Source organism: Pseudophryne corroboree, chromosome 6 (assembly GCF_028390025.1).
Source record: "Pseudophryne corroboree isolate aPseCor3 chromosome 6, aPseCor3.hap2, whole genome shotgun sequence".
In the NCBI taxonomy this organism is placed as follows: Eukaryota; Metazoa; Chordata; class Amphibia; order Anura; family Myobatrachidae; genus Pseudophryne; species Pseudophryne corroboree.
The window spans coordinates 156,879,522-157,023,700 of NC_086449.1; the positions used below are offsets into that span (position 1 = coordinate 156,879,522).

The 144,179-nt window shown below is 43.7% G+C and overlaps 1 long non-coding RNA gene across 1 annotated transcript; it reads left to right on the forward strand.

Annotated features, from left to right (window-relative positions):
- The first annotated feature begins 10,636 nt into the window (after positions 1 to 10,636).
- Positions 10,637 to 63,382, forward strand: LOC134935077 (uncharacterized). The gene is made up of 2 exons (XR_010179881.1): positions 10,637 to 10,898; positions 63,172 to 63,382. It is a non-coding gene; the product is annotated as an uncharacterized LOC134935077 (long non-coding RNA).
- The last annotated feature ends 80,797 nt before the right edge of the window (positions 63,383 to 144,179 follow it).

Here is a 144,179-nt window from a genome sequence, read left to right on the forward strand (position 1 = left end):
TTTTTTCATCAGACTTTCTAAATTTTCATCTACAAGAACTGTAGAATCCCCTTCCTCCCTGAACACATAATCAGTGTTTTTAGAACAGGGACAGTTATAAACAAAAAATTTTAACAAACCATTGGACTCAGGGGCATATATTCAAGCCTCAAGTTGTCATCACCCAGACTGGCTGGGCTCAATTCCAGATGGACAATTTAGACGTCTGAAACGAAATTGCACAAGCACGGAACTCTATCAGATACAGGCAGAAGAGTTGAAACAAAAATTCGAAGCCTCTGGCTATACTGCTGAAAAATTAGAACATACTAAAAATCATGTAGCAAGTATAGATAGGAAAACACTCTTAGAGCCTAAGAGAAATAAGGATGCACAAACTACCTCAAAATACGATTGGGCATTTGTGACTACATTCAACAGCCAGTATAAAGTTGTGGAAAAAACACTGAAAAAACACTGGGGAATTTTAAGAAAAGACCCAGTGATAGGCACGTTATTACCAAAAAACCCTAAATGTATTTTTAGGAAGGCACCGACAATTAAAACACGTTTGGTGAAAAGTACACAACCTCCAAAAAAACCAATGTGTACGATAAAGTCAAAAGGTTTTTTCCAATGCGGGTTATGTTTAGGCTGCAGGAGAATAAAAGGAGAGTGCAGCAAAACCACCGAACTAATTATTAATAAAAAGCCTTTTAAAATAAAGAATTTTATTACATGCAACACTTCATGTAGTGAAACGCTCTAGAATGTACATGTGGATTGTGGTACGTAGGCCGTACGTCCAGATCCCTTAAAACAAGAATAGGTGAACATTTAAGAAATATAAAGAAGGGTTTGACCACTCATGCACTTTCCGAGCACTTTAGAGTTCAACATAACAGCTGCACATCAGGTATTAAACGTTTTTGTGGATTAAGACATATAAAGGGATCATGGAGAAGGAAAGACTTAGATAGGCAATTGGCAACAGCAGAAATGAAGGCCATATATGAATTAGGGACCTTCAAACCGGAGGGTCTAAATGCTGATTTTGACGTCAAATGGTTCCTTTAGTGTTTATCCTGTAATATACATTTTAGATATTTTTACTATATTTTAAATGTATTTTATATTTAGATACAGAATAGGGTTTAAAGTCCCTGTTTTATGTAATGTATACTTAATTCATTTCTCTCATTATAGAATCTGTCAGCTGGACGTTTAGTGCCAAAGCGTCACCGGAAGTGACGTGACGTTTTAGGCAAAGGACTTTTAATTTTATGTTTACTATACAGCCGTTCTACATATGAAACCGATGGACCTTAAATAAGATGCGGACTGCGTGATATTTATGCATGAAAGAAAACAATTCTATTTAACATCGCGATCGAGGACGGACGGGAAATGACGTCAGCGGGAGGAGGAAGTTTGGGTTTCTATGGCAACAGCCAGACGCGGACCACGGAGGAGTCGCGGTCGTCATGACAACTCATGACGTAGGTCTCAGACGCGCCCGTTCCCAGCAATAGAACCATGGGACAAATAGTTAATACTTGTATAGGGTTCAGCTGGGGAGCAAGCGCTGGGATTGGACAGCATGGATTTAAATAGCTAGGAAAGCAGAGCCATTGTCAGTTGTTATTTGCACCTTGAAAAAGACCCTAGCAAAAGGGTGGAAACGCGTTGGTCGATATCTGGCATCCTGAGTTTACCCAGAACAGTGGGGATTACATGGATAGCGGCTTGCCTGTGGGGACATCCCGTGAATTTTTTTCCCACGGACTTTCACGCTATAATTGAACTGTTTCAGTTCCAACATCTCCGGTAATTCTTCTCTAAATTGGATAGCAGAGGGAGTGCCACTTAAAGGGCTACTGCATATATTGTTTTTTTAGTGTATTTGGAACAAAATTATTTTGTTTATGTTTTAAAATATGTATTAAACTATACTTCACTATATAAACTTTTTCTCATTTACATATTGACACAATCTCCTTCTGCAATAAGGAATTAATTGATGAAATTCAACAAAGAACAGAGTACCAAGGAGCGCTAGTTGAGTAACCCCTCCGTTTTTCTATTGTTATTTAGAGAGTATATGCTCTCTGGCATTGAGAGAGGGCTGAGTCACCAAGGGGAGGAAATAGCATGTACACTCGCCAGGTCTGTGACCCCCTCACAGACTACCCAGTTATAAAGGTATATGCAATGGGGAGTGCTCAGTGGTCTGATAGTATTCCAGAAAGTTTAATGGGGTCAGCCCCATTAGTCAAAGCCATGGTTAATGGACATGAGTGCATTGTATTACTGGACAGCGGATCACAGGTGTCCATAGTATTTGAGAAGTTTTATCAAACTCATCTGTTGGATGTCCCTATCCAACCCCTCAGTGGGCTCACCATATGGGGTCCTAGTGAGCAAAAATATCCGTATTTGGGGTATATCGTCACTCGAATTACCTTCGAACCTGGGTTGAGCACTCTTAATGAAACTGTCCCTTTAGTCGCCCTAGTATGCCCGGATAGTCCTGGGGACAATGGCAAGCTGCCTGTGATTGTAGGTACCAACACCAACTTGTTTAAGATCCTTCGAAATTGGTGAGACAAACAGGATCCCGTCAACAATCGGTCTCTGGGATGTATTATCCACAGTAAGATGATAGACAGTACTGTAGCCTCACCCCTGGAGACAGATGTGCTAACCGATATTGAATCATCAGGATCTCCCTTTTTGCTTGAAGGATGCTTTCATGGTAGTGACATTGATCCTGAGAACAAGATAAAGTTGATGGATCACTTGTACCACCGAGAATCTGTGTTCTCTCGAGGGGACTGGGACCTAGGAACTGCTCAAGGAGTGGAACATACTATCAAATTGACGAATGACACTCCCTTTCGGGAACGGTCACGACGTCTGGCCCCCGCCGATTTTGAAGACGTGAGGAAACACCTACGAGGATTACTGGAAAATCAAGTCATCGCTGACTCGCAGAGTCCTTATGCATTGCCAATAGTTGTAGCCAGGAAGAAGAATGGCGAAATTCAACTATGTATAGATTATCGAACTCTAAACACTTGCACCGTGACTGATCAGTACACTGTGCCCAAGATCAAAGAAGCGCTGGGTTGTTTTCAAGGGAGTCAGTGGTTCTCCGTGTTGGACTTACGCAGTGGTTACTACCAAATCCCCATGAGTGTGGAAGACAGATGCAAGACCGCATTTATATGCCCAATTGGGTTCTACGAATTAATCAAAATGCTGCAAGGTATCAAAGGAGCACCGGCTACTTTTCAGAGGATGATGGAAAAAACTGTCGGGGATATGGGATACAGAGAGGTATTGGTCTATCTCGACGATATCATTGTGTTTGGACGAACTCTCGAGGAACATAATGAGAGGTTACTGAAGGCACTGGACCATTTACAAGCAAGTTAAAGTTGTCAGTGGAAAAATGTAAATTTTGCCAGTCAATAGTCAAATATTTGGGCCACATAGTTAGTCAGCAGGGGATAGCTACTGACCCAGATAAAGGTGAAGCGGTGCGTAGTTGGCCAAGACCCACTAACCTTCAAGACCTGCGGTCTTTTCTAGGCTTCTGTGGCTACTATAGAAAATTTGTTCCACAGTACTCAAGGATAGCACAACCGTTAACCGAGCTAACTAAAGGTTATCCCCCAACCCACCGGAAGTATTCCACTAAGCAAGCGAGGGATAATGGGTACTTCACACCCCATGAACCATTCGGAGAAAAGTGGGATTCCCATTGTGAATATGCATTCATTAGTTTAAAGGAGAGTTTGACCCATTCACCTGTACTTGCATATGCAGATCCATCACTGCCCTATCAGCTGCACATTGATGCTTCATACGATGGAATTGGAGGTGTTCTATATCAAGAAAAGGAAAAGCAGTTGAAGCCAATTTCCTATATTAGTAGGGGATTATCTGTCAGCGAGAAAAACTATCCCGTTCACAAATTAGAGTTTTTAGCATTAAAGTGGGCTACTGTGGATAAACTACATGATTATTTGTATGGGGTTCCTTTCACTGTGCATACAGATAATAACCCCTTAACCTATGTACAAACAACCGCTAAGCCAACCGGGCATAGGTGGTTGGCAGCATTATCCAACTATGACTTTACTATAAAGTATCGTCCAGGAATATCCAATATAGACGCAGATGCCTTGTCCAGAATACCCCGCTTAGACTCCTATAACAATGCGGACGAGTGGGTAGAAGTGCCAGCAACTATCGTGAAAGGACTATGCCCTCAGATTTGCATGCTGCAGGAGACACTTAGCCCTGTTATACTCACTATAGGAGCATCGCAATCAGCTCTTCCCCCAATGTACTGCTGGATAAACAGGGCAGCAATGAAGGGATTGGAGGTAGTAGACCCTGAAAAGATGGTGGAAGAACAACATGCTGATAAGGATCTATTGCCAATTCTACAGCGATTAGGTAGCAGTTTCCCCACAACAGATGAGCCTACTACTCAGCTGTCTGTTCGGTCCAAAGTTTTATTGAGGCAAATAAAGAAACTGAGAATTAAACAGGGCATATTATACCAGAGCACCCGCCGAGGGGATGGCACTTCTAAGTTGCAACTTGTACTTCCAGACAAATATAGATACCTGGTGTTATACAATCTACATGATGAGCATGGCCATTTAGGTTATGATAAAACTCAAGGCCTCATTGCTGATCAGTTCTACTGCCCATTTATGAACCGGGACATTGAAAATTATTGTAAAACCTGTGGGAATTGTGTCATTAGGAAGCGGCTTCCGGAGAAGGGCGCCCCTTTGGTGAATATCGTTAGTGCCGGCCCAATGGAATTAGTATGTATTGATTTTCTGGCATTACAAGGTCCTGGAGGACAAGACAGCAATATCTAAATTGTCACCGACCATTTTACCCGGTATGCGCAAGCTTATTTGACTCCTAATCAACGAGCAGTAACTGTGGCAAAGACTCTATGGGAAAAAAATTTCATCCACTATGATTTGCCAGCAAGGCTACTTTCTGATCAGGGTCGGGATTTTGAGAGCCGGTTAATCAAGGAGCTGTGCCGATGTTGTGGAATTCAGAAGTCTCGAACGACCCCATATCATCCACAAGGGGATTCCCAACCGGAGCGGTTCAATAGAACGCTGCTGAACATGTTAGGCACATTGAGTGATAAGAAGAAGTATCATTGGAAGCAGGATCTGTCCCTCCTAGTACATGCATACGATTGTACTAAGAATGAGGCCACAGGGTACTCACCGTATATGTTAATGTTTGGGCAGGAAACATGGTTACCTATAGATGTGAGCTTGGGGACCAAAGTACAAACCTCTCATATGAAATCTCATAGCCAATATATCAAGCAGCTTAAACAACATCTGCAAGAAGTCTATAAGCTTGCTCAGCAGGAGGCAAAGAAACTAGGGGAACAAAACAAACAACAATATGATGCAAAAGTGAAGGAGCATCAATTAAACCCAGGAGACCGGGTACTGATAAGGATCCTTGCGACCCCAAGGCGTCAAAAGCTCAATAATCAATGGAAATCAGAACCCTATACTATAGTGAAACACCTGTCCAATCTGCCAGTATATCAGCTCATACCGGAAGGCCGGGCTGGACCTCTGTTAACCTATCATAGACATCACTTGTTACCAGTTGCTCAGGACATGCGTTGGGAGGAGAGTGGACCTGAGACTATCTAAAGCTAAGGTGATTCCTGCACCAGACTATAAGTATTGAGAATATCAAGTTATAACCAGCTAGAAAAACGGTTCTACAGGAAGATCCTGTATATAATTTATTTAGGCTGGAGGTGCTCCTGGAATTATGAAAAAACTTCACATGAATATACTTTTTTGGGGACTAGCCCCATAGAGAATTCCTTTTTGGAGCACTCTTTTAAATAAATTTAAGAAAATATAATGTAAAGAAATGATGTATATGATTAAAACGTAACCTTTATTTCTTGTTAGTATAAAATATATAAGGAGGGGGAAAAAAATAAAAAATAAAAAAATTTTTTGTACACTACAGAAATATATTTTTTTCTCTCTTTCTCACCTTACTGGGGTCAAATGCTTTCAAAGATTCTAGACCCTAACAACACATACATAAAACCATATATATCCTCCTAAGAAGGGGGGGCAAAAAAAGAAGGCTAACGGCTTGATGTTTAATGAGGTTCACAAAAACATAGATATTAATGGTCGCTGTTTATAATAATTATAATAGATGTTATCACATTTTTCCTTATTGTATAGGAAAATGAATCCTACAGCTAGAGCAAAAGCAGTAGGAAATATCAAGCAATCACTTTTCTTATGCATGTAGTGCTCCTTCAAAGTTGCTACATTGAACACAATTGTACATTTGCAGCAGTATGTAATGACATTTTTCAAAATTGTGTCTCTATAAAGTAGTAGTATTGTTAAGCATCCAACCATAACCCATGAATTCAATTACCACTTGATTGTTAATTAATAACTTAAACCTCTCATTAGGTATAAATTCAACTTATAAGAGAGATAATCTTTTTATAGCCCTCAGGACAATTCTAAACAATTATAAAAATATGCAGGTGTTTTTTATGCTGCAATACAATGTATCCGCATAAACAATTATAAAAATATGCAGGTGTTTTTTATGCTGCAATACAATGTATCCGCATCCTCTTAAAAGAGCATCAAATATTTTTCTTGCAGAAGTATACAAAGTATCAATTCCATATCCACAGTTAAACACATCTTATTTATAAAGTCTGTGCATAAGCATTGGCAGCATCAATGTTTCCATTATTAAAAAAGGCATATAATTAGATATCAATATTAGTGCATACAGGAATTAATCTCAATTCAAAGTGAACCTTTACAGCTAATAAAGCCTATTAATCAAAGGAGTGTATAGAAGAAAAAAAGGAAAATCATAGAATCAGTACAGCATATATGGCAGATCTTCCCATCTGCTGCCCTCCCTCGTCATATGAGCGGAGGAAGAGTGAGAGTGGAAATACTGCAATGCTGATAGAAAAAAAGACCCCAGAGTCCCCCGTGTCTCCGTGTTCGGTGTTAGAGAGGCCCTGTTACCAGGTGCATTGCAAGGCTTCAATGCGCCGCGGAGATCGAAGGGACACTTGTGAAAAAACGGAATAAAGAAAAAAGAAAAAAGAAAAAGGAAAAGAAAAAGAAGAGTGTGATATGTGGTCAGATTCTTGATCACAGCTGTTGTAATCAAGCTGTAGAGTTCAAATTCTCTTTAATTTGAGTCGTTATGCTAATTTATATACGTTAAATACCAAGGCACACTCTCTTATAGAGATTAGTACAGCATATGTAGCAGATATTCCCATCTGCTGCCCTCCCTCATCATATGAGCGGAGGAAGAGTGAGAGTAGGAGTACTGCTATGCTGATAGAAAAACAGACCCCAGTATCCCCCGTGTCTCCGTATTCGGTGTTAGAGAGGCCTTGTTACTAATGCATTGCAAGGCTTCAATACGCCGCGGGGACCGGAGGGACACCTGTGAAAAGAAAAGAAGAGAAGAACACTATTTAGATCATTTATACTGGTGCAAATATGTAAATTAAGTTTAGATCATTGTGGGCTATACTTGTAGTTATAGTCACAGAGAACTGCTGCTTAAGGAGGGAACAGGAGGCGTGCCTGAAATATAGGGGAGTGAAAACAGGGAGAAGGGAAAAATACAAGGGACGTTTGAAATACCGGGCCGCCGACCGCGGCTAAACTGTCAGGTGCGTCCTCCCAGTTCTCATCACGTTTTCATGTATGGCAGCTATGTCCTCCTGATACCCAGAGAATGTGGTAGTCACAGCAGCATAAATAGTCCAAAAATCAGGTGTAGATTCACCAGCCCGAAAGTACAGCGTCCTTCTGCAGAAAGGAGCTGTATGATGATTGAGAGCAACTCCGCTAGCAGCTGGACGTACGTTTCACCTATTGGGCTTGATCACCAGGCTTCTTTTCAAACGTCCCTTGTATTTTTCCCTTCTCCCTGTTTTCACTCCCCTATATTTCAGGCACGCCTCCTGTTCCCTCCTTAAGCAGCAGTTCTCTGTGACTATAACTACAAGTATAGCCCACAATGATCTAAACTTAATTTACATATTTGCACCAGTATAAATGATCTAAATAGTGTTCTTCTCTTCTTTTCTTTTCACAGGTGTCCCTCCGGTCCCCGCGGCGTATTGAAGCCTTGCAATGCATTAGTAACAAGGCCTCTCTAACACCGAATACGGAGACACGGGGGATACTGGGGTCTGTTTTTCTATCAGCATAGCAGTACTCCTACTCTCACTCTTCCTCCGCTCATATGATGAGGGAGGGCAGCAGATGGGAATATCTGCTACATATGCTGTACTAATCTCTATAAGAGAGTGTGCCTTGGTATTTAACGTATATAAATTAGCATAACGACTCAAATTAAAGAGAATTTGAACTCTACAGCTTGATTACAACAGCTGTGATCAAGAATCTGACCACATATCACACTCTTCTTTTTCTTTTCCTTTTTCTTTTTTCTTTTTTCTTTATTCCGTTTTTTCACAAGTGTCCCTTCGATCTCCGCGGCGCATTGAAGCCTTGCAATGCACCTGGTAACAGGGCCTCTCTAACACCGAACACGGAGACACGGGGGACTCTGGGGTCTTTTTTTCTATCAGCATTGCAGTATTTCCACTCTCACTCTTCCTCCGCTCATATGACGAGGGAGGGCAGCAGATGGGAAGATCTGCCATATATGCTGTACTGATTCTATGATTTTCCTTTTTTTCTTCTATACACTCCTTTGATTAATAGGCTTTATTAGCTGTAAAGGTTCACTTTGAATTGAGATTAATTCCTGTATGCACTAATATTGATATCTAATTATATGCCTTTTTTAATAATGGAAACATTGATGCTGCCAATGCTTATGCACAGACTTTATAAATAAGATGTGTTTAACTGTGGATATGGAATTGATACTTTGTAAACTTCTGCAAGAAAAATATTTGATGCTCTTTTAAGAGGATGCGGATACATTGTATTGCAGCATAAAAAACACCTGCATATTTTTATAATTGTTTATGCGGATACATTGTATTGCAGCATAAAAAACACCTGCATATTTTTATAATTGTTTAGAATTGTCCTGAGGGCTATAAAAAGATTATCTCTCTTATAAGTTGAATTTATACCTAATGAGAGGTTTAAGTTATTAATTAACAATCAAGTGGTAATTGAATTCATGGGTTATGGTTGGATGCTTAACAATACTACTACTTTATAGAGACACAATTTTGAAAAATGTCATTACATACTGCTGCAAATGTACAATTGTGTTCAATGTAGCAACTTTGAAGGAGCACTACATGCATAAGAAAAGTGATTGCTTGATATTTCCTACTGCTTTTGCTCTAGCTGTAGGATTCATTTTCCTATACAATAAGGAAAAATGTGATAACATCTATTATAATTATTATAAACAGCGACCATTAATATCTATGTTTTTGTGAACCTCATTAAACATCAAGCCGTTAGCCTTCTTTTTTTGCCCCCCCTTCTTAGGAGGATATATATGGTTTTATGTATGTGTTGTTAGGGTCTAGAATCTTTGAAAGCATTTGACCCCAGTAAGGTGAGAAAGAGAGAAAAAAATATATTTCTGTAGTGTACAAAAAAATTTTTTATTTTTTATTTTTTTCCCCCTCCTTATATATTTTATACTAACAAGAAATAAAGGTTACGTTTTAATCATATACATCATTTCTTTACATTATATTTTCTTAAATTTATTTAAAAGAGTGCTCCAAAAAGGAATTCTCTATGGGGCTAGTCCCCAAAAAAGTATGGACCTGAGACTAGCCAGAGTCATTTGGCTTCTAGGGAAGAATCAAACCCTGCAAGGGGGGTTGAGAACAAAGAATAGATGAACAGTGGGATTGAAGATTTTTCAGGACCCGGGTATTACTATAAGGACCCTGTTTCTGTAACTACCAGTCGGGATGCAGGGGACGACCTCAGTCATCACTCCCCACCAATTAGTGCTTCTTTGGATGATTGGGGAGAAGGGGAATGTAATGGGAGATGGGAGAGTATAGAAGAGCCTGAGCCCCTGGTTAGGGATGGAGATGACTACAGTAGTGGGCTGGGGGAGGGTGTGCATCCCCCAAGGCCGCAGAGGGAACGTCGGCCTCCGAAGATACTTATGTATGATCAGTTGGGTACGCCTACTAACATTCCGTTGGTGTTGCACCCCAGCCTAGTGATGACCTGGCCCTACTTTGGTTATGGTATATAAACCTGACCGACTTCTATGAAATTTATGTCTAGTTTAAATATGTGGTGATCTACACTTTTATAGTAAGTGTGATCACCAGGGGGAGAGTGTAGTCACTCTGTGGGCTATATACTTCCTTATGCATTACTTAAGAAATGTAAACAAAACTGAACTGTCCATTTATTATAACATAAATGTTTAATAGTAAACTAAATATATTATGTGCAATATAGATATATGTGCATATTGCTCTGATGAAAGGTGTTAATATATATGCATACATTGATGGGCAGTGTGAGAGAAAGCTCCAGAAGCAGCACATGCACAACATACAGCTGGAGACGCAGGCAGTTAGGCAAGTAGACAGTTAGAGGGACGTGCGGCAGACTAAGAGGGAGAGGAGTAGCAGCATAAAGATCGGTGGTCCCAGGAGTATACAGCTCCCTTTTATGGTTTGGAGCCATATTTACCAGTGTGAGGACTGATAACGGTGGTGAATAGTATCGGGAGGCGTGACCGTGGCTGTACTAATCTGGCTGTGCAGGAAGCTGAGTGCATCGGGAGGCAGAGCTGACACACAGGAGAGGCAGGAAGATGAGCATCAATGAGTACCCGGCAACTGCGGCCCTGTGAGTTTTTATGAATGGTGATAGGCGGGTGCCTGGGTGGTACTAGTCGTCAGCTGTAGCCTGATATTGAACCACAGGAAGCGAGAGGCAGCTCCTGGTTAGCGCTGCATAAACTGACTGGAGGCTATTAATATCTACAGAGAGGAGGAATTGGTAGCATCATAAATAATTGATTACATGAGGAGGATAGCAGTGCCTGGTTCAGTTAAGCTACCTAAGGCATTTAGACTGAGAGGTGAAAGGACAGAGTTTAACACCGACAGAAAGGCGGCTATTCTTTATCCGGAATAATCTACATGTTCTGCATAATAAACTGCATAATCACAGCCCAATAGCAGTGAGTCGGGGGTGTGAAAGGCCACTGGCACGCACCAGCAGGTAAAAACTTACCGGTATTGGGGGAGTTATAGGAGTGAAGTGCACCACCCCCTGGTTCTGAGGTTAATTCACAGTTTATTCCTTACATTATATGCTAAAACCACTAACATACCAGTGAACTGAGTAGGGAAAGACTTACAATTTATGTCATCCACTTAAGCTATTTATGAGACTATAATCCTCAGTGATCGGACAGTGGTACGCCAGAATATACAGCACTTAAGGGACTTCTGCCTTTTTATTGTGACTTATGAACCGCCGCCCTTGATAACATTGGGACGACAGTGAGTCCGGTCTAGTGAGTGACTACTACTATTCCAACGAGTCAGTGATACCATGAGGCAGACTCAGCTACAGAGTAAACTGTGAGGAAGAGGCAACTGTCGGGAGAGCAACGTCCCTGACTGTGTACCAATAGATTACTAACCTAACTCAATCTAACACCCAAGAGACATCGGTGGGTAGATCGCCAACCCGGCAGCAGGTAGCACCATCATCTGTTTATAATGGATATAAATACATCACTATGAGGAACTCTCATATATCATAGACGTCACCATCTCTTGTGTAAGCTTGACTAACTTTTGCAGTTTCGTTTGAATGACTCAAGTCAAGTTACGTTGCTCTCTGCACAGTTCCAGAAAGGGCCGCAATGGTACCATATTTTTTCATACACCCAAATCCCGGGTCTATAGTCCTTCTGACTATAGGTGGAAGGTATTAAGATTTTTTTTGTTGTGCATGCAAGGGTATTGTAATTAGTAAATATTTATATATATATATATATATATATATATATTACAAAACAAAAAGTAACCCTTTTTTTGCGCTATACCACTAGTCTCAAACCACTAAGAAATACCCTCTGTCAGATGAGGTATTAAGAGTAGATATGGAATGGAAAAAAGATTCTCGTGGGAGCCAATACGCCTTTAGTATGACAATGTTTAAAAGTTTTTATTCATACACAAACGAACGATATTTGTAACCTAAACATTCGTCATTGGTACAAATTTCTAAAAATTCAATAAAACAATATAACAATCTTATACATAAACATTTTTCAGTTGATGTGAGGAATTTACAGTCAGGTTATCACAGTCAGAACTTGAAAGAGATGTGTCTCCAACCAGATGCTTGTGGTAAAGGCTTTATTAACCCAATATCGTGAAACCCAACGCGTTTCGTCCGTTAGGACTTCATCAGGGGTTTACAATCTAAATAGTTACAGAGGGAAATATGTAAATCACATAATCTTCATAACTAATTTTAAATCAACACAAAATTATCATAACGAGTACTCTGTTGAAATCAAGTATGGATGGACATACATACCAGTTCTTATAACAGAATGGATTACCACTGGTTAATACTGGTTAAAATTCTCAATGTTACATCCAATCACACGTTCGTTTCAATTGATATAGTATCTGAAACATTACCGTTACAATAATCAATAAACATTATACCTATATACATAATCCAATGAAGAGGGAGGGAGGGTCGGAAGATATGGACCTTATAACAGAATTCACCAGATTCGTCAACATTTATATTCTCATCAATAATATGTGAGATATACAGTATATAGAGTGTACCAATCATCTTTATCATTACTTCTATTCAATTGGTGGGAATAATACATAAAGGGGATCTAGAGGTGAAGGGACAACCAAAAGCTAATAAATATCCTACAATAGTAGCACCCAATTTAGGGTCCACATAATTTATAAAATAAAAACTAATTCACCATAACCAAACATATATATATATATACACAATATAGTTCATTGGGCAATACATACCTAAATAGACTTCATCGTAACAGAAAATAACAATTAGGTTGAAGTTAGATGATGTAGTATTCCCTAAAAGGGATAAGGGCAAAACAGTTTTTTATCACTCCAATATACAAAAATTGTATATAAGAAATATTGTTGTGGCCATTTTATATGCCACTTATATAACAAAGATGATACCAACAATATCATTTACAGGTGGAATTTAAAGGTCAATGAATACATCTTACTCACTTAAATATAGGAGACCATGCTGATGTCAGTTTTTATGCACAGGTCATTAACCTACTCATTAGTATTACTTCTGTAAGGGATTCTTTATACTAAACGTTTTACTACATACTAATTATCGAAAGAAAATTGCTAATTGATCAATACTGTCTTTAATAATGCAAAAAAATTGGGAGGAATTAACAATCAATCATTATAGGGCCGAATCAAAGCATTGACCCTTTTTACTTACACAGCTGTGATTCATCTCTATCACAAAAACCTTTATCAATCAGAAACTAAGACCATAATATTAACATCATGTGACACTTTAAATAGAGCTTAATTAATCTGGTTCTTACCTAATCTCATCAAGGATAGTAGAACCCTACAATCCACCTCTGCTTCAATAAGTATCGGCCCTATAATGATTGATTGTTAATTCCTCCCAATTTTTTTGCATTATTAAGAACAGTATTGATCAATTAGCAATTTTCTTTCGATAATTAGTATGTATCCCTTACAGAAGTAATACTAATGAGGAGCTTAATGACCTGTGCATAAAAACTGACATCAGCATATAAGATGGCCACAACAATATTTCTTATATACAATTTTTGTATATTGGAGTGATAAAAAACTGTTTTGCCCTTATCCCTTTTAGGGAATATTACATCATCTAACTTCAACCTAATTGTTATTTTCTGTTACGATGAAGTCTATTTAGGTATGTATTGCCCAATGAATTATATTGTGTATATATATGTTTGGTTATGGTGAATTAGTTTTTATTTTATAAATTATGTGGACCCTATATTGGGTGCTACTATTGTAGGATATTTTATAGCTTTTGGTTGTCCCTTCACCTCTAGATCCCCTTTATGTATTATTCCCACCAATTGAATAGAAGTAATGATAAAGATGATTGGTTCACTCTATATACTGTATATCTCACATATTATTGATGAGAATATAAATGTTGACGAATCTGGTGAATTCTGTTATAAGGTCCATATCTTCTGACCCTCCCTCCCTCTTCCTTGGATTATGTATATAGGTATAATGTTTATTGATTATTGTAACGGTAATGTTTCAGATACCATATCAATTGAAACGAACGTATGATGGGATGTAACATTGAGAATTTTAACCAGTGGTAATCCATTCTGTTATAAGAACTGGTATGTATGTCCATCCATACTTGATTTCAACAGAGTACTCGTTATGATAATTTTGTGTTGATTTAAAATTAGTTATGAAGATTATGTGATTTACATATTTCCCTCTGTAACTATTTAGATTGTAAACCCCTGATGAAGTCCTAACGGACGAAACGCGTTGGGTTTCACGATATTGGGTTAATAAAGCCTTTACCACAAGCATCTGGTTGGAGACACATCTCTTTCAAGTTCTGACTGTGATAACCTGACTGTAAATTCCTCACATCAACTGAAAAATGTTTATGTATAAGATTGTTATATTGTTTTATTGAATTTTTAGAAATTTGTACCAATGACGAATGTTTAGGTTACAAATATCGTTCGTTTGTGTATGAATAAAAACTTTTAAACATTGTCATACTAAAGGCGTATTGGCTCCCACGAGAATCTTTTTCCATTCCATATATATATATATATATATATATATAATTGTTCAAGGAGCATTACTTAATCATATCCAATGCTGAAGAAGTTACCGGATTCCAGTGAACAAAACAAGAGATATCAGGTAGGAAAAGAGTGACTATATTGTGTTCCTACAGTTCAAAGGTTATCTTAGCTATCCCAAGCTAGCTAGGTACAATTCAACTAACACGTTACACTCATTGCTTGGGTGGAGGCACCATCTTGTTAAACCCATTCCTATTGGAGGAAAAGGGGGGTTACACTGTTATACACATATTCGTGCTGCATGAGCAGGTTCCACCATCCCACCGCACCGAGCGCACACTTCAGATGCTCTCCCAGAAAACACTCCAGACACTGATCTCTACTGTGAGAGCATTAACTTCAGGGCCACAACTGGAAATATTTGCCACCATAATAGATAAGGAGAGAAATAATGCCATCAAAATAAAAACTGACACTGGCGCCACGAGTAGCGTCATGTCATGTAAATCCTACAGCGCACAAACTCCAAGACATCGATTGACTGTTCTCAAACTGTGAATCTAAATGCTTATGGTGGCCAGGAAATCACAGACAATGGGTGTGCTGCAATCCACAAATTTACCACTGTAGTTTCAAATAGTGGGCAGAAATATCAAACTGCTCCTAGGTTTGCCGGACAGCAAAAAACTGGGGTTCATAACTTGAAGTGCTGAAGTGCATGTTATTCAGCAGATTGTTCCTGTGTTTAGACTTTACTGATCTGATCTCAGTCACCTATCACATGCGTTTACATGAGACTGTTTTTTAGAGATGAGCGGGTTCGGTTCCTCGGAATCCGAACCCGCCCGAACTTCAGCTTTTTTTACACGGATCCGAGCGACTCGGATCTTCCCGCCTTGCTCGGTTAACCCGAGCGCGCCCGAACGTCATCATGACGCTGTCGGATTCTCGCGAGACTCGGATTCTATATAAGGAGCCGCGCGTCGCCGCCATTTTCACACGTGCATTGAGATTGATAGGGAGAGGACGTGGCTGGCGTCCTCTCCATTTAGATTAGAAGAGAGAGAGTGAGATTGAGACAGAGACACTTGATTTACTGGAGCTTAGGAGTACTAGAGAGTGCATAGTTTACTAGTGACTGACCACTGACCAGTGACCACCAGTGCAGTTTTATTTAATATAATCCGTTCTCTGCCTGAAAAAAACGATACACAGTGACTCAGTCACATACCATATCTGTGCTCAGCCCAGTGTGCTGCATCATCTATGTATAATATCTGACTGTGCTCACACAGCTTAATTGTGGGGGAGACTGGGGAGCAGTTATAGGTTATAGCAGGAGCCAGGAGTACATATTATTAAAATTAAACAGTGCACACTTTTGCTGCAGGAGTGCCACTGCCAGTGTGACTGACCAGTGACCTGACCACACTGACCACCAGTATAGTATACTATATTGTGATTGCCTGAAAAAGTTAAACACTCGTCGTGTGACTTGTGTGGTGTTTTTTTATTCTATAAAAAACTCATTCTGCTGACAGACAGTGTCCAGCAGGTCCGTCATTATATAATATATACCTGTCCGGCTGCAGTAGTGATATATATATATTTTTGATATCATTATTTATCATCCAGTCGCAGCAGACACAGTACGGTAGTTCACGGCTGTAGCTACCTCTGTGTCGGCACTCGGCAGTCCATCCATAATTGTATACCACCTACCCGTGGTTTTTTTTTCTTTCTTCTTTATACATACTACATCTCATTATCATCCAGTCTATATTAGCAGCAGACACAGTACAGTACGGTAGTCCACGGCTGTAGCTACCTCTGTGTCGGCACTCGGCAGTCCATCCATAATTGTATACCACCTACCCGTGGTTTTTTTTTTCTTCTTTATACATACTACATCTCTTTATCATCCAGTCTATATTAGCAGCAGACACAGTACAGTACGGTAGTCCACGGCTGTAGCTACCTCTGTGTCGGCACTCGGCAGTCCATCCATAATTGTATACCACCTACCCGTGGTTTTTTTTTCTTTCTTCTTTATACATACTACATCTCTTTATCATCCAGTCTATATTAGCAGCAGACACAGTACAGTACGGTAGTCCACGGCTGTAGCTACCTCTGTGTCGGCACTCGGCAGTCCATCCATAATTGTATACCACCTACCCGTGGTTTTTTTTTCTTTCTTCTTTATACATACTACATCTCATTATCAACCAGTCTATATTAGCAGCAGACACAGTACAGTACGGTAGTCCACGGCTGTAGCTACCTCTGTGTCGGCACTCGGCAGTCCGTCCATAATTGTATACCACCTACCCGTGGTTTTTTTTTCTTTCTTCTTTATACATACTACATCTCATTATCATCCAGTCTATATTAGCAGCAGACACAGTACAGTACGGTAGTCCACGGCTGTAGCTACCTCTGTGTCGGCACTCGGCAGTCCATCCATAATTGTATACCACCTACCCGTGGTTTTTTTTTCTTTCTTCTTTATACATACTACATCTCATTATCATCCAGTCTATATTAGCAGCAGACACAGTACAGTACGGTAGTCCACGGCTGTAGCTACCTCTGTGTCGGCACTCGGCAGTCCGTCCATAATTGTATACCACCTACCCGTGGTTTTTTCTTCTTTCTTCTTTATACATACTACATCTCATTATCATCCAGTCTATATTAGCAGCAGACACAGTACAGTACGGTAGTCCACGGCTGTAGCTACCTCTGTGTCAGCACTCGGCAGTCCATCCATAATTGTATACCACCTACCCGTGGTTTTTCTTTCTTTCTTCTTTATACATACATACTACATCTCATTATCAACCAGTCTATATTAGCAGCAGACACAGTACAGTACGGTAGTCCACGGCTGTAGCTACCTCTGTGTCGGCACTCGGCAGTCCATCCATAATTGTATACCACCTACCCGTGGTTTTTTTTTCTTTCTTCTTTATACATACTACATCTCATTATCATCCAGTCTATATTAGCAGCAGACACAGTACAGTACGGTAGTCCACGGCTGTAGCTACCTCTGTGTCGGCACTCGGCAGTCCGTCCATAATTGTATACCACCTACCCGTGGTTTTTTTTTCTTTCTTCTTTATACATACATACTACATCTCATTATCAACCAGTCTATATTAGCAGCAGACACAGTACAGTACGGTAGTCCACGGCTGTAGCTACCTCTGTGTCGGCACTCGGCAGTCCATCCATAATTGTATACCACCTACCCGTGTTTTTTTTTTTTCTTTCTTCTTAATACATACTACATCTCATTATCATCCAGTCTATATTAGCAGCAGACACAGTACAGTACGGTAGTCCACGGCTGTAGCTACCTCTGTGTCGGCACTCGGCAGTCCGTCCATAATTGTATACCACCTACCCGTGGTTTTTTCTTCTTTCTTCTTTATACATACTACATCTCATTATCATCCAGTCTATATTAGCAGCAGACACAGTACAGTACGGTAGTCCACGGCTGTAGCTACCTCTGTGTCGGCACTCGGCAGTCCATCCATAATTGTATACCACCTACCCGTGGTTTTTTTTTCTTTCTTCTTTATACATACATACTACATCTCATTATCAACCAGTCTATATTAGCAGCAGACACAGTACAGTACGGTAGTCCACGGCTGTAGCTACCTCTGTGTCGGCACTCGGCAGTCCATCCATAATTGTATACCACCTACCCGTGGTTTTTTTTTCTTTCTTCTTTATACATACTACATCTCATTATCATCCAGTCTATATTAGCAGCAGACACAGTACAGTACGGTAGTCCACGGCTGTAGCTACCTCTGTGTCGGCACTCGGCAGTCCGTCCATAATTGTATACCACCTACCCGTGGTTTTTTTTTCTTTCTTCTTTATACATACATACTACATCTCATTATCAACCAGTCTATATTAGCAGCAGACACAGTACAGTACGGTAGTCCACGGCTGTAGCTACCTCTGTGTCGGCACTCGGCAGTCCATCCATAATTGTATACTAGTATCCATCCATCTCCATTGTTTACCTGAGGTGCCTTTTAGTTGTGCCTATTAAAATATGGAGAACAAAAATGTTGAGGTTCCAAAATTAGGGAAAGATCAAAATCCACTTCCACCTCATGCTGAAGCTGCTGCCACTAGTCATGGCCGAGACGATGAAATGCCAGCAATGTCGTCTGCCAAGGCCGATGCCCAATGTCATAGTACAGAGCATGTCAAATCCAAAACACCAAATATCAGTAAAAAAAGGACTCCAAAACCTAAAATAAAATTGTCGGAGGAGAAGCGTAAACTTGCCAATATGCCATTTACCACATGGAGTGGCAAGGAACGGCTGAGGCCCTGGCCTATGTTCATGGCTAGTGGTTCAGCTTCACATGAGGATGGAAGCACTCAGCCTCTCGCTAGAAAAATGAAAAGACTCAAGCTGGAAAAAGCACAGCAAAGAACTGTGCGTTCTTCGAAATCCCAAATCCACAAGGAGAGTCCAATTGTGTCGGTTGCGATGCCTGACCTTCCCAACACTGGACGTGAAGAGCATGCGCCTTCCACCATTTGCACGCCCCCTGCAAGTGCTGGAAGGAGCACCCGCAGTCCAGTTCCTGATAGTCAGATTGAAGATGTCAGTGTTGAAGTACACCAGGATGAGGAGGATATGGGTGTTGCTGGCGCTGGGGAGGAAATTGACCAGGAGGATTCTGATGGTGAGGTGGTTTGTTTAAGTCAGGCACCCGGGGAGACACCTGTTGTCCGTGGGAGGAATATGGCCGTTGACATGCCTGGTGAAAATACCAAAAAAATCAGCTCTTCGGTGTGGAAGTATTTCACCAGAAATGCGGACAACATTTGTCAAGCCGTGTGTTCCCTTTGTCAAGCTGTAATAAGTAGGGGTAAGGACGTTAACCACCTCGGAACATCCTCCCTTATACGTCACCTGCAGCGCATTCATAATAAGTCAGTGACAAGTTCAAAAACTTTGGCCGACAGCGGAAGCAGTCCACTGACCAGTAAATCCCTTCCTCTTGTAACCAAGCTCACGCAAACCACCCCACCAACTCCCTCAGTGTCAATTTCCTCCTTCCCCAGGAATGCCAATAGTCCTGCAGGCCATGTCACTGGCAATTCTGATGATTCCTCTCCTGCCTGGGATTCCTCCGATGCATCCTTGCGTGTAACGCCTACTGCTGCTGGCGCTGCTGTTGTTGCTGCTGGGAGTCGATGGTCATCCCAGAGGGGAAGTCGTAAGCCCACTTGTACTACTTCCAGTAAGCAATTGACTGTTCAACAGTCCTTTGCGAGGAAGATGAAATATCACAGCAGTCATCCTGCTGCAAAGCGGAAAACTGAGGCCTTGACAACTATGTTGGTGTTAGACGTGCGTCCGGTATCCGCCGTTAGTTCACAGGGAACTAGACAATTTATTGAGGCAGTGTGCCCCCGTTACCAAATACCATCTAGGTTCCACTTCTCTAGGCAGGCGATACCGAGAATGTACACGGACGTCAGAAAAAGACTCACCAGTGTCCTAAAAAATGCAGTTGTACCCAATGTCCACTTAACCACGGACATGTGGACAAGTGGAGCAGGGCAGGGTCAGGACTATATGACTGTGACAGCCCACTGGGTAGATGTATGGACTCCCGCCGCAAGAACAGCAGCGGCGGCACCAGTAGCAGCATCTCGCAAACGCCAACTCTTTCCTAGGCAGGCTACGCTTTGTATCACCGCTTTCCAGAATACGCACACAGCTGAAAACCTCTTACGGCAACTGAGGAAGATCATCGCGGAATGGCTTACCCCAATTGGACTCTCCTGTGGATTTGTGGCATCGGACAACGCCAGCAATATTGTGTGTGCATTAAATATGGGCAAATTCCAGCACGTCCCATGTTTTGCACATACCTTGAATTTGGTGGTGCAGAATTTTTAAAAAAACGACAGGGGCGTGCAAGAGATGCTGTCGGTGGCCAGAAGAATTGCGGGACACTTTCGGCGTACAGGCACCACGTACAGAAGACTGGAGCACGACCAAAAACTACTGAACCTGCCCTGCCATCATCTGAAGCAAGAAGTGGTAACGAGGTGGAATTCAACCCTCTATATGCTTCAGAGGTTGGAGGAGCAGCAAAAGGCCATTCAAGCCTATACAATTGAGCACGATATAGGAGGTGGAATGCACCTGTCTCAAGCGCAGTGGAGAATGATTTCAATGTTGTGCAAGGTTCTGATGCCCTTTGAACTTGCCACACGAGAAGTCAGTTCAGACACTGCCAGCCTGAGTCAGGTCATTCCCCTCATCAGGCTTTTGCAGAAGAAGCTGGAGACATTGAAGGAGGAGCTAACACGGAGCGATTCCGCTAGGCATGTGGGACTTGTGGATGGAGCCCTTAATTCGCTTAACAAGGATTCACGGGTGGTCAATCTGTTGAAATCAGAGCACTACATTTTGGCCACCGTGCTCGATCCTAGATTTAAAGCCTACCTTGGATCTCTCTTTCCGGCAGACACAAGTCTGCTGGGGTTGAAAGACCTGCTGGTGAGAAAATTGTCAAGTCAAGCGGAACGCGACCTGTCAACATCTCCTCCTTCACATTCTCCCGCAACTGGGGGTGCGAGGAAAAGGCTCAGAATCCGAGCCCACCCGCTGGCGGTGATGCAGGGCAGTCTGGAGCGACTGCTGATGCTGACATCTGGTCCGGACTGAAGGACCTGACAACGATTACGGATACGGACATGTCGTCTACTGGCACTGCATATGATTCTCTCCCCATTGAAAGAATGGTGGAGGATTATATGAGTGACCGCATCCAAGTAGGCACGTCACACAGTCCGTACTTATACTGGCAGGAAAAAGAGGCAATTTGGAGGCCCTTGCACAAACTGGCTTTATTCTACCTAAGTTGCCCTCCCACAAGTGTGTACTCCGAAAGAGTGTTTAGAGCCGCCGCTCACCTTGTCAGCAATCGGCGTACGAGGTTACATCCAGAAAATGTGGAGAAGATGATGTTCATTAAAATGAATTATAATCAATTCCTCCGCGGAGACATTGACCAGCAGCAATTGCCTCCACAAAGTACACAGGGAGCTGAGATGGTGGATTTCAGTGGGGACGAATTGATAATCTGTGAGGAGGGGGATGTACACGGTGATATATCGGAGGATGATGATGAGGTGGACATCTTGCCTCTGTAGAGCCAGTTTGTGCAAGGAGAGATTAATTGCTTCTTTTTTGGGGGGGGTCCAAACCAACCCGTCATATCAGTCACAGTCGTGTGGCAGACCCTGTCACTGAAATGATGGGTTGGTTAAAGTGTGCATGTCCTGTTTTGTTTATACAACATAAGGGTGGGTGGGAGGGCCCAAAGACAATTCCATCTTGCACCTCTTTTTTCTTTTCTTTTTCTTTGCGTCATGTGCTGTTTGGGGAGGGTTTTTTGGAAGGGCCATCCTGCGTGACACTGCAGTGCCACTCCTAGATGGGCCCGGTGTTTGTGTCGGCCACTAGGGTCGCTTATCTTACTCACACAGTCAGCTACCTCATTGCGCCTCTTTTTTTCTTTGCGTCATGTGCTGTTTGGGGAGGGTTTTTTGGAAGGGACATCCTGCGTGACACTGCAGTGCCACTCCTAGATGGGCCCGGTGTTTGTGTCGGCCACTAGGGTCGCTTATCTTACTCACACAGTCAGCTACCTCATTGCGCCTCTTTTTTTCTATGCGTCATGTGCTGTTTGGGGAGGGTTTTTTGGAAGGGACATCCTGCGTGACACTGCAGTGCCACTCCTAGATGGGCCCGGTGTTTGTGTCGGCCACTAGGGTCGCTTATCTTACTCACACAGTCAGCTACCTCATTGCGCCTCTTTTTTTCTTTGCGTCATGTGCTGTTTGGGGAGGGTTTTTTGGAAGGGACATCCTGCGTGACACTGCAGTGCCACTCCTAGATGGGCCCGGTGTTTGTGTCGGCCACTAGGGTCGCTTATCTTACTCACACAGTCAGCTACCTCATTGCGCCTCTTTTTTTCTATGCGTCATGTGCTGTTTGGGGAGGGTTTTTTGGAAGGGACATCCTGCGTGACACTGCAGTGCCACTCCTAGATGGGCCCGGTGTTTGTGTCGGCCACTAGGGTCGCTTATCTTACTCACACAGTCAGCTACCTCATTGCGCCTCTTTTTTTCTTTGCGTCATGTGCTGTTTGGGGAGGGTTTTTTGGAAGGGACATCCTGCGTGACACTGCAGTGCCACTCCTAGATGGGCCCGGTGTTTGTGTCGGCCACTAGGGTCGCTTATCTTACTCACACAGTCAGCTACCTCATTGCGCCTCTTTTTTTCTTTGCGTCATATGCTGTTTGGAGAGGGTTTTTTGGAAGGGACATCCTGCGTGACACTGCAGTGCCACTCCTAGATGGGCCCGGTGTTTGTGTCGGCCACTAGGGTCGCTTATCTTACTCACACAGTCAGCTACCTCATTGCGCCTCTTTTTTTCTTTGCGTCATGTGCTGTTTGGGGAGGGTTTTTTGGAAGGGACATCCTGCGTGACACTGCAGTGCCACTCCTAGATGGGCCCGGTGTTTGTGTCGGCCACTAGGGTCGCTTATCTTACTCACACAGCTACCTCATTGCGCCTCTTTTTTTCTTTGCGTCATGTGCTGTTTGGGGAGGGTTTTTTGGAAGGGACATCCTGCGTGACACTGCAGTGCCACTCCTAGATGGGCCCGGTGTTTGTGTCGGCCACTAGGGTCGCTTATCTTACTCACACAGTCAGCTACCTCATTGCGCCTCTTTTTTTCTTTGCGTCATGTGCTGTTTGGAGAGGGTTTTTTGGAAGGGACATCCTGCGTGACACTGCAGTGCCACTCCTAGATGGGCACGGTGTTTGTGTCGGCCACTAGGGTCGCTTATCTTACTCACACAGTCAGCTACCTCATTGCGCCTCTTTTTTTCTTTGCGTCATGTGCTGTTTGGGGAGGGTTTTTTGGAAGGGACATCCTGCGTGACACTGCAGTGCCACTCCTAGATGGGCCCGGTGTTTGTGTCGGCCACTAGGGTCGCTTATCTTACTCACACAGTCAGCTACCTCATTGCGCCTCTTTTTTTCTTTGCGTCATGTGCTGTTTGGGGAGGGTTTTTTGGAAGGGACATCCTGCGTGACACTGCAGTGCCACTCCTAGATGGGCCCGGTGTTTGTGTCGGCCACTAGGGTCGCTTATCTTACTCACACAGTCAGCTACCTCATTGCGCCTCTTTTTTTCTTTGCGTCATGTGCTGTTTGGGGAGGGTTTTTTGGAAGGGACATCCTGCGTGACACTGCAGTGCCACTCCTAGATGGGCACGGTGTTTGTGTCGGCCACTAGGGTCGCTTATCTTACTCACACAGTCAGCTACCTCATTGCGCCTCTTTTTTTCTTTGCGTCATGTGCTGTTTGGGGAGGGTTTTTTGGAAGGGACATCCTGCGTGACACTGCAGTGCCACTCCTAGATGGGCCCGGTGTTTGTGTCGGCCACTAGGGTCGCTTATCTTACTCACACAGTCAGCTACCTCATTGCGCCTCTTTTTTTCTTTGCGACATGTGCTGTTTGGGGAGGGTTTTTTAGAAGGGACATCCTGCGTGACACTGCAGTGCCACTCCTAGATGGGCCCGGTGTTTGTGTCGGCCACTAGGGTCGCTTATCTTACTCACACAGCTACCTCATTGCGCCTCTTTTTTTCTTTGCGTCATGTGCTGTTTGGGGAGGGTTTTTTGGAAGGGACATCCTGCGTGACACTGCAGTGCCACTCCTAGATGGGCCCGGTGTTTGTGTCGGCCACTAGGGTCGCTTATCTTACTCACACAGCGACCTCGGTGCAAATTTTAGGACTAAAAATAATATTGTGAGGTGTGAGGTATTCAGAATAGACTGAAAATGAGTGGAAATTATGGTTTTTGAGGTTAATAATACTTTGGGATCAAAATGACCCCCAAATTCTATGATTTAAGCTGTTTTTTAGGGTTTTTTGAAAAAAACACCCGAATCCAAAACACACCCGAATCCGACAAAAAAAATTCGGTGAGGTTTTGCCAAAACGCGGTCGAACCCAAAACACGGCCGCGGAACCGAACCCAAAACCAAAACACAAAACCCGAAAAATTTCCGGCGCTCATCTCTACTGTTTTTCCCAAAGTATGTGCCCGCAGATGTGTGAAGGACAACGTGATAGCAGCGTTAAATCACATGACAGCACTGGGTGTCATTGCTCCCGTGGTAGAAGCCACCCCGTGGGTGTCAACTTTGGTTGCTGCAGTAAAAAAAGAGGGTTTAGCAGGGACCGACGGGGGGAGGGCAAAATCATCCCTGGCATGTGTGTGCACGTGTGCGCTGTGAATGGGGGCGTGCAGTGAGTCAGGGGAGTGTGGACTCATGACACTCCTCCATTTCTATGGAGACGGGAGGGGAGGTGGAGGAGCGGCCATACCAGAGAACCAGAGGCTGCACTGGGCACAGCCTTCCCAACTCTGTGTGGGACCGGACCACCAGCCCATCGACCCTTCTGGCATTTGCCAGAAGTGACAAATGGGCAGTCCGGCCATGGGGTTCAGTACACATCTGCATTGACCGTGTGCATTTGAACAAATCTCTGATGAGACTGCATCACCCCCTGAGAACTGTGGAGCATACTTACCGACAATATGGCTGCCCCCTCCGGGAGGAGGCAGCCATGCTGGAGCAACGGGGGCGTGGCGATGATTGAGGATGATGTTTAAGGGCGGGATTGGGCGCATGGCCACATAATTGCGTCGTCGTGGCCCTGCCCCCTGTCTAGCAATGCTGATAATATTGGCATGACCTCAAAGTTGAGGGGTGTGAACTTGCAGCCAGGATGTTTGACCTTGTGGTAAGTGCCTCATTTGCAAGCCACACCTAAATTTTGTCATTGTGGGGGCATGCCCAGCACTCTTCCATGGTGAATAGAGGCCATACGCATGAGCACAGTGTCTATTCCCTGCTGCTAAAGCAGAGCAGCAAGGGAGAGAGGTCTCCTAACTGCCCCTTACCCCACCATGGGACATTGCAGTCCGCGGGTGGGGCAGCAGGACAGTGTTCAAAAAATGGTATTGTCCCACTAAAATTGGCACAGTTGGGAGGTATGGCTTAAGTGCTGTATGACTTCTGCATGTACTGTAGCATCACAGAGAGAGAAATACATGATCTGTAGTCACACTCCTTGGATTGGTAGTGTTGTTGCAGTTGCTGGCACAAGAGGAGTCAACATCTTTTGCTCAATACCATCTGGTGATACGTGTCATAAAAATTCTGAAATATTCTACAGGTTAATAAATATAAACAAGGCAGACTTTAATAAAAAGGTCCGAAAAATGCAATGAAATAGCTGTGTTATGATAAACCGGAATAATGCCACATATAAAGATTTAGCCATGCTCATCTTTGATTCCTAAATAAATGAATGAAGCGATCACCAGCTGGCACGCCATGCAGCAAACCGTGATGCAACATACCGCATCGCAGTAAGATGAGCATGGCTACTGTACATCTGTACTATATTTACAGGGGATGTGGTTATGTGACTGATGCCGGGATCCCGAATGGTGCACAGCCCGACGGTCATCATGCCGACCAACAGGGACTATTCCCTCTCGTGGGTGTCCATAGAGGGGAATAGATTCTGTAGCTTCGTTGTGATTCCCCCTCCCCCTCCCCTTCCTGCCGTCCATCCAAAAGCCAAGATCCCGCCATTGGTATGGTGACCGGAGGTCTCCCAGCCGCCGGTCTTATGAACCCCACCCTTTTATAGGACACACAAGGTAATACTTATTCCATCATAGGCAAATGTAGGGGAGCTCTTCGAAACCCCCTCCTAGACAGCAGCTGAAATCATGCCAAAATAGCTATATTTTATAATGTCATTTTACTACAGCTGAGGCCACAACATGCAGTATAAGGGATGGAACTGAGTTGCTGTGCATGCCCAGAGACAACTGTTTTTCAGTGATAATTATGGGCCTAATTCAGAGTTGATCGCAGCAGCACATTTTTTAGCAGTTGGTCAAAACTATAGCCCTCATTCCGAGTTGATCGCTCGCTAGCTACTTTTAGCAGCCGTGCAAGCGCGTAGTCACGTCCCACGGGGGAGTGTATTTTAGCATAGCAGGAGTGCGAACACCTGTGCAGCAGTGCACCTGCAAACACATTTTGTGCAAAACAAGACCAGCTGCGTAGTTACTAATTCTGTGCGATGATTGCTGCGACGAGTGACACGGTAATGACGTCAGATACCCGCCCAGCAAACGCCCGGCCACGCCTGCGTTTTTCCAAACACTCCCAGAAAACGGTCAGTTGACAGTGACACCCAGCTACTCCCACTTCTTGTCAATCTCCTTGCGTCCGCCAATGCGACTGAAAGCGTCGCTAGAACCTGTACAATACCATGATGCTCGTTGTACCCGTATGCCATGCTTACGCATTGCAGTGCATACGCATGCGCAGATTTGGCATTTTTTAACTGATTGCTATGCAGCGAACAACGTCAGCTAGCGCTCAACTCGGGATGAGGACCTATGTGCACTGCAGTTGGGGCAGATATAACATGTTCAGAGAGAGTTAGATTTGGGTGGGGTGTGTTCAAACTGAAATCTAAATTGCAGTGTAAAAATAAAGCAGCCAGTATTTACCCTGCACAGAAACAAAATAACCCACCCAAATCTTACTCTCTCTGCACATGTTATAATTGCCCCCCTCCCCCAGGGGCAAACGCAGGATTTGTAGAGGGGGGTTTCCAGACATGATATTTTTCAAATCACACATCCTTACTTCAACGTTTCGGAGTTTAATCCATCATCAGGAAGGATGCACAGCAATGTTATGTATCTTTCCTGATGGTGGATTAAACTCCCAGATGCTGAAGTAAGAACGTGTGATTTTTGCCATGCTTTTAACCTGCTGGAGTGCCAATCATTTCAGCCATTTATTGTATTTCAGTGCTGCAATGTGAGCACAGTGCATTCCTGATGGACTGTATGTGTGTGTGTGTGTGTGTGTGTGTGTGTGTGTGTGTGTGTGTGTGTGTGTGTGTGTGTGTGTGTGTTTGTGTGTGTGTATATATATTTCAGTGCTGCAATGTGAGCACAGTGCATTCCTGATGGACTGTATGTGTGTGTGTGTGTGTGTGTGTGTATATATATATATATATATATAACATTAATGGACCCCCCAAAAAATAAATAAATAAGTAAATAAAAATACATAATTAAATAAATAAATAAATGGATCCGACGAGACGCCTTCCAGACAGGCATATTCTCAGTGGCACTCCAGGCCTCAAGTAACTAACATCAAAACACTGATTTAACGACGTTTCAGATATTGAATATATCTTTTTTCAAGGCTGATCCTTGAAAAAAGATGTATTACACGAATGATACGTTGGTAAATTAGTCATGTTAGTTACTTGAGGCCTGGAGTGCCATTTAGAATTTGCCTATAAACTGTATATCACATAGAAGGAACCCCCAACACAAATATTTTATATGAATATTAATGAACCCCCCCCCAAAAAGATATATATACTACATACACACACATATATAATATGTGTGAGACATGCACGCACACTTAATGCAGCAGCTGCACCTGGAACATGGAGTCCTCCACTGACTCCCTCTTCCTGCTTGATAGTACACTGCATCCACACAGTGCAGTCAACGGCCCGTGGCTCCGGGGGAGGAAGAGCAGCAGTTACCTTTCGGTCGTCTACTATCTGTACAGGGGGCCTCCACTGACCCGCTCCTGCTGTACAGTATGTCAGTGCCGCTCACCAAGCGCCGTCGATTGCCCGCTGCTGCAAGGGGGTGGGGAAGGAGTAGTGCTGTTTTGTGTATTCCAAAGCAGAGAGCTCTCATGGATAGAGCTCTCTCTGCGGAGCTGTCGGCAGCTACGCTCGCGGCTGCGGGTGGCAGTAACTGTAGAGGAGACAGTTGCCGCTGACTGAAAAATAAAACTTTGTCTGTGGGGGGGGGGGTTTCTGGGTACTCAGAAACCCCCCCTGCGTGCGCTACTGTCCCCCCCTGCAGTGCACATGGTTTTCCCCAACTGCTAACAAATTTGCTGCTGCGATCAACTTTGAATTACCCCAATGTCTCTTCCATGGGCTGGCCGCATTATAAAATTAAGCACATAGAATGCGCCATATAGAATGTCTGCGTTTTCCCAGTATGAGGCAACTTATTATTGTAGTTTTAAGAATCCAAACCACAAGGGGAAGATTTATTTAGCAGTGGGTTGAATCATGTGTTCTGTTCTCACTGGTAAATTACCCAAAGTTATTCAATTACAGACCAGGGATCAACCGGTAAACAGGTTGGGGGTAGCAATCAATGCTCAATTCTGTTCACACCACCGGTCAGTTGAAAACAAATTGTGAATTCTGCCTCTATATTCACTATTGGGCCTACTTATCAAATCAGACCAGAAAACTTTTTCAGAACTATTTATAAACACAATCTGCCTGGACAACTGAGTGATGCTAAAGTGGTAAATGCCATGCCAGGCAAGTTTAGCGTCAGGGAAAGCACTAGTTACCTAACTTATCAGTTTCTACATTCACACAGGAATTAAAGGACAGATGTATTAAGCATGGAGAAGGGATAAAGCAGTGATAAGTGGAAGGTGATAACGCATCAGCCAATAATTATGGGTTTGAAAAATGACAGTTAGGAGCTGAGTGGCTGGTGCGTTATCACCTTCCACTTATCACTATTTTATCATTGCTTTATCACTTCTCCAGGCTTAATGAAAGTCTGGACTCGGACTTCCAGTTCCAGACACTATGAAAAGAATAAAATAAAATGTGTTAAAAAAAAGTAGAGATGAGCGGGTTCGGTTCCCCAGGAACCAAACCCCCCCCGAACTTTGCGATCCGAGCTCGGATCCGAGACCGGCTCTTGTTTTCCCACCTGCCTCGATTATGTCATCGAGGCAAAATGTCATCTTCCGGATTCTTCGGGTTTTGGATTTTATATAAGTCCCCATGCAACGGCGCCATCTTCACTCCAGCATTGGAGATTGTACTAGACAAACGTTTCTGTCTCAGTAGTGGGTGGCGTGGTATGGTGTGCTGCGGGTGGGGATGCCCTGTAAGCTGTATCTGAAAAAGGGGTGCTCTCTGTCTGCCAAATCTGAAAAAGGAGTGCTCTCTTCTGTATCTGAAAAAGGGGTGCTCTCTGCTGTATCTGAAAAAGGGGTGCTCTCTATCTGCTGTATCTGAAAAAGGGGTGCTCTCTCTCTCTATCTACTGTATCTGAATGGGGTGATCTGTCCGTCCATCCAGGGGCTCTGCCCAAGTGTAAGATTAATTTAATAAAAGCTAAAAACAAAAAGCCTAAAATTATAATTATAAAAAAATATATATATTTTTGTTTGTGCTGTTCACCAGTATACTATACAATTTTTATTTAATTTTCATAAGTACTGTGACACTGCCTGTCAGACTGCAGTATATTATTTCATACTCATACACATACAGTATTGTGCAACGATGTCGGTAAAGTCAACCGCAGTGTGTAATTATTATATATATTTCTGACTTATTTGTGCGACGCTGTCAGTGAATGTCAACCCCACTTTGTGTTGATAGAAATAAAGGCTACTACTAGTGCTGAAGCTGCTGCCAATAGTCATGACATTGACAATGTCAAAGTCCATCAACGTCATCTGCTAAGGCAGATGCACAGGGGCATAGAGGGCTTAAGTCACGGTATGTAAAATAATTTAATTTTAGAGTGGTAAAGGAAAAAAATCAAAAGGAAAGTTAGCTGCAGAGGCAGTAAGACAAAATGTGAATTCAGAATCAGAACCATCAGACACTCTTGAGAAACGTTTAGGGGTTTCCACGTCAGCTGACATTTCTCACACTGAACTCATAGAGAAGCCTCTTCCACCTCTTTCCACCATTTCTGAACCATCTGCACATGTGGGGAGCAGTACAAGTACCCTCCTCATCAGATTCATCACCTTCAATTAGGCGCCGATCCATGAGCCAATCAAAGCTCGCGGTCCGGCAGGAGCCTTGGCTGCCGATCTGTGAGCTCTGATTGGCTCACGGGCCAGTGATGAATTGAAGGTAGACACTGAGGGGCAGGAGAGGCACAGGCTGCGCTCACCTCCCCTCACAGCAGCAGCGCAGTGAGCAGCAGCGGAGGGAGGGAGCGGCGGCCCGGCAGAGGTGGGTACGGCATACCCATGGCTAAATTCTTAAGGGTACGCCATACCCGCGTGTACCCGCCCACTTGCACCACTGTATATACAACATAAGTGTGAGTGGGAAGGACCAAGGACAATTTCATCTTGCACCTTATTTCTTTGAGTTATGTGCTCTTGGAGCATGTTTTTGCCATAGTTTATAAAACTGCCATCCTGTCTGCCACTGCAGTGCTACTCCTAGATGTGTCAGGTGTTTGTGCCATCCACTTCTGTCGCTTAGCTTAGTCATCCAGCTAAATCGGTGCAACCTTTTGGCCTAAACTGGATAAAAACAATATTGTGAGCTGTGAGGTGCTCAAAATAGACTGGAAATGAATGTTATTGTGGCTATTAATACTGTAGGGACAAAAACACCCACAAATTCTGTGATTTTAGCTGTTTTTATATAAAAAAAAATAGATCCAAAACCAAAACACACAAGGGCGGTTTTGGCAAAACCTATCCATAACCAAAAATTCAAGAAAAAACAAAAACAAAACCCGAAAAACGGCCAGGCGCACATCTTTATAAAAAAGTAAAAAAAATACCAAAAAAGTATTTTGTCCTGTGGGCAGGCACAGCTGATGCCATCCTTATGTTGTATTAACAATTAGAATGCCACCAATGAAGGTTACCGCTTGCAATAACAGGCAATAGTTTCATCAGGTGGGGAACTTTTAAATAGACAAAAGCCCTATATCCAGCTAGAGTGTTACATGTTCACAGAATGTATGATTCTGCACCCATTTCTCTGGCCTCTTAATTTCCCCTACCCCATCTAACTTGAAATCCAACCAGAGGTGCAGCCACAGCTTGTGGAGATGTAAAAGGTTTGTCACTGTTACTTCCAGTGCCGTTTCTAGCGGCGGGCGAGCCGTGCAACCGCACGGGGCGCCCGCCGCGGCACTTTGTTACTCCTTCTCGCCTCTCCCGAGCGTTCCTGCTCGGGGGGCGGGGCTTCGCGGAATGACGCGTTGCGTCGTGACGTCACGACGCAAACGCGTCATTTCGCGAAGCCCCGCCCCCCGAGCAGGAACGCTCGGGAGAGGCGAGAAGGAGATAAGCATGAAGGAGGAGGCGGCCGGCGCGAGGGACGTGAGGCGGCGGGACCGAAGAGCGGGAAGATGTAGGTATTCTCTCTCTCTCTCCCCCCCTTCCTTCCCCTCAACTTGAAACCTGCCTGCCGCTGCCGCACTGTGTAAAATGGGGACACCTGCCTATGGGGATACCTGCCTGCCGCACTGTGTAAAATGGGGGCACCTGCCTGCGCACTGTGTAATATGGGGGCACCTGCCTGCGTACTGTGTAATATGGGGGCATCTGCCTGCGTACTGTGTAATATGCCTGCGTACTGTGTAATATGGGGGCACCTGCCTGCGTACTGTGTAATATGGGGGCATCTGCCTGCGTACTGTGTAATATGGGGGCATCTGCCTGCGTACTGTGTAAAATGGGGATATCTGCCTGCCGCGCTGTGTAAAATGGGGATACCTGCCTGCCGCGCTGTGTAAAATGGGGATATCTGCCTGCCGCGCTGTGTAAAATGGGGATACCTGCCTGCCGCGCTGTGTAAAATGGGGATACCTGCCTGCCGCGCTGTGTAAAATGGGGATACCTGCCTGCCACGCTGTGTAATATGGGGACACTTGCCTGCTGTAATGTGTAAAAAGGGGACTTTTTATTTTTATTTTTTCCCCCCTGTGATGGGTGTGATGATATCAGATGAGGCCATGCCCACTTTAATGAGACCACGCCCATTTTAATCAGGCCACACACCCTTGTCGGGAGCGCGCGCGCCTACGGCGCGCGCATGCTTTTCCTTTTTATGACTATATGGGGGGGCACATTTTTTTTTTTTAGAGCAATAGGGGGGGGGGGGGGCGCATTTTTAAATCTCGCACTGGGAGCCAAATTGACTAGAAACGGCCCTGGTTACTTCTACTATTCTGTGATAGCCTCAGCAGTAGTGACATCAAGCCCTCATACAGTATTTCTGTGTGTCATGTCAGTGAAGGGACACACTGGTGTCACAGCCCTATAGAAATACTATTTTCAATGCCTGTTTTCACTGCATGTCAAATGGACTGTTGCCCCTGGGGTTAACCAAGTGTTTTCTGTGCAGATCACGAAGATTGCAGCTTCTTTCTTTGCACATGCTGTAGAAAAGCAGATCCTAAAATTGTAGTGTGAAGTTATTGCATCAATCATGGCATATTATGTTCAATTCCACCCACCTTACAGCATAATGAGATCTTTGTTTTACCAAGCATTATAATCAGAATATTGTCAATGCTAAACTCTTCCAATCTACTGTTTTTCTCTTGTGCAAGTGTTTATAAAGATATAAGCAAAAGCTATTACCTGACAGGTAAAATGGAATTAGCGGTTCTACAGGCTGACTGTGCCTGTCACGCCGCTGTAGTTTATTTTACTCTTTGTGTTCATGTCTAAAGAATTTCAGTTCCAATCACCCAATTTCTTTACACCAGATTCATTATCAGTGATTGTATTTTTATTTAAAACTAGCTGGAGTACCCGGCGTTGCCCGGGATTTTAAGAATGTTTAACAAAAATTAATTTAAATATTAAACACACAGTATAAATAACATAGTATAAAAAGGCATGTAAAATGTTATACACATCAATACACTGAAAACCCAATGTGCTGCAGGGGGACCATGCTACTTCCACTATATAACTCTCAGTGTGTGGGTTCATGCTATTCCATTCCCCTCCTCAAATCATGTCACAGCCCCTGTCCCATGCAGCCCTGTCATCACTGACATATCATGCATGTCCTGATATACTCTGGGCTGCTGGCCCACCCCTAAGGGTGCTAGTGGTGTGTTACCCCCACAGTGTTTGTTCCCAGTGTGTAAGTAATATGTATAGCAAGTTTGGGGTAAATTGCTCCAGGCATTCCAGAGTTATGCTGTCTGCTAAAAAAAACTCTGTGCTGCTGCCTCAACCCTAGGGGTGCTAGGGGTGTCTTACCCCCACAGTGTTTGTTCCCAGAGTGTAAGCAATATGTGTAACAAGTTTGGTGTAAATTGCTCCAGGCATTCCAGAGTTATGCTGTCTGCTGAAAAACTCTGTGTTGCTGCCTCAACCCTAGGGGTGTCTTACCCCCACAGTGTTTGTTCCCAGCTTGTAAGTCATAGGTGTAGCAAGTTTGTTGTAAATTGGTCTAGGCATTCTGGATTTATGCTGTCTCCTGAAATTATCTGTGCTGCTGTCCCACACCTAGGGGGGTAGGGGTGTATAACCCCCACCGAGTTTGTTCCCAAATTGTAAGTCATATGTGTACCAAGTTTGGTGTAAATTGCTGCAGGCCTTCTACAGTAATGCTGTCTGCTGACGTACTCTGTGCTGCTGTCCCACCCCTAGGGTTGCTAGGGGTGTCTGACCCCCACATAGTTTGTTTCCCGAGTGTAAGTCATATGTGTACCCAGTTTGTTGCAAATTGGTCTAGCCATTCGGGAGTTATGCTATCTCCTTAAATTCTCTGTGCCGCTGTACCACCCCTAGGGGTGGTAGGGGTGTTTTTGAGATTGTAAGTCAAATGTGTACCAAGTTTGGCGTAAATTGCTCCAGGCCTTCCACAGTTATGCTGTCTGCTGACATACTCTGTGCTCAGTGGCGTAAGTTCATCCCAGTTGCCCGGAGGCAAGATAAATATTGGTGCCCCCCCCTCCCGGTACTTAGATAAATATATGCATGTGAGTGTGCATATATATACACACAAAATTTATATAGTGTATATATACATTTCATTGTCTTCTATTTTAAATCACACATATATTAGCAGTCATATCCAGGATTAGAACCCATGACCTGTTACACTGACAGCAGACACCTTACTGATGGAGCTATTTGCTCCTGTACAGGTAGCCTGAGAATTCTAACTATATGAAGTAACTTGTAAATATCAGAGAAGTAACTTCATATAGTTAGAATTCTCATGCTTCCTACACAGGAGCAAATAGCTCCCAGTGATCGCAAAAACGCGCTATAGCGCGTATTTTACCCCAAAATGAGGACTGGGGACTCACTTTTTAAGAATGGGAGGGTCCCTGGGGACGCGCTCCGTTGGGATTGATTCTCTGGCGCTTGACTTTCTGCTCTGACGTTATTGGTCAGAGGGCGGGCACGTTGGACACGCGTGTCAGGCGGCTGCTGCTGGGCGGGATGATGGCAGTGCCGGCCAGAGAGAACGCTCTCAAGCTGAGAGGAGTGAGGGAGCCGGCACCACGGGAAGCAACAGCGCGGCGCTCCAGGACCAGGTGCAAGAGCTGCTGAATAAAAACGCCGTCATGCACTAGTCCACGGGTAGGGGAGAAGGGGGGTCCGTGATGCGAGAGCCAGGGTCTGAGCCGGAGCCGCTGCTGCCGGGTGACATCACCCGGCAGAGCGATTTAGTTTGCCGGGCCCGCCACCTGAGGGACAGATCCCTGCACAGAGCTGGCGGTGCAAAGGTAATTGAGGATGCAGGGACACTGGGGAAGGAGTGTGAGTGTGCGGTGCTGGAGCCACTGTGCGGGGCCAGGCAGAAACTGAACAGCAGCAGGCCAATGCTCCTTTCACAGTGTTTGCCCCTTCTCCAGCCCAGTGTCCCCCACCATTACTCACCCTGCCTCAGAGTGTTTCCCCCTTCCCTCCCCAACCAGTCCACTGTGCCATCTCACTGCCCTCCCATCTAAACTCCAATCAGTTCAGACATACTGATCCACCCCCCCAACCCAGTGTCACACCCCTATCTCACTGCCCCCTTCCCACCCTGCTCAGTGCCTCCCCATTCATAGTGTCCCCCCATACAGCCCTGTGTCCCCCACCATCTCATGAACTCCCTCTTCCCTCCCCCCAACCAGCCCTCTGCCCCCATCTCACTGCCCCTCAGCAAGAACCCCCTTCTACTGCCTAGTGATCCCGCATCCCACCACCATCTCTCTGCCCCCTTCCCATCCTGCTCGGTGCCTCCCCATTCATAGTGTCCCCGACTATCTCATGAACTGTGCTCTGCCTGGTGCAAAGTGTATAATGTGCTCTGCCTGGTGCAATGTTTATAATGTGCTGTACCTGGCGCAATGTGTATAACGTGCTCTGCCTGGCGCAATGTGTATAACGTGCTCTGCCTGGCGCAATGTGTATAACGTGCTCTGCCTGGCGCAATGTGTATAACGTGCTCTGCCTGGCACAATGTGTATAACGTGCTCTGCCTGACGCAATGTGTATAACGTGCTCTGCCTGGCGCAATGTGTATAATGTGCTCTGCCTGGTGCAATGTGTATAACGTGCTCTGCCTGACGCAATGTGTATAACGTGCTCTGCCTGGCGCAAACTGCATAACGTGCTCTGCCTGGCGCAAACTGCATAACGTGGTCTGCCTGGCGCAAACTGTATTATGTGGTCTGCCTGGCGCAAACTGTATAATGTGGTCTGCCTGGCGCAAACTGTATAATGTGGTCTGCCTGGCGCAAACTGCATAACGTGGTCTGCCTGGCGCAAACTGTGTTATGTGGTCTGCCTGGCGCAAACTGTATAATGTGGTCTGCCTGGCGCAAACTGTGTAACGTGCTCTGCCTGGCGCAATGTGTATAATGTGCTCAGCCTGGCGCAATGTGTATAATGTGCTCTGCCTGGCGCAGTATGTATAATGTGCTCTGCCTGGCGCAGTATGTATAATGTGCTCTGCCTGGCGCAGTGTGTATAACATGCTCTGCCTGGCACAATATGTATAATGTGCTCTGCCTAGTGCAATGTGTATAATGTGCTCTGCCTGGTGCAATGTGTATAACGTGCTCTACCTGGCGCAGTGTGTATAGGAGGTTCTACCTGGTGCAATGTGTATAAGCGGCACTATGGTGTGGTGTAATGTTAATTGGCACTATTATGTGGTCACGCCCCTTCCCCATGAAGCCACGCCCCTAAATTTTTGGAGCGCGCCTTCGGCGCGCACCACCTGAAGTGTCTGGGGCTCCAATTCACTTTCTGCCAAAGGGCACCACAATGTCTAGTTACACAGCTCTGGTGCAGGGTGTCCTGCATGTTATGCAGCCCAGCAGCACTGTCACTCCATCCCCCCACCTTGCAACACTTTTGTAGTGTCCAAATAAGATTAATAAAAATCTTCATTCCGATGGGACCCAGAAAAGGACCAGTAGGACCCCAATTTTAAAAAGTGAGGGGTCCCTGGGACCCACTTTTTTTGGGGCGCAGTGCGATCACTGGCTCCATCAGTAATGCATCTGCTTCCAGTGTAATAGGTTGGGGGTTCTAATCCTGGGTAGGACACTTGTAAAATTTGTATTTACAGTATAATAAAAAGGGTGTGATTTGTAAGGTGCAAGAACCAGTGAGGAAGTCAGCCACTGAAAAGATAGCACCAGCTATCAATTAATTTATTTCAATGGTGTCACAGAATGGGAGGAGAGGAGCCCCCTTCAGAGCAGGAGCCCGGCGGCAGATGACTCCGTTGCCTCCCAGAGTTACACCTCTGTCTGTGCTGCTGTCCCACCCCTAGGGGTGCTAGCAGTGTTTGACCCCCAATTTTTTTTTCCTAGTGTAAGTCATATGTGTACCCAGTTTGTTGTAAAGTGGTCTACCCATTCGACATTTATGCTGTCTCCTGAAATACTTTGTGCCACTGTGCCACCACTAGGGGTGCTAGGGTTGTCTAACCCCCACAGAGTTTGTTCCCAGATTGTAAGTGAGATGTGTACCAAGTTTGGTGTAAATTGCTCCAGGCCTTACATAGTTTTGCTATCTCCTGAAATACTCTGTGCTTCTGTCACACCCCTAGGGGTGATAGGAGTGTTTAACCCACACAGAAATTGTTCCAAGATTTTAAGTCAGATGTGTACCAAGTTTGGTGTAAAATGCTCCAGGTCTTGCACAGTTTTGCTGGCTGCTGACATACTCTGTGCTGCTGTCCCACCCCTAGGGGTGCTCGGGGTGTCTGACCCCCATAGTGTTTGTTTCCAGAGTGTAAATCATATATGTACCAAGTTCGTTGTAAATTGCTGCAGGCATTCCAGAGTTATGCTGTTTGCTGAAATACTCAGTGCTGCTGGCTCACCCCTAAGGGTGCTAGGGGTGTCTTCCTCCCACAGTGTTTGTTGGCAGATTGTTAGGCATATGTCTACCAATTTTTGAGTACATGGGTCCAGCAATTTCGGAGTTATGCTGTCTCCTGATATACTCTGTGCTGCTGTCTGCCCCCCTAGGGGTGCTAGGGATTTCAAATTGTTTTAGTTGTGTCCGCCATGTTTTAATACACTTGTATGTGAAATTTCACGTTTTTCGCGTGTAAACTGGGGATTTGTATAGAAAAATAGACAGAAGGACAAAATGACAGATTTTAATTTGTATATAATAGATGGGTTGGAAATTGCTGCAAATCACCAGCAAATTCTATATATCTTTTCATCTCACAGGTATGTGATTTCTGCTTGATCCCTACACCTCTGCAGTAACCCACAGACATCTTCAGCTGTATTTTCAAATGTATGTGATTTCTGCTTGATGATTCCTGCAAACTATAACTCTTGACCTCTATTCACACCAATGTAAAATTTAGCAGTGTATGTAATTGTATTTGTAGAATATTAGTACTTGCTTATAGCTGATATTATCTCTTGTATAGATGTTGGTCAGTGGAGTGGAGTTTATTAGCATACATGGACTGGTGTTTACTTAACACAGGGTAATATAAGCCCTTTGATTAGATGTCCAATTGGCTTCAGCTGAAGCCTTTGTAAATTAGAACTAGTATATGTTAGCATTCAGTTATGGGGCAGTTGTCTGCGGGGCAGTTGTCAGAAGTTTGGAAATTACAAAGTTAGGAAATTTTAAAAAGAACAGTTAAACCAACAGTTGAACAAACATTGAAAAACATTGGAAAGCAGGTAAATCTACCATTTAACTAACAATTTCCATAAGCATTTTCCAATCTATACTTTTCTCTTTATAAACACCATGCTCCACAAACTGTTTTTCCTCATAGCACTTCATGGTATCCTCTATAAAATGACATCGTCCTTCACTATTCCTGTTATGTATCGCTCTGTACACATTGCAGCCTCATTAATCCACTCCCCTCTTATTAACACTCATGAGCTTTTAACCTATCTATGTACACTAACTGTCACATCCTCTACCTGTCACCATAAGAAACTATCACACACCTCCCCCAACTATACCTATCTCTCTCTTCTTCTGCTTCTACTAGCTGGTGACATATCCCCAAATCCAGGTCCCATCCACATACCACGCTCACATTCAGCTGATTCACAACGGAATATAAAATCAACAAACCTTATCAACATCACTTGTCTCCCATCTACCTCCAAGTCACTAAAATGTGCTTTATGGAATGCACGCTCTGTTTGCAACAAATTAACAGCTATTCATGACCTTTTCATAGCAAAAAAATTCAATATGCTGGCTATAACAGAAACCTGGCTCACACAATCAGACACTGCCTCCCCTGCAGCACTGTCACATGGTGGCCTCCACTTCACACACACCCGAAGGCCTGGTAACATCAAAGGAGGTGGTGTTGGAATATTACTGTCCAAATCTTACACGCACATCGTTTTACCACCTGTTCCCTCACTCACATTTACATCCTTTGAAGTACACTCTATTAGGATTTTCACCCCTTTCTCTCTGCGTGTTGCAGCTATCTATCGCCCACCTGGGCAACCCAAAAAGTTTCTGGAAGATTTTTCTGCTTGGCTCCCTCACTTTCTATCCTCTGACATCTCCACCATCATTATGGGTGATTTCAATCTCTCTATTGACAGTCCACAATCTCCCCATGCCTCTAAACTACTCTCTCTAACCTCCTCTCTTGGCCTCTCCCAATGGACTGACTCCCCTACTCATCAGGAGGGCTACTGCCTTGATCTTGTATTCACCAGACTATGCTCTGTTTCTGAACTCACTAACACTCCTTTCCCTCTCTCAGATCACAACCTTATCACATGCATGCTCTCCTCCATTACTTCAAACTCCATGTCCCTAAAGTCTACAAGGACACCTCTTACCCGCAGAAATATTAACGCTATTAATTTTCAACAACTATCTACCTCTCTGCAACCACTGCTCTCACCAATTTCTACATTCACCTCTCCAGAGACTGCTGTGTCACACCTTAACCAAACTCTAGTAACAGCACTTGATGAAGTGGCTCCAGCTACCCATCACACTCCACGTAGACTTAGATGTCAACCGTGGCACTCTAAATACACTAGACACTTACAAAAACTCTCACGTAAAGTTGAACGCCAGTGGCGTAAATCTCGTAGTTCAAGTGACTTTCTCACATATAAGACCACCTACCACTCTTATCGTAATGCTCTGGACACTGCCAAACAAACATATTTTCAATCTCTCATCTCTGCTCAAGCCTCTAACCCCAAGCGACTTTTTAATACATTTAAATCACTTCTTGTCCCTCCCTCACCTAACCCACCAGCCACTGTCAGTGCGCAAGATCTTGCTTCCTATTTCAAGGACAAGATTGACAAGATCCGAAATGAAATGGTATGCTCTTCCACAGCAAGTGACCTGCTCAATTCCCTGCCTGAACCCTCTAACACCTTCTCTTCCTTTGATCCTACAACTGAAGATGAAGTATCTGCACTCTTTTCATCTGCCTACTCTAATACCTCTCCCCTTGACTCTATACCCTCACAAATTAGTACAGCTCTGTCTACTGTGCTCATCCCAACCTTAACGAAAATCTGTAATCTCTCCCTGTCTACTGGTATCTTTCCTTCTCTATACAAGCATGCAGTGATTACTCCCATTCTGAAAAAACAAAACTCTAACCCAAACTCTCTCTCTAACTACCGTCCCATCTCTCAGCTCCCATGCCCCTCCAAGCTACTGGAGAGACTTGCCTACACTCGCCTCACACACTTTCTTAACTCACACAGCCTACTGGACCCACTTCAGTCAGGATTTCGTGCCCAACACTCCACAGAGACAGCACTGACTAAGGTAGTGAATGATTTGGTCACTGCTAAATCTAAAGGACATTACTCTCTACTTATTCTCCTTGATCTCTTTGCTGCTTTTGACACTGTTAACCACTCTCTTCTCATACAAACACTACAATCCCTAGGTATTCAGGACACAGCCCTTACTTGGTTCTCATCCAACCTATCTAATCGCTCCTTCAGTGTTCGTTTCTCTGATTCCACCTCTCCTTCGCTACCTCTCTCAGTTGGAGTACCGCAAGACTCAGTCCTAGGTCCTCTGCTTTTCTCTATCTATACCACATCTCTTGGCAAACTAATCAACTCTTTCGGATTTCAGTACCATCTGTATGCGGATGATACTCAAATCTACCTATCCTCCCCTGATTTGTCACCATCTGTATTTGGCCGTGTCACTGAATGCCTTTTTGCCATTTCATCTTGGATGACATCTCGCCACCTCAAACTTAATATTTCCAAAACAGAATTAATTATATTTCCACCGGCCAATAGTAGTTTCCAACCTGATATCTCTATCACTGTTGAGAACTCTGCAATCACCCCTACCCCACAAGCTCGCTGCCTAGGTGTCATTCTTGACTCTGAACTGTCCTTTGTTACCCACATTCAATCTGTCTCAAGATCATGTTACATACATCTAAGAAACATATCCAAAATACGCCCTTATCTTACACAAGACACAGCAAAAACTCTAATCCATGCTCTCATTATCTCCCGCATTGATTATTGTAATAGTCTCCTGACCGGTCTTCCCAAACATAGGCTCTCACCACTACAATCCATTTTGAATACAGCTGCGAGGCTAATCTTCCTTGCCAGACGTTCATCGTCTGCAGATCCGCTCTGTCAGTCCCTCCATTGATTACCGGTATTCTACCGTATTAAATATAAAATACTTTTACTCACATACAAGGCTATCAACCAAACTGCACCAACATACATCTCTTCACTCATCTCAAAATATCTCCCTACCCGACCTCTCCGCTCTGCACAAGATCTACGTCTCTCATCCACACGCATTACTTGTTCACACTCAAAATTACAGGACTTTATCCGGGCTTCCTCCACTCTGTGGAATGCCCTCCCACGCACAGTAAGACTCGCCTCTAGTCTCCAAACCTTTAAATGTTCCCTGAAAACTCACCTCTTCAGACAAGCCTATCAAATTCCAGACCCACCCACATAACCTTCAGTGCTTCCCTATCTAATTACATCCTCTGTAGAGTATTCATAACATCACATATCTTGTCTTTCTTTAGGCTCACACCCTCCTGACACTTAGATAACTTTGTGGGGTATCATCATACAACCCATTAAGAACCTAGCAATCTGGTGGACCATTATGCAATAGGTAGCATCTATCCTTGTGTATCTATGCCTATTTCCCTATAGATTGTAAGCTTGCGAGCAGAGCCTTCCTACCTCTATGTCTGTCTGTTTTTACCCAGTTTTGTTCTATTACTGTTGTTCTAAGTGTAAAGCGCAACGGAATATGCTGCGCTATATAAGAAACTGTTAATAAATAAATAAATTCTGAGATCCAAACAGTTGTATTTACAGTGACAGGCTCAGCTATGGTGGGTGTGGATCTGAGAAAAGGTCAACGGTGTCTAGGTCGACCCCAACAGGTTGACATGCACACTGTCAACATGGGAGGAAAGTTGACATGGTAAACAGGTAGACACAGAAAAGGTCGACACAGAAAAGGTCGACACAGGAAAGGTCATCATGTTTTGTTGTTTTTTTGTTTGTTTGTTGTGTTATCCATAAAATGACCAGGGGGGAAATTGTAAAAAAACCTCATATCGACATTTTCCTGCATCGACCGTTGCCACGTTGACATTTTGACAATGTTGATTTTTTTGTCCATGTTTACCTAATGCATGTTAACCAATAGCGGTCGATTTATTGACTGTCCACCTTAGTACTATCGACCTATCATTCAGATCCCGTATTTATGAGCCACTGTTTTGGAGGGCTAACATTCAAATCACTGGCGACGGGAGACCATCTCAGAAACACTAATACACTCCAAAGTGATCTGCCTGCATTAGTTAATAGGTATTCTAGTAGTAGCAGTGGGTGTGGTATAAAATGTCAACATTTAGGATGTTGACACCAGAATGTCAACATTGTATCAACAGACATTATGTTGACAATCAGCATGTTGGCATAGGATTTAAGGTGATTGTAGCCTTAACCTTACTCTAACCCTAAATACTGTGCAGCCTAACCCTAGAACTGACTAGCAATATTCACAATGTTGATGTAATGTCCATGTCGTCATTGTGATTGAGTCCAGTGCCGACATTCAGACCATTTTGACATAATGTAATGACTACATAGCATACCTGACAGGGCAGGAAGAGGAGATGGGAAGTGTTGTCAGAAGCTGATGGATGATTTTTGTTATGTCTAGTGCGTTCTTTGTCTGTTTAACATGTATTGGTGATCATTTGTTTTTTATTTATTTGTTCTCTGTAGGAGAAGCAAAAGAGATCAGGGTTAGTAGTAAGGAGAGGTAGACCAGCGGTGGCCAACCGGTGGCTCTTGAGCTGCATGTGGCTCTTTCTTCATTCAGATGTGGCTCCTGACATTTGAGGTCAGGTGACCGCAAAAAATCCAGCCAGGCACGCAGTGCCAGCGTCACTAAGTGGACTGAGGGAGCCGGATACAATGGGGCAGATGTATTAATCTTGGAAAAGGCATAAGGAAGTGACAAACCAGTGATAAATGCAAGGTGATAAACACACCAGCCAATCAGCTCCAATATGTACATTAACAGTTAGGAGTTGATTGGCTGGTGTGTTTATCACCTTGCATTTATCACTGGTTTATCACTTCCTTATGCCTTCTCCAGGTTAATACATCTGCCCCTATGTGAGAACCCACTGGCAAGCAGAGTGGGACTACAGCATGGACCCCCTCGGATTTGGAGCAGGGGCTGCTGGACACATGAAGGGCTACTACAGTGGCATGGGGGGCTGGAGTGACACATGGGGGAACTCAAGTGTATTATGTTAATCTTGCTTTTTAAATGTATTTTATTTGGATCTGGCTTTTTTAATGTATTTTATGTGGATGTGGCTTTTAAAATGTATTTTTTGTGGATTTGTCCATTTCTATGTATTTATTTTGGATCTGGCTTTTTCAGTGTATTTTATAGTGGGTGTGACCTAACGGGCACAAGACGAGGACCCATTTTTGCACGCATGCCTTCGGCGTGCATATGGTGTCGGCTCTTTGGCATGCCCAAATAATTTTCTTGGCTCTTTGTTGCTGACTTATTGGCCACCCCTGAGGTAGACTGTTGCCTTAGAGTGGCATGTCGCAGAGGAAAGAGTAGAGGATTTAGGGGAATATTTATCATAATTCGTATTTTTAATGCCAGTGTGATGAATATTTTTTGCATAGAAAATTTATTTTCCCATGAATTTACCTCACCAGGGGGTGACAGAGAGGCACCCTCTCCGAAAAATTTTTGTAAATCAGTATACCATAGCATACTATGGGGCAACGCCACCTGGACACAATGGTATCCGATCAGGACTTTGCTTTCCGGAGCCTGGCAAATCTGACAGCTTCTCAGCCTCTAGAGAATCCTCTGGCGGCTGCGGCTGCTGTCGGAAATGTCGGGAATGCAGCATATATTGTAGTTTTATAATGCAATCCCTCCATAGTACATCTGGGAAATCCTTAATATTTGTGTGTATCCCCAAAAAGTCTGCTTTCAGGTATAGATGTGCAGTGGGCACTTTTCGTGTTTTGTGTTTTGGTTTTGAATCTGGATCCCAGCTCGTGTTTTGGATCTGGATTGGTTTTGCCAAAACCACCCTTTTGGGTTATGGTTTTGGTTTTGGGTCTGAATGTTTTTTGAAAAAAATAAAACCCATAAAAATAGCTAAAATCACAGAATTTGGGGGTAATTTTGATCCTACGGTATTATTAACCTCAGTAACATTCATTTCCACTCATTTCCAGTCAATTCTGAACACCTCACACCTCACAATATTGTTTTTAGGCCTAAAAGTTGCACCAAGGTTGCTGGATGACTAAGCTAAGCGACACAAGTGGGCGGCACAACCACCTGGCCTGTCTAGGAGTAGCACTGAGGTGGCAGACAGGATATCACTTGAAAAAACTAGTCCCCAAACAGCACATGATGCAAAGAAGAAAAAGAGGTGCACCGAGGTCACTGGATGACTAAGCTAAGCGACACAAGTGTGAGGCACAAACACCTGGCCCATCTGGTATGGCATTGCAGTGGCAGACAGGATGGCAGTTTTAAAAACTAGGCCCCAAACAGCACATTATGCAAAGAAAAAAAGAGGTGCACAAAGGTCGCTGGATGGCTAAGCTAAGCGACACAAGTGGAGGCACAAACACCTGGCCCATCTGGAGTGGTAATGCAGTGGCAGACAGGATGGCAGTTTTAAAAACTAGGACCCAAACAGCACATGATGTAAAGAAAAAAAGAGGTGCACCGAGGTCGCTGGATTGCTAAGCTAAGCGACACAAGTGTGCGGCACAAACACCTGGCCATCTAGGAGTGGCACGCAGTGGCTGAATGTCGAAAGTGGCCCACAATTTTTCGGGACGCTGATAGCATCTCCTGCACGCCCCTGTCATTACTCAAAAAATTCTGCACCACCAAATTAATTGTGTGTGCAGAACATGGGACATTCTGGAATTTGCCCAGATGTAATACACGCAGAATATTGGTGGCACAGAAGAGTGTACCCCTAAACCACACACGGCAAAGCCTGTAAAAAATAATTTGGATAATAATAACCCTTTTATTTGGACGGAGTTATTTAACAATATGCGGCACAGAAGAGCGTACCCCTAAACCACACACACAAATGGCAAAGCCTGTAAAAATAATTTGGATAATAATAACCCTTTTATTTGGACGGAGTTATATAACAATATTGGTGGCACAGAAGAGCGTACCCCTAAACCACACACACACACGGCAAAGCCTGTAAAAATAATTTGGATAATAATAACCCTTTTATTTGGACGGATGTATATAACAATATGTGGCACAGAAGAGCGTACCCCTAAACCACACACACATGGCAAAGCCTGTAAAAATAATTTGGATAATAATAACCCTTTTATTTGGATGGATTTATATAACAATATGCGGCACAGAAGAGCATACCCCTAAACCACACAGGGCAAACCCTGTTAAAATTATTTGGATTCAATATTAACAACCCCTTTATTTGGAGTAAATGATATACAGCACATGACAGCACCACTGGACTTATATGGCAGTACACCTGAACTTATATGGCTGCACCACTGGACTGGAATTATATGGCAGTACCACTGGACTTATACAGCAGTACCCCTGGACTTATATGGAAGTACCCCATAACTTATACGGCAGTACCACAGAACTTATACGGCAGTACCCCTGGACTTATATGGCAGTACTACTGGACTTATAAGGCAGTACCCCTGGACTTATACGGCAGTACCCTTGAACTTATACGACTGCATCACTGGACTGGACTTATACGGCAGTACCACTGGACTATACGGCAGTACCACTGGACTGGACTTATACGGCAATGCCACTGGACTTATACGGCTGCACCACTGGACTGTACTTATACGGCAGTACCACTGGACCTATACGGCAATACCCCTGGATTTATACGGCAGCACCACTGGACTTATGGCAGCACAGGGACACCACCACTGGACTGATGCAGGACAACACAACACTACTGCACGGGACTTATACAGCAGCACTGGACATATGGCAGCAGAGGACACCACCACTGTGACTGGACTGATGCTGCACAAGACACCACCACTGGACTGAGCAGTACAAGACAGCACTGGAATGACACATAAGAGCAGGTCGCCACACCACTTTCCCACACAGACACTGAGGAGACACGTCCTCTCGCTACACTCTCCAGGACTTGAGTGAAAATGGCGGCGACGTATTGCTCCTTATATGGAATCCAAAACCCACGATAATCCGACAGCGGTATGATGACGTTTTGCCTCATTCTGGTTTCCGAGTCTGGCGGGAAGTCTTGAGCCGGGCTCGAGACATGATGTTCGGTAGGGTTCGGTTCTTAGAGAACCGAACCTGCTCATCTCTACTTTCAGGTAATATACTGCAAAATTATTTGATACAGTAAATATAGGCACTTTATGGAGTCATGTCACTACCACATCTAGCTAGACAAAATATGGTTGCAAAGTCAGACTCACATAGGATAATTGCCCTCCAATATCTAGCATTTTCTTCTGCGATGAGCATATTTTGGGCAATCGAGTTGTAAAAATATCATTGCCTAGAGAACTACTGTACAGCTATTGGCAGGGGTGTGTGTGAGCTGTAAATGTAGTAGGTATATTGGAAGGAGTACAGTAACAGTCATCATGGAAAAACATTTAATTATAAGGTGGCCAACTACTCTTTACATGCTGTCACCGGGCCCCTAAAAGGCACGAGGCCCATAGGCCGATGCCAACTCTGGCTATTTGGTAATCTGGCACTGATTGTACAGTATATTACATTTTACTAATTCGATTAGTCTCAGCTCAATTTGCATCCTTTTAAGACTGCTTTCTACTACAGTTACAGTATATTGGAGTTCATGAATGTCATGTTATACAGCTTTACCAGTCTATATATAAATGTATTATACTTTGTTTTATTGCTTTTATATGTGAAATGTATGTGATATTTTTATTATTTTCCATATATGCTTTTTTTTTTATTAAATACATATATACTTACTTTGATCATGTCTGTTGTTGTTTTGCCTTATTGAATGTCATTCATTACTAATTTTAATAGCACTGGTCCCAAATATGGTTGTTTTGATTGTGACCTATGTCAAAATTACTAAAGATTGCCACTGTTAATTTGATGACTTTTCTAAAAAGAAAAGGCTAAAATAAACATTAGCAAAAAACAAGCAAGCAATTTCACTATAGTAGAGGTGCTCATCCTGATAAAATATATGATTAGGTACCTTCAGGATAGGTTAACTATTAGCAATAGATTTAAATGAAAGAGCTATAGGATTGTATGGTGCAAAATCTTCACATTCCTAAGGCAGGATTGCTCTATCAGATAACATCAAAGACAGGGAGCCATCTAAACCACACGCAGCCAGACGTGTTGATGCCTTGCTCTCACAAAGAAGATTAGAAGAGATGTGTGATTAAAAACCTTTCTGAATTTTTCAATGCACTTTTTTGAGAAACTTTACTTTCCAAAATATAATAATAAAACAGGTCAGAGTATTAGATTTAAAATGTAAATGTTGGTTTACTTACAGGACTAAAAGCAGCACTTTAAAAAGACATTCAATACATTTTAAATGGAGCCGCTGCGGCCGCTGTAATCAATCCTTAGCCTACGTACTTTTTACCCAGTTTGCATACAAAGCCTTGTACCATGTACGCACTTTGCGTACAAATGCCTCGATGGTCGTACAAAGTACATGCGGTGCATACACACACAAAGACACGCCGTGAGCACTTTGCAGCTACACATGTGACTAGATTACACTTATATAACACTAGCAGGGAAAGAGAGACACAACACCAATTTGTATTTCAAAGACTATGTTGGGATCTGACCCACCAACGGTTCTTTACTAGCAGGGGGTTACAATAACAATACAATACAATAAGAAAGTGGCTACAGTCAATGGTACATATGTTTTGGTTTTGCCTGCGCTTCCCGGTCCGGTCCTCAATCATCAAGGTTGATGATCTTCAGAGATTGAGAGAGTGACCTGGCCTGCAGCTGGCTATTTATACATTTGTCCAAAACCTAACACAATGGGACCTGTAATCTCTTTATCCATTGGACACAGGGATGGTCATTTACAGTACAGGAGAGGTCATAGGTCAGTTTGAATAGATGGGCGATGTCTGTTCCAGGTGCACTTGCAGATGGTCTCCTCTGGGTTCCCGCCGCTTATCAAGTGTACAGTAAATACAGTTAATATTTATATTCTGCTCCTGCGTATAACTATTCACAGGAGCGTGCGATCTTCTGCAAACTAACACCGGAATATTGCTCTTAAAATACCCTACAGCTGGATACCAAACACCTCCTTATAACCTAGTTCTGTCCCCTCCTGTCCTGTAAAGGTGAATCCCTTAGTTCTTATACAATTTAAACATGTGTAACTCATTGGTGTGGTGCAGGGGGACTATGTGTACATTGTGCACTATTTGGATTAAATATGTAATGTGTTTTTATGGCTTTTCCATGCGATTACAAACACTACTGTAATTACTCATACCACGCGCTAATACGCAGGACCGCGGGAGCGACCATACGCAAATTGCTTATATGAACACGCACGGCAGAGCAAGTACGTGCATGGAGGCCGTCTGTGTGTAGTTTGTACGTGATGTGTGTACTGCAATATTTTTCGACTTCAACAAAAATAAGTGATAAATATAATTTGACAATGTATTACCCCTTTTCCACTAGCTTTTAAAACACAGGTAAATGCGCGGGGGCACGCATTTACCCGTGTTTTTCCCTAGTGGAAAAGGGTCCCTCTGCAAATTTCCGGATCAAGTGATCTGGGAATCCTACACGTGTTCAACCCGGTAAGCTGTGTAGTGTGAACGGGAGCCGTGTCGAGGTGACACGGCTCCCGTTCACAGTGTATGGGAGGGCGGCGCTGGGAGATCATGTGATCTCCCAGCGCCGCCCTGCCGCGTCACTAACCAGTTTGGTGAGCCCCTGCCGCGGCAATATGTCAGGCGACACGGCTGCGACCCGTGCTACAGTGGAAAAGGGGTTAAGGGGCAGATTTATCAACAAGTGATATTCTTGTTATCACTCATTACGACTGATAAATCGTGCTCCAGCCAATCAGCTCCTTTCGTGTGTTTGAATGGCCAAAGCAGGGCCGAAACTTTGATTCTTGTTTAACCGAGGCAAGGCAGTAATGTGGTGCCCCGCCCACCTCCCCCAGCAAACACACATCTATTTACTCTGGGACATATTCCATATAGATGTGCCCACATAAGCTGCAGTAGCGATGCTGGGAGCGAGGCACACGGAGATAGTTGCTGTATGTATGCCAATGACCGGGAGAGGAGAGGATCTGGCAGTATTGGGTGGTGGACAGCTTGCATCCCCTTGAATCTGGCGCCCAGGGCATTAGCCCCCACTAGTTTCGGCCATGGCCAAAGCCCCATTTATGATTCGAAACAAGTGATAAAAATATCACTCAATGATAAATCTGCCCCTTCATTTAAAGCTGTCCATACACCTAAAGATTTATTTTCCAAACTGGCTGGTTGGAACAAAAATCTGGTAATGGATGAGAGCATCCATTGTGAGCAAATTGACCATTTTCTCACAAACATTGAAAAATAGACAAAAATAGACAAAAATGGTCAGAAAAATTGGTTAAATCCATTTGATTTAACCAATTTGTCTGAACAACTGTTTTGTCAGGTTTCTGGCATTTCAGAGAAAATGGTCATTTGGTAATTGCTCTCATCCATTACCAGTTTTTTGTTCCAACCAGCCAGATTGTTCAATAAATATTTAGTTGTATGGGCAGCTTTAGAATGTGGATGGTTAGCAATATCTTGATTTATTATAAAAAGTACCTTCTCAAAAAAATTTAACCAGACAAATCAGATAGTGTCAGCATTATGTGACAAAATAATAGCACGTAGAATCAGTACAGTTGCCACCCATCTGGGATTACTATGCACAGTCTGGAAATCTGGGTACAGTGTGTGTCTGGAGTCTGGAGGTGCGGTAATTCCGGAAACGCAGCATCTGGAAATTCACTGGCTACCATAGAGTTCTCAGCCACATCACAGTTAGCCTCTCTGCTGCTTCTGCCCACGACTTCAGGCCAGAGCTGAGCAGCAGAGAGGCCAACTGTGGTGGTAGGCGTCATCAGCCATTGACTATTCTTGTGTGTCTTACAAAACATCTAAAGAGGCTCCTGGATCTCAAAACCTTTTTCAGACAGTGTTCCCGGTGATGCAGTTTGTCAGATTAAAGAAGTTGGGGGGGAGGATGAGGAAATACGTAAAACCGTGAGTAACATATATATTTATAGGTCACATCTTTTTATTTTAGAAAACACATTACTTGCATTAAGCATTACCCCTTTTTTAATGTTGAGAAGAAAGACCAATTACTTTGCAATTTCTGCTGCAGCCAGCACATATGAGGAAACATATAATGGGGTATGAGGGGACTCTCACAGAATATAAGGTGAATGAGGGGGCTGTGACAAAATGATATTAACTTACAGTGGTTTTGGCCACACCAGAGCCGTAACTAGACTTTTGCCCTGTACCAGAAAGAGAAATGGTCCCCCCACCTCTCCCCATAATTAAAATAGGGCCAGTGCATGCCAAAGGCACCCTTGTACACATTACGCTAGGTAGAGCCCCCTTTTACACATTACGCCAGGGTGAATCTCCTTTTTACACATTATGTCAGGTAAAGCCCCTTACACAGATTACACAAGGTAGATACCCCTTTTACACATTACTCTAGGTAAAGCCCCTGTCACACTTTATGCTAGGTAGAGCCCCCTTTACACATAACTCCAGGTAAATCCCCCTTTTACACATAACAGCAGGTAGAGTCCCCTTTTATATATTATGCCAGGTGGAGTCCCCTTTTACACAATACACCAGGTAGAGACCCTTATTACACAGTACGCCAGGTAGAGCCCCTTTTACACATTATGCCAGGTAGACTCCCCTTTTACACAAAACACCAGGTAGATTCCCCTTTTATATATTAGGCCAGGTAGAGTCCACTTTTACACATTACGCCAGGTAGAGTCCCCTTTTACACATTTTACCAGGTAGAGCCCCCTTTTACACATTATGCCAGGTACAGTCCCCTTTTGCTCATTACGAGAGTTTGCTCCTGAAGCAGCTGCCTTCCACCAGCCTCCTCCGGCCCAAATGCTGCAGACACAGAAGGGGAAGCCCAGTGGAGGAGCCAGACATGGGATGGGAAGCTGCAATGCTACCCGGCTACCTACGAGACATACAAGTGGTGGCGCTGCAGCTGCAGGCGGGTGGCGGCATACAGACTGATGATCATGGGTGCTGGCCGGGTAACGGTGGATGTGGGCGGTGGCATTGGGGGGTGTTTGATGTTCCGGATCTCCGCCCACAGTGCCTATGTGCGCCATAAGCACGGTGGGCCGAGCACACTCGGCACACTCTTAGTTACGGCCCTGGGACAGACACCCTGTTCATTCCCCCTGTCTGGGAATCTGAAAGTCAAAAGATGGTAACCGTAAGGCTCATTTAACCAATTTATTGTACCAAAACAAACTTACCGTATGTGAGCCTAATATGCCATAATTGCTTGTGTTTTACAAAAGAACCTAAAGAAAATATGCAAAAAATACTAAGAAAGAGAAAAAAGCAGAAATTGTGCATTTTAAATAAATTATTTATTTCATAAGACACATTTTTTCATAATTTATGTACAAGTACATGACTGCTAAATGGAGGAGCACACTTTAGACAGCAAATTCAAATGAAAAAGACCTTTGTGTGTTACACTAGGTTATATTGCTGTAATCTCTGCTATGACATTTAGTTTATTAGTGGGCATTTTGAATCAAATATAAATTTATATCTACTGCGAGAAGGTGACCTGTGACCACATTCAGATGCATAACTATAGTAAAGTTATTTAATTTACTTGTAAGTGTAGGTATCAATCTGAACTTGGTCACCTTGTCACAGTAAATGATCATGCTTAGTTTGTTATAAATGAATCACATTTTTCTCAAATTTGCTAAAATATTTCAACAAAATGGCTATTACTGTGAGTAGCATATTTTACTGTAGAACGTGCTTCTGAATTCTTCATCCACATGGAAGGGTATTTTTTTTTTTATATAACATATACAGTACAACACCATGTATTATTATTACAGAACAGCAAGACACACATCAGCTGTCAGTGGAGTATGAGGTGGAAAAGATGGAAGTTGCGGAGCCCCCAGCTGTGGAGAAAGGGAAATCCCAGCTGCATGGCCCACAGCAGTAAAGAAGCATCTGGTGCAGCCCCCTGCTGCTGAAGGTGTCCGGATGATAGGCCGACAGCTAAAAGGTCGACAAACAATATGTTGACACCAAATGGTCAACATGCATATGATCAACATGGTCAAAAAATCAACAGGTTCAAATTGTTGACATGACAGCGGAGGAGCCTAAGGAGGCACAGGAATCTGCAGTACTACCCAGCTACCTCTTAGACAGGTCAGTGGCAGCGCTGCAGCTGCAGGTGGGAGGGCTTTAGAGAGACTGATGATCACAGGTGCTTAATGTACACCAAAGCACACCTGGGTATGGACCATCTACAGTGTCACACAATACGTGTTTGTTACACTGCGGTCTGACTGGCAGCATCTCAGAAAAATAGTATAACATATATTATTTTCCAATTATATATATTTTTTTTCAACTTTAATTTTGTAAATCACTGGGGTCGCACCCCTAGTTTGACAGAGCACTACTGGATGGACACAGCATGGAGAGCACTCCTGAAGGCCAAAACAGCCCCAGCCCCTTGATGGATAACACTGCTGCACCCCTGGATGGACAACACTGCAGCACCCCTGGATGGACATGGCACAGAGAGCACACTGGAGGACAAAACAACCCTTTCACCTTGATTGACAACACAGTAGCACCCCTTGAATAACAATACAGCGTGAGGATAATGTTTTGCCACATTTTGGGATCCGAGTCAGGCATGAAAATTTGAGCCAGACTCAGATCCCGCCTCGGATTGCAATGTTTGGGTGGGTCCAGTTCTCCAAGAACCGGACCCGCTCATCTCTATCCAAAACACATGAGATCCAATGTCGGGAATATGACGTTTTACCTTATTTTGGGATCCGAGTTAATCAGGAAGACCCGAGCCTAGACTTGGATATGCTCCAAAATGCTAAATTCGGGTGGGTTCAGTTTCCTGATTTATATGTCAGCTATGTACAGCATTACTAGACATTGTAATACAAATGTAAACTCTAATAAATAATCACACAGACAACAAGGGCTGGCATTAAATGTGGCCATCAATTTAATGATAACAATATCTAGAAATAATTACTAGTACGGTAACTTGGATATCAAGCTATAACTCTTAGGCACTGCTATCCAACAGTGGCCGCTCATACGCCCAAACAGTAGCAACAAATGGTTTCCGCCTATTCACTCTTTTCATGCCTAATGTATGACACTTCTAGTAAACTGGTGTTGCTGTCCTATGTAAATGGTTTGTGTGTGTGAGTATTGGTATGCTAATCACGGCAATGTAATCGTACCTGTGAAAAGTTGCTGGTGTGATGAGGGCTGCTTTATCTGTATGCTGTTAGCAGGGCATCATTTCTGATCTGATGCTCACTTCAGCTACTGTAATGGTTCTACCATGAGCCAGATAGCAGCCAGCATACACAAACTAGCCAAAGAAAAAAGCTGTAAAACCATCACAATGGTACGCAGGAGAGGCCCGTCACCACTCAAATAGACCCCATCCAGCAAAATGAGGGATCATTGTCAAAGCTAAGCTGATCATATTGGCCTACCATCATACAACATTTCTCCTATCTCCATACATATACTGTATGCACATAGAGGTGTAAGGCAACAGTGGAAATTAAGACCATGGCACAAGGGTGAAACTTGTTGTAGAACCGAGCAGGAGGGATGCCCTACAAACAGCATATGCTTATTCTCCATTCACAAGCTCCCTCCCCATTTTATCAGCCCCAAACAGCTGGGACTGGTAAGAACAGATAGTGACATAGACAGTAGTGAAAAAGAAATAACAGCCTGTGCCTCATGCCTTGGGCATCTCTCCCCCGCTTACTTCCTGCCATCAGGCAACCTGCCGCTTGCTTGCGCCTCATGTCACATGTCTGTCTCCCCACTCCCCCTAGTAGATTGTAAGCTCCCTGGAGCAGGGACCTCTTCCTCAATTTAATGATAACAATTCTCACAGCCCTTTTCTCTCACACTTCAATTACAGCTCTCTCCTATTCATCGACTGTCGATACCTGCATCTCCACTGGCTTGCTACTGTTTACCTCTTCCAACTGCTGCCTGCCCCTAGTAGCTGAATACTTCTTTGCTTCCTTAGACCTCAGCTGTAGTGTGTACTGAAAATTGTAGTGATAATTGTTATCTGTAACCTATTTCAGTTTTCAGTTACTGTAATGTTAGGTTCTGTGTACTCTGTATTGTTCTAATGTCTGCCATATGTACGGGGCTACAAGACACTTGTGAATAAAATGTAATAATAAAATAAAATGGAGGACTGAGAGAAGCGTCATTTGACACCCCCCTTCCCATACCACCAATAAGATAATGGTGGTGTGGGAAGGAGGGTGTCAAGTGATGGGGTCTCGGATGGGGACAGGGATTGTGGAGAGGGCAGAATCTTTCTCCTGGAAAATTAACAATTTAGTTCCTCTTCCCCCCCCCCACTAGACCCAATAATAAATTAGTAGCAACTTGATTTAATAACTGCCATCTTCCCCTAAATTGCCATCTCATTGTCCTCTTATTTGTTGTCCCTTTTAAACTACACATTACCATAAAATATCCACTGTATAACCTTAATAGCACTCACAACGGGGCCCATTTATTATTTATTAGATTTTATTATAGCCGCTTAAGTAATGTGATGTGATGTCTAAACTGAAGTGATTGCGGTACTTTAGATGACATATATAATGGTAGATGCACAATCAGCTTAATGATATCATTCAGGTGCTCGAAAGGGAGGGGTATTTCTAAGCAAGAAAAAAAAGGAGAGACATTGTTTCCCGCAGCACCCTGAATGATAACAGTAACCAGATATAAATCCCACATAATATTAGAATTCAGAGATCTTGGTTACACATATTTGCGCAAATGTGTGACTAAGCTCCAGAGCCGCATCAAGGTGTCTCTGTATATTTGGGGTCCCTAGCGCTATATCTGGGTGCAGGGTGTGGCACCCCAAAACACCAGCATAAGCCAGAAAGCCCAGGGCAGCATACCAGTGAAAAAACTATAGTGTTAATAAATTAGTATTTAGGAAGCCGAAGCTATAGAGAAGGTGATACAAAAATGAAATGTAATTAAAATAGAGAAATAGTGTTAAAAAATTAATAAGTTAAAAGTGTTAATAGAATGTAAAGGTATGCCACACTAAAGCCATCCAGCTCAGCCAGTCCAAAGGCACCACACCCCACACCTCCATTACCCCAATCTGGGTCTATGATTAACCAGCAAGGAGCCACATGATAATGGCTCCTTACTACAATATGTCTGAGCTAAGAGCTACCTACCTTGGAGAAACCCATAATGCTCCATGTGGCATGTCAGGGCCTGCACCTCCTCCTAATGCAGGAACCTCTCTGCCTCTCACAACAGACATATATAATGCTAGATGCTCAATCAGCTTAATGATATCATTCAAGTGCTCAAAAGGGAGGGGTATTTCTAAGCAAGAACAAAAAAGGAGAGACTTGTTTCCCCCAGCACCCTGAATGATAATAGTAACCAGATATAAATCCCACATAATATTAGAATTCAGAGATCTTGGTTACACATATTTGCGCAAATGTGTGACTAAGCTCCAAAGCCGCATCAAGGTGTCTCTGTATATTTGGGGTCCCTAGCACTATATCTGGGTGCAGGGTGTGGCACCCCAAAACACCAGCATAAACCAGAAAGCCCAGGGCAGCATACCAGTGAAAAAACTATAGTGTTAATAAATTAGTATTTAGGAAGCCGAAGCTATAGAGAAGGTGATACAAAAATGAAATGTAATTAAAATTGAGAAATAGTGTTAAAAAAATAATAAGTGAAAAGTGTTAATAGAATGTAAAGGTATGCCACACTAAAGCCATCCAGCTCAGCCAGTCCAGAGGCACCACACCCCACACCTCCATTACCCCAATCTGGGTCTATGATTAACCAGCAAGGAGCCACATGATAATGGCTCCTTACTACAATATGTCTAAGCTAAGAGCTACCTACCTTGGAGAAACCCATAATGCTCCATGTGGCATGTCAGGGCCTGCACCTCCTCCTAATGCAGGAAACTCTCTAGCTCTCACAACAGACATATATAATGCTAGATGCTCAATCAGCTTTATGATATCATTCATGTGCTCGAAAAGGAGGGGTATTTCTAAACAAGATAAAAAAGGAGAGACATTGTTTCCCCCAGCACCCTGAATGATAACAGTAACCAGCAAGCAACTGAATGGAGCTCGGAGCTGGCCCAGTCGGAATTAGATAGATAGATAGATAGATAGATAGATAGAAAGCAAACCTACAGGACTGTCCATTAGGTTGGGCACAGAAATGTTCATCTGGTTGTTATGACCCTGCCAGCTGTAATGTTCTGGCCTGCAGTACCTCTGGGCTGCCAGGGGTGCTGCTGTTGTGTTCTAGCTTGCAGTACCTCTAAGCTGCCGAAGGTGCTGTTATCTGAGAGTAGTCCCAGCTGGGGTAGTCAGCTGGAGCATGCTGCTCTCCTGATTATCTTTTCCAGCTGCAGCACATTGTGTGTGTTTGTGTGTGCTGTAGTGATTGGCCCTGGCCATCTTAAATGTTTTTCAGTTTTGAGGACTTTTGCAAGTTATAGTTTTGTTACTGCTCCTGTTAAGTTCTGTTTTCCTAGTCAGTCACTCAGCCAGTTTACATGTCACAGTTTGAGTTCCTGTATGCTTGGTAACTAATGTTACATGTGTATTTACGGATGGAGCCGCACTCATTTATTACGGCTTCATCGCAGACGTGCACTCCCTTCAGAACTAGGCGATCCGGCTCCTAGCCCCACTACGGGAGTGCACAGAGACGCTCTCATTAAAGTGAATGTGGCACGTGTGCATCACGGACACGTGCGCGCCCCAGATGCTGTGATGAGCGCGCCTAGGCGGGCGTGCCCAGGCATAGACGGAGCCACGATTAGTGTGGCTCCATCTGTAAGTCAATATCAAGCACTTAATAAATATTATCTAATACTTTGTCCTCTTTTAGAAACCTACTAGTTGTAAAGCAAGTCGAGTGCGAAAATACAACACGCTCTAGAAATTTGTAGCTAATTTTTTTTTTTTATTAAATTCTGAAATTTTTAATTATACAAAAGGTGAAAGCATTGGTAGGATGATGATCATTTAAGGGCAAGGGAAGGGCGGACCCCTTGGGACACTTTTTTTTGTGCTTTCATATTTCTGGTTTTGTTTTGTTTGCAAGACAGAGCAAGTAATAGACGGAGGACCTCATACATGAAACATACGCTCCTGTTGCATTTAACAGATATACCCTATGCTGTATGTATAAGGTATTGGTGCTGTGCTGTGGGGTGGTCTTCAGTATGCCGACTGTCGGGGTCCCGGCGCACAGTATACCGGCACCAGAATCCCGACAGCCAACATACCAACACTTTTTCTCCCTCGTGGGGGTCCACGACCACCCTGGAGGAAGAATAAAATAGTGTGGCGCGCAAGGGGATCATTTGCGCTCGCCACGCTGTCGGTATGCCGGTGGTCGGGCTCCCGGCGCCGGTATGCTGGTCGCCGGGAGCCCGGCCGCCGGCATACCATACTACACCCGTGCTGTGAGCTGCCTGTGTTTCCCATTAATTGGCTCCCAGGATGACACTGCTCTGTGGCAGACAGTGTGCTGGGGTCCTTGCTGCAGCGTCAGTGACCATTAGTGGAGGGGAGAGGGGCTTATATGTAGTGAGTCATTACCCAGTTTGTCTTGACAATTATGCAGAAGGATAATAATGTGGGTATTCATCTTCCCATATACAGGTGCTGCACAATGATGCAACAGGCAATGGGGGTAATTCTGAGTTGATCGCAGCATCAAGTTTGTTAGCAATTGGGCAAAACCATGTGCACTGCAGGGGAGACAGATATAACATGTGCATAGAGAGTTAGATTTGAGTGGGTTATTTTGTTTCTGTGCAGGGTAAATACTGGCTGCTTTATTTTTACACTGCAATTTAGATTTCAGTTTGAACACACCCCACCCAAATCTAACTCTCTCTGCACGTTATATCTGCTCCACCTGCAGTGCACATGGTTTTGACCAATTGCTAACAAACTTGATGCTGCGGTCAACTCAGAATTAGGCCCAATGTGCAGCCATAAGGTCCATTAAGTAACACCTTAGGACTCACAATGAACTGTCATCTCCACAGGATGTCCGCTGGCTGAATTATTATTATTAATTTTTTTTTAGCCCTGGATATACTTTGTTTTATACAGTATATATTTTTTTCACAACATATGGTCGACAGTGAAAAGGTCAACATGGACAAAATGTCAACATGATCAGTAGATCAACCTATGAAACTTCGAAAGGTACAACAGGGCTACACTGGAAAAGGTCAACAAGGAAAATGGTTGACAAAGAAAACGGTCAAGACTGCATCTTTTCTTTTTCTTTGTGTTGTTTTCGCCATCTGAGTACGTGGACCCCAAATTGTGCACCAGGTCCCCTCGCATGGCTCACCTCACTTGCCATGCTTCAAGCAAGGTGCCTCGCTCTGCTACCGCTATGCTCAGCACAGGTTCCGTTTCACAATCGCTGTTAGTATTGGGTGTATGCTATAGGCCGCCTGGTATCAACGTATCTGATGAGGAATTGTTACTAAAGCAAATTGAAAGAGCAGCAGGAGTAGGAGACATAGTAGTGATGGGAGATTTTAACTATCCAGAGATAAACTGGAAAAACGATTCATGTGATACTGCTAGGGGCAATATGTTTTTAAACACACTTAATGATAACTACTTAGTACAACTAATTGAGGAACCAACTAGGTACAATGCAATCTTAGACCTGGTATTAACAAACAATGAGGATTTGGTATCAGTTATTATAGTAGGGGAACCCATAGGAAACAGCGACCACAATATGGTCACATTCAATATCAGTTTTCATAAACAGCCCTACACTGGCTCAACTAGGACTCTAAACTTTAGCAAAGCGAATTTTGAAAAGATGAAGGTATTTTTCAGGGATATTGAATGGGAAGGTTTGTTTTTAGGAAAAAATACTCTACGGAGAAATGGGAGGTACTAAAATTCCTGCTAGCTAAAAATACACTCAAATTTATTCCTACGAGCAGCAAAAAAAGGAATAAAAATCATAAACCGATGTGGCTTAACAAAAAGATAAAGGAACTTATGGGCAAGAAAAGGAGAGCATTTAAAAAATACAAATCTGACGGGGAAGCAGAGTCATTTCAGCACTATAAGGAATGTAACAAAATTTGCAAAAAGGAAATAAGAGCGGCTAAAGTAGAAACTGAAAAACTAGTAGCAAAGGAAAGCAAAGCGAATCCCAAAAAATTCTTTAAATACATTAATAGCAAGAGATTAAAGAAGGAGAGTATAGGCCCTTTAAAAGACAAGTTGGGAGTCTTAAGCAAAAATGATAATGACATAGCGGACACACTAAATGAGTTTTTTTCAACAGTATTCACTAGAGAGGACCCAATTCAGGGACTAACACATAATCTCAATAATGAGACTATCCCACTGATAGGTACTTATTTATGCGAGGAAGTAGTCTGTGACCGATTAAAACATTTAAAGATTAATAAGTCACCAGGTCCCGATGGTATTCACCCAAGGGTTCTAATGGAGCTTCACTCTGAACTTGCAAAACCGCTATTTTTGATCTTTAAGGATTCAGTAATATCAGGTATGGTTCCCAAAGACTGGCGTATGGCGGAAGTAGTGCTTATATTCAAAAAGGCAAGTAAAGCTGAACCAGGTAATTATAGACCAGTTAGTCTTACATCTATAGTGGGGAAAGTATTGGAAGGTATTCTAAGAGATAGTATTCAGAAGTTCCTTAAAGTCAATAAGGTCCTTAAAAGGAATCAACATGGGCTTATGAAGGACAGATCCTGTCAAACAAATTTTCTTGGCTTTTATGAAACAGTAAGCGCAAACCTAGATCAGGGTAAAGAGGTGGATGTAATCTTTTTAGATTTTGTCAAAGCATTCGACACTGTACCACACATGAGACTTATCTACAAGCTACAAGAATCAGGGCTAGGAAGCACAATATGTACTTGGGTCAAAAACTGGTTAGATAATAGTGAGCAGCGCGTCGTGGTTAATGGATCTTTTTCAACTTGGACTGAAGTGCTAAGTGGTGTGCCGCAAGGCTCAGTATTAGGACCGCTATTGTTCAATATTTTCATTAACAACCTAACAGAAGGTCTAGAGAGCATGGTGTCAATTTTTGCAGATGATACCAAATTGTGTAAAGTTATAAATGCGGAGGGGGATGCTGAGTCACTTCAGAATGACTTAGTTAAATTAGAAGCTTGGGCAGTGAAATGGAGAATGCGCTTCAATACAGACAAGTGTAAGGTAATGCACTGTGGTAACAAGAACAAAAATAACACCTACCTACTAAATGGGGTAAAATTATGGGATTCTGTACTGGAAAAGGACTTAGGTGTCCTCATAGATAGCAAACTAAGCAGTAGTACCCAAAGTAGGACTGCAGCAAAGAAGGCTAATAAGATATTAGCATGCATAAAACAGGGAATTGATGCTAGGGACGAGAGTATTATACTCCCGTTATATAAATCACTTGTGAGGCCACACCTTGAATACTGTGTACAATTCTGGGCACCTTACTACAAAAAGGATATCCTGGAGCTAGAAAAGGTTCAAAGGTGGGCAACCAAACTAATTAAGGGTATGGAGACGCTGGAATATGAGGAAAGGCTTGCAAGACTAGGCATGTTTACACTGGAAAAGAGGAGATTAAGAGGGGACATGATCAACATTTACAAATATATAAGGGGACATTATACAGATCTTGCGCAGGACCTGTTTTTGGTTAGATCAACACAGAGAACTCGTGGACACTCGCTCAGGTTAGAGGAGAGGAGATTCCGCACAATACGGCGTAAAGGCTTTTTTACGGTAAGGACGATACGTGTTTGGAATTCCCTGCCTGAGGGAGTTGTAATGGCAGACTCAGTCAACACCTTTAAGAATGGGTTAGATAAATTCCTAATGGATAAGGATATCCAGGGTTACGGGGCATAGTCACGCACTATGGTTATTATAAAAAAGAGGGGTAAAACGTAACGGCAGTCATCAACATCAGTCAAAATTGTATACAAAATAATCCTGCATAGGAGACCACAAATAGGTTGAACTCAATGGACAATTGTCTTTTTTCAACCTTAGATACTATGTTACTATATGTATATGCTGTCCACGTGGATGGCAAAGTATGACAAAGTTAAAAAAAGTGAAAACAATAACAATAAACGTATGTCGATCATATGTGTGTTGACTATTGTCTCGTTAACCATGTAAACTTGTTGACCTTTTGTACCTGTCGACCATAAGCACTGCCGGCCTTTCATAGGTCGACCTAATGACCATGTCGACCATTTGATGTTGGCCTATTTTCTGTCTAACTACACACTGTATATCTATAGCGTGCATACCCTTTAGATATTGAGGATATTTAACAAGAACCTAATGCAGGAGCTAGAAGAGATATCCCAGATTTGGCCTTTCAACGAAACTTTGTTGCTGTTGCCTCCACTTTAACCAGCCTGGGCTATAACACTGGTGCTGGTTACTTATTTCAGGGTGATTCATTTGTGTCTATTTTTGTATTTTATTTTTTTTAAACACAGGGCTTCATTGCACATCCGTCTGCCCCCTGATGTGAATGATTCAATGCTCTCTTGAAAGTGCTGCATACTAATAAATGATCACAATAATATTACATATACAGAACGCACATTTATAATATACAAGCTTATTTGTTTTCTCCAAATACAGCATTCCTATGACATAGACAAAATTGATATTTGCCAAAAGGAACTAAGATCGTTCTTCAGCAGCATCTAATTAGGAATTTGTTTAATATTCATTGCAATGGCAGTGAGCATAATGTTTGCATCTGATATTCATGTGTTTGTCACATTTACTTCTACAGGTATTCCATTTCTGGAGGAGGAAGAAGACCAGATTACCCGTTCTGTGCTGTATTTATGATAAGGAAGGGCGGAAAAGGGCATGTTAAATTGTTTGACTGAAGGGCTCAGCTGAAGCAATTGCTGATCAGCTTCTTGCTGAGAACGGAGATGAGGAGAATTTTTTTTATCTGTAATTTTTTTTAAAGTAAAAAAGTTTATTTGTAGTGTGAATACTTTGTGTAGCACAGATTGCAGAAGTGCTCAAAGATGGAATCATTCCTTCCACTCAAAAGGGTTTTTGCTTAACGTGTCTCGCTGTATCACAAATTTGAACTTCTAAAATATGAAAAATTTTATATACACACAAACACAAATATTTTGGAGACATATTCCCTTCTTCAGTCAGAAAAAGGGGTAAGTACCCAAAACATCACAATAATAAACACACCCTTAGGTGTTCTCCTTCCACTATATGACTAGTCCCTGAGTGATGCCTGCGCATTGGATGTGATACTGTATTATATATACACGGTTGGACTGGCCCACAGGGGCACTGGTGGCACCTATTGCCTGGGGCCCAACCTCCTCCTTTAGGGATCAGGTTCCAGACTGTGCACTTGAATTATACATTATACATATGTTACCTTATACTGCACAGGACTAAAGTGTTTTTTCTACAGTAGATTTCTGGTATTAATTTGCTACATTATCATGCATGCACAAGCAGTATATACAATATATATTTATCATGGGGCCCAGACCATGCACCCCAACTAGAGACTGGCCAAACTCCTAAAAATGGGCCCCTACCACTGCATTCTACCGGTGGGTCCTTCATGTCCCAGTCCGACACTGTGTGTATATAACCCTCCTTGTGAATGTATTCTTGAACTATTGGAATTGATATTAGTACATAATTATTTCTCCTATCAAGGTGATTATTACATCCAGTGCTCGGGGACCGCAATGGGTTCAAATGTGGCCCCGATGTATGCAGGCATCTTTATGCATGGTTATGAGTCAATGAACATTATTATAAAAGATTCATAGACGACATATTCCTTTTATGGAATGGCACCGAGGGGGAGTTTTTTCAAATGTTAGATGAGCTCAATTCTTTAGAGTCCACAGTTCGGTTTACTTAGACGTGTGATCCCAAATCCATTAACTTCCTGGATGTGACAGTCTTCCATGTAGGGAAGAGACTGGGTACAACTTTATTTCGAAAAGAGACTGATAGAAACACTTTTTTGCACGCAACCAGTAATCATCCACCCGCTCTTAAAGCTAGTCTCCCAATATCTCAATTTATGAGGGTCCTTCGCAATAATACGGATCCAGTGACCGCAGAATTACAGATTACACAGATGAAGGATCATTTCCTCGAAAGGGGATATAGAAGGAATGCCATAGAAAGTTGTCTCAATAAAGCGCGGAAGAGACTTACTCAGAAACAAGATCGTCAGCAAGGACGAATGATCTTTGTAACGCAATATGACGATATGACTCCCGTGATCACTAATACCATCAAAAAACACTGGCCGATACTTAAATCTGAGCCAAGATTTAAAGGCACTAAGGAAAAACCACCAATGATGGCCTACAGATGTGGCAGGAACCTCAAACAGATCCTGATGCAACCGGCGAGACCCCTTGTATCACAAGAGGACAATACATGGTTAAACTCCAGAAAGCCTGGGTGTTTTAAATGTGTGGGATGTGTAACGTGCCGATCACTACTGCCTGGTAGTACATTTCCACACCCACACACCGGTAGACGTATTAAGATCCGATACAAGTTGCACAGCAGACTGAGCTTTGTAATTTATATGCTCTTATGTCCCTGTGGACTAGCATATGATGGAATGACGACATGTAGTTTCAGAGAATGAATGGCGAACCACAGAAGTTCAATCCATCAGGCCATTCTCTCTGGACGGACAGATAAACCGGTCGCGCAACATTACTTGACAGCAGGACATCAGGTGTCTGCACTTAGATGCAGACGGATTGACTGGGTACCAGACCCTATAAGAGGGGGTGATCGAGCAATGATCCTGAAGAAATTGGAGGCCAGATGGATTTTCAGGCTGGGGACATTGGCCCCGCATGGACTCAATGAAAACAACCCATTAGGGGTCTTTTTGAGATAGTAGATATAGGACCAATGCACAGTATAAAATGAATAAAATTTATAAAATTCATAAAACTTTATAAAAATCTTTAAAAAATTGTTTAATAAAAATTAGATATTTTCGTGTAATGCTGTGGGATCTAATGTATATTGATTTTTTATGTTATGTTTTATATAGTGTCCTCTATGGCTCACCGGCTCCTTGTCCTTCTTATTGGTATGAGTAGCATATATTTATCTGATAGTATATACTACCTGAATTTTGAGATTGCTCCTTACCTGTACATTTACTATTTAGATTAACTGTGGGGACAAATAGTGGGATATGCAGTTTTGGTTGCCAAGCGATCAGCCTACGCTGGCATCACTGCCCTCGGGTGTCGCTGTAAGTATAACCCTTTTAATGAATAGGTGGTTCCCTTCCGGTATTATTAAGATAAAATGTAAACTGATTTGAGTTTGTATTCTTTGACAGTGTTGAATGGTTGCTAAGCGACCAGCAGGGGATGTGACCCTTGTGGTCATGTGACACCGAATAGGAGTGAGATTTAGTCTGCTCCTACGGACCCGCCCGGCGGTTGCCTAGCAGCCAATCGCGGCACGTCACTTCCGGTGTCACGTGTTGCGGTTCACCGGATACAGGAAGTATCTGTTGTGTTCCCTGTGAGAAGTGTAGCTCTGTGATGTGAGGTGGCTGCATATTTACAATTATGATGTGCAGGTATTGGAGATGCACTAATAGGTATGTGATATATAATGTAGTGGTCTAACAAATTTAATTGCAATGATTGAGTGACTATTACGATCTGGATGATGGGTCTTGTGGCCCCGCCCATTTAGTGACGTCATTATGACGCTTTTGGCGCGCTTTTTTGAATTTGAGGGTATTTAATGAGCCAGTGAGGCATGGTCAGATATGCAGCTGATGATTTGGGGTTTTGGATGAGACAGCTTTCGTTATACCTGTTAATACTCTCCTGATGATGGTCTGTGTGGGACCGAAAACGTTTGAGATACCTTTATTATGCTGCAAGGTGCAGCTGAATTACGCTGTCAGTAAAATAAATTTGGTGCATATTTAAGGACTAAGACTGGTGAGTGCTCCATTTTCTGGTTTATATATATATATACAGTATATATATATATATATATATATCTATCCCAAGATTGCCCCGTCACTCCTCTAAAGCAGCTAGCTGTGGTGCCCTTCCTTGTGGACCGGCAGGCCCACCAATGTAGAACCAAAGAAATCAGGTGGCACTCACAGACTTAAGGCTTGTAGTGAAAACAAACTTCACTCCGTGAAGAAATTTATTGTGAAACAGGTAACGTTTCGGGGACGTATCCCCTTCCGAGGGAAGGGGATACGTCCCCGAAACGTTACCTGTTTCACAATAAATTTCTTCACGGAGTGAAGTTTGTTTTCACTACAAGCCTTAAGTCTGTGAGTGCCACCTGATTTCTTTGGTTTTATATATATATATATATATATATATATATATATAGGGATGTAGTTATGTGACCAGCTGGCGATCACAATAGCTCCCTTTACATCCCGCCCCATCACAGTCCCGAAGGTCGGCATGCTGACCAGCAGGGACTATTCCCACTCATGGGTGTCCACAACACCCATAGAGTGGGAATCTGAGGTCGCTACTGAGCATGGTTTGCACAGCATGGTGTGCGCAGCGAGCCTGCAAGGGGCTTGTTACGCTCGCTCCACCCCTGCTGCTGCCGGGATACCAGCGGAGGTATGCTGACCACTGGTCATGCACACCACACCCATATATATATATATATATATATATATATATATACACACAGATGTGTCCCGCTACATTGTAATAGATGCGCACAGCATCTATTCCCTGACAGAGAGGGACAGGAGGCATGGCCAGCAGCTCACTGAGTGCTGTCCATGCCCCCATAGTAACAAAGCACCCCCCTGTCCACGGCCCCTAACCACAAGATCACGCCGCCAATTTCGGGTGCGCACCTCCGATACGCGTTATTGTCCCTCCTCCATTGTCACAAAAGTTAGGAGGTATGGTTACAGTAATGCTAGGCTTACCATAATCATGAATTTCACAGGTTCTGTGGCTGGCTGTCTCCTAGCCTGCAAATTATCTGGTTTTAATCAGCCACAGAACATGTGCAATTTATTAGCATCCGTGTTTAAAGGGATAATGTGGTAAGCCTAAGTAATGCTGAATGTTTTGGACTTTCAGGAAAGCTTATAGCCTGTCAAGCCCATAAGAACGCTGCTCTTTTTAACATGTAATTTATCTCTTCTAAAGTGCAGTAGTTGCTTCAAACCAATTTTGCTTAAATAATGTATAGGTACAACCATTAGCTCTATCAAATGAGCTAACCTTATACTTAGGTAATGGACTACTTTAAGACTTTTCTCTGTTTCTTAAAGGCACTGTGCAAATGGACAAACTGTAGTTTCTTTTTTGTCTCTAGCACATAATTTCTATCCATCACACAGCTGGTGTATGAAAAGGAACCAATGTTTATGTCTTTATTTAGCACTGAGTCAGGTGGAGTGAGAACCATTATATCAAAAAAACCCATCAGGTGGTAAAAGTTACCGAGTGTATTAATACCATGTTCTCTGCTCAATTGGGGAAGAAAAATCTATTAAAATCAAGTTTTATTGTAGTATTCTAGGTGGCTGAAAAGCTCTTAGATGGAATTAACTAGCAGTCCAAAGTGGTAACCGACATCAACAGAGACTTGTTAAAGGCATTTTAATGCTGTTGTGTGACATGTTGATGGGGAGAACATAGAGTGAGAGAAAATCAAGGCAGTAGGATAGGTAAAGACTGACACGAGCAATTTGCTGTAGACAAGTTGGGTCCAATTTAGCATGCATTGCTTTTTTCTTCTTTTCTGGAGCTACAAGTAATTACTATGTTTTACTGTCTATATTTTCTGTGCTACACTATCGGCTTTCTTTTGTATTTTTATGTGTCAACGTCAAACAAGCTTAGTTCTTGCAATGTACTGGAAGCCTTCAAGCTGAGGATGAGGGGATGCAGATAATCTGCTCACCTGTCTTCTGTGCTGTGCTTTTGTTTCATAACAACATTGTACTGTAGAACACAACCATTTGTTTGCATGCACAAAAACTTAAACCTTCACTAATGTTCACAGTATACTTATAGCAAAAGGGCAGGTTTTAAGTGAATTAATGTGTCACTGAGGACTTTATGCCTCTGGTCCTTCTCACCTATCTCTCACTATAAACAATATATGTACAGTATTATTTTGTTTCTGTGCTACTACGTAATTATCATGGTAATTTCAGTGTCAGAAAACAGGAGAAAATGAAATAGACCCAATGCAGATTTAATTAGCCTGGCCAAATGTATCGGCCCACCACAAAGCTAAGCCATATTTGCAATATCTACAGTATAGAATAATTGAGACTGGAATATCCTGAGACAAGCACGTTCCAGTCCTCTACACTCTTGGCCATTGACTCTCACTGCTGTGATGGAGAGGGACCAGACCAGCACAGGGAGGTGTTACAGTAATAATTTGGGCCTTTGTTTGTTCCTACAGTATTATTAGCCTCAATAACATTAATTTCCAGTCAGTTCCAGACAGTTTTAACCACCTCACACCTCACTATATTGTTTTTATCCAGTTTACGCCAAAGGCTAAAGCGAGCTAGTTACTAAGTGACAGAGCAGAAGCACAATCATATGACAGTCTATAGAAAATCTATGAAACCTTGCCCTACAGCAGTGACATATAATAATATAGACCACATTCAAATTACAGAATATCATGTTTCACTAATTTTGCTTGTCCAAATAGACAATTAATTATAGTAATCAGTTACCATACATATATATTCTGTCTGGCTTAGAAACATCATTACCCCTGAGAAAGTCAGAAGGTTATGACATGGTCCTCCCTAGACAAAATGCTTTGGGTATTGCGGTGGCACGCCATATTAAGATAAACTTTCATCTTTCTAAAACAATGTACGGGTAATCACTTTTGTCCCTGTGTTCTATGTTTTAAACTGTATTACACTATGACTTGTGTCTGCCAGAAAGTGAGATACAACCTAGGCTTTAAACCTGGGATCGAGCACAGTGGCCAAAATTTAGTGATCTAATTTCAACTGCTAACCACCCTTGAATCCTGGAAAAACAAATGAAGGGCTCCATCCACAAGTCCCACATACTTGGCGGAATCGCTCCGTCTTAGCTCCTCCTTCAATTTCTCCAGCTGCTTCTGCAAAGGCCTGATGAGGGGAATGACCTGACTCAAGCTGGCAGTGTCTGAACTGACGTCACGTGTGACAAGTTCGAAGGGTTGCAGAACCTTGCACAAGACGGAAATCATTCTCCACTGCGCTTGAGTAAGGTGCATTCCCCCTCCTTGGCCTATATCATAGGTGGATGTATAGGCAGAATGGCCTTTTGCTGCTCCTCCATCCTCTGAAGCATATAGAGGGTTTAATTCCACCTCGTTACCACCTCTTGCTTCAGGTGATGGCATGGCAGGTTCAGGAGTGTTTGCTGGTGCTCCAGTCGTCGGCATACAGTCGCTGAATGTTGAAAGTGGCCCACAATTTTTTGGGCCACTGACAGCATCTCCTGCATGCCTGTCATTTTTCAAATAATTCTGCACCACCAAATTAATTTTATGTGCAATTCCAGTAATCGCTTGCCTAGTGAAGTAGAATCTAGATGGGATTTGGTACCAGGGACACAGTATGTCCATCAACTGTCTAAATCCCACTCCACTAATTGCGTATACCGGACGCATGTCTAACACCAGCATAGTTGTTATGGCCTCAGTAATCCTCTTTGCAGCAGGGTGACTGCTGTCATATTTCATCTTCCTCACAAAGGACTATCAGACAGTCAATTGCTCAGTTTAAGTAGTACAAGTGGTCTTCCGACTTCCTCTGTGGGATGACAATCGACTCCCAGCAGCAACAACAGCAGAAGCAGTAGGCATATTACTCAAGGATCCTCCGAAGGAATCCTGGATAGGAGAGGCCTTGTCAGTCACGCCAGTGACATGGCCTGCAGGACTACATACGTTCCTGACTTTGGATGAAATTGATGTGGAGGGAGTTGGTGGTGTGGATTGCAGGAGCTTGGGTACAATAGGAAGAAGGGCTTTAGGTGTCAGTGGACTGCTTAAACTATTACCCAATGTTTCTGAATCTGACAATGAATTATGATAAATGCGCTGCAGGTGACATATAAGGGGTGATGTTCCTAGGTGGTTAACATTCTTACCCCTTACTTATTACAGATTGACAAAGGCAACTCATGGCTTGACACCTGTTGTCTGGATTTGTGAAGAAATAATTCCACACCAAAGAGGTGGCTTTTTTGGCTTTTTGCCCTGGCATGACAATGGGCTTTTTCATTTCATGAACAACAACTGTCTCCACTGGTGCCTTAGTCAATTAAACCACATCACCATCAGAATCCTCATCGTCAACTTCCTCCTCAGCGCCAGCTACACCAATATCCTCCTCATCCTGGTGTACTTCTACAGTGACATCCTCAAACTCAATATCAGCAACTGGATGTGGGTGCTCCTCCCAGCACTTGCAGGAGGCATGCAAATGGTAACAGGAGACTCCTCTTCCCATACAGTCTTGGGAAGGTCAGGCCTAGACATCGCAACCGCGGACATACTCGGACTCTCCTTGGGGATTTCTGATATCTCTGAACACACAGATGTCTTTTCCTGTGCTTTAACAAGCTTATTTTTATTTTATTTTTTGAGAGGGAGGAGGGCTTCCATCCTCATGATAAGCTGAACCACCAGTCATAAACATAGGCCACGGCTTTAGCCATTCCTTGCCACTTCGTGTCGTGAATGGCATAATTGCCAATTTTACGTTTATCATCAGATAATTTCTTTTTTTTTCTGATTATCAATTTTTGCTTCTTGGATTTTACATGCCCTCTATGACTATGGGCATCGGCCTTAGAAAATGACGTTGATGGAATTGCATTGTCAATGTCATGACTGGTGGCAGCAGCAGCTTCAGCACTAGTACTAGGAACTGGAAGTGGTTCCGGATCTTTCATTTTTTTCCCCTCCAAATTGTTGTTCTCCATTTAACAGGACAGCATCCCTTTATTATTACAGCACACAGAATAGTTCCCCTTTATTTTCACAGCACCCCTTTATTTTTACAGCATACAAGACAGGGCCAGCACCCCTGTATTTGAACAACACCCCTGTAATTTTACAGTATTCAAAACAGGGCCAGTGTCATTTGATTTTAACAACAGCACCCCTGTATTTGGGCCAGTGTACTTTTATTTTAACAACAGTACCCCTGTATTTTTACAACATACAGGACAGGTCCTGCACCCCTGTACTTGAACTACACCCCAGTAATTTACAGTATACAATACAGGGCCAGTGTAATTCTATTGTAACTACAGCACCCCTGGATTTGGGCCAGTATACTTTTATTTTAACAACAGCACCCCTGTATTTTTACAGCATACAGGACAGGACCAGTGTACATTTGTTTTCACTGCACCCCTGAATATTTACAGAATACAAGACAGAACCAGTGTACATTTATTTTCACTGCACTCCTGAATTTTTACAGCATACAAAACAGGGCCAGTGTACATTTCTTTTCACTGCACCCCTGAATTGTTACAGCATACAAGACAGGGCCAGCACCTCTGTAAGTTCACAGCATACAGGAGGACAGTTTTCCTGTACAGCACAGTGACAGCCAGGACAGCAACACCTATATACAGCTGCAGCACCCCTATATGCACATGACTTCATTGAAGCCAGGACAGCACCCCTGACAGCACAGGTACACCACAGTGACAAGACAGCACCCCTAGAGAGCACACACTGATCCCACCCAAAGGCACCACCCACAGAGAGACAGAGGTCTGTCTCCCTCACACTCCAAGCCCAGAGTGAATATGGCGCCGATGCGTGGCTCTTGTTATGAAATCCAAAACCTGCAAGAATCTGACAGCAGGATGATGACTTTTTGCTTCGTTATGGGATCCGAGTCTGGCAGGAAGTCTCGAGTCAGGCTCGGATCCCAGCTTGGATTGTGAAGTTTGGGAGGGTTTGGTTCTCTGAGACCCTAATTTGCTCATCTCTGGTTACTAAGTGAGCAGCAGCACAAACATACAACTGTTTTTAGCAAATCTTTGAAACCTTGCCACAGAACAGTGACAGAAAAGTTGTGTGAGATGGAATTGTTCTTGGGCTCTCCCATCCACTTTTATGTTGAAAAGGACATGCACAGCTTAACAAACCAAGCACTTCAGTGACAGGAACTGCTACTTTTGTGGATGAAGTGCTTGATTTGTTTGGGACACACAAAACAATTGTTTGAAAGGTCTACCTCTGATCAATAATGAATGATGAGGATGTTGATGAGGGTGTTAAGTACATTTTAATCTTGTAAAAAAATCATGAACTCGCTGCAAATGACATAACATGGAGGAGGTGCCTAGATGACTTGCATCCCTACCACTACTAACTTTAGCCTACAAATTGAGTAGATGTCTTCATAAACATTGTAAGGCTTTGGGTACAAATAATTTCACACCCAAGAGGTGGAATTTTGGTTTAATGCCCAGGCATCACGATGGTTTTGTTTTTATTATGGGCAATAACTAAAGACCCTAGTGGTTAACTTACTGTACACAAACAACATTATCAACATCCTAATCATCAGTGTCAGATTGTAGTAGTACACATATATCGCCCTCATCCTGGTCTAATTGACACCTGGTAACATGCACTAATTAATTTAATAAATAATAATAAAAAACTAATTATTTACAAACCATATTTATCTTTAATGAAATGGGTCTGTTTCCTGTATAATTTTATTCTGTTTTTATCTATATTGTCATTGATTAGTCTAATTATTTTTCCTGGTTTCAATTAGACACCATATTAAATAGGGTATATAAACCCCATTTGTACCAGCACTCTATATCTTTGTAAAAGCTGCAAGCTGAGTGCAGTTAAATGCATCAGGTGGCATTTATATTACAGTCAGGAACACAGGAGTAGAGGGCCGGACCATCCCCTGAATATTTAAAGCCAGTGACCAAGCCTTGGAGAGGAATCCACCAGTCATCTGCTAAACAGGAGGACCATCTGTACCATATTGCATGAGGAGCTCATCCAACAAGGATAGTGGAGCACACTTTCCTCTAACGGTGAACTGTCTACAACCCACTGCACTCCCACTCCTATATAAGAAGTAGAGATGAGCGGGTTCGGTTCTCAGAGAACCGAACCCTACCGGACTTTGCCTTCCGAGCCCGGATCTGAGTCAGGCTCGGGTTTTCCCACCTGACTCAGAAACTTGAACGAGGCAAAACGTCATCTTCCCGCTGTAGGATTCTTGCGGGATTTGGATTCCATATAAGGAGCCGCGCGTCGCTGTCATTTTCACTCCAGTCTTGGAGAGTGTATTGAGAGGACGTGTCCTCAGTGTCTGTGTGGGGGTGGGAAAGTTGGGTGGCGAGTCTTGTGCTTTGTTGTGCTGTCCAGTCCAGTGTAGTCAGTGTATTATGCTGCATCAGTCCAGCCAGTCACAGTGTTGGTGTCCTCCACTGCTATATGTACTAATAACAACAACAACAACAACCACAAGTCCCATACAGTGTTGTTGTGTTGTGCTGCATCAGACCAGTGGTAGTGTCCTGGCCATCAGCCATCAGTCATTCCTGTGCCGCATATTTTGTTATATAACTCCAGAAACATAATGGAGAACAAAAATTTGGAGGATAAAATAGGGAAAGATCAAGAACCACTTCCTCCTAGTGCTGAAGCTGCTGCTACTAGCCATGACATAGACAATGAAATGCCATCAACGTCGTATGCCAAGGCCGATGCCCAATGTGATAGTAGAGGGCATGTAAAATCCAAAAAGCCAAAGTTCAGTAAAAAGAACCAAAAAAAGAAATTTAAATGGTCTGAGGAGAAAGGTAAACTTGCCAATATGCCATTTATGACAAGGAGTGGCAAGGAACGGCTGAGGCCCTGGCCTATGTTCATGGCTAGTGGTTCAGCTTCACATGACGATGGAAGCCCTCAACCTCCCACTAGAAAAATTAAAAGAGTTAAGCTGGAAAGAACACAGAAAAGAACTGTTCGTTCTGAGATGGTATCACAAATCCCCAAGGAGAGTCCAAGTGTGTCGGCAGTTGTGATGCCTGACCTTCCCAACACTGGACGGGAAGAGGTGGCTCCTTCCACCATTTGCAAGTCCCCTGCAAGTGCTGGAAGGAGCACCCACAATCCAGTTCCTGATATTGAAATTGAAGATGTCACTTCTGAAGTACACCAGGATGAGGATATGGGTGTTGCTGGTGCTGAGGAGGAAGTTGACTAATAGGATTCTGATGGTGATGTGGTTTGTTTAAGTCAGGCACCAAGGGAGACACCTGTTGTCCATGGGATGAAGAAGCCCATTGTGATGCCAGGGCAAACTACCAAAAAAGCCACCTCTTTGGTGTGGAATTATTTCTCCACAAATCCAGACAACAGGTGTCAAGCCATCTGTTGCCTCTGTCAATCTGTAATAAGTAGGGGTAAGGATGTTAACCACCTAGGAACATCCTCCCTTTTAAGTCACCTGCAGCGCATTCATCATAAGTCAGTGTCACGTTGTGAAACTTTGGGTTAGAGCGTAAGCAGTCCACTGACACCTAAATCCCTTTTTCCTCCTGTACCCAAGCTCCTGCAAGCCACACCACCGACTCCCTCACATCAACTTCCTCCTCAGTCAGGAACATCAGTAGTCCTGCAGGCTATGTCACTGTCAAGACTGAGGAGTCCTCTCTTATCCGGGATTCCGCCGGAGGATCCTTGAGTGGTACGCCTGCTGTTGCTGCCACCGCTGCTGCTGTTGTTGCTGCTGGGAGTTGATCGTCATCCCAGTAGGGAAGTTGGAAGACCACTTATACTACTTCCAGTAAGCAATTGACTGTCCAACATGAGGCCTTTGACAGCTATGTTGTTGTCAGACGTGCATCCGGTATCCGCCATCAGTTCAGTGGGACTTAGAGAATTGTTTGAGGTACTGCATCCCCGGTATGAAATCCCATCTAGGTTCCTCTTCTCTAGGCAGGCGATACAGAGAATGTACACAGACGTCAGTAAAAGAGTAACCAGTGTCCTACAAAATGCGGTTGTATCCAGTGTCCACTTAACCGCGGACATGTGGACAAGTGGAACAGGGCAGACTAAGGACTATATGACTGTGACAGCCCACTGGGTAGATGTATTGCCTCCCGCAACAACAACAATAGCAGCAGCACCAGTAGCAGCATCTCGCAAACGCCAACTCGTTCCTAGCAGGCTACTCTATGTATCACCGCTCTCAGTAAGAGTCACAAGGCTGACAACCTCTTACGGACACTGAGGAACATCATTGCAGAATGGCTTACCCCATTGGACTCTCCTGGGGATTTGTGATATCGGACAATGCCACCAATATTGTGTGTGCATTACATCTGGGCAAATTCCAGCATGTTTTGCACATACAATTAATTTGCTGGTGCAGATTTTTTTTTTAAATGACAGGTGTCCAGGCGATGCTGTTGGTGGCCCAAAAAATTGCAGGCCACTTTCGGCATTCTGCCACTGTGTGCCGAAGACTGGAGTGCCAGCAAACACTCCTGAACCTGGCCTGCCATCAACTGAAGCAAGAGGTGGTAACGAGGTGGAATTCAACACTCTATATGCTTCAGAGGATGGAGGAGCAGCAAAAGGCCATTCTGCCTATACATCCACCTACGATATAGGCAAAAGAGGGGTAATGCACCTGACTCAAGTGCAGTGGAGAATGATTTCTGTCTTGTGCAAGGTTCTCCAACCTTTCGAACTTGCCACACGTGAAGTCAGTTCAGACACTGCCAGCTTGAGTCAGGTCATTCCCCTCATCAGGCTTTTGCAGAAGCAGCTGGAGAAATTGGCTTTGCCAGGATTCAAGGCTGGTCAATCTGTTGAAATCAGAGCACTATATTTTGGCCACCGAGCTTGATCCTAGGTTTAAAGCCTACATTCTATCTCTCATTCCAGCAGACACAAGTGTGCAGACGTGCAAAGACCTGCTGGTTAGTAAATTGTCAACTCAAGTGGAATGTGACCTGTCAACAGCTCGTCCTTCAGTTTTTCCCACCACTGGGGCTGCAAGGAAGAGTATAAGATTTCCTAGCCACCCGCTGGCGGTGATGCAGGGCAGTCAGGAGCAAAAGCTGACATCTGGTCCAGACTGAAGGACCTGCCAATGGTTACTGACATGTCTGCTGTCACTGTATATGATTCTGTCACCATTGAAAGAATGGTGGAGGATTATATGAGTGACAGCATCCAAGTAGGCATGTCAGACAGTCCATATGTATACTAGAAGGAAAAAGAGGCAATTTTGATGCCCTTGCACACACTGGCTTTATTTTACCTAAGTTGCCCCCCCTCCAGTGTGTACTCTGAAAGAGTGTTTAGTGCAGCCGGTAACCTTGTCAGCGATCGGCGTAGGAGGTTACTTCCACTAAATGTGGAGAAGATGATGTTCATCAAAATGAATTATAATCAATTCCTCCGTGGAGACATTTACCAGCAATTGCCTCCAGAAAGTACACAGGGACCTGTGATGGCGAATTCCAGTGGGGACGAATTAATAATCTGTGAGGAGGAGGATGTACACAATGAAAGGGGTGAGGAATCGGAGGATGAGGATGAGGTCGACATCTTGCCTCTGTAGAGCCAGTTTGTGCAAGGAAAGATTGAATGCTTCTTTTTTGTTTGGTGGGGACCCAATCATACCAGTCATTTCCGCCACAGTGGTGTGGCAGACCCTGATGCTGAAATGATTGGTTTGTTAAAGTGTGCATGTCCTGTTTATACAACATAAGGGTGGGTGGGAGGGCCCAATGACAATTCCATCTTGCACCTCTTTTTCTTCTTTGCATCATGTGCTGTTTGGGGACTAGTTTTTTTAAGTGCCATCCTGTCTGTAACTGCAGTGCCACTCCTAGATGGGCCAAGTGTTTGTGCCACACACTTGTGTCGCTTAGCTTGGCCATCCAGCTACCTCATTGCACCTCTTTTTCTTCTTTGCATCATATGCTGTTTGGGGACTAGTTTTTAAATCTGCCATCCTGTCTGCCACTGCAATGCCACTCCTAGATGGGCAAGGTGTTTGTGCCGCACACTTGTGCAGCTTAGCTTAGTCATACAGCCACCTCAGTGCAACTTTTAGGCCTAAAAACAATATTGTGAGGTGTGAGGTGTTCAGAATAGACTGGAAATGAGTGGACATGAGTGTTATTGAGGTTAATAATACCATAGGAGCAAATTTACCCCTAAATTCTGTGATTTTAGCTGTTTTTATGTTTTTTTCAAAAATCATCTAGATCCAAAACCAAAACACAAAAGGGTGGTTTTGGCAAAACCAAGCCAAAACCAAAACACAAAAGTGGAATTAGAACCAAAACACAAAACACAAAAAGTGCCTGCCGCACATCTCTAATTAGAATATGGTTGCTTTGACAAGTTCTTTTGACACAGGGGAATATCACTGGAACGGACTCCTTCAACCACACAATATTCAGTTCCTGACATACCCACTGGGTAACAATATCCTATGATATGTGTATGAATTCAAACTTTTAACAATATGTGATATGCATGCTATTTAATGCTTTATTATATTTTTTATATAAACATTTTTGCAATAATAAATTGTACAATTACAGTAATTTAAATCGTTATTGGACATTGTGTATTCTATTGTTGCATCCTAGCACAGCCTTCTTCTTGTTTTTTTGTTGTTCCATGTATATTGCAGGAGTGTTATGCTTTAGGGAAAAAGGGAAGGGATTACTGTTGCACAGGAAACAATGTTTCTATATTGTAGTTATTTATTTTAGCATTGAAAACCCCTAATATCAATAATTTAATTTATTCAATATCCATTGTTGAGAGTGCTACCACAGATCTTATACATTGAGAGAAAACATGAAGAAAGGAAGAAAAGCGATCTGTTTCCGGTGTACTATATGATTAAAACATAACTTTAATTTAATTATTGAGATAAAAAATGTTTCATCTGACATCTTCCAGATGATTCGTATGCGATATATCTTAAAAGACATATAGAAAAATGGTGCAAGAATTAACAACACTGTGAATAGTAAAGAAAAAGAATAAGTGTTATAATAAATTTGTTAAAAAAACGCTGGGCATCTTTTATTGTGTCTACTCTCTCTGCAACAGCATGTTCATGTAAATCACTGATACATATTATCACATTCCTGATAGTGTTGCAATTTTGTTCCAAATATGATACAAGTGTTACTCTTAGTTTATCCAGAATTTCTGGCACATTGCCCAGAATAGTAACTGTATTGTGTATATTGTAGGCTACTAGACAGTCCCTCATTTGGGGGTAATATAATAAATTGATTTGACTCTGTGTAAAGAGGTGCATTACAATCAATGAATCTTATACATTCTCATTACTCTCAAGGCTATAGTATTGTCGGTTAACACCTATCATACACTAATTAGTAGAAGGACAGAGTCTATTCTGATAGGAGGAATTAAGTCCCATCCAAATTCATAGGACATTCATGTTCTTTAATCATCTCTCACATATATGGGGAGATTCAAATGTTTGAAAAGTCAGTTGGGAGTCTGTTTTTTCCTATCTAGTAGACAGGAAAAAACAGACACCCAACCGACTTTTCAAACATTTGAATCTCCTCCATAGTGTCAGATGTATTCGTAGCGAGAGATTATTTCCAGACTTAACTGTATTTGTTCATCTCTCACATACAGTATAGTGTCAGATGTACTCTCAGTGTGGGATGTATTACCCTATATTATCTTAGAGAGCATTTATCCTATAAATATCCTATTCATCTCTCACATATAGTGTCAGATGTGGATAGGTTGAGGAATATACAGGTAGCCTATTCCTTAGTTTATAGAGTAATTAGTCCATGAATGTACTAGAATTCTGTATTGGATATTACCGGGTCTACATAAAAAAGGCCTCTCACTTATAATGTCAGGTACAGTATACCGTGTATTGATAGTTAGACCCCCAATTACATTTTTTTGCAGTAATCAGAAAATGTGGGTGGATCTGTTCATATTAGATCCTAGTATGGTAATTGTCCTATAGACTAGTACATCTTCTGTTAAAGTTTATCATACTGTAGGTTAAAATTCATGTAGCAGTTAGCCAGTGATAGTCAGTATTTCTGTTATTGATATGAATAAATGAACAGAGCAGTCCAATGTGTTGACCGTGCATGATATTCAAACCCTTATCTGGGGTGATATTACGTTTATCACAAGGTGCAGCTAGAGTGTCCTTAATAGTATTATATGTACACTCCAGGAAATGTCCGAGTATTATCTATTACGTAGTCTGTACAGTGTGTTGTCACTGCTTATGCACAGTTTCCCATTGATAGATGTCTGGGGTTTATGTTGTTGTAATTAATGTTACAGTCCCCATTGATTACACCATCATTGGTGTTTATAGACCATAAATATTAATTGGTTCTAACATATGCCAAATCTATCCATATACCGCTTCTTATACAGGAATGTATTTTAGTATCATTGGTACTTAAATATGTATGATCCTAATATTCTTTCACATCTGGAATATATTGCTATTAAAGAATAGCGGTAATCCTTATCCCTGTGAGTTTACAATGCAGTTCACAGGAATTATTATGTTAATATTGGCTACATTAGCATGGATTAAGGGCTGTAGATGGGGTGTGTTACGACAATACAAACATTCATAAAACCACACATACAGTAATATCCAATAGATGGACCAGTATCATGTTAGTCATAAATAATATACCCTGCTGCATCTCAAACAGGTCAACGCTCTGTGTAGATTGGGGAGAGGTTCTCCGTAGTTCGGACAGCGTGTACAACCATGGCTCATCAGCACCGCTATATAACAACAATATTCAATTCAGTGCGCCTTTGGCTTGCTGTCCCTGCAATTTCTATAGCTGTCTATCATATTCTGGGTAACTACTATTCTTACACACATGGAATATGTTGCTATTGAAGAACAACAGCAATCCTTATCCCTGTGAGTTTACAATGCAGTTCACAGGAATTATTCTGTTAATATTGGCTGCATTATCATGGATAGAGGACTGAAGATGGAATGTGTTACGACAATACAAACATTCATACCTCCACCTATATAGTAGTATCTAATAGGTGGGCCAACGTCATGTTAGCCACAATGGTGGTCATTCCGAGTTGTTCGCTCATTATTTTTTTTCCGCAACGGAGCGATTAGTCGCTAATGCGCATGCGCAATGTCCGCAGTGCGACTGCTCCAAGTAAATTTGCTATGCAGTTAGGTATTTTACTCATGGCACTACAAGGTTTTTTCTTCGTTCTGGTGATCGTAAATGTGATTGACAGGAAGTGGGTGTTTCTGGGCGGAAACAGGCCGTTTTATGGGAGTGTTTGAAAAAACGCTACCGTTTCTGGGAAAAACGCGGGAGTGGCTGGAGAAACGGAGGAGTGTCTGGGCGAATGCTGGGTGTGTTTGTGACGTCAAACCAGGAACAACAAGCACTGAACTGATCGCACTGGAAGAGTAAGTCTCGAGCTACTCAGAAACTGCACAGAGAAGTCTTTTCGCAATATTGCGAATCTTTCGTTCGCAATTATGATAAGCTAAGATTCACTCCTAGTAGGCGACGGCTTAGCGTGTGCAAAGCTGCTAAAAGCAGCTTGCGAGCGAACAACTCGGAATGAGGGCCAATATACTCTGCTACATCTCAGACAGGTCAGCGCTCTGTATAGATTGGGGAGAGGTTCTCCGTATTATGGCCCTCATTCCGAGTTGTTCGCTCGCAAGCTGCTTTTAGCAGCTTTGCACACGCTAAGCCGCCGCCTACTGGGAGTGAATCTTAGCTTATCAAAATTGCGAACGAAAGATTCGCAATATTTCGAAAAGACTTCTCTGTGCAGTTTCTGAGTAGCTCGAGACTTACTCTTCCAGTGCGATCAGTTCAGTGCTTGTCGTTCCTGGTTTGACGTCACAAACACACCCAGCATTCGCCCAGACACTCCTCCGTTTCTCCAGCCACTCCCGCGTTTTTCCCAGAAACGGTAGCGTTTTTTCAAACACTCCCATAAAACGGCCTGTTTCCGCCCAGAAACACCCACTTCCTGTCAATCACATTACGATCACCAGAACAAAGAAAAAATCTTGTAATGCCGTGAGTAAAATACCTAACTGCATAGCAAATTTACTTGGCGCAGTCGCACTGCGGACATTGCGCATGCGCATTAGCGACTAATCGCTCAGTTGCGAAAAAAAAATAACGAGCGAACAACTCGGAATGACCACCTATGTACAGCGTGTATAGCCGCGGCTCGTCAGCACTGCTATATGACAATAATATTTAATTCAGTGCGCCATTGGCTTGCTGTCCCTGCAATATCTATAGTTGTCTGTCATATTCTGGGTGAGCATAAATACAGTATTTACAAATACATTTGTTTAAACATTTTAGAGTATACACGTAGGACGCCCAGCCGGTGTCCTACGTATGTTTCGCAAAAGGCTTCATCAGGGTCTTATCAATAACAGAAATATTGACTATCACTGGCTAACTGCTACATGAATTTTAACCTATGATTAACTTTAACAGAAGATGTACTAGTCTATAGGACAATTACCATACTAGGATCTAATATGAACAGATCCACCCACATTTTCTGATTACTACAAAAAAAAATTAAAAGGGGGTCTAACTATCAATACACTGTGCACCTGACACTATAAGTGAGAGGCCATTTTTATGTAGACCCGATAATATCCAATACAGAATTCTAGGACATTCATGGACTAATTACACTATAAACTAAGGAACAGGCTACCTGTATATTCCTCAACCTATCCACATCTGACACTATATGTGAGAGATGACTAGGATATTTATAGGATAAATGCTCTCTAAGATAATACAGGGTAATACATCCCATACTGAGAGTACATCTGACACTATGGGGTATATTTACTAAGCTCCCGATTTTGACCGTGATTGCGTTTTTTCTTCTAAGTGGCATCTCGGTCATTTACTAAACAGTATTCACGGCAGTGATGAGGGCATTCGTATTTTTTTCATAGTCCAAGTGCAAAATTACGAATGAATACACCATCGGTCAAATTACGCCTGTTTAGATGTGAATCTCGGTCATTTACTAACCATTCGTAATTGTATTTGCTGCCGCGAAAGTGCCTTCGCGGCCGCGAAAAATTACGATTCGCATTTTTTTCCTAAAAAAAAACGCGCCAGCCTTTTGAAACCGCGTTTACATGTGTACTTAATTATCCATTACTCACACCTGATTTTTTGGGCCTATAAAAGTGTTTCAGGCACATTCTGAACTTCTCTCACTCTGAAATGGCTGCTGTGGTGTGTGGCAATGGTTTTTTGTTGGCTGTGGGATACGTTAGACTGCTCCATGAGGCTTCCAGGAATCAGGACCAGGTAAGTGAACATGGCCAACAGGTTGTCCAGGTACCGCGGAGGCTGCGCCAGCCTCGTTTTTTTAGAGGGCGTTTAAACTTAAATGCATTGTCCGATGATAGGGTCATACAGATGTTCCGCCTAAATAGAAACAACATTTTCCACCTGTATGACCTTGTCAAACTGGGCATAGACCCTGAAACAGCACGCTCTCGCTCTGTCTCAGGCCTACACAAACTCCTGGCTGTGTTACACTTTATGGCTACTGGGAGCTTCCAGGCTGTGGCAGGCGACGTCATTGGGATCTCACAGCCCACCTTTTCAAGATATTTGATGCAGGTGAGTCTAAAAATACATATGCGGTTATGGCTAAGTGTTGCTTGTGTAAGTTTAAACACCACAGTATTGTAGAGAATACCTAACATGACACTCACCTTAGCTTCTTTAATGTCCACTCAGGTTTTGGATGTGTTGGAGCCACACATTAAAGCCTCAATCTGCTTCCCTACTGAGGAGTCGGAGTGGAGTGCTGTCAGGGTAGCTTTCTATGAGCTTGCTGGCATGCCCAATGTGCTGGGGGCCATAGATTGCACACACGTTCAGCTGAGATCACCTAAGGGCCGCCAGTATATATATACTAATAGGCATATGGATCAATCAACTAATGTCCAGGTGGTCTGTGATGCAAAATTAAAAATTATGAGTGTTGTTGCAGGTTACCCTGGTGCCTGCCATGACTCCTTCATCCTCAGTCAGTCCTCGCTCTTCGATAAATTTGAGGAGGGACAAATGCCTGATGGCTGGCTGTTGGGTATGTTGAAAATGTTTTGTGTGTCTGTCTTTTAACCACAACCTAGAGTTTGGAGGAGGTGAAAGAATATTCTAACATATGTCCTAATGTTGACTATATATGTTTTTCAGGTGATGGGGGTTACGGCTGCTACTCTTGGCTCCTTACTCCATTGTCCCAACCTGATTCTCCTGCTGAACACAGTTATAATCATGCACATAAGGCTGCGCGGAATGTGATAGAAAGATGTTTTGGGGTGCTGAAGTCACGTTTTCGGTGTCTGGATAAATCTGGTGGCCTTTTGTTGTATAGTCCCTCAAAGGTGACTCGAATTGTGTTCTGCTGCTGTTTTCTCCATAATCTGTGCTTAAGTCAACATCTGGCACATGATGAGGGAGAAAGCAGTCAGCAAGCAGAGGAGTTAGAACCATCTGGTGACAGTGTGAGTACAAATGTAGGGAGGCAGGTACGTCAAGAAGTGATCCTGCGTTATTTTACAGGTCAGTTTTATTATGCTGTAATTATCCTTCACTAAACACTTTGCTCTACTTTATATTGTGTGTTTTGTTACTTACTGTTTGTTGTTTATAGTGGTGTGTCCATTGTGCTTAGTTGATGCTAACAAAACATTTACAGTCATTACCCTTGAAATACATACATACATACATACACACCAGCTTCATAAATTTTGGAGACGGACACAGGAATGTGTTTTATAGACCAATTTTTGATTTTATTTTTACAAAAACAAAATCATTTTTTTCTCTTGTGTGTGCTGGGTGCTGGCTCACTGGCACGTGCTCTTGATGAACGCCGAACAGGGGAGGTTACTGGCGTTTGGATAGGGGTCGTGGTCCCCGAGCTGGAGGTGACTTGCTGAGCTCCCATCATCGAAATATTGCTGCTCAAATTATTTAAACTTGCAATCAGCTGCGTGTTAGTAGCAGTGTGGCTGGCTACTATCCTGGATAAGGACTCATTCACCACTTGATTGTGTTGAATGAGCTGAACGAGTGCCTGCTGATGGCGCTGTTGCTCATCTATAATGCGGGTTAAATGTGCATTCATTTGGCTGTTTTCTGCCCTAATTTGCTCCATTGAGGTAGCCATTCGCCCTACTTGTACTATCAGTCTGCCCGAGTTGCGACTAATACGCGGTAGATGATGGGGCAGACTGGCAAGGTGTTGTGTATGTTGGGTGAGGCTGGCATTGGTTTGGGCCTGTTGGCTTGTCCAACTGGCCCAGAAATCGTCAGGAATTTGGCTTGGGGGCGGAGCTTGTGCCAGTTGGGGACTGAGGGATGGTTGGGGTATATCCTGCAACTGTATTGGCATGCTTGGCTCAACAGCTGTCAGTTGCAGTGTGATGGATGGCTCTTGGTCTGGTCCCTGCTGGTCCATGGCGGACATCAAGTTGTGCTCTGTATGGGGTGGGCAACATGCAATGTTTTAGTAATTTTATATTTGCATGGCTAATGCAACACATTAATACATTCATAATACTCCATTTTTTAAATTTTCACACTTGTTTTTCGCTACTTTACCAAGTTTAAAGCTAGTGTTATAAATATACCAACACAGGCGCTAACATAGACAGATTTGCATATTCCTCACCTAACTAACTCCCCTCCACACCATTACACTGTTATATTCCCTCCCCTCACCACGATATAGACTACTTACCTGTATAGTCCAGAGGAGCAGAGCAAGTAAGCCATCTACATAATGGACAGGGGCGATGTGTGAACACTAGAATGGTGTGGTTTTTTTGGGGTCAAAAATTAATTGTCTTCATAATTTAGGAATATGTGAACGTGTGTGTGCTTAATTTTTAATATAATCTGATCTTTTCTTACAAATAGGTTGTTGAGACCATCCACTAAGACCTTATATAATTGGTTTAAATCACCTTTAGCTATTTAAGACGTTACATCACATTGCTTGTTGTTAGAAAACATGTAAACTCCAAACCAACTAACAACATATTAAGTGTACTGTGTATATTATTGCTTATGTGTTTAATTTATTTTTTAACTCACCAGATAACTGAGGTGACCTGGGCTCATCACTCTGCGAACTCGCCAATAGTGCCATTGGTGGCTGGGGTTACACTGCGGAAAGTCTTCGCCTGGGTGGGGATGATGGAGGTGCGGAATCCGTCCCAAGATGCCGTGTCTTAGTAGGCCTCCTGGGTAAGTGGCCCAAGCCCTGTGATGGGCGCCTTACAGGAGCTCGGCTTCCAGAAGCAGAACCTAGGTGCAAAATTAAGAATTAATATTTTGTACTTCTATGTATTTACAGAATATGTGACTACAGTGAAGACTTACCTGCAATCCCAGCCTCATCCTGACTGTCTGAGGCCTGTCTGGGCGGCTGGTCTGGGTGACTGTGGAAAAAGTGACCCCAACATTATTACCATGTATTTTGAAAAATGACCCACTGAAAAGCATTAATGTACTGTAAGCATCTATTAGGTATTGTTGCGTAAAATTTTTTAGCCTTAAGTGCTTCTAGATTCATGTTTTTTAGAGGTTTCTAAAAATGTACTTGATGTGGCACACAATAAATGGATATTAATTATTTAATTTGCCTCAGATATTGCAGAGATTGAGTAGTTGCAAAAGTTAAAATAATGTAATGTTTGAAAAATAGCCCCGCATTTCAATTAGTTACTAAAAAATACCTTTTGATGATTTAAAACAAACACACATGTTCAAGCATTATCGCCAAAAATTGATCCAAAAAAAAAAAAAAAAAAGAAAAAACACTGCACATGTTTTGGAACTAAAATAAATATAAAATATTGCTTAAACAAGCCGAAAAAAGCACATTAAAAACACAAACACACCTTAAGGGAGCATAGGCCTGCAATCTGTTTTGGTCCTAAAAATGCATCCTTTACACTTTAAAAATGAGATTATCTACATTTTACTGACATTTTAAGAACAATATTACAATTCAAACTTACCATCCTGCGTGGGTCGGTCCGAATCCCGGACATGAGTAGCAGACACCACTTTGCCAGGAATCAATGCCCGCACAGGCTCCTCCCAGTCCCGATAGCTTACACGTAAAGGTGGGCCACCTCCGGTTCGCCGTGCAGATTTGGACTCTTTGGCCATCTTGGCCTTGACACGCCGCTTAATATCGTAAAAACGCTTGCGGCACGTGTCCTCTGTCCACCTCACCACACCCTCACTATTCACAGCAAGTCTGACTTGCCCCCACAGGGCAGACTTCCTGCGGGAGGACACCCTGGCAGCATCCTGACCAAACAATTGGCGATGGTGCTTCATCAGCTCACGCACCAACGCCATGTTTTCAGCATAGCTGAACTTTATATTCCAGCCAGTCTTGGTAGTGGTGCGTGGCTGCGGAGCCACAACACCCTCACTATCACTTGAAAAACCAGCAACAGGCACCCCCTCCTCCTCCTCCTCACTAACCTCCTCCCTCTCACTACCCCCCTCCACCTCACTGCCAGCCTCCACCTCACTACCAGCCTCCACCTCACTACCAGCCTCCACCTCACTACCAGCCTCCACCTCACTAACCTCCACCACCACACTGACCTCTGAGTCGGACATGACAAACAACATAAAACACAGAAAAATAAAAACACAAAACACACTCCTCCACTACTCCTACTACACACCACACAGCCAACACACACGCTCACTCACTCACAAACAATGACAAAAGACTGTAAAAAAAATACAAGGACAAAAAACTTTACAAACTGAGAAAAAACAATACTACAAAGATCACAAGACTACTAACACACACAGTACAGCACTCAACAATCACCAAACTCCTCTCCAAATCCACCAAAAACTCCACCAAACTCACCAACTCCAAATACACCTTCCTCTCTCCTCTCCTCTAGCTAAACCCACGAGGTGCGGAGTGTTTGTGGCGTTTTTATAGTAACATGCACAGACACTCCTCCATCACAAATACAACCAATCACGGCCGCGTGACGTAAACGAAACTTAGAAGTAAAAACGCGGCAGCAAAATCCAAATCACTGCCGTAACAGACTTGTGACGCAGTCGTAAAAAACCATCACAACGCGGCCGCAAAATAGCAAACGCGGCCGCAATCTACAGCAGAAAAGCACGAATGACATCGACATCGGAAGATACAGAAAATACGAATACGAAAGCTTAGTAAATGAGTCGTAATCAATTCAAAAAGTTGCAAGTTTACACTGTCGATGTCATTCGCGATTGAACTTGAACATGATTCTGAAAAATACGAATCTTAGTAAATAAACCCCTATATGTGAGAGATGAACAGGATACTAACATGATAAATGTTTTTTTAAGATAATATAGAGTAATACATCCCACACTGAGAGTACATCTGACACTATGGGGGATATTCAAATGTTTGAAAAGTCGGTTGGGTGTCTCTTTTTTCCTGTCTATTAGATAGGAAAAAACAGACACCCAACTGACTTTTCAAACAATTGAATCTCCCACTATATGTGAGAGATGAACAAATACAGTTAAGTTTGGAAATAATCTCTCGCTACGAATACATCTGACACTATGGGGGAGATTCAAATGTTTGAAAAGTCAGTTGGGAGTCTGTTTTTACCTATCTAATAGACAGGAAAAAACAGACACCCAACCGACTTTTCAAACATTTGAATCTCCCACTAAATGTGAGAGATGATTAAAGAAACATGAATGTCCTATGAATTTGGATGGGACTTAATTCCTCCTATCAGAATAGACTTTGTCCTTCTGCTAATCAGTGTATGAAAGGTGTTAACCGACAATACTATATAGCCTTTAGAGTATGAGAATGTATAAGATTCATTGATTCTCCCCATCCTCTAGATGCAAATATGCTGTTCGGCCAATAATATTGTAGTGCACCTCTTTACACAGAGTAAAATCAATTTATTATATTCTCCCCAAATGAGGGACTGTCTAGTAGCCTACAATATACACAATACAGTTACTATTCTGGGCAATGTGCCAGAAATTCTGGATAAACTAAAAGAGTAACACTTGTATCATATTTAGAACAAAATTGCAACACTATCAGGAATGTGATATTATGTATCAGTGACTTACATGAACATGCTGTTGCAGAGAGAGTAGACACAATAAAAGACGCCCAGCATTTTTTTAACAAATTATTATAACACTTACTCTTTTTCTTTACTATTCACAGTGTTGTTAATTCTTGCAACATTTTTCTATATGTCTTTTAAGATATTTTGCATAAAAATCATCTGCAAGATGTCAGATGAAACTTTTTTTTATCTCAATAATTAAATTTAAAGTTATGTTTTAAACATATAGTACACCGGAAACAGGTCACTTTTCTTCCTTTCTTTATATTGTGGGAGTGACTTCCCCAGTTTTTAGAGGCAGTTGCTAAGTAAAGCATCCCATGTCCCAAGCTCCCGAGTACACCTTGGTATAACCATCTCTTTCTCTATGATGATAGTATGAGAAATGTCAGACTCACACATTGCAAACATGGACACCTCTAGACTCTCCTCGGGGATGTGTGATGGTTCTGAACACACAGTTTGTTGTACTACCTTAGTGGCTTTCATTTTTTGACACCTCTTTTAGACTCTGAGTGAAATGGTCTTTCATCATCATGAGAGGCAGGAGAAGATGCACCACAGATAGTTTCAAAACCACCGCTTATAAATAAAGGCCAAGGCCTGAGCCTTTCCTTGCCACTGTGTGTTGAATGGCATGTTGCCAATATTATATTTTTCTGCACAAAACTTTTCCTTTAATAGAGGTGTTTTTTAATTTACCTCTGTTTTTTGTTGTTTAGATTTTAGATGTCCTGACTTAAACCCTCTATGCCCTTGAACATAGACTTCAGTAAATGACATTGAAGGACTAGTATTGTCATCATGACTGGTGGCTGCAGCTGAAACAATAGTATCTTCTCTAAATTGATCATTATGCATTTTTTTCATTTTGATCACTGCAGTGGTTCAAAGTGCTTTTACTATATATATATATATATATATATATATATATATATATAATTATTTTTTTTTTTTGCTGTGTGTGTGTGTGTGTGTGTATATATATATATATATATATGTGTGTGTGTGTGTGTGTGTGTGTGTGTGTGTGTGTGTGTGTGACTAACAAATGCAAAGGGGTTCAATGTGCTAGAGTAGTAGAAACAATAGAACAATACATTTGTTTTTCACTTTGCAGCTCAACTTACACTGCAGCAATTCAAAGGGCTTTTGTATACAGTATACATGAATAATAAACACCCAGGGTTAAAGTGCGCTAGAACAGTACAAACAATAGAACAATATATTTATTTTTCACTTTACAGCTCAACTCTCACTGCGCCAATTCAAAGAGATTTTATATGTATATGAATATCAAATGCATAGGGGTACAGTGTTCCAGAATAGTACAAATAATAGAACAATATATTTATTTTTCATTTTTCAGCTCAACTCAAACAGTGGCAATTCAAAGGGCTTCATTTTATATGTATATGAATGATAAATGCTCAGGGCTAAAGTGCGCTAGAACAGTACAAACAATAGAACAATATAGTTATTTTTCCCTTAGCAGCTCAACTCACACTGCGCCAAATCAAAGCGCTTTTATATGTATGTGAATAATAAACACACAGGGGTACAGTGCACCAGAACACTACAAACAATAGAACAATATATTTTTATATATTTTTTACTCTCTGTTTGTCTCACACTGTGTGGATTTATACTGCTTTTATTTTTACGTGAACAAATGCACTGGGGTACAGCTCACACAGGTTGTACAAATTTTAAATAATATATTTTGTTTTACTTTTTTTCACAACTGACACTATACTGTACACTATAATGCTTATATGTGAATGCAGTAGGTGGGGTATAGAAACATAGAATTTGACGGCAACAAAGAACCACTTTGCCCATCTAGTCTGCCTGCTGAGTCAGTGCATCACCACTGTATGACAGATTAGACTGAGGACTATACACAGCTTGTGGATGGACACAGCACAGCAACCTAATGCACAGGGGGGTTAATTCAGACCTGATCACTCCTCTGTGAATTAGCAGAGGTTTGCGATCAGACAGTCACTGCCCAGAAATAGTGAAAACCTGCCCCAATGCAAGTCTGCCTATGCCCTGGGAAAATCAATGCAAACGCTGGCAGCTGCAAATCCATTTTTTTCTCAGTCACCATCAAATCATTTTCCCAGTCTGTGCGTAGCCCAGGACCTGATCCAACAGTGCGATAGAATCAGGCTGATTGGGGCAGAAGCTGACGTCATACACCCTCCCTGAAATCGCTTGGCCACATCTGCGTTTTTCCTGACACTCACAGAAAATTGGCAGTTACCACCCCCAAATGCCGGCTTCCTGTCAATCAACTTGCGTTTACCTAGCGATCAAAAATATTGCTGGATTTGTTTTGCAGTTTGACCTCGCCTGTGCACACAACGATCTGTACACATGCGCAGTTGAACAATAATCATCAGCCTTGCGAGTTTGCACAACAGCGATCAGGTCTTGTTTGGGCCCATAGCACAGCCACTTCTGGATGGACCCAGCACAGCCACTCAGAGTTGGACTGTCCCTTAGGAGAACAGGGTAAAATCCCAGTGGCCCCCAATACCTGAGGGACTCACCTCCTCTTTGAGGGATCAAGTTCCAGATTATGCACTTGAATTATACATTATATATTTATTACTTATACCAGAGTGGAAAAAAATCCTGATTTATACCCTTACATTATTTGACATTCTCCTCCTTATTGCAATGCACATTACACATTATGTCACATACTGTAATGCCCATTACACATTATACCACACACCGTAATGCCCATTACATAATATGCCACTCACAATAATGCCCATTTCACATTATGCCACACACCATAATGCCCATTACACAATATGCCACACACAATAATGCCCATTATACATTATGCCATACACCGTAATGCCCATTACACATTATGCCACAGACAGTTATGCCTCTGACACAATTTTATGCCCCACACATAATAATGCCCCACAATAAGGCTTCTAATTGGTTTCAAATTACCTACTCATTGCCAGTGGTCCCATGCTGGTTGTCATGGGCTTCATGCTCATTGCCAAGGGTGTTATGCTAGTTGCCAGGGATTTCATGCTCTGGGTTCTATGCTCGTTGCCAGGGTCTCATGTCATGCTCATTGCCAGGGGTTTCATGCTTGTTGCCAAGGGGTCTCCTGCTTGTTGACAAGAGTTTCTTGCTTGTTGCCAGGGGTCTCCTGATCCTTTCCCAAGGTCTCCTGGTCATTGCCAGGGGTTTCCTGCTCATTGCCAGGGGTCTCCTGCTCATTTTCAAGGGGTTTCATACTTGTCGACAGGGGTCTCCTGCTCATTGTCAAGGGGTCTCCTGCTTGTTGACAAGGGGTCTCCTGCTCGTTGTCAGTTGTTTTGTGGGAGAAGATGCATGATGGCATTTTACAAAAGAGCTTCAGGAACAGCGTTCCAGAGCATTCCAGCAGTCATATAGCCCTGCTGTAATTTATCTGGTACATTATCATGCATGCAGTAGCATCATTTACTATATACAGTATATATTTATCAAGGGGCCCAAGCCATGCACTCACTAATAGTTAGCCAAACCTCTGTGAAGGCTGGCCATATCCCTGGAGACTGGCCACATCCCTAAATATTGGCCCCTAATACTGCATTTTCCCTGGTGGACCCTTTATCCCTCAGTCTGATTCTGAAGCTACTTGTTTGGAGTCTGGACACAGCACAGCCACTTGTATGGAGTCTGGTCACAGCACAGACACTTGAACCAGCAGATCACAGTGCAACACACAGCAGCATGCCTGAAAACAGAGTGAAATGGTGCTGAGTCACCATTGCAGTTCTCTCATATAGAATCCAAAACCCACGAGAATCCGACTCCGGTAGGATGATGTTTTGCCTCGATTTAGAATTCGAGTCCGGTAGGAAAACCGAAGCCGTTACTCAAATATAGTCATATCCCGGAACTTCGGGCGGGTTTTGATTTCCTAAAATCCGAACCGCTCATCTGTTATATACATATATATACTTGTAAATAGATTCATACTGTATGTATGAATATATTTACAAGTATTACCCACTGTGGAGTACCAGTTTGGAGGGCACCTGCATTGTTTCTGTTAATCACTATATGAGAAGTGCTGCCTGCTCCGTTTGTTATACTGTATGTATGTATGTATGTATGTATGTATGTATGTATGTATGTATGTTAGAGATGTGCACCAGAAATTTTTCAGGTTTTGTGATTTGGTTTTGGATTCGGTTCCGCGGCCGTGTTTTGGATTCGGACGCTTTTTGGCAAAACCTCCCTGAAAATTTTTTGTCGGATTCGGGTGTGTTTTGGATTCGGGTGTTATTTTTTTTTTTAAAAACCCTCAAAAATAACTTAAATCATAGCATTTGGGGGTAATTTTGATTGCATAGTTTTATTAACCTCAATAACCATAATTTCCACTCATTTCCAGTCTATTCTGAACACCTCACACCTCACAATATTATTTTTATTCCTAAAATTTGCACCGAGGTCGTTGGATGACTAAGCTAAGCGACCCAAGTGGGCGGCACAAACACCTGGCCCATCTAGGAGTGGCACTGCAGTGTCAGACAGGATGGCACTTAAAAAAATTAGCTCCAAACATCACATGATGCAAAGATAAATAAAAAAAAGAGGTGCAAGATGGAATTGTCCTTGGTCCCTCCCACCCACCCTTATGTTGTATAAACAGGACATGCACACTTTAACAAACCCATCATTTCAGCGACAGGGTCTGCCACACCACTGTGGCTGAAATGACTGGTTGGTTTGGGCCACCACCAAAAAAGAAGCAATCAATCTCTCATTGCACAAAATGGCTCTACAGATGCAAGATGACTACCTCCTCCTCATCGTCCGATTCATCACCCCTTTCATTGTGCACATCCCCCTCCTCACAGAGTATTAATTTGTCCCCACTGGAATCCACCATCTCAGGTCCCTGTGTACTTTCTGGAGGCAATTGCTGGTGAATGTCTCCACGGAGAAATTGATTATAATTCATTTTGATGAACATCATCTTCTCCACATTTTGTGGAAGTAACCTCGTACTCCGATCGCTGACAAGGTGACCGGCTGCACTAAACACTCTTTCAGAGTACACACTGGAGGGGGCGCAACTTAGGTATAATAAAGCCAGTTTGTGCAAGGGCCTCCAAATCGCCTCTTTTTCCTGCCAGTATACGTACGAAATGTCTGACGTGCCTACTTGGATGCTGTCACTCATATAATCCTCCACCATTCTTTCAATGGTGACAGAATCATATGCAGTGACAGTACATGACATGTCAGTAATCGTTGGCAGGTCCTTCAGTCATGACCAGATGTCAGCACTCACTCCAGACTGCCCTGCATCACCGCCAGCGGATGGGCTCGGTCTTCTTAGCCTTTTCCTCGCAGCCCCAGTTGCGGGAGAATGTGAAGGAGGAGCTGTTGACGGGTCACGTTCCTCTTGACTTGACAATTTTCTCACCAGCAGGTCTTTGAACCTCTGCAGACTTGTGTCTGCTGGAAAGAGAGATACAACGTAGGCTTTAAACCTAGGATCGAGCACGGTGGCCAAAATGTAGTGCTCTGATATCAACAGGTTGTCCTCCCGTGAATCCTGGCTAAGCGAATGAAGGGCTCCATCCACAAGTCCCACATGCCTAGCGGAATCGCTTCGTTTTAGCTCATCCTTCAATCTCTCCAGCTTCTTCTGCAAAAGCCTGATGAGGGGAATGATCTGACTCAGGCTGGCAGTGTCTGAACTGACTTTATGTGTGGCAAGTTCAAAGGGTTGCAGAACCTTGCACAACGTTGAAATCATTCTCCACTGCGCTTGAGTCAGGTGCATTCCCCCTCCTTTGCCTATATCGTAGGCAGATGTATAGGCTTGAATGGCCTATTGCTGCTCCTCCATCCTCTGAAGCATATAGAGGGTTGAATTCCACCTCGTTACCACCTCTTGCTTCAGCTGATGGTGGGGCAGGTTCAGTAGTGTTTGCTGGTGCTCCAGTCTTCGGCACGCGGTGGCTGAATGCTGAAAGTGGCCCGCAATTCTTCGGGCCATCGACAGCATCTCTTGCATCTATTGCTCTGTCATTTTTTAAAGAATTCTGCACCACCAAATTCAATGTATGTGCAAAACATAAGACGTGCTGGAATTTGCCCACATGTAATGCACGCACAATATTGCTGGCGTTGTCCAATGTCACAAATCCCCAGGAGAGTCCAATTGGGGTAAGCCATTCTGCGATGATGTTCCTCGGTTTCCGTAAGAGGTTGTCAGCTGTGTGCCTCTTATGGAAAGCAGTGATACAAAGCGTAGCCTGCCTAGGAACAAGTGGGCATTTGCGAGATGCTGCACTGGTGCCTCTGCTGCTGGTCTTTCTGCGGGAGGCAATACATCTACCCAGTGGGCTGTCACAGTCATATAGTCCTGAGTCTGTGCTGCTCCACTTGTCCACATGTCCATGGTCAAGTGGACATTGGGTACAATTGCATTTTTTAGGACACTGGTGACTCTTTTTCTGACGTCTGTATACATTCTCGGTATCGCCTGCCTAGAGAAGTGGAACCTAGATGGTATTTGGTACCGGGACATACTACATCAAGAAATTCTCTAATTGCCTGTGAACTAACGGTGGATACCGGACGCACGTCTAACACCAACACAGCTACCAAGGCCTGAGTAATCCGCTCAGCAACAGGATGACTGCTGTGATATTTCATCTTCCTTGCAAAGGCCTGTTGGACAGCCAATTGCTTACTGGAAGTAGTACAAGTGGTATTCCGACTTCCCCTCTAGGATGACGATCGAATCCCAGCAGCAACAACAGCAGCGCCAGCAGCAGTAGGCGTTACACTCAAGGATCCATTGGAGGAATCCCAGGCAGGAGAGGACTCGTCAGACTTGCCAGTGACATGGCTTGCAGGACTATTGGCTTTCCTGTCTAAGGAGGAAATTGACACTGAGGGAGTTGTTGGTGTGGTTTGCAGGAGCTTTGGTACAAGAGGAAGGAATTTAGTTGTCAGTGGACTGCTTCCGCTGTCACTCAAAGTTTTTGAACTTGTCAATGACTTCTGATGAATGCGCTCCAGGTGACGTATAAGGGAGTATGTTCCTAGGTGGTTAACGTCCTTACAGCTACTTATTACAGCTTGACAAAGGCAACACACAGCTTGACACCTGTTGTCTGCATTTCTGTTAAAATAATTCCACACCAAAGAGGTGAATTTTTTTTTTGTAATTTGACCAGGCATGTCAATGGCCATATTCATCCTATGGACAACAGGTGTCTCCCCGGGTGCCTGACTTAAACAAACCACCTCACCATCATAATCATTCTTGTCAATTTCCTCCTCAGCGCCAGCAACACCCATATCCTCATCCTGGTGTACTTCAACAGTGACATCTTCAATTTGACTATCAGGAACTGGACTGTGGGTGCTCCTTCCAGCACTTGCAGGGGCAGTGCAAATGGTGGAAGGCGCCACCTCTTCCAGTCCAGTGTTGGGAAGGTCAGACATCGCAATCGACACAATTGGACTCTCCTTGGGGATTTGTGATTTAGAAGAACGCACAGTTCTTTGCTGTGCTTTTGCCAGCTTAAGTCTTTTCATTTTTCTAGTGGGAGGATGAGTGCTTCCATCCTCATGTGAAGCTGAACCACTAGCCATGAACATAGGCCAGGGCCTCAGCCGTTCCTTGCCACTCTGTGTCGTAAATGGCATATTGGCAAGTTTAAGCTTCTCCTCAGACGCTTTAATTTAGATTTTTGGGTAATTTTACTGAACTTACGTTTATTGGATTCTACATGCTCTCTACTATGACATTGGGCATTCCATCGTCTCGGCCATGACTAGTGGCAGCAGCTTCAGCACGAGGTGGAAGTGGATCTTGATCTTTCCCTATTTTACCCTCTACATTTTTGTTCTTCATTTTTTAATGTGTGGAATTATATGCCAGTAATATATCAATAGCAATGGCCTACTGTACTGTCTGTACTACTACTGCTGGTCACCAAAATGCTGCACTGTCCTACTATATACTGCTCACAACAATGCAGCACAGATATGGATAGTATACCTGACACAGAGCTGCAAGATACAGCAATGGCCTACTGTACTGTACTATATGTATACTGCTGGTCACCAAAATGCTGCACTGTCCTACTATATACTGCTCACAATAATGCAGCACAGATATGGATAGTATACTTGACACATTGCTGCAAGATACAGCAATGGCCTGCTGTACTGTACTACTGTAATTATATACCGGTGGTCCCCACAATGCAGCACACTGAGCACAGATATTTGCCGCACACTGAGCACAGATATGGAGCGTTTTCAGGCAGAGAACGTAGATATTTGCAGCACACTGAGCACAGATATTTTTAGCACACTGAGCACAGATACGGAGCTTTTCAGGGAGAGAACGCAGCCACGTCAATCTCCAATGCATGAGTGAAAATGGCGGTGACGTGCGGCTCTTTATATAGAATAGAATCTCGCGAGAATCCGACTGCGGGATGATGGCGTTCGGGCGTGTTCGGGTTAACCGAGCAAGGCGGGAAGATCCGAGGCTGCCTCGGACCCATGTAAAATAGGTGAAGTTCAGGGGGTTCCGATCTCAACGAACCAATGTATGTGTGTACATCTCTAATGTATGTGTGTATGTATATATATATATATATATATATATATATACACAGTGGTCGAAGTGGGGCGGTATACGGCAGTATGGTACACCGCCACTTCTTCCACTGACCCGGAAGTTTGTTTAAATGAAAAAGTGTGCAGCAGGAGCTGAGGGAAGTGGCCATCCTGCTGCACATGTTGCTCCCCGTCCCTGCTCGGCGGCTGTGTAGAACGCTGGAGCCGCTCTCCGCCGCCAGACGCTCCGCTCACCACTGCCAGCGATCATGCCACCAGTCGCCCAGCCGCTCTGCTCACCACTGCCAGCACTCATGCCACCAGCCGCCCAGCCGCTCCGCTCACTGCTGCCAGCCGCCCAGCCGCTCTGCTCACCGCCTCCAGCGCTCACGCCGCCATCCGCCCGAAGCTCTACTGTTCAGCTCTATCTCCCGGTGGGTCCCAGGGGATTCCACGGGCTCACCTCTGCCTCTCCAACAACGCCGCCTCCCGCGTCTGACTTCCAGATCCTCCGGTCAGTGCCACCTTACAGAGGGTATCACCATGTAGTGGACTTCGTTCTGCCCGTTCCCTACCGCCAGCAGACCTCAATGCGCTCCGGTAAAACGTCCTCGTTAGTACGGCGGCCGCTCTACCTCCTCTATTTATCTCTTTTCCCCAGTCTACTCGAGCTTCCTTACTAGCTTGGCTCGAGGGGATTCTCGAGCAGTCTCTCCAGTCCCCTCATGCCAGTGTGTCCCCGTGTGGCCAATAGTATCCAGTCTTGCATGTCACCATACAAAGGGTGTCCCTGGCACATATTACATAACATACAATGTACCACATCAAGGTTAATATTCAATAAACTGTGTAGAGTGCTGGAGCCGCTCACCACCGCCCAGCCACTCTGCTCACCGCCGCCAGCCACCCGCAGCTTACCGCCGCTCACCCGCTCACAGCGCCCGCAACAAATGCCGTCAGAGGGACCTCACCGCACCAAAGGCCTCCCTGTCCCTGCTTTCACTCGCTCTCTCCCTGCTGTTACTCTCTCTCTCTCTTCTCCCTATCATTACTCTCTCCCTGTCGTTACTGTCTCTCCCTGTCGTTACTCTCTCTCCCTGTCATTACTTTCTCCATCCCTGCTGTCACTCTGCCTGTCCCTGTCCCTAAATTGTGGATCATACCATGTGCTATAATGTGAATTTTGGCTCATTCAGTGTGCTACAATGAGAATTTTGGTTCATCCTGTGTGTTACAATGTGAATTTCGGCTCATTCAGTGTGCTATAATGTGAATTTCGGCTCATTCAGTGTGCTATATTGTGAATTTTGGCTCATTCAGTGTGCTACAATGTGAACTTCGGCTCATCCTGTGTGCTACAATGTGAATTTCGGCTCATTCAAGGTGCTAAAGTGTGAATTTCGGCTCATTCAGTGTGCTATAATGTGAATTTTGGCTCATTCAGTGTGCTACAATGTGAATTTCGGCTCATTCATTGTGCTACAATGTGAATTTTGGCTCATTCAGTGTGCTATAATGTGAATTTCGGCTCATTCATTGTGCTAATATGTGAATTTCGGCTCATTCAGTGTGCTATAATGTGAATTTCGGCTCATACCATGTGCTATAAGGTGAAAAGGGCACCAGTACTAGATAGTATAAGGGGTTCTACTACACTGGACACGCCCCCTTTTGGGTGAACATGCCCCCTTTTGGGTGACCACGACCCTTTTTCGGATAATTGCGTCCTTCACTTTTGCATACCCCCACTTCAAAATTTCCACTTCGACCACTGTATATAAAACTGTTGGCGGCACTCTATGGACTAAATTATGCAGAATAAAATGACTGACAAGTCTTTCTTGTTTTGACGTTTCGGTGTCCCCACCTTTATCAAGAACTCACAAAAGGGGAGGTCAGTCATTTTATTCTGCATAATTTAGTCCATAGAGTGCCGCCAACAGTTCTCCATATATTGAGTGCGAGTATCACCCTGGGGGGCACCCTGGCAAGTAGAGATTTTGACAATAGGAGTGCCGGTCCCTATTTTCCATTATATATCTATATATATATATATCTCTCTCTCTCTCTCTCTCTCTCTCTCTCTATATATATATATATAAAACTGCAAGCACATTGGTACATAAGTCAGCTTTAGCCTGGATAAAGTGTAGTGTAAAGGCACTAGGCTCTTGTTCTTGAACAAAATGAAAACCTGAGATACAGTACAGTAATACTTTTGAAGAATCACAACAAGTGTCTTTCTTGACTATCAGCAATACACGGGTCCTGTTATCAAATTCAATGGACTGAACAGTTCATCTGCTATGGTGTTTGTCACAAAAGCTTTTAGCAATGTTCCATGAGGCATTATCAAGAATAAAAGACATCAGAAGTGTGTTACAAAAAAAGAAATTAGTAGCATATGCCGCCCTCCTACGCAGCATCAGAAGCTCAGATATATTCACAGAACCACATTTAAACTATTATGTGGGGACTGTATTCATACTTGCCAATTCCACATTCTTCTTAGAAGCTAAATCCCTGCTACAATAATTTTTTTAGCAGATGAAAAGTGTTTTTGATGCATTATATCTTAACCAGTGCGTTGTAAAGCGTCTGCAGTTCTCAAACATCTCACCCGAAAATAGAATTGGGTCCCCAAACTGTGAATGGTTGTGTTAAAGTCAGGATTACATTAGATATGTAAATGTCTTAACTGAGGCCAGAGTTTCTGTGACACCATATATAACTGTCGCACCACCATCATTACTTTCCATAGTCCCAATTTCATGGCAACCCACCTGAGTAAAAAAAACAAACGACGACAACATTGCAGGGTTTTTTAAACAGTCAGACACATCACTGTTTAGAATTTATGAAGGATCCATCCCGGGTTCTACAGACCCTTCCGTACTCAACCCCCACCTCAACAAGGGAAGAGACAATATCTGAAAAAGGACCAGAAACTTCAGCGCCAGCGCAACCAACCTTATTTTATCATTGCAGTGGAACATAAAGCTGGGGCTCTCCAGAATAATGCTGATGCCTTGTCACGGATGTTTGCACTTCCCACGGCAGCTGTTTTGCCAAGTATGGCAAAGCGAAGGTGAAGGGTATGTGGCAAAGGTGGTACTTCCCAAGTTCTGATGTCCAGAACAGGACTCGCTCCCTAGGACAAAGAGCAGATAGGGTTAAGGATCCTACTCTTTCCTACAAGAAAGGTTTTACTTACAACTTCACTACCTGGGTGTGATTGCTCTGGAGGGTGTGAAAGATAAAAAGATTGAGAGTTCCAGTGGGCGGGGCTTCCAACGCTGACTATCAGCCAAATGATAGCTGGCAGATCCCGATCACTCAGCGAGCGGACGGTAAAGCTGTAGTTGCCGGTGGTTATTATATTTTATCAAGTGGTATTCTCCCCCACTCAGTGGAAACTCTGGGTATGAGCATTATCTGTTGAACTTGGTGGGAGTAAAGTTTTTTTTCACTTGGTAACAAATGTAACTGAACTGCACTATGAAGCGCCCCTTCTGCTTCTTTTTTATTGATGATAGCTAGGGCCTGGTGGGGCTTAGCTAGTGTGAGGAAGCCATCTCATCTGTACAAATGTGCGATTATAACATTTGTGATCAAGCCTACAACTGGTGAAACGTGCATCCAGCCTAAACCTGGTCCACATATGGACCAACCCACAGTTCAACTCCTGGTAAGACCATGCATTTTCTCCAATGTGTATATTTCCAAGTGATTTCACTGGAATTTCTGTTTGGAAACAATACACCTCAGTAGCATCTATGAAGACTGCATTCACTACTCTTTACAAATGATATGCTAGAGCATATATATTTTTCTTAGGATTCCTTACTTGCGTCCTATATTACATATTCATTGCACTATGCTTTGTACTATAGGCAAGTACAGTAGAATTTCATTTGTATAATCCTTCTACCAGCATACTATTAAACCACACACTGTCTGTGCAGCAGAATTTGATAATCCTAGGCGAACAAGAGTTTAACTATATAGTCTCTTCATACCTGGAATAACATCTCTTCATCTGTGTATTTATGGAGCATATTTACCTACAGTCATACCATGTTGGATATGCCAGGTCCCGTCCAGATCTTGGAAGCTATACAATGTTCTGTTCTGTTAGTACTTGGAAGAGAGACAACCTGGGAATACAGGGTACTGTAGTGAAAGGGCCCCATTGCACAGCATCACTGCCAGACAGGTATTGGGTTACATCTGTCACATGATATAATTCTGTGCCACTCTAGTCGTCACAAGAATATCCACCTTGCTGCATCTCATTGCACATCTCAAATTAACCACAGCGCTCCAGTGACGAGGTCGGGTGAGGCAGATGAGGCAAAGCCTTTCCTGTCATACTAACATTTGTGCCAGAGTTTTGACAGTATAAGGTATAGGAAAAATACAAAGAATATGTTAAAAATATCTTCTTTGTATTATTCTAATCATTTTTATAGTCAAAACTCTGCAGTAAAAAGTCTATGAAAGGTGAGGCAGTGCCTCACTTGCCTATCTTTTCCACACATCTCCTATAAACAGGATGGTATGTGCAGGGGTGTATCTAGGGGTCTGAGCACCCCTGGCAAAGTCAGTGGCTGGTGCCACCCGCCCCCCCAAACCCCCCCCCCCGCCCACCCTCCCCAACCCCCCCCACCCACACACACACACACACACACACACACACACACATATTTGAAATACGGAAGGCGTGTCAAAAAAGGAATGTGGCCTTGTGCCTTATGCCACACAGTATCACATTACAATGCACATTAGTGTCTCTTATTCACGTTACGCCACATAGTCGTACCCCTATAGAAAAAACAGTCTACCCAGGGCATTTGGGGAATGCAAATAGTAAATGGAAATGTGGACAAGTGCTAATAAATATATTTATAATTTTATATGGGGAATGCGGTAAAACCACATTTACCATTAGTATATCTAATCCTGCCCATAGGCACACACATATACACTTACATACATAGTCACACACAAAACACATACATATGATATACAGTACAGTCACACGTACAGTATATACAAATACAGTCACATACATACACAGTTACACACTTATTCACATACATAGTCACACTAATACACACATAAATACAGTAGATACTTATACACACACACAAAAATAAATACATACATACATACATACATACATACATACATAGTCACACATAAACATAAATTCAGTCACAGACACAAATACAGAGAGGCTATATAGTGCCCCACCCCCAACATTACAGACAGGGTACACTGACTGCATGTACTTTAGTAGCTCATTGTCCTCTCTCCCTCTCCTCCATACTGCTGGGCTGCCTGGCAGTGAGTGTCGTGTAGCCCCACCCCTGTGTTTCCACTCCGTCCACTGCCCTAGCCCAATGCATGGCAGTGCAGTTTTGTGCCTTGACCCCCTCCCCCCCCCCCCCCCCACCCTCCCCATAATCCATCTCTGACTTTACCTGGTGACTGTCTGTCACTGCCGGTGCCAGTGTCCAGCCGCACAGCTTCGCACTAGTGATCAGACTCAAAGTAAACTACAGCTCCTAGCAGCCCTTGCTTCCGGGAGCTCCCGGCAACAAAGGCTGCTGGGAGCTGTAGTTTATGTTGAGTCTGATTACAAGCGAGGTGCGGTGCGCTGCTGCCGGACACTGGCACTCTCACAAACAGACAGTCACCAAGTACTACTTGGTTCTACCCCCTGGCCATGGAGAGCACTGCCGGATGGTGCCCCCTCCTTCCCTGGTGCCCCTGGAGAGTGCCATCCTGGCCAATAGGTAGATACGCACCTGGGTATGTGTTAAGCTGCAGCAGGATCCTTTTTAAGTCTTTCCAGGATTGTTGGCTATTGGGAGACCCACTTTATTGGTTATTACAACCTTAAATTCATATATATTACATGTCATATTACCTACTTCTCACTAGATTGTGACCATTTAACATTGTGATTACAATCACATTTATTCTTCTCTCTTACTATATTTCTTTAATCTTATTAAAACAGTCAGAAACCACTGTGATTTTCAGGCTAATTTGTGTCCAAAATTATTATTAACAACTTACAATTTGGCTGTGACATATTTCACAATTTTTTCAATTTTTTTTTTCTATTTAAAAACTCTGCACACTGTTTCACGCACTTTGAAAATATATACTGTATATATACATATATACATTGGATATTATTGTACTAGTTTGATGTTATGCTTTTTACCCGATTTTAATGCATATCAATAAAAATTACATTTTACAACTATTTTTTTTAATTTTACCTTCTCCCTCTTTGCAACCAGTGTGAAAAGTCATTCATTTGTAAGCAGATTCTGTAAATATATATATATATATATATATATATATATATAATAACTCACTATCCCATCCCTCAATCACTGCCTCACCAGTGATGGGTGTGTGGTGAAACTAATTATGTGTAAGCGGCATTACTGTGGGCATTGTGTGTAAGCGGCACTACTGTGGGCATTGGCCCTCATTCCGAGTTGATCACTCGCTAGCTGTTTTTAGCAGCTGTGCAAACGCATAGTCACCGCCCACGGGGTAGTGTATTTTCGCTTTGCAAGTGTGCGAACGCCTGTGCAGCCGAGCTCTGCAAAAACATTTTGTGCAGTTTCAGAGTAGGTCTGAACTTACTCAGCCCTTGCGATCACTTCAGTCTTTTTGGTGCCGGAACTGACGTCACACACCCGCCCTCCAAACGCCCGGTCACGCCTGCGTTTTCCCTACCACTGCCAGAAAACGGTCAGTTGACACCCATAAACGCCCTCTTTCTGTCAATCTTCTTGCGATCGGCTGTGCGTATGGACTCTTCATTAAATCCATAGCATTGCGGTGCATACGCATGCACAGTAGAGACCTGATCGCAGCACAGCGAAAATCGGCAGCATGCGATCAACTCAGAATGACCCCCATTGTGTGTAGCAGGGATGTGCGGTGAGATAAATAGCTCAGGAGGCACTGGCTAGTACCAGAGCAAGATTTACACGCAGTATATAATCCAGAGGGTACATCTGGGCATCATACACAGGTGCAGCAGTATAAACTCCTGGAAATTTGGTGAGTTTTAATCAGAGATATGTGGAAAAGATAGACAGGTGAGGCACTGCCTCACCTGCCATAGACTTTTTACTCCAGAGTTTTGGCTATAAAAATGATTAAAATAATGCAAAGCAGATATTTGAAACATTCTTTGTATTTTTCATATACTTTATGTAGTCAAAACTCTGGCACAAATGTTAGTATGACAGGAAAGGCTCTGGCTCACCTGCCTCATCTCACTGCACGTCACTGGGCATTATGTGTAAGCGACATTACTGTGGACATTATGTGTAAGAGGCACTTTTACTGTTGGCATTATGTATACTGCTACTGTGGGCATAATCTGTATAAAGAGTACTATTGTCTGATGTAACACAAATAAGGGGTTCTACTGTCGTAATGTGAATAAGAGACACTACTGTGTGTAATAATGTGATAAGAGCGGGGGTTAAAGTGAGCCGGAATGGGGCGGAACTGCGTTCTGTCAGTTACACTTGGAGGTGGAACGCAGTTCTGCCTTCCCCGGCTCACCTAACCCGATGTCCCGGCGCTGCAGGGAGATGCTGGGCGCCCGCTGAGATTGTGTTACCAGCAGGCGCCCGTCTCCCTCTCCACAGCGGCAGTCAGAGGCAGGAGCTCACTACTGAGCTCTTGCTTCCGGATCTGTCAGTGCGCGCTATGGGAGAGACGTCATGACGTCTCTCCCATAGTGCCGAGGAGCGGACGCCCAGAGAGGACTGCGGCGGGAACGGGGCTTGGTAAGTATGGTGCCTCTCCCCCCACCTCCCTCCCATATGTGTACTACTAGCAGCGCTTCTACTGGGGGCAAGTTACTGGGGGGCTTTACTACTGGGGGCAAACTACAGAAGGGCAAACTACTGGGGGGCTTTATTACTGGGGGCAAACTACAAAGGTGCAAACTACTGGGGGGCTTTACTGCTGGGTCAAACTACAAGGGGGCAAGCTACAAAGGGGCAAACTACTGGTGGCATTACTACAAGGGGGCAAACTACAGGGGGGCTAAACTACTAGCAGCATTATTACTGGGGGCTAAACTACAAGGGGGCATAACTACAGGAGCTAAACTACTGGGGGTATAACTACAAGGGGGCAAACTACTGGGGGCATTACTAATGGGGGCAAACCACATGGGGCTAAATTACAGGGGTTAAACAACTGGGGGCACAACTGCAGGGGGCATTACCACTGGGGGCTAAACTACATGGGGCAAATGACATGGGGTCAAAACTACTGGAGGCATTACCACTGGGAGGCTAAACTAAAGGGGTGGGGAGAAAATCACTGGGGTCATAACTGCAGGGGCATTACCAGTGAGGCATGACTACTGGGGCTAAACTACAGGGGGCTAAACGACTGGGGGCATTACTACAGGCAACATTACTACTGGGGCAATACTACACAGGGGCATTACCATTAAGGTCATTACTGATGGGATGCACTGCTAATGAGGGCATTGTAAAGGGGGCACTTCATAAGGGGCACCACTCCTGGGGACATAAGGGGCACTACTATTGCTGGCATTGCATAAGGGGCACTACTACTGTGGGCATTGTATAAGGGGTGCTACTGCTGAGGGCATTACTGTATGGGCTGACAAAGAAGCTGAGCTCCAGGTCCGCCCTCCATCGCTCCGCCCCTACCATTGCCGCCACACTAAAAGCCCTGGTTCCAGACTCCCAGCTGCAGCAGATCTGGGACCAGGCCGGCTTTATTATCCCTGCCGCCACATCGAGCTCCTGTGACCGCGGCGCTACTAGTTCATATCTGTTGCTGATTGGTTGCCGGTCCGCAGCAGTTTTGAAATATTAGCGCCGCGGTCACAGGAGCTCGATGCGGCGGCAGGGATAATAAAGCCAGCCTGGTTCCAGATCCACTGCAGCCGCCCTCAGCCTCCTCTGCCGCCCTGTCCGTGGACCTTTGCATGTCCACAGCCTCCTCCTCCACACTATCTCCGAGGCCCACAGCCTCCTCCACTCCATGCCTACCACAGCCTACTCAGACCACTTCCGCTGCTAAACAGGTAATCTTACCCTGCTGTCTTTCTCTCTCCCTAGTCCCTACTTTATGCCCTTGCTGTCGCACTGCATGTCCCTGCTGTCATTTTCCATTTCCCTGCTGTCACTCTCCCTGTCACTCTGTCACTATATAATTTGAATTTCAGCTCATACCGTGTGCTATAATGTGAATTTAGGCTCATACTGTGTGGTATAATGTAAATTACGGCTCATACTGTGGGGTATAATGTGAATTTCGGCTCATAATGTGTGCTATAATGTGAATTTCGGCTCATACTGTGTGCTATAATGTGAATTTCAGCTCATTCTGTGTGCTATAATGTGAATTTTTGGCTCATACCATGTGCTCTAATGTGAATTTTCGGCTCATACTGGCCCTCATTCCGAGTTGATTGTAGCTGTGCTAAATTTTGCACAGCTACGATCGTAAACTCAGACATGTCGGGGGATGCCCAGCACAGGGCTAGTCCGCCCCGCATGTCAGTACTGACCCCCCCCCGCACAAATACAAAAGCATCGCACATAGGCGATGCCTTTGTATTTGAGGAGTAACTCCCGGCCAGCGCAGCTCCTGCGGCTGGCCGGGAGTTGCTTGTCGCACCCGCTGGCCGCAGCGGCTGTGTGAGACGTCATGCAGCTGCTGCGGCCCGCCCCCCCAACGGTCCGGTCACGCCTGCATTGGCCAGACCACTCCCCATAAACGGTGGCTTAACGCCGCCGTTCAGCCCCCTCCCACCTAGCGACCGCCTCTGTCTCAGAGGCGATCGATAGGTAATGAAAGCAGCCAAGCGCCGGCGCACTGCGGCACCGGCACATGCGCAGTTCCGACCCAATCGCTGCGACAAATTGCAGCGAGTAATTGGGTCAGAATGACCCCCACTGTTTGGTGTAATGTGAATTTGGCTCATACTGTGTGGTGTAATGTGAATTTGGCTCATACTGTGTGGTATAATGTGAATTTCGGCTCGTACTGTGAGGTATAATGTGAATTGTGGTGCTTAATGTGTATAAGGGGTATATGGTGTGGTAAACTACACTGAAGGGTACACCACACCCCCTTTTGCGCGGCTACACCCCCTTTTCAGGAGCGCATGCGCCTTCATCGCGCACTTGATTACCACCTTCACTTTTCAATAACTGCCATTATTACTACTATGTGACCACACCTCTTTCTTTTTGAGTCCACACCCCCTTTTTGCTGCACGCGCCTACGGTGCGCGCAATACCTTTATTACATGGGCACCGTGGGAAGGGGGATGAGTTCCACCACATCTCTAGGACCACTTTAAGCACTGGATAAGAGACAATACTATTAGGCGTAATGTAAATCAGGGGCTCTACATACAGTGTAATGTGAATAAGATTATGCTACTGTGTGGCGTAATTTGAATTGGGGGTACTACTTTGTGCCACACCTCTTTCTTGTGAGACAACATTCCTTTTTAGTGGCACGTGCCTCCGTGTGCAGTGTCTCTTTGATAAGGTATGGGAGGGAGGGCACACAATTATAGTTTGCAGGGGTGCGCCAAACAACCAAGCACCGGCTCTGTGTATGTGTTAGTATGACAGGAAAGGCTCTGCATAAACTGTCTCACCTCACCGCACGCCACTGTTTATAAAGAAAAAATTAACTAGTTACAACTATTAAAATATTAAAAGTTCACGCCTGATGGTTGCTGTTTCTGACACACCACTGGACTACTGGATTTGATATTAAGGGGTACATTTACTAAGCAGTGATAAGAGCGGAGAAGTGAGCCAGTGGAGATATTTCCCCATCAACCAATCAGCAGCTCTGTATCATTTTATAGTATGCAAATTATAGATGTAACTTCAGTGCTGATTGGTTGCCATGGGCAACTTCTCCACTGGCTCACTTCTCCGCTCTTATCACCGCTTAGTAAATGTACCCCTAATTGACATATGTAGTTTTATCCGTGAGCAATTTTACTTCTATGAACGACTGGTGGGAAAGTAATATCTTCAGCTGTTTTTTACCTATGTCCATAGTTTGATGTACCCCTGAAGAAATCCAGCTGAACAAACTAAACATGTAGGGTTTTTTGGTGTCATGTCCATGCGCAAACAGTGAGGATTCTGCCTTGAGCTCTTACCCGTAAGGGTGCTGGCAGGAATTTGTAACATTTCTTCTAGCTACACTGTATTTTCTGACACCCTTCTAATGCTGGTAGCATGCTCACTTTCTATGTCACCATCTTTACTTGTACTGCTCATCCCGACATGTGCAGAAATTATGGAAGGAGGCGTATTTAACTATTTATGGCCCTCATTCCGAGTTGTTCGCTCGCAAGCTGCTTTTATCAGCTTTACACACGCTAAGCCGTTGCCTACTCGGAGTAAATCTTAGCATAGTAAACTTGCGAACGAAAGATTCTCAAAATTGCGATTACACACCTCTTAGCAGTTTCTGAGTAGCTTCAACCTTACTCGGCATCTGCGATCAGTTCAGTGCTTGTCGTTCCTGGTTTGACGTCACAAACACACCCAGCGTTCGCCCAGACACTCCTCCGTTTCTTCAGCCACTCCCGCGTTTTTCCCAGAAACGGTAGCGTTTTTTCGCACACACCCATAAAACGGCCTGTTTCCGCCCAGAAACACCCACTTCCTGTCAATCACATTACGATCACCAGAACGAAGAAAAAACCGTGAGTAAAATTCCTAACTACATAGCAAATTTACTTGGCGCAGTCGCACTGCGGACATTGCGCATGCGCAGTAGCGACTAATCGCTCCGTTGCGAGAAAAAAAATAACAAGCGAACAACTCGGAATGACCCCCTATGAGTATAGTGTCAGAAATGTCAGACTCACGCATAGCTAACATGGTCAGACCTAGATTCTCCACAGGGATTTGTTAAACCACAGTTTGTTCTTCAGCTTTTTATATATATATATATATATATATATTTTTTTTTTTTTTTTTGGGGGGGGAGCATTTATTTGTGTGTCTTCAAGGTGACATCTCCACTAGACTCAGGGTGAGACAGTGTTGCATCATTATATGAGGTTACAAAAGAAGATGCCTGCCTGACTTAGCCCCAGCTTCTGCAACAGGCATTCTAGAGCATGAAACACCAGTAGCACTAGAAAGACGGGTGTACTACGAATTGCTGGCTGGAATGCCGGCAGTGGGGTGAGCACAAAAGAGCCACTTGAGGGCCACACTATTTATTCTCCCTCCAGGGGTGTCATGGACACCCCAAGAGGGAAAAATGTTGTCGGTACACCAGCGGTCGGGATCCCAGCGCTGGTATGCTGAGTGCCGGGATCCCGACAGCCAGTATAACATGTGCCACCCCTAAAAGGAAATCCATTCATGGAGCCTATCATTGCCACTGCATGTAGTGTATGGGATTCTGCCAATATAATCTTTTTTGGCAGTAAGCATTTCCTTGATTATAATAGGTGTTGTTTTCTTTAACATTGTGAAATATTATTTAGATTCCAGGTGCCCTTTCTTAAACTTTATGTCCCCTGGACCACCTTTAGTAGATATTGAAGTACTATCATGACTGGCAGCAACAACAGCACTAGTACTGGGTTGCTGCTCCTGCTCATCTATCAATTGATCCATCTCGACTCGCAGTGCTTGTAGTAATGGTGGTACACTAGAAGGTTATTATTTTACAGCACAATGCCTGAACTAAACAACGCAAACACAAGTTTTTTTACACACTGTGACTCACAGCACTTCTAGTAATGGTGGCACACTAGCACCTAATGAATGTTATTATTTTAGAACACAATGCCTGAACCTGAACCTGAACAACACACACACATGCTTTATTTTTATTTTTTTGCAATTTACAACTCACATCACTTCTAGTAATGATGGCATCCAATGAACATTATTTTTTGACACAGTTTTATTTATCATCTTTAACATGGTGACTGCCCTGAACATACAACATAATGCCTCACAGTGCTGCAGCACACAGTGCCTCTATGTTGTTTTAACAATATTAATGATTGACAGTTTCAACACAGTACACCTTTACTAGCTTTTCCTTTAAGTGCTCAATTTATTTAATATGAGTATGACTATGCTTCTCCTCTGTTTTGTGCTGCCATGCAAACCTCCGAACTGTCCTGTTTCGAGAGGGACAGTACCGCTATTTGGACACTGTCCCACCCATGAGCCAAAGTGTCCCGCGGGTGGGGAGGGGGGCTGGTTGGGCGAGCCTGTGTCACCGCTGCTCTGCTATGCAAAGCAGCTGGTGGTCACTAAATAAATGTCCCTTCACTGACACAGTCACAGCAGTGATGCATCTCACAGCCCTTCAATGACAGTCTGAAACAGTCACAGCAGTGCTGCATACCATAGCCCTTCACTGACATTTACAGTAGTGCTGCACCACACAACCATTCACTGACAGTCTGACACAGTCACAGCAGTGATGCAGCTCACAACCTTTCACTGACAGTCTGACACAGGGGTCTATGGACTAAGAGTAGGAGAGAGATAAAATGGACGGAGATAAAGCACCAGCCAATCAGCTCCTAAATGTCATGGTACACGCAGTGATGGAAAAATGGCAGTTAGGAGCTGGTTGACTGGTACTTTATCACCACCCAATTTATCTCTCTTCAAGGCTTACTACATAGACCCCACAGTCACAGAAGTGCTGCAGCCCACAGCCCCTCATCCTAACCCTCTGGCGTCCTATTTGAAATGGCTCCCTTATCACAGAGGAAGGGACTTTTATGGAATAAAAAAAACATGCAATATCTAATGCCAAGAAGATGACATTTTGCCTTGTTTTGAAATCCAAGCCTGTTGGGAAAACACAAGCCGGGCCTCAGGTTCACTCAGAAACGGCAAGTTCATGTGGATTTGAGGGTCTATCTACTACGCTTTAGATGGAGATAAAGTGGACGGAGATAAACTACCAACCAATCAGGTCCTAACTGTCATTTTTCAAACACAGCCTGTGACATGGCAGTTAGTAGCTGATTGGCTGGTACTTTATCTCCATCCTAGGCTTAGTAATACTAAAAAGACCTTTTGTTTTTCAGAAAACGGAACCCGCACATCTCTAATAACGTTCCTTGATATTCTCTACTTTTGATGAATTGGTTCACGTATACTGTATAGAGCAACTATATGTTTTATACAGCAACTAAACGCTATTCTTCAATCTGCCATGTCTTATTACTGGATTCTCTTATTAAACACATCTGACATACCTGATTCATTTTAATTGGCTGAAAACAAAATTCTGTGAAATGCTAAACCTGTCATATCGCTCACCTTCCGACACAGAACGGCAGCGTGGGCCAGTTATCTAGCAGTCACACAGACAGAAACATTCACACTCACTAATGGTTCCAGCAATGTGAAGGAGGTGGGGAATATTTTTATAACAGGATAATTGTTGAAGCGAGAGATACAGTACTGTAACTTTTTAAGATGAATGAAATAGGAGGGGGCTGCACTTCACTGTACGACAAGTATGCTCATCCCTCACTGTAGTCTCTATTATTGAAGAACGTACAGTAAGTATATAAGTATACAGTAAGTGTTCTTATACAAATCAGATAGGCTGCCAAATAGACACATCTAAGTTGCAGTTTGAGATTGTGAGGCACTTGCAAACAATTTTGCCCCATAAAATGGCTTAGCTACATTGCCAGCAATATTGGCATATTTCCTGGCAGATGCATGTGTTTCAAGCCACTATTTTTTTTCAGGAAGTTATAACTCAGGGGCACACGCAAGACTTCCAGAAGAGATATTCCAAATGTGTGAATTTAAAGTGAGTGTGGCCAGCCCATGAAAAGTGAACAATTAGCACTTAAGCTACAGTCTGTCACATATACACAAAGCCAGGTTCATTTAACCTGCGATGCAGCCACATGTGCACACGAATCACGGGTCCACTTCGCCATACCAGATCATTAGGGCTGTCTTATCAGCAGTGTAGGTCCCTGGGCACAGCAATGCACTGGGGCACCTATCCATCCTCCAGCAGTAGGGTTGGGGGGTGCTATCAGCGGCAGCTTTGATGTCCCACTGGCGGTAGGGGGTGTTCTATCTTCTGCTCAGCATGTATGACCTGGAGCAGTAATTTCTGATTATTACTCCTTTACTGCACAGATGGTGGGAGATGGGGTGGGAGGGAGAACACTAAACTGTAGAAGGGGGTATTGGGCTGAATGACAGGGCCCCAGTACTTGACTTCCAGGGTGGTAGGGGGTGTTTAATATGCAGGGGAGGGTTGGATAGTGGAGTGGGCTTAATATTCATAATTTTCTGGTGGGATGGCATCTTGCTTGACTGCAGATATCTCAAGTTCCTGGAAATGGATTTCTTAGCTTTGAATGGGATTAAAAAAAAAAAAAAAAAACTATTAGGAGGGACTGGGGAATTGGGGATCAGAGTTCAGGAGCCAGAGCAATCTACCAACGACATTATAAAACTGCATACCAGGCATGTGGAACTGGAGCAGGGATCAGCTGCTGGAAGGCTGATATGTCTGGTTCTGGGCATAGTAGAGACAAGCTGCCAGTGTCCACCAAAAGGTGAGAGTCCCAACTTTTGGAGTATACCCTCAGAAAAACTCTAAGTCAGACAGAACCCAATATATCTGGCTATAAATAGCAATTAAAAGGATTGGATGGGGACCACTGCTTTGACATCAAATATCTCTGGTTCCCCAGGACCGATTTTCAAAAATCTGGTACACCTGGAAAGAGGAGACCGTCAGCTATAAGCCTAGGTCCCTTATACTCCTAGGGCCCTTGAGCAAGAGCCCATTGAGCCCATATGAAAAGACGGCTCTGCAGATCATGTCAGGGTGTGACTTTTCATATCTGGCGGCTGCACCATGCATACTCTATGGGAGGACACACCTTAGCATGATGCAGCATCATCGCAAATTGGCTCCAACACAGTCTGCAGGGACCCCAAACAGTGCATGTTTTCTAGACCTCCCAGTTGGTGCACAGGTGTATTTATTACTGGCTGATACATTTGTTGATAATTATTTCAGTTGTGATGCTGAAGAGATCTATAAAACATGCTCTGTAAGGGTTCCCTGAAGACCAAGTTTGGGAAACACCAATTATAGTAGAGACTGTGAGAGAGTCTAAAAAATAATTTTCTGTTTCAAACATATTTACAGTATCTCTTATAAATAACATAATAACATAAGTGGTCAACATACATAGGGGTATATTCAATTGAAGTCGGATCCATTCCGATATTCATTTGTCGGAATGGATCCGACCTGGGCTATTCAATGCATCATCAACTCGACTTTAAAAAAAGTCGAATTGAGATGCAGGAGCTCAGAGCCGCGGGCAGCCACTGCTCTAGCGCTGCTCTCCCCCATCTGCCCGCGGCTCCCCCCCCCCCATCTCTCTTCCTCTCCCCGTCAGCGGCGGCCAGGGAGAGATAACTGCAGCGGCGGCGGAGGACCTGTCAGGTGGCGGGGGACGCTGTCAGTGGCGGCGGGGGACACATCAGCAGTGGCGGAGAACCTATTAGCGGCGGCAGAGGACCTGTCAGCGGCACCCCCCTCCCCCCTGGCACATGTTATATCTGCACCCCCCTGCAGTGCACATGGTTTTGTCCAACTGCTAACAAATTTGATTCTACGATCAGGTCTGAATAACCCCCCATGTGCACTGCAGGGGGGCAGGTATAACATGTAAGGAGAGAGATAGATTTGGGTGTGGTGTGTTCAAACTGAAATCTAATTTGCAGTGTAAAAATAAAGCAGCCAGTATTTACCCTGCACAGAAACAAAATAAACCACCCAAATCTAACTCTCTCTGCACATGTTATATCTGGCCCACCTGCAGTGCCCATGGTTTTGTCCAACTGCTAACAAATTTGCTGCTGTGATCAACTCTGAATTACCCCCTTGGTTTTGCCCATTAGCTAACAAACATGCTGCTGCGATCAGATCTGAATTAGGCCCTTAGTAGGAGAAGCTGCTGCCACTGGGTATGCACAGCAGCTCTGTTAACTTACGCCCTTTATACAGCATGTTGTGGGCACAGCTCTACTTACATTTATTATACTGTATACACTACTGCTATTGTGGTCATGATTTGAATTGCTGGCCAGGCCTGGGGGTGGGGATTCTGGTTAACTGGAAACGCTTTTTGCATTTGCATATGGAATTGTCTGATGCAAAATGATTTTGCAATTACTACTTTTTCTTTTTGTGCTCAGCAATATCTGGGGGCTGTCCAGCCTGGAGGGGCGGGGTGAATTATTGTGGTATTGTATTTCAAAAATAAGGAGTTTGCAGTAAATTCCAGGAAGGTTGGCAGTTATGTCACAGATATAATTAAGCATGTGTTCCTGCACTTTGGGAATCGAGGGCATAGTCTTGGTTGCTGAAGCAACTGGAACTTTAGGGCCTAAGGGCGGTATTCACTAAGCAGTGATAAATGTGGAGAAGTGAGCCAGTGGAGAAGTTGCCCATGGCAACCAATCAGCATTGACGAAACATTTATAATTTGCATGCTATAAAAGTATACAGAGCAGTTGATTGGTTACCAAGGGCAACGTCTCCACTGGGTTACTTCTCCACTTTTATCACTGCTTAGTACATGTCCCACTCTATGTAATAGCCTGAAAGTCAGACACCAGAGTGATTTTGTCAATGTAGCTGCTAGATTTGAAGCAGCAATAGTGTAAAAGTAATTTAATAGCCTGCAACTTGCAGGCTATTACTGTACATTTGGGCTGATGTGACCTACAGTATCTCAAATATTTTGTTGGGAATTCTAGTGCTAAATTCTGTGCAAATACAGTATTCACTTCCTGAATTATGCGGACAGGTAGATGATATTATTAATTCTTACTCTAATTATTATTAATGCATATTTAATATCAGAGTGACTGATTGAGATCAGCACATGTACAGAATGTGTACTGCACATGTAGCGATATCTGTCTGCAATCTTGTTCACAGAGCCACAAAGCCGCACCATGATTGACATGCTGGAGTTGTTTGAGGGGATGCGACAGGGAAGGGGCCTGTCGCTGGGTCTGTGTCTTCCAATGCAGGTTTTCTGGCCCCACAAGCTTGGAATACACAGCCATCCTGACTAACCTAAAGATTACGCTGATGGACAATTTTCAGACAAGTGATCCGATGGCTGCATCACCGAACACAGCAGTGGATCACAGAAGTGAGCAGGAGGCGTTTATTTACAGAGATGCAGCAGTGAGAGTCAATGTATATAAGGGTCAATGAAGATAAGCAATGGCCAACTGTGGGCGTGGTATAATGGATCAAAAAAGGTTATGGTCGACACCAAATGGTCTCCATGCATAACGTCAACAGGTACAAAATATTGACAGAGGAAAGGTCAACAAGTACAAAATATTGACAGGGTCAAAAAGTCAACATCACAATGTTGACATAAAAATGGTTGAAACTTTTAAAAAAAAAATCTTGTATGTTTCATGCTATATGACCTCCATCAGTGCAAATGTCTACCCTCGTGGGCTTGCTTTGCTCACCACACTTGGGCATGGTTACTATTCCAAATAGATGTCCACGTGGATAGCAAATCAAGCAAATGTGGAGAAAACATTTGAAAAACCCAAAAAAACATGTGTTGACCATTTGTGTGTCAACTATTGTCATGTTGATCTTTTGAACCTGTTGACCTTTTATATGTGTCAACCTAATTCATGTCGATCATATGGTGTTCACCTTTTGACTGTCAACCAATACATTGTCAATCTATCATCCAGATACCACAAGTATACCTTTGGAATGTCTACCACAATTGTGCCACACAGACTGCAGTGTCCAAAATGTTTTAAAGTTCTGTCCCTATTAAAACTTATGGCTCCTAAAACATTTATAAGCAGTGCCATCTAGCAAATGAGGACTCTGGAGGCATCACCTGGATAATAGCCTTGAAGAACCTATGTTATACAGTTATCTTTCAATGGCTGAATTTGCAGTAATACTGTGCGAATATATTCACCTAAGAGTCAATAGTTGGTATACAGTCCAAAATAATTATTTATACGTAGAGCAGTGACGTGTGGTGAGGTCAGCGGCTAGGCAATCACAAGAAGTTCATCACTGCTGTGATGTGATATCATGCAGCCCACCAAGAACCTTTGCAATCTGGTGGACAACTATGCAATAGATAGCACCTATCCTTGTGTATCAATGCCTGTTTCCCCATAGATTGTAAGCTTGCGGGCCGGGCCCTCCTACCTCTATGACTGTTTGTTTTTACCCAGTTTTGTCTTCTAATTGTGTCCAGTTGTAAAGTGCAACGGAATTTGCTGCGCTATATAAGAAACTGTTAATAATTGAATAATAAATAGGGAGGCACTGACCAGTATCCCAGCCAGATTCACACACATAAGTGATTAGAATAATCCAACTATGATTCTAAAAACGATTAGAGACTAATATAAAGATGATTGTATTATACAGAATAATACAAATATGATATTATATATTGTAAATATATTCTTTGAATTATTCTAATAATTTATATAGTCAAAACTCTGTAGTATCCTGGAGTTTGACAGGTGAGGCCCTGTCTTCCGTGCCTACCCTGACCGCACGTAACTGGCGTTCAGTACATTCATAGCATGCAAAAAAATTTCACAATTCAGCTAAAGATCTAATGATGAAGCCTCCAGTTACACAAAATAACCTCTCCAAGGTCGCAATCACATGAAGTTGACAAATAGATTGAAATCAAAATGTCTATCAAGGACTCGTGTTTATGATTTGTAACCTTGACTACCTCCTTCTCCAAACTACATTATGGCTCGCTGTACTGTATTACTGCTCATTCAGGAAAATGCAAGCTCTGCTTGAGGATACATCTGTCATTTACATTGTAGCTTTTATACGCTATAAATAAACATACATTATTTGAAATAAAAGTCTTTTCAAATATTAAATGTCAACTGCTTAACACATAACTGACTGAATATAAGAAAAACAAGGACAAGGTAGACTGTGATTTGTGTGCACATTCAGACAGGGTAGTAAGTAAATAAATCCTTCATTAGATATAGTGATACAATTCACAGCTGCAAGGCCAGACTATTTAAACAGAAAGCTTGAAGGCACAAAGCAAGCACAAAAGTAACGCAATAAAGAAAAGCAAAAGGTCCTACTAAAATACAAATACATTATATATCAAAGAAGACCCTGGAGCACATAGACACTGAATAGCAAAGCTCAGAGACATCTAGTGAAATAAAAAAACACACATAAAAAAATGTCTTTCAGCATTAAAGCACCGATTTCATTAGCTAAAAATAAACTCCAAGATTTACCTGAGGGTAGAATTTTTTTTTCTGTAATTTTTATTTATTTAATCATTGTACATTATTCTTTAGTTACCCTGTCCAATGGCCACACCAGATTTCTTTTTAAATCCTTGTCTGAGTGGTACTTTATGGTGGAAAATAAATGATCACAGGATCTTAAAAGCCAATGGTATACCAGAAGTTCTCAAACGATGTCCTCAAGGCACCCCAACGGTCCAGGTTTTAGGTATTTCCATGGCTCAGCACAGATGGTTAAATCCGATTGACTGAGGTACTAATTAAGTCACCTGTGGCCAAGCATAGATATACTTAAAACCTGGACAGTTGGGGTGCCTTGAGGACCATGAGGGTCATTCAGACCCTGCCACTAATGTGACTCGAGCACAGTTTGCCGATTTTGTCAAACTGCGCAGGTGCCGTGGCCGCATTGCTGCTGTGTGGACCCACACATTGCAGTCGCAACCCAGATGGACAGTGGCGAGTGTTTTCAGGGTGGCGATGCTGTGTTGGGGCGGTGGAAAAACGGGGTGAGCCGGAACTGTTTTCAGGGTAGCTCCGTGAAGTCACACGCAGCAACTCTAAACTCTAAAAAAAAATGTCCTCTGACCGCCTGGCAGCGCAGCCAGACTGCACTGGCAGGGATCAACCCTAGAGCTGATGCGTTCGCAATTAGATTGCAAACACATCGGGAGGCAGCCCCACACATGATGGCCAGCCTTGTGCAGAGATGAATGCAGATATGGCTGCATATGCAGCCATCTGCATTCATCTCTGAATAACCCTCCCATGTTTGATAACTGCTGGTATATACTAGAGATGAGCGCCTGAAATTTTTCGGGTTTTGTGTTTTGGTTTTGGGTTCGGTTCCGCGGCCGTGTTTTGGGTTCGAACGCGTTTTGGCAAAACCTCACCGAATTTTTTTTGTCGGATTCGGGTGTGTTTTGGATTCGGGTGTTTTTTTCAAAAAACACTAAAAAACAGCTTAAATCATAGAATTTGGGGGTCATTTTGATCCCAAAGTATTATTAACCTCAAAAACCATAATTTACACTCATTTTCAGTCTATTCTGAATACCTCACACCTCACAATATTATTTTTAGTCCTAAAATTTGCACCGAGGTCGCTGTGTGAGTAAGATAAGCGACCCTAGTGGCCGACACAAACACCGGGCCCATCTAGGAGTGGCACTGCAGTGTCACGCAGGATGGCCCTTCCAAAAAACCCTCCCCAAACAGCACATGACGCAAAGAAAAAAAGAGGCGCAATGAGGTAGCTGTGTGAGTAAGATTAGCGACCCTAGTGGCCGACACAAACACCGGGCCCATCTAGGAGTGGCACTGCAGTGTCACGCAGGATGTCCCTTCCAAAAAACCCTCCCCAAACAGCACATGACGCAAAGAAAAAAAGAGGCGCAATGAGGTAGCTGTGTGAGTAAGATTAGCGACCCTAGTGGCCGACACAAACACCGGGCCCATCTAGGAGTGGCACTGCAGTGTCACGCAGGATGTCCCTTCCAAAAAACCCTCCCCAAACAGCACATGACGCAAAGAAAAAAAGAGGCGCAATGAGGTAGCTGTGTGAGTAAGATTAGCGACCCTAGTGGCCGACACAAACACCGGGCCCATCTAGGAGTGGCACTGCAGTGTCACGCAGGATGTCCCTTCCAAAAAACCCTCCCCAAACAGCACATGACGCAAAGAAAAAAAGAGGCGCAATGAGGTAGCTGTGTGAGTAAGATTAGCGACCCTAGTGGCCGACACAAACACCGGGCCCATTTAGGAGTGGCACTGCAGTGTCACGCAGGATGTCCCTTCCAAAAAACCCTCCCCAATCAGCACATGATGCAAAGAAAAAGAAAAGAAAAAAGAGGTGCAAGATGGAATTGTCCTTGGGCCCTCCCACCCACCCTTATGTTGTATAAACAAAACAGGACATGCACACTTTAACCAACCCATCATTTCAGTGACAGGGTCTGCCACACGACTGTGACTGATATGACGGGTTGGTTTGGACCCCCCCCCAAAAAGAAGCAATTAATCTCTCCTTGCACAAACTGGCTCTACAGAGGCAAGATGTCCACCTCATCATCACCCTCCGATATATCACCGTGTACATCCCCCTCCTCACAGATTATCAATTCGTCCCCACTGGAATCCACCATCTCAGCTCCCTGTGTACTTTGTGGAGGCAATTGCTGCTGGTCAATGTCTCCGCGGAGGAATTGATTATAATTCATTTTAATGAACATCATCTTCTCCACATTTTCTGGATGTAACCTCGTACGCCGATTGCTGACAAGGTGAGCGGCGGCACTAAACACTCTTTCGGAGTACACACTTGTGGGAGGGCAACTTAGGTAGAATAAAGCCAGTTTGTGCAAGGGCCTCCAAATTGCCTCTTTTTCCTGCCAGTATAAGTACGGACTGTGTGACGTGCCTACTTGGATGCGGTCACTCATATAATCCTCCACCATTCTATCAATGTTGAGAGAATCATATGCAGTGACAGTAGACGACATGTCCGTAATCGTTGTCAGGTCCTTCAGTCCGGACCAGATGTCAGCATCAGCAGTTGCTCCAGACTGCCCTGCATCACCGCCAGCGGGTGGGCTCGGAATTCTGAGCCTTTTCCTCGCACCCCCAGTTGCGGGAGAATGTGAAGGAGGAGATGTTGACAGGTCGCGTTCCGCTTGACTTGACAATTTTGTCACCAGCAGGTCTTTCAACCCCAGCAGACTTGTGTCTGCCGGAAAGAGAGATCCAAGGTAGGCTTTAAATCTAGGATCGAGCACGGTGGCCAAAATGTAGTGCTCTGATTTCAACAGATTGACCACCCGTGAATCCTTGTTAAGCGAATTAAGGGCTCCATCCACAAGTCCCACATGCCTAGCGGAATCGCTCCGTGTTAGCTCCTCCTTCAATGTCTCCAGCTTCTTCTGCAAAAGCCTGATGAGGGGAATGACCTGACTAAGGCTGGCAGTGTCTGAACTGACTTCACGTGTGGCAAGTTCAAAGGGCATCAGAACCTTGCACAACGTTGAAATCATTCTCCACTGCGCTTGAGACAGGTGCATTCCACCTACTATATCGTGCTCAATTGTATAGGCTTGAATGGCCTTTTGCTGCTCCTCCAACCTCTGAAGCATATAGAGGGTTGAATTCCACCTCGTTACCACTTCTTGCTTCAGATGATGGCAGGGCAGGTTCAGTAGTTTTTGGTGGTGCTCCAGTCTTCTGTACGTGGTGCCTGTACGCCGAAAGTGTCCCGCAATTCTTCTGGCCACCGACAGCATCTCTTGCACGCCCCTGTCGTTTTTTAAAAAATTCTGCACCACCAAATTCAAGGTATGTGCAAAACATGGGACGTGCTGGAATTTGCCCATATTTAATGCACACACAATATTGCTGGCGTTGTCCGATGCCACAAATCCACAGGAGAGTCCAATTGGGGTAAGCCATTCCGCGATGATCTTCCTCAGTTGCCGTAAGAGGTTTTCAGCTGTGTGCGTATTCTGGAAACCGGTGATACAAAGCGTAGCCTGCCTAGGAAAGAGTTGGCGTTTGCGAGATGCTGCTACTGGTGCCACCGCTGCTGTTCTTGCGGCGGGAGTCCATACATCTACCCAGTGGGCTGTCACAGTCATATAGTCCTGACCCTGCCCTGCTCCACTTGTCCACATGTCCGTGGTTAAGTGGACATTGGGTACAGCTGCATTTTTTAGGACACTGGTGACTCTTTTTCTGAGGTCTGTGTACATTTTCGGTATCGCCTGCCTAGAGAAATGGAACCTAGATGGTATTTGGTACCGGGGACACAGTACCTCCAACAAGTCTCTAGTTGGCTCTGCAGTAATGATGGATACCGGAACCACGTTTCTCACCACCCAGGATGCCAAGGCCTCAGTTATCCGCTTTGCAGTAGGATGACTGCTGTGATATTTCATCTTCCTCGCAAAGGACTGTTGAACAGTCAATTGCTTACTGGAAGTAGTACAAGTGGGCTTACGACTTCCCCTCTGGGATGACCATCGACTCCCAGCGGCAACAACAGCAGCGCCAGCAGCAGTAGGCGTTACACGCAAGGATGCATCGGAGGAATCCCAGGCAGGAGAGGACTCGTCAGAATTGCCAGTGACATGGCCTGCAGGACTATTGGCATTCCTGGGGAAGGAGGAAATTGACACTGAGGGAGTTGGTGGGGTGGTTTGCGTGAGCTTGGTTACAAGAGGAAGGGATTTACTGGTCAGTGGACTGCTTCCGCTGTCACCCAAAGTTTTTGAACTTGTCACTGACTTATTATGAATGCGCTGCAGGTGACGTATAAGGGAGGATGTTCCGAGGTGGTTAACGTCCTTACCCCTACTTATTACAGCTTGACAAAGGGAACACACGGCTTGACACCTGTTGCCCGCATTTCTGGTGAAATACCTCCACACCGAAGAGCTGATTTTTTTGGTATTTTCACCTGGCATGTCAACGGCCATATTCCTCCCACGGACAACAGGTGTCTCCCCGGGTGCCTGACTTAAACAAACCACCTCACCATCAGAATCCTCCTGGTCAATTTCCTCCCCAGCGCCAGCAACACCCATATCCTCCTCATCCTGGTGTACTTCAACACTGACATCTTCAATCTGACTATCAGGAACTGGACTGCGGGTGCTCCTTCCAGCACTTACAGGGGGCGTGCAAATGGTGGAAGGCGCATGCTCTTCACGTCCAGTGTTGGAAAGGTCAGGCATCGCAACCGACACAATTGGACTCTCCTTGTGGATTTGGGATTTCGAAGAATGCACAGTTCTTTGCTGTGCTGCTTTTGCCAGCTTGAGTCTTTTCATTTTTCTAGCGAGAGGCTGAGTGCTTCCATCCTCATGTGAAGCTGAACCACTAGCCATGAACATAGGCCAGGGCCTCAGCCGTTCCTTGCCACTCCGTGTCGTAAATGGCATATTGGCAAGTTTACGCTTCTCCTCCGACAATTTTATTTTAGGTTTTGGAGTCCTTTTTTTTCTGATATTTGGTGTTTTGGATTTGACATGCTCTGTACTATGACATTGGGCATCGGCCTTGGCAGACGACGTTGCTGGCATTTCATCGTCTCGGCCATGACTAGTGGCAGCAGCTTCAACACGAGGTGGAAGTGGATCTTGATCTTTCCCTAATTTTGGAACCTCAACATTTTTGTTCTCCATATTTTAATAGGCACAACTAAAAGGCACCTCAGGTAAACAATGGAGATGGATACTAGTATACAATTATGGACTGCCTGCCGAGTGCAGACACAGAGGTAGCCACAGCCGTGAACTACCGTACTGTACTGTGTCTGCTGCTAATATAGACTGGTTGATAAAGAGATGTCTATGTAACTATGTATGTATAAAGAAGAAAGAAAAAAAAACCACGGTTAGGTGGTATACAATTATGGACGGACTGCCTGCCGAGTGCAGACACAGAGGTAGCCACAGCCGTGAACTACCGTACTGTACTGTGTCTGCTGCTAATAATATAGACTGGTTGATAAAGAGATGTCGTAGTAGTATGTATGTATAAAGAAGAAAGAAAAAGAAACCACGGTTAGGTGGTATACAATTATGGACGGACTGCCTGCCGAGTGCAGACACAGAGGTAGCCACAGCCGTGAACTACCGTACTGTACTGTGTCTGCTGCTAATATAGACTGGTTGATAAAGAGATGTCTATGTAACTATGTATGTATAAAGAAGAAAGAAAAAAAAACCACGGTTGGGTGGTATACAATTATGGACGGACTGCCTGCCGAGTGCAGACACAGAGGTAGCCACAGCCGTGAACTACCGTACTGTACTGTGTCTGCTGCTAATATAGACTGGTTGATAAAGAGATGTCTATGTAACTATGTATGTATAAAGAAGAAAGAAAAAAAAAACACGGTTAGGTGGTATACAATTATGGACGGACTGCCTGCCGAGTGCAGACACAGAGGTAGCCACAGCCGTGAACTACCGTACTGTACTGTGTCTGCTGCTAATATAGACTGGTTGATAAAGAGATGTCTATATAACTATGTATGTATAAAGAAGAAAGAAAAAAAAACCACGGTTAGGTGGTATACAATTATGGACGGACTGCCTGCCGAGTGCAGACACAGAGGTAGCCACAGCCGTGAACTACCGTACTGTACTGTGTCTGCTGCTAATATAGACTGGTTGATAAAGAGATGTCTATGTAACTATGTATGTATAAAGAAGAAAGAAAAAAAAACCACGGTTAGGTGGTATACAATTATGGACGGACTGCCTGCCGAGTGCAGACACAGAGGTAGCCACAGCCGTGAACTACCGTACTGTACTGTGTCTGCTGCTAATATAGACTGGTTGATAAAGAGATGTCTATGTAACTATGTATGTATAAAGAAGAAAGAAAAAAAAACCACGGTTAGGTGGTATACAATTATGGACGGACTGCCTGCCGAGTGCAGACACAGAGGTAGCCACAGCCGTGAACTACCGTACTGTACTGTGTCTGCTGCTAATATAGACTGGTTGATAAAGAGATGTCTATGTAACTATGTATGTATAAAGAAGAAAGAAAAAAAAACCACGGTTAGGTGGTATACAATTATGGACGGACTGCCTGCCGAGTGCAGACACAGAGGTAGCCACAGCCGTGAACTACCGTACTGTACTGTGTCTGCTGCTAATATAGACTGGTTGATAAAGAGATGTCTATGTAACTATGTATGTATAAAGAAGAAAGAAAAAAAAACCACGGTTAGGTGGTATACAATTATGGACGGACTGCCTGCCGAGTGCAGACACAGAGGTAGCCACAGCCGTGAACTACCGTACTGTACTGTGTCTGCTGCTAATATAGACTGGTTGATAAAGAGATGTCTATGTAACTATGTATGTATAAAGAAGAAAGAAAAAAAAACCACGGTTAGGTGGTATACAATTATGGACGGACTGCCTGCCGAGTGCAGACACAGAGGTAGCCACAGCCGTGAACTACCGTACTGTACTGTGTCTGCTGCTAATATAGACTGGTTGATAAAGAGATGTCTATGTAACTATGTATGTATAAAGAAGAAAGAAAAAAAAACCACGGTTAGGTGGTATACAATTATGGACGGACTGCCTGCCGAGTGCAGACACAGAGGTAGCCACAGCCGTGAACTACCGTACTGTACTGTGTCTGCTGCTAATATAGACTGGTTGATAAAGAGATGTCGTAGTAGTATGTATGTATAAAGAAGAAAAAAAAACCACGGTTAGGTGGTATACAATTATGGACGGACTGCCTGCCGAGTGCAGACACAGAGGTAGCCACAGCCGTGAACTACCGTACTGTGTCTGCTGCGACTGGATGATAAATGATATAAAAAATATATGTATATCACTACTGCAGCCGGACAGGTATATATTATATATTATATAATGACGGACCTGCTGGACACTGTCTGTCAGCAGAATGAGTTTTATTTTTATAGAATAAAAAAAACAACAACACACAAGTGAAGTCACACGACGAGTGTTTAACTTTTTCAGGCAATCACAATATAAGTATACTACTAACTATACTGGTGGTCAGTGTGGTCAGGTCACTGGTCAGTCACACTGGCAGTGGCACTCCTGCAGCAAAAGTGTGCACTGTTTAATTTTAATATAATATTATGTACTCCTGGCTCCTGCTATAACCTATAACTGGCACTGCAGTGCTCCCCAGTCTCCCCCACAATTATAAGCTGTGTGAGCTGAGCAGTCAGACAGATATATAATATATATAGATGATGCAGCACACTGGGCTGAGCCTGAGCAGTGCACACAGATATGGTATGTGACTGAGTCACTGTGTGTATCGCTTTTTTCAGGCAGAGAACGGATATATTAAATAAACTGCACTGTCTGGTGGTCACTCACTATATAATATTATGTACTCCTGGCTCCTGCTATAACCTATAACTGGCACTGCAGTGCTCCCCAGTCTCCCCCACAATTATAAGCTGTGTGAGCTGAGCAGTCAGACAGATATATAATATATATAGATGATGCAGCACACTGGGCTGAGCCTGAGCAGTGCACACAGATATGGTATGTGACTGAGTCACTGTGTGTATCGCTTTTTTCAGGCAGAGAACGGATATATTAAATAAACTGCACTGTCTGGTGGTCACTCACTAGTAAACTCTCTGCACTCTCTACACTTCTACAGTACTCCTCCTAGTCCTAAGCTCCAGTAAATCTCTCTCTCAAATAATCTAAATGGAGAGGACGCCAGCCACGTCCTCTCCCTATCAATCTCAATGCACGTGTGAAAATGGCGGCGACGCGCGGCTCCTTATATAGAATCCGAGTCTCGCGATAGAATCCGAGCCTCGCGAGAATCCGACAGCGTCATGATGACGTTCGGGCGCGCTCGGGTTAACCGAGCAAGGCGGGAAGATCCGAGTCGCTCGGATCCGTGTAAAAAAAGCTGAAGTTCGGGCGGGTTCGGATTCCGAGGAACCGAACCCGCTCATCTCTAGTATATACTGTATGAAAATTTGGCCTCAAGAGCTTTTCTTGTGGAATCAGGCCAAATGGAATTTTGCTGATGTTATGGGGACAAAGTATTTCAGCTAGTGATGACCCTATCCCTAATGAGTAAACACTTCCTTATGCTTTTTATTGTAAAGGCCAACAAGGCTAGTTTATTGTAAAGGCCAACAAGGCTAGTTAACAAGTATCACAAAGGTACCAATGACGTCAACTTTACCGTTTCTTTCTTTGTAATCTCAGAAATATTTTTTAAGGAATACTATTTTTTGATCATTTTATATACACAATGTTTTTAAACTATACTTTTTCCCACATTAATGAAACTGAAAGTCCAGATTTTTTGGTGCATCCGTTAAAGTGATACATTGCATTGTAAGTTTTTATTTAATCTATATTGTTTCTGCCAGTGTTGGGGTGTTTTAGTGTTTTTGCTTGTTTAAGTATGGGCTTGTTCGAAGTCTATTTCCAAATTGATAAGTATAGTACAGTTTTACACTAAATTTCAATTCACCAACTCTGAGCAGGTGATAGACTTTTAAGTTAAAAATGTCAGGATTTGGTTCAGAACCCCCGGGACACCCCCCTGAATGTCAAATTAGGCACTTAGAAGTTTTTATTTATTTTTATTTGGCCAATAATGACATGTCATTTTTGGGGTAAAAAGTGCAAAATGATGGATATAGGGATTCAAGGTATGCAACAGATATATGGGGGTGCTTTATAAGTGGGACATGTGTTTTTAGATTTGCAGGTGGGAGTAATCGGTCTGTTTCCATTTTTTCTAAATCCTCCTAAAATGACCCAAATATATACTTATACCCATTTTTATGTACCCCCAATTTAATGAGAGCACTTATTTTGCTGAAAACAAATAGTTTTCTATCTTTCTTTTTAACAATTGAAAAAAAAAAATGCAAATAACGTCCATTTGATCCAATTTACAGTAAGTACCATAAATACTTTTATTATAACCAATAATAAACTTCTATACTCTTAACCAGGCCTCCACATAAAAATAGGCCCATCATTATGAAAGCGTGATAATGTTCAGTCACCTCTCTGGCCACACAGTTTAACATATATAGGGTGGTAGTGAAGGGGTATGTACACCCTGTGCCGGTTCTAGACCTTGTGGCGCCCAGGGCGAAAGTTTCCTTTGGCACCCGCCCGATCCCCGACGGTGAAACAGGGTTAGTGTGCACCATATGGGTGCGTAAAAAATGGGGGGGGGTTGGCTTCATAGGAAAGGGGCATGGTCAGTGTTGCTCCCTGCAGTTCTGCAGCTATGCCCCCAGTAACAGTTATGCCCCCTGCTGCTGTGCCCCAGTATCTGTTATGCCCCCTACAGCTGTGCCCCCAGTAGTTGTGCCCCCTGCAGCTGTGCCCCCAGTAGTTGTGCCCCCTGCAGCTGTTGTGCCCCCTGCAGCAGAGCCCCCAGTAGCTGTAATGCCCCCTACAGCTGTGTCCCCAGTAGTTGTGCCCCCTGCAGCTGTGCTCCCTGCAGCTGTGCCCCCAGTAGCTGTTATGCCCCCTACAGCTGTTATGCCCCCTGCAGCTGTGCCCCCAGTAGTTGTGCCCCCTGCAGATGTTGTGCCCCAAGTAGCTGTTATGCCCCCTGCAGCTGTGCCACCATTAGTTGTGGCCCCTTTAGTTGTGCCCCCCTTAGTGTGCCCCCTGCAGCTGTGCCCCCATTAGATCTGGCCCCAGTAGTTGTGCACCCTGCAGCTCTGCCCCCATTAGTTGTGACCCCAGTAGTTGTGCTCCCCTTAGTGTGCCCACCAGTAGCTGTGCACCCAGTAAAAGAAAAAAATACTTACCAGCCCCGTTCCTACTTCCCGACCACTGCACTCCGTCTCCGCTGCCGGCGCCGCTCCTCTGATCTATGGGAGAGACGTCATGACGTCTCTCCCATAGCGCCACACAGAAAGGTCCTCTCCGCGAAGGGAAACTAGACGCTACGCTCACTGCGTGTCTAGATTCCCTTTGCGGAGAGGATCTTTTTCATAACCACTGCCACCGCCATCCTAGTTAGTAGCGGCTCTTGCCCCGGCAGCGGCGCCCCCGGGACAGCGGCGCCCCAGGCAAAAGTCCTGCTTGCCCGTGGCAAGAGCCGCTACTGTGTACACCTACAAATGTCAGTGGCCAAACTCATACAGCGCTAGTACCACCTCCCTTTGCATCCTACAATAGGCCCTTGATCATTCAGCATGTGGCTATTACATTAATACAGTCCTGAAAGACAGGCAACATCAAAAACTCAACTGTTTATTTATGTGTTCATCTAACTCATGGACCTGCTATGATCACTTGCTACCTACCGAAGTATTTGCAAAGTCATTGTTCTTATAGCTGCTATTTCAAAATATTAAGGGGTCTATTCATGAAGCAGTGAAAAGAGTGGAGAGATGTGAGCCTGTGGAGAAGTTGCCTATGGCAACCAATCAGCTGCTCTTTACAATTGTATATTATGCAAATTAAAAATGTTACTTCAATGCTGATTGGTTGCCATGGGCAACTTCTCTACTAGCTCACTTCTCCACAATTATCACTGCTTCATGAATAGACCCACTGGCGTATCTATAATGGGTGCAGTGTGTGCGGTGCACATGGGCCCCTGGGTCGAGAGGGGGCCCACACCGCACACACTGCACCCACTTCTTCTATACTTACCTTTCTGGCATCCATCGGTGGCCATGTGTGGGCCCCCTCCTTTCCTGTAGCCATCACCGCCACTGCTAGCGCACTGAGCGCTAGAGACTCTGGCACAGTGCCAGAGTCTACAGCGCATGCGCAGGACTCCGGAAAAATGGCGTAGCGGACATCTCTTTGAGTCCTGCGTATGCGCTGTAGACTCTGGCACTGTGCCAGAGTCTCAGCGCTGACAGCGGCGGACAGCGGTGGCGACGGCTACGGGAGAGGAGGGGGCCCACACACGGAGTTGCACACGGGTCACCTCCTCTCTAGAAACGCAGCTGAATAGACCCCTAAGTGCCTCTTTATTTTGCAGCTTTTCGTTTTTTTTTTCATAATCAACCCTTCTTGCTAAAGTAGTTGCTAATTACCTCTCACTCCCTCTTACTTGTTCTCTTTTTCATTTTTCATCAATATTCTTTATTAATCTTTACACTTTTTTCATTCATGTACCCAATTAACAATTACACTCTCTGTCAATCCTGCTTAACTATTGTATGCATTATTTGGAAGCCACCCCTCCTTTTCTGACAGCTCTCCACTAGCAGTGTCTTCATTTCTGGTTCTTGATTGTAATTGCCAAATAGGGGTGATGTGTCTGATGGCTGTAGGAAAAATATTAAGTGTGCAGAGTGGGAAGCTTCCTACAAGCTTCCAAAGAGCCTGTACTGTATAAGACCAAAGTTATTTCTGGTACTGACCATAGAGCAAAATTAATTGTCAATCAAAATTGTAAAATGAATATTCAGAAATAAAAAAAAATCCAGACTGTAATAGGCGCACTACAAACTGCAATACTTTTATGTGACTTTGTGGATACCATTAAGCAAAAGGATTGTTTTAAACCATACACTGTATATGGGCAAATGGACATTGGGGGTAATTCAGAGTTGATTACAGCAGCAAATTTGTTAGCAGTTGGGCAAAACCATGGGGGTAATTCCAAGTTGATCGCAGCAGGAATTTTGTTAGCAGTTGGGCAAAACCATGTGCACTGCAGGGGGGCAGATATAACATGTGCAGCAGAGAGAGTTAGATTTGGGTGTGGTGCAGGGGCGGATCCAGAAAAAAATGACAGGGGGGGCACCATGACAGGGGATGGGGAGAATGTCTGTGGTACCAGTTGTATTTGCACGCACCTTCTTCGCCGTGCTCACAGAAAAGGGGGGTGGACTCACTACAAGGGGCATGGCCTCACAAGATATGCCATCCCCATGAACCACACCTCTCATTATAGTCACACTGGGAGTAATATACAAAAAAGAAGGCCATTCCACTTACCTGCTTGCCATGCAGTGGGTCTTTTGTCTCCTAGTCGATGACCAATCCTTCCGGATGACTGTTCCAAGTGATGGCAGCCTGGCTCCTCTCCACAGCCTGTGCATTATAGTCAGTTTTAAAAATAAAACAGAGACAGCATAGTTAAAAAGAAATGTACAGCTCAAAGCACTCCCCCTTCAATAACCACAACACCCCCTCCTGCACCAGTCCCTTCAATGTCCACACCACAGCACTCTCACAGCCCCTTCAATGTCTTCAGTACAGTACTCCCCTAACCACAACGCCTTCAGTGTTCACTCCACAGCACAGCACTCTCCCACCCCGCGGAACCGTCCAAGGTCAAAAAGATTTTTTAAGGGGGTTTCCGTATAAGTATGTCTATCTATCTATATATCTATATATATATATATATATATATACTGTGTGTATGTATGTATATATATATATATATATATATATATACATATATATTTATATATATATATGCACATATACACACACAGGTTGAGTATCACATATCCAATTATTCCGAAATACGGAACATTTCGAAATACAGAATTTTTTGAGTGAGATAGAAAAACCTTTGTTTTCTGATGGCTCAATGTACACAAACTTTGTTTAATACACATTGGTGGTCATTCAGAGTTGTTCGCTCGCTAGCCGTTTTTAGCAGCCGTGCAAACGCTATGCTGTCTCCCGTGCGATCACTTCAGACTATTCAGTTCCTGTTTTGACATCACAAACACGTCCTGCATTCGCCCAGCCACGCCTGCGTTTTTTCTGTCACGCCTGCGTTTTTCCGAACACTCCCTGAAAGCGTTCAGTTGACACCCAGAAATGCCCACTTCATGTCAATCACTCTGCGGCCAACAGTGTGACAGAAAAGCTTCGCTAGACCCTGTGTGAAACTATAGTTCGTTGTAATAGTACATTGCGCGTGTGCATTGCGCCGCATACGGATGCGCAGAAGTGCCGTATTTTTGCCTCATCGCTGCACAGCGACCGAAAGCAGCTAGCGATCAACTCGGAATGAACACCATAGTTATTAAAGATATTGTATTAAATAACCTTCAGGGACCCCCTACTTAGTACAGCTTCTCTGCTCACCATTCAACCCCTCCTAAGCAGCACAGCAGCCTAGCTTCCAGTTACTTCTCCCTCCCACTCCCTCCAATAGACAGTCACACACAGCTCCTCGGTTCTCCCTCCCCAGCAGCACCCGGCCTCTGTCCTCACCACCTGAGAGAGACTCCCCACCTCACTCACAAGCAGGCTTTTAACTTCCTGGGCCTTCTACCCTTACCCAGCAACACAGCATGCCGCTCACCAGACACACTGACCATAGAAAGCAGGGCCAGCCAGGCTTCTTCTTGCTTGCTGGCCCAGGCTGGGCGTCCTCGTGGTGTCTGCCCTGGCTGGGAGGAGGAGTACATTGTCCCGGACCCCGGCGGCACTTTGTTCCTCAGCGAGTGATGTCCCGGATTCGGACCCTCAGCGGCAGTGCGCAGCGGTGTGATGTCCGGACCCTCAGCGGCGGTGCAATGTCCGGACCCTGGGCGGTGGTGCGCTCTGTAACTTGGTGGGTGCGCTGTCCCGTGTTGGCGGCGGTGCGCTGTCCGTCAGCGGCGGCGCTGAGATGCTCCTGCTCGGCTCCTCTTCGCTGGCTGTACTCCGAGTCCTGTCACATGTCTCCAGGGAGCCAATCACTGGCCTGGCAAGGTGGAGCAGCTGACAGGGGGGGAGGGATACCAGTAGCTCGCCTCTGACTAACATCCAGCAGCGGCAGCAGCCTCATAATTGTGTCGGGCGGGAGGGTAGCCATTATTTAACTGCACAGTTTTAAAAACACCTAAACGACAGGGGGGGCACGTGCCTTGGTGCCCCCCCCCTAAATCCGCCACTGGTGTGGTGTGTTCAATCTGCAATCTAATTTGCATTGTAAAAATAAAGCAGCCAGTATTTACCCTGCAAATAAATAAAATAACCCACCCAAATCTAACTCTTTGTGCACATGTTATATCTGCCTTGGGGGTAATTCCAAGTTGATTGCAGCAGGAATTTTTTTAGCAGTTGGGCAAAACAATGTGCACTGCAGGGGAGGCAGATATAACATGTGCAGAAAGAGTTAGATTTGGGTGGGTTATTTTATTTCTGTGCAGGGTAAATACTGGCTGCTTTATTTTTACACTGCAAATTAGATTGCAGATTGAACACACCACACCCAAATCTAACTCTCTCTGCACATGTTATACCTGCCCCCCCCCCCTGCAGTGCACATAGGGGGTCATTCCGAGTTGATCAAAGCTGTGCTAAATTTAGCACAGCTACGATCTTCTTCCCTGACATGCGGGCGGAAGCACAGCACAGGGCTAGCCCGCCCCGCATGTCAGTCCGGCCCCCCCTCGCAGAAGTGCAAAGGCATCGCACAGCGGTGATACCTTTGCACTTCAAGAGAAGCTCCCGGCCAGTGCAGCTTTAGTCTCCAAGGCTTCAAATGTTTCCTCAAAACATATTTCTTCATTCAATCCTACAAGCCCTTGAACCCCTCTGCCTTTCCTACCATATCTCCTCCCCACTCAGTTTTACCATATTTGTGCCGGCCCCTTCCCTCTGTGATGTAAGCTCTCATGTTTAGGGTCTTCTTTCCCTTGGCGGGGTGTACTAAATGGAAAATGCGGTAAACCCCATGTTTACCACATTTTTCAGATCAGCTTTTGCTGGCAATACCCCATAGAAGCCAATGGGCTTCTCTCTGCAGCGCTGTGAGGGATCCGATCGGATCCCTCACAGCATGTGTTGCACCCGCCCCCATCACCACACGCTTGCGCAGACTGACTCCAGGGCCGAATCCCAGAAGCCAGGCTGCCACTGCGCATTGCAGAGGACAGCTCTAATCGGAAGTGCTGTTCTCCGCAGTACTGATTACATATGTATGTACACATGCGATCACCATCGTGGCAATGTACATCAGTACATCCTGCCACCAGTGCTTTCCTTTATAACACTGCACCTTTGTTTCATTGTTTCTTGAACCCATGTTCCAGAGGCAGAGCACTGGTCTACAGTACCTCACCAGGGTGCTATTTACCACTGACGCTCATTGTGTTGCCAATACCTGGATCTGCAATTCCGATTCTGTTAATGTTAAATTAGATGTTGATTGGTCATTGCATAAATATGTCATTATGTTATTTGGGCATTGTTTAATACTGTTTAGTGCATTTTCTGTTAAATATCCATGTGTGGCACTGTGGACAATTATTATTATTAATAATAATAATAATAATAATAATAATATTGATAATAACAGCCCAGTGCCACACTCCCACTACTCCCACAGCAGAGTATACATATAGTGAATAACTCCTCATTTCTGTGGCATATCAACAACTAATTAACATGATTATGTCAAGTGGGTCGGGCAATAATACATGTAATTTTTAATGTAACTTGTCACATTCATAACATGTTACATATCAGGTGTTGAATACTATCCCAACCTGAATTCCATTTACTCATAGACAATAAATAGCCTGAAATCTCCATCCTATTTATTGATTAACAGCTGAATGTTCCCCAGCAATCATTAACGGCAATTTGTTACTTCAGTTGTATATCTTATTAATGCATTTTGTTTTTATTTCGGCTAGCGCTACAAATTAAGTTTACTTTGAGGTTTATATGGCTGCTGTAATTCCTGAAGAGATGAGATTCCCTTCACGGATTGTCTGTGCCATAATTCTGCTTCTATTGCTGCACTAAATGTGTCTTGTGCACCTAAGCAGCAGCTACTGAATAGGTTTTTACACTGCATTATGTGTAGGAGACATTGTAAACACTGGGCTCTGTTGTATTATTCGGAAAAAGGAAATCTCTTCATAGAAGCCACGATTAAGGGATAATTGCCACTTCACGTGCAATTTAGCTTTTTTGTAGTCTTAATACATTTTGTAGTTTATAATATCAATGATATGTAACTTTGTCTAATACATTATGCTTAAGGGCCCTTCACAATGGGCGATGTAATCGACCAACGATATATCGCTCAACGATACATCGATGGTCGATTCAGCCTACACATTGGACGATATTGATGGTCAGTTTGGATGATTTGAGAGTACATTACATCTAAATCGTCCAAATTGACTTGCATGTTTAAACGACAATAGATCAACGATGAATGATTTTATTATTATTATTATTATTATTATCCTTTATTTATATGGCGCCACAAGGGTTCCGCAGCGCCCAATTACAGAATACATAAACAAATAATCAAACAGGAAAACAGCAACTTACAGTTGATGACAGTATAGGACAAGTACAGGGTAAATACACATAGCTACATCAGCAGATGACACTGGAATAAGTAGGTGGCAGAAGACTGCTGGATTTGGTGCAGCTGAAGATTATTAAAGTAAGAAAAGGGTAAGCACATGAGGGAAGAGGGCCCTGCTCCTGAGAGCTTACATTCTAAAGGGGAGGGGTAGACAGACAGGGGAGAGACAGAGTGTGGAACAGAGGTTTAGGATGAGATTTGGCTGGGTTTGGTGAAGAAGTGGGTCTTGAGAGCCCGTTTGAAGTTTTGTAGAGAGGTGGAGAGTCTGAGGGGGAGAGGTAGGGAATTCCAGAGAAGTGGTGCAACACGCGAAAAATCTTGGAGGTAGGAGTGGGAGGAAGTAATCCGTAGGCAGGAGAGTCGGCGAGCATTAGCAGAGCGAAGAGAACGGGTGGGAGTGTAAAGCGAGATAAGATCAGAGATGTAGATGGGAGAGGAGTGGGTGAGGGCTTTGTAAGCAAGTGTGAGAAGCTTGAAATGGATTCTGAAAGGGAAGGGGAACCAGTGAAGGTCTAGTAAGAGAGGAGAGGTGGACGTAGTGCGTTTGGTGAGGAAAATGAGCCGGGCAGCAGCATTGAGGATAGATTGGAGTGGAGAGAGGTATTTGTCAGGAATGCCAGTCAGGAGGAGATTACAGTAGTCCAGTCTGGAGATGACCAGTGAGTGGATAAGAGTTTTAGTAGCATCCTGGGTCAGAAAGGGTCTGATCCTGGAAATATTTTTTAGATGAAAACGGCAGGTTTGTGAGAGGTGCTGAATGTGTGGTTTGAAGGAGAGGGAGAAGTCAAGGATTACTCCAAGACAGCGCACTTGGGGGGTAGAGGAGATAGTAGTGCCATCAATAGATAATGAGATTGTAGGAGGTGAGGTTATGCGGGAGGGAGGGAAGTTGATCAGCTTGGTCTTGGACATGTTAAGTTTAAGAAAGCGCTGGGACATCCAGGAAGAGATAGCAGAGAGACAGTTGGAGATACGAGTGAGGAGAGTAGGGGAGAGGTCTGGAGAGGAGAGATAGATTTGAGTGTCATCAGCATAGAGATGATATTGGAAACCAAAAGAACTAATGAGCTTACCTAGTGAGGACGTATAGAGAGAGAAGAGAAGAGGACCAAGGACAGAACCTTGGGGTACCCCTACAGTTAGTGGAAGTGAGAAGGAGGTGGAGTCATGAGAGGAGACAGAGAATGAACGGTCAGAAAGGTAGGACGACAACCAAGAGAGGGCAGTGTCACGCAGACCAATGGAGTGAAGGATTTGTGGTAGGAGAGGATGGTCCACAGTGTCAAAAGCAGCAGAGAGATCAAGTAGAATAAGTAGAGAGTAGTGTCCCTTAGATTTAGCAGCATGGAGGTCATTGCATACTTTTGTAAGGGCAGTTTCAGTGGAGTGGAGAGGACGGAAGCCAGACTGGAATGGGTCAAGCAGTGAGTGTGAGGAAAGAAAGGAAGTAAGGCGGTTGTAGACAATACGCTCAAGGAGTTTGGAGGCAAAAGGGAGGAGAGAGATGGGTCGGTAGTTGGAGAGAGTGTTTGGATCAAGGGTAGGTTTATTAAGAATAGGAGAGATGAGTGCGTGCTTGAAGGCAGGGGGGACAGTGCCTGATGAGAGGGAGATATTGAGAAGGTGGGAAAGATGGGAACAAGCAGAAGAAGAGAGGTAGCAGAGGAGGCGGGAGGGGATAGGGTCAAGTGGGGAGGTGGTGAGGGGACAGGATCGAATGAGGGCCATGACTTCCTCTCCAGATGCATGGGAGAAAGATGACAGAGTTGGTGCGAGGGATGGGGAGGGTTGGTAAGGGATGGGAGAAGGCTGGTTACTGATGGTCTGGTGTGATGTGATGTCCTGACGTATGGAGTCAATTTTGGATGTGAAGTAAGTGGCAAAGTCAAGAGCAGAGAGTGAGGAAGGGAGACGAGGTGGAGGTGGGCAGAGGAGTGAGTTGAGAGTGGCAAAGAGGCGCCGGGGGTTGGAAGACTTGGAGGAGATGAGGTTCTTGAAGTATGACTGTTTAGCAAGAGAAAGGGCAGCACTGAAGGATGAGAGCATAAGTTTGAAATGGAGGAAGTCTGCCTTATAGCGTGATTTCCTCCAGTGTCGCTCAGCAGTATGTGAGCATTTTTGCAGATATCTGGTGCATTTGGTGTGCCAGGGTTGAGGTGTTAATTTGCGAGGGTGAATAGTGGTTGGTGGAGCAACAGAGTCAAGAGCAGAAGTAAGGGAAGCATTGTATGTGGAAGTGGCTTGTTCAGGGCATGAGAGAGAGAGAATAGGAGAGAGAAGTGAGTCAAATAGGGAGGAAAGGAATGTGGTGTCAATAGCTTCAATGTTACGCTTAGTGATGGTAGCCTTAGGAGGTAGAGATGGGGAAGTCGAGAGAGATAGGTTAAAGGAGAGCAGGTGGTGGTGAGAGAGGGGAAATGGGGAGTTGGAAAAATCAGAAATATCACAGCGGTGAGTGAAGACCAGATCCAGTGAGCTCCCATTCACATGGGAGGGTGAGGAGGTCCACTGGGAGAGACCAAGTGAAGAGGTGAGGTTAAGGAGTTTAGAGGCTGGGGATTGTGTGGGGATGTCAATAGGGATGTTGAAATCGCCTAGGATAATGGTGGGAATGTCAGAAGAGAGGAAGTGAGGAAGCCAGGAAGCAAAGTTGTCGATGAATTTGGAAGCAGTGCCAGGGGGGCGGTAAATGACAGCTACTCTAAGATGGACTGGTTGGAAGAGGCGTATGGCGTGGACCTCAAATGTAGAGAATATAAGGGATGGCTCTGGTGGTATGAGTTGGTAGGAGTAACTAGAAGGTAAAAGGACCCCAACACCACCCCCATGGCGACCCCCAGGTCGGGGGGGGGGTGAATGTGAGGCCCCCAGCAGAGAGAGCAGCAGCAGAAGTAGTGTCAGAGGGCGTAATCCAAGTTTCAGTAATGGCTAGTAGGTGTAGGGAGTTGGAAATGAAAAGGTCATGAGTGGGGACCAGTTTGTTACAAACAGACCTGGCATTCCAGAGGGCACAGGATAGCGGGTATGAGTTTGAGGGAGAGATGTGAATGAGATTTTCAGGGTTGCTGTAGCGATGAGGTGAAATTAACTTTGAGGGCAGGGATGATGAGAGAGTAGTGATGGTACGGGTGCCTGAGCTAGGAGGGGAAACTGCAGGAGGTGGGCAGGGAGGGAGGTCAGTGTGATGTGGATGGGGGTGTGGGGAGGTGACAGGGAAGGGAGAGAGGGAGCAGGGCTGAGTTGTGGGGTAGCAGAACCATGGGGCAGAGGTGAATGAAAGTGGGGTAACAGGAAAGGTGGGGGAAGGAAACAGAGGGATGGAGGGGAGACAGAGGAGGGGAGAGAGGAGGAGGTGTAGGAGACTATGGGGGAAGGATAAAGATACATTATTAGGTAGACACTGAGTGATGTGGGGAGTATAAGAAAGTCTTGACATAGTGTTAAGTAGGTAAATAGGTTGAGGGAAAGTGGAAGTAGGAGAGGAGACTGTAAGGGAATCCGAGCAGAAGAATTGCGGAAATGCAGGTGAGAAAAGCAGTGTAGGCTCAAGGGGTGTAGATTTAGTATGAAATGAGTCAAAAGCGTAGATAAAGTGGGTGCAGAAATGTATTTGGAGTGTAAGAAATGAAAGGATTGTGAGAGGTTTAAGAAGCAATGGTAATTATGTTAGATTTTTTAAGTGTTTGCAGGTAAAATTGCATTGGTGCATCTGTGCTTAAAAAACAAAATTACAATAATACAGATACAAGCATTTGTAGGTGAAATGGACGGTTTTTGAAATGTCCAAGTAAGGTTGTTCCGTGCTATTTAATCAGATGCAACAATCAGGAGGTGAGTTATCTGAGGAGTAAGTGACTCACATTTGTTATTAGTTCTTCAGTTTTCTTTGTTTTGTTAGATTGGTGTGCTTCTGTTTTCCTTCTTTTTCACTTCGATTGAACGCTGATTGAACGCTGCTGTTATGTGTCAATTTTATCACGCTTTGATAAAAATGCACGCTTAGATCAATAAATGCACAGCCAAACGGCTTTGCACAGCCTACACCATTGGACTTAAGTAGAAGACTATTACAAGTGAAACCAATAATTGAAATCTGTAACCACACCCCACCCCCTCAAATGCCAGGCAATAAATTACCTTAAAAACAACAACCAGGCATTCCACAAAGACTAAACTGGGTCTATATCATTCAAAACTTAAAAAAGTACTTCAAAATCACATACTGTACAATAATGTTTCAATTTGCATTACCTAGCAGAATTAGCTTGGCATATATAGATATAGTGCAGCAGAATATGTTGGTGGTTGTAGTCAATTGTAATTACCTAGCAGAATTAGCTTTGCATATATAGATATAGTGCAGCAGAATATGTTGGTGGTTGTAGTCAATTGTAATTACCTAGCAGAATTAGCTTTGCATATATAGATATAGTGCAGCAGAATATGTTGGTGGTTGTAGTCAATTGTAATTACCTAGCAAAATTAGCTTTGCATATATAGATATAGTGCAGTAGAATATGTTGGTGGTTGTAGTCAATTGTAATTACCTAGCAGAATTAGCTTTGCATATATAGATATAGTGCAGCAGAATATGTTGGTGGTTGTAGTCAATTGTAATTACCTGTAGGTGACAAGAAGAGAAGAAACGTGATTGCGGGGATATGCATCGTTCATCGTTGATGCATACACACTGAGCAATAAGAACGATTTATCGTTCATTGCTGAACGAGATCGTTCATATAGCCCATACACATTGCCCAGTGTGTAGGGCTCTTTACTCATAATGGGCCTGATTCTGCGTCACACGTGGTTCTGACTAGCGACTTTGTGCATGTAGCTTTCTGTGCTCACATCCTTATGAATGTGTGTGTGATTCAAGGTTGGGCACTTCTTTGCCGTTTGTGACTGCTAAATGGGTGTTGCTTGGGCGGCAATAATGCAAATGTACACAAGAGATCCATTTCATGGTTGTGTCAGGGTATGTCCTGGTGTGTATCCAGAATTGCTTCCAATCTAAGTCATGCGTTCACATTGTGGACACCAAATTCAGACAGCCCTCCTATATCTACAGTAGCTTGGTGTTCTCTGTAATTACTCATTATAATGATTGCAGATACTCTCATGGACATAAAGATTGGGCAGTGAAATCACTCTGATGCACAGAACTGTGAATGTGTCTTTAGTCGCATTAGCATTCCAGTAGCTGTCCAATCACATTCCCTTCGCAGCGAGCACACAGAGTTTCATTCGCAATATGTACGACTCAGAATTAGGCCCAATTTGTACCCAAATAATGATGTTTAATGCAGTAGCAATATGTAAGGAGTGCCTTAGAAGGTTCTGTTATGTATGAGATAGAATGTACTTATACAATTCATCATGGGATGCATGATATGCGGGTACGCAGTACCCATAAGAATTTGGCAGTGGGTACTCAGTACCACCTGCCACACACTCTGCCATTATCACAATTATAATGTGCCACAAAGCAACAAGACCATGGTGCTTGGCAGTATGACGGCTCCTCCCACTTTGTCAGAGTTACTGGGAGTGCGACAGTGACTGTAGTTTCCTGTTATAATGGAGGCATTACTATATATTGTTATTAAATTGGTGGCATTGCTATTACTAATTATTTCTATTATAATGGAGATATCACTATATATTTCTATTACACTGGAGGCATTACTATATATTTGTAGCCTTGCCTCCAGATCCCCCCCAAAAAAAGGGGCTGTCGCACGGCCACACCGCTATTATCATGTAGCCACTCCCACTAGCAGCGTGTGACCACGCCCCCTCACTACACATGTCCACGCCCATTTTTTGTCACTCAGTACCACTAAGAAAATATTTCTACTTGCACCACTGCATTAGTCATTAGATAGTGTTGATCTCTATGCCAAAATGAAAGTTTGGAGCATTCAGATATTACCTAAGTGTCCAAGCCAGAAATTAAATCAGTGATTTATTGTATATTCAGTACACATTAAAAAAAATGATGATTATATTCTTCATAACTCTACAATATTACACCAGCTCTGCCACAAACTTTATAAGCAACATTTCCACTCTGTTGAAGCCATTGTCTTTATAATGGCCTCCACTCTCTTCCTATACGTCATCCAGGATGAAGTTAAAATGGCAGCTGTTGGGATCCCGCCGTTCAGGAGACCGATGCCATAATCCAGACATCCGGTGAAATGCTGCCAACTGGAATCCCGACCTCTGTAGAGTATTCCTGCTCGCTACCTCGCTGCGGGGATTCCGACAGATGGGATGCCACTGTCAGTAATGTATACTGACAGCCAGCATCCCGTCTGCTGGTAAATCATACTGATTCCCATCTCCCCAATCCCAGTCTTTACACATATTCCTAGCATCACTCCATTATAGCTATATCACAACAACACTTACTCAGCAATCAATGATCAATGAGAAAATCGGTCCTACTCAATATATGCAAATCAAGGGAATCACAAATTGCATCATGTTATTATGTCTTGTTAAATGTTATGCCTTACATGTCTCAGCCGGACAATAACCTTACACCAGCAAGTGGAAGTCCTCCAAGCACTCAGATTGCTTTCTCTGATTAGAGTTAGAATAGATCTGCCACAAGCATCCCGGTGTGTTTAAATGACAATTTAATTGGGTGACCAACCAACTCTGCATAACCAACCAAATCTACATAGGTTTAGTCAAAGAAGCAGAACCAGTATACTGTAGTTTTAGACTTGAAGGTATTTTATGACTGGAGAGCACCCACTCACAGCCTGTGGGACTCCTTCCCTGAAATAAAATGGTCTAGTGAAGTGCTCAAGGAACACCCAATTAATACACCTGGAGTCATCTGACCCCTTCAGATTGTATTATATTACCCACTTTCTATTTTAAGGAATTGTCACTTGCAGTTCTACATGTTTGTGCACAGTGGTATCTGTTACTGTAGTGTAGTTATATAGGGTAGTGTGCTACACCTACTGTAGATGGTAGTGTTTATTTGACAAATAGTGGTGTTGCTACAGTCAGCGAGCCTAGTCAGTCCAGAGTGATTTGTATATATTATCTGTTAGGAAGACAGTGCAGGTCCACCAGTGTCAAGGGTGATTTTCTGTGATGTCACATGTTCAGGGGTGGGGCCACTGGCACCAGGAAGAAGAGCTTTCCTTGGGCATCTGAAGGATGGATTAGCGATGATGCACTGTCATAGTGGTTGTGGGGAGAGCTGCTATAGGTGGTGATTCTTTATAGGATATCACATAGGATGTCATATACACTTGTATGTGAATTCCCCTGATCTTCCTCTTCAAGCATAAGGGGCTCTAAGTGCTAGCTATTATACTTGCAGCTCAAAATAATGATGCAGGTTGTACACTTGTGCAGTGCAAAAATTTTACATGACATGCAAATGCAATTCCGTCCAGTTCTAAATTAGGCCATCTATATTGAATTGATATACAGTGAATCCAGAAAGTATTCACAGCGCTTCGCTTTTTTCACATTTTGTTATGTTACAGCCTTATTCCAAAATGAAATAAATAAATTTTTTCCCTCAAAACTTTACACAGAATGGGCCTAATTCAGACCTGATCGTAGATGTGCTAAATTTAGCACATCTATGATCAGTCACACAGACATGCGGGGGGACGCCCAGCACAGTGCTAGTCCGCCCCACATGTCAGGCCTTACCCCCTCCCGCACAAGGACAAAAGTGCTTTTGTACTTGAAGAGTAGCTCCCTACCAGCGCAGCTCCTGAGCTACTTGTTGCTGTCCGGGTCGCAGTGGCTGCCTGTGACGTCATGCAGCCAATGCGGCCTGCCCCCCGCACGGTCTGGGCACGCCTGCGTTTCCCGGACCATGCCCCTAAACCGGTGGCCAAACACCACCGGCCCTCCCGCCCAGCGACCACCTCTATCAGGCAGAAGCGATCGCAGGGCTGAGACAGCCGTCGGCTGTCTGGCATGCACCGGCACACTGCGGTGCCGGCACATGCGCAATTCAGACCTGATCGGCACAGCAGCAATCAGGTCTGAATTAGGCCCAATACCCCATAATGACAACGTAAAAGAAGTTTTTTTGAGATTTTTGTAAATTTATTAAAAATAAAAAACTAAGAAATCACATGTACATAAGTATTCACAGCCTTTGCCATAAAGCTCAAAATTGAGCTCAGGTGCATCCTGTTTCCACTGATCATCCCTGAGATGTTACTACAGCTTAATTGGAGTCCACATGTGGTAAATTTAGTTGAATGGACATGACACAAACCGAGCATGAAGGCAAAGAAATTGTATGTAGACCTCCGAGACAGGATTGTCTCGAGGCACAAAGCTTGGGAAGGGTACATAAAAATATCTGCTGCTTTGAAGGTCCCAATGAGCACATACTTGAGGCTGTAATTACAGCCAAATGTGCATCAACAAAGTATTGAGCAAAGGCTGTGAATAATTATGTACATGTGATTTTATTTTATTTTTTAATTTTTAATAAGTTTGCAAAAATCTAAAAAAAAACTTTTTCACATTGTCATTATGGGGTATTGCGTGTAAAATTTTAAGGGAAAAAATGAATTTATTCCATTTTGGTAGAATGCTGTAATATAACAAAATGTGGAACAAGTAAAGCGCTGTGAATACTTTCCGGATGCACTGTATTTTGCCTTGATCAAAAATGTTCCCCTTTTTGTTTCATTTTGCAACCTTCAACTATGCCAAGTTATCTGTGAACCTTAGTACAGTCCATATTGTAATATATGTACAGCTACTATTGCGGTAATAGGACTTTTCATAGGTCTGAAATGTTATTAGTTCCCCTAAGAGAAGCTTTTCTCCTCCCAGAGAGTCAAGTGCCTTCCTGGCTTCTAGAAAACGTATTGGAGAAAAGCAAGCTAGGTGCAGGTCAGGCAATAAATACAGCTTTTTACAAACAATGTTAAATTTATTTCTGTACAAACCAAACAGTCAAAGGGTCAGACCATGCAATACACACACACAACCAGGGTCGGACTGGCTCACAGAGGAACAGGGGAAACTCTAGCGCTGTCCCAGATCCTAAAGCACATGTGCAGATCCCCAGGAAAGTGGCATGGCAGCCATTTTTCCAGTGATTCCTGCAGCGCTGCTGCTGTGCCGCGGGACTCCGGAGGCCGGAGTGTGAGTATTACAAATAATAGGTGAAGAGTGTGCACCGCAGACATTGCATTGATTAAAAATACGCCAATGGCTATATTACAGCTTTTGTTTGTGAATAAGGAATTTTCGTCTCTTTTTGTTGAAATACTTCCGTTTAAATCAGAATGCAGGGTATTTTAAATGTAGGTCTTTGAATGGGATGCATTCACTCATAACATAGTAACATAGTATCTAAGGTTGAAAAAAAGACAATTGTCCATCGGATTCAACCTATTTGTGGTCTCCTATGCACGATTATTTTGTATAAAATTTTGACTGAAGTTGATGACTGCCGTTACGTTTTACCCCTCTTTTTTATAATAACCATAGTGCGTGACTATGCCCCGTAACCCTGGATATCCTTATCCATTAGGAATTTATCTAACCCATTCTTAAAGGTGTTGACTGAGTCGGCCATTACAACTCCCTCAG